The sequence below is a fragment of the Mesocricetus auratus genome, unplaced genomic scaffold (assembly GCF_017639785.1).
Source record: "Mesocricetus auratus isolate SY011 unplaced genomic scaffold, BCM_Maur_2.0 Super-Scaffold_100010, whole genome shotgun sequence".
Taxonomy (NCBI): Eukaryota; Metazoa; Chordata; class Mammalia; order Rodentia; family Cricetidae; genus Mesocricetus; species Mesocricetus auratus.
Genome location: NW_024429194.1, coordinates 23,587,508 through 23,710,183, shown reverse-complemented (window position 1 = coordinate 23,710,183; position 122,676 = coordinate 23,587,508). Strand labels below are relative to the sequence as shown.

General features: G+C 47.7%; 3 protein-coding genes, 2 long non-coding RNA genes and 3 other non-coding genes across 14 annotated transcripts; 3 read left to right on the top strand and 5 right to left on the bottom strand.

The window, feature by feature from the left end:
* Positions 1–9,937: 9,937 nt before the first annotated feature.
* On the bottom strand, positions 9,938–20,383 carry Ncl (nucleolin). Its single transcript, XM_040753135.1, has 14 exons — positions 20,195–20,383; positions 19,172–19,288; positions 17,241–17,739; positions 16,867–17,055; positions 16,683–16,769; positions 16,356–16,497; positions 15,390–15,514; positions 14,080–14,203; positions 12,953–13,107; positions 12,174–12,297; positions 11,658–11,791; positions 10,898–11,024; positions 10,333–10,559; positions 9,938–10,240 (listed from the first exon to the last, which is right to left on the bottom strand). Exons 1-14 carry the CDS (start codon positions 20,210–20,212, stop codon positions 10,161–10,163), a joined length of 2,148 nt encoding a protein of 715 aa, XP_040609069.1. The 5' UTR covers positions 20,213–20,383; the 3' UTR covers positions 9,938–10,160.
* LOC121142984 lies at positions 10,706–10,839 on the bottom strand. The gene has a single exon (XR_005880127.1). It is a non-coding gene; the product is annotated as a small nucleolar RNA SNORA75 (small nucleolar RNA).
* LOC121142987 lies at positions 11,482–11,561 on the bottom strand. The gene has a single exon (XR_005880130.1). It is a non-coding gene; the product is annotated as a small nucleolar RNA SNORD20 (small nucleolar RNA).
* Positions 16,568–16,637, bottom strand: LOC121142986. Its single transcript, XR_005880129.1, has one exon. It is a non-coding gene; the product is annotated as a small nucleolar RNA SNORD82 (small nucleolar RNA).
* Positions 20,384–42,829: 22,446 nt separating the features above from the next.
* Positions 42,830–82,572, bottom strand: Nmur1 (neuromedin U receptor 1). Of its 6 annotated transcripts, XM_040753134.1 has the most exons (5): positions 50,473–50,623; positions 49,793–50,075; positions 47,592–49,646; positions 43,312–43,406; positions 42,830–43,092 (listed from the first exon to the last, which is right to left on the bottom strand). In XM_040753134.1, the coding sequence occupies exons 3-5, from the start codon at positions 48,544–48,546 to the stop codon at positions 43,051–43,053; spliced, it is 1,092 nt and encodes a 363-aa protein (XP_040609068.1). In that variant the 5' UTR covers positions 48,547–49,646; positions 49,793–50,075; positions 50,473–50,623; the 3' UTR covers positions 42,830–43,050. The 6 variants fall into 6 exon arrangements, with proteins under 6 accessions (XP_040609068.1, XP_040609067.1, XP_040609065.1 ...); XM_040753133.1 differs by lacking the exon at positions 42,830–43,092 and having other exon boundaries at positions 43,101–43,406; XM_040753131.1 differs by lacking the exons at positions 42,830–43,092; positions 43,312–43,406; positions 50,473–50,623 and adding exons at positions 45,389–47,223; positions 82,529–82,572.
* On the top strand, positions 54,037–58,037 carry LOC121142765. 2 transcript variants are annotated; one of them, XR_005879850.1, is made up of 3 exons: positions 54,037–54,193; positions 57,072–57,145; positions 57,871–58,037. It is a non-coding gene; the product is annotated as an uncharacterized LOC121142765 (long non-coding RNA). The 2 variants fall into 2 exon arrangements; XR_005879849.1 differs by lacking the exon at positions 54,037–54,193 and having other exon boundaries at positions 56,963–57,145.
* A 96-nt stretch (positions 82,573–82,668) lies between the features above and the next one.
* On the top strand, positions 82,669–84,312 carry Tex44 (testis expressed 44). Its single transcript, XM_013122107.2, has one exon. It carries the CDS (start codon positions 82,734–82,736, stop codon positions 84,219–84,221), a length of 1,488 nt encoding a protein of 495 aa, XP_012977561.2. The 5' UTR covers positions 82,669–82,733; the 3' UTR covers positions 84,222–84,312.
* A 15,912-nt stretch (positions 84,313–100,224) lies between these two features.
* LOC121142764 lies at positions 100,225–101,630 on the top strand. Its single transcript, XR_005879848.1, has 2 exons — positions 100,225–100,836; positions 100,946–101,630. It is a non-coding gene; the product is annotated as an uncharacterized LOC121142764 (long non-coding RNA).
* The last annotated feature ends 21,046 nt before the right edge of the window (positions 101,631–122,676 follow it).

Here is a 122,676-nt window from a genome sequence, read left to right as displayed (position 1 = left end):
TGTCTCTGTTCATAATGCCACCGTGATACCCAAGGGTTTCTTTAGGGTGCTTAAGGGTGACAGGAGCTCAGTGAAGTCAGGGAATAATGCAGGATTAATAAAAAGGTCCAGGGAATGGGAAGTAGTGGGTACTCTAGGGATGGAACAGGATTCCTGTCCCAGACCCAAGAATAGGGAAAGATCAGCTGCTGAAATGCCAAGGGACTAGAAAAAGGCAGAAGGCTGGAGTCTAGGGAGCACAGGTTCGGCACTGGCAGGGGCAGAAACCAGGGCTTGAACTCCAGGTAGACACAGCACTGGGTCTGCTCTGAGAGCAACTAAGACTTCTGCCTTGCAACATTAGTAATTGTAGCTATTCCCAGAGATACAGCCTACAACAGTGGTTCTCAACCTGTGGGTTGTGACCCCACTGACAAGCTCCATAAGTATTCACATTACAATTCATAACAGTAGTAGGATTATGGTTATGACATAGCAATGAGAATAACTTTATGGTTGTGGGGGCCACCCAACATGAGGAACCACATCAAATGGTTGCAGCATTAGGAAGGTTGAGAGCCACTGGCCTAGAGTATTTAGCCCCTGGTTTCTGAACCACATCTGCTGAGATTTTCTGCCAGGCCACTAGATTCTGCTTGCTCAGGTACTTGCCCACCCGGCATCAGTTTCCAGCTGATTTTATAGTATGCCCTTGCTCAGGAGACCTAGGACCCCAATATATCATGGGGGTTTGCATCCAATCTCCCCTTACCCTTCTTAACACAGGTATTGGGGATGACCTTAGGACCTCATCCTTTAAAAAATGTTCTTGAACCAGAGTCTCACAAAGTTTCCCAGGCTGGCTTTCAACTTACTCTGTAGTCCCACAATAAGCCTGTGATTCTCCTGCCTCAGCCTGCTAAGTATCTGAGCTAATAGGCCTGTCTGTACCACCAAACCCAGTATTAGAGCCAGAATTTCGTGTGTGTGTATGCGCGCGTGCGCACCTGTCTGTCTGTCTGTCTGTCTGTGATGCCTGTATGTATCCATGTGTGTAGTTGTTTTTCACTCTTTACTCTTTTGGCTCTTTTGGGGGTCTGTCACCTAACTCCCAAATAATAAGACACATGTAGTCTTATTAATACTTATGAATGTCTGGCCTTAGTTTGGCTTATTTCTGGACAGCTTTTCTTAAATTATGCCATCTGCCTTTTGCCTCTGGGCTTTCCCTTTTCTTATTTCTGGGTATCTTAGTTTCACACTTACTCCATGGCTGCCATGGGTGGGTGGCTGGTCTCTGACGTCTTCCTCTCCTCCTGCTTTTGCTCCTTTTCTCTCTTGCTTGGTCTCCTTTTATTCTCTCTTCCTGCCAGCCCTACCTATTCTTTCTCCTGCCTTGGTATTGGCTGTTCATCTCTTTATTGGACCAAACAGATATTTTAGACAGGCAAAGTAACACAGCTTCACAGACTTAAACAAAAGCAACACACTGGACATTGGTGGCGCACACCTTTAATGCCAGCACTTGGGAGGTAGAAGCAGGCAAATCTCTGTGTGTTTAATGCCAAACAAAGTGGGGTCTAGGACAAACAAAAAACAAGACAAATCAAAAGAATGCAACACATATTTGTATCATTAAATAGATATTCCAGGGGAGATAGCTCAATAGTTAAGAGCACTGACTGCTCTTCCAGAGGTCCCGAGTTCAATTCCCAGCAACCACATGGTGTCTCACAACCATCTGTAATGAGATCTGGTGCCCTCTTCTGGCGTGAAAGCAGACATGCAGGCAGAACATTGTATAAATTATAAATAAATCATAAAAAATGTATTCCACAGCATAAAAAGTATAATACATCTTAGAGTAATATACCACAACACTTGGGTGTGTGCATGTGTGGATGATGCATATGAAGGACACAGGTTGCATCAAGTGCCTTCTTCACTCTATCTGATTTGTTTGTTTGGTTTTTCAAAACAGGGTTTCTCTGTGTAGCTTTGGGACCTGTCCTGGCCTCTACTTGCTTTGTAGACCAGGCTGACTATGAAATAGAAGAGATCTGCCTGCCTCTGCCTCCCGAGTGCTGGGATTAAAGGAGTGCACCACTACCAACCCACAGACTGATTTTTGACACAAGGTCTCTCACTGAACCTGGAACTCACAAGTCAGCAAGACTAGCATGGCCAGCACGACCTAGGGATCCTTCTGTCTTTGTCTTCCCAGGCCCGGGATTATAGGCATGGGCCATCACCACATCTGGCTTTTTTTGTGTGCTGGGAAATCTGAATTTAGGTCTATACACATTCATGGCAAGGACTTTTACTAGGCCATCTCCCCAGCCCCGGACCAGAATTTCTTATTCAGAATGTCCTCCCCAGTCTCTGAGGCCTTTCAGCCATGTAGGCTTCTGTGATCATTTAGGATAATCCACTTTACTTAAGTCAGCTAAGTAGGTTCATGGCAGAACTGGGAACTGGTGCCTGGGTAGACTAACATGTCAAAAGGCCATTAAGGTCCTTGAAAGAATTGCAGATGCTTTCATATTACACTACAGTAGCCCTATTGAAGAAGGAAACTATGATTACCTCTTATCCAGTTTCACTTTCAGTCAGGAACACATGACACAAAAGTCACTGTGTTTCCTTTGCCGGAAAAAAAAATGCTTGTGGCTGTTAGAATGAAGCCAGGAAGCCTGAAAAGCTCACCCTCAGAAATATATTCAAGATATATTTAGCCAGGCATGGTGGCAGATGTTTGAAATCCCAGGACTAGAGAGGCGGAGACAGGAGCATCTGCTGCAGGTTCAAGGCCACTCGGGTATACTTCATGGCCAGAACTGCAAACAGTAAAATAAATTCATAAAGGCAAGTTTATTCATGTATTTGTGTTTTAAATTTAGTGTGTGTGTCAGAGAGAGAGGGAGAGAGAGATGTGGGAATGAGGGTACACACATATATGTGGAGGTCAGAGGACAACTTTTGGAAGTTTGTTCTTTTCTACCATGGGTTCCTTGGGTTGTTTTTTTTTTTTTTTTTGAGACAAGTTTTCTCTGTGTATCTTCGGCTGTCCCATAACTCACTCTGGACACCAGAGATCCCCCTGCCTCTGCCTCCCGAGTACTGGGATTAGAGGCGTGTGCCACCACCGCCCCGGACAGTTTATTGTTTTTAAGAAGGGTCTCACTTTGTAGTCCAAGCTTGCCTGACACTTATGGTCCGCCTGCCTCAACTTCCTGAGTGTTATGATCACAGACTCGCATCACCATTTCCAGTTTGTAAGGAGGTGTTGTATAAGGACAGCTCAATTAAAAAAGGAATTAAGAGTCCTGCAGGCTGGGCGTTGGTGGCACACGCCTTTAATCCCAGCACTCGGGAGGCAGAGGCAGGCGGATCTCTGTAAATTCGAGACCAGCCTGGACTACCAAGCGAGTTCCAGGACAGCCTCCAAAGCCACAGAGAGACCCTGTCTCGAAAATCCAAAAAAAAAAAAAAAAAAAAAAGTCCTGCAGATAAGAGGTCAGTGGTAGAATGGTTAGAGTGTATGTGAAGCCTTGGATTTGAGGGAAATTTAATTTTTAAGTCAAGGTCAGATCCAGTGCCTGGGAGAAAGAAGCCAAGGTGGACCCCTTGGTTTGCTGTTCCAGTGTTTACTGAAGCACTGATGACCTCAGTCACTGATGACCAGTGTGACAGACTAAATGACATGAAAGGGAACAGAGCACAGGCATGAAGGAAAACTATGGAATGTTTTTTTATTAGAGCAGAAGACTAGAGGCAGCAGTTTCTTCCACTGATGTGCTATGGAAGAGACTAAGGTGAGCTGGCTTTCCTGGGAAGCATACTGCTGAATGACTACTCACACACCCTCACTGTAGGCATTACCTTGGAGCTTCCGATCACCTGCCTCCACTACTGAGTGCTAGGCTTATAGGTGGGTACCACCATACTTGGTTCCGCTGCCCTGATGTCCAAAGAGCTTCCACTCTCAAAAGTGCTTCCTTCCCAATCTACACAGGCCAAGGGTGCGTAAAAACACAAACAAACAAACAAAAAGGCCAAGGGTGTCTGGGAAATTAAAGACTTGTCAAACAAAATTTTTCTTGGAAAGAGAAGCTTCACTGTCTTTACCAAGCTGTAATTTTGCCAATTTGTTTAAAAGGAAGTTCTCATGTTATCAATACTGTGACACACTTAGGATTTAACCCATGGCCTTTTCATCAAGCTCAGCCACTCTGTACTTTTCATAAAGGATTTCCCGTCTTCTCGGGGTTTTGTCACCATTGATGGAAGTCACCAATTTTATCACTGTGTCACAGATGTATTCATAAACCTTGATGGGGGGAAACTATACATTTGAGAGTTTCTGGGTTTCAACAGGTTTTTAAAACTTTCAGCAACAGGTTATTTTTCCTGGAAGAAAAAAAAATCCCATGTCTGGAAACACTTATTAGAGGTTTTATCTTTCTCACGGCTTTCCTTGTGGATATTTATTATTTAAACATTACTGTGTGGTATGCATGTGCAGGTGCCTGCTTACTATCTCTCCTAATTTACATGTGTTCCAGAGATCAAATCCAGGCTGTCAGCTTGGCAGAAGCACCTTTACCCAGTGAGCTCACTAGTCCCTCGATTGTTTTTAACCAGACACATGAAAAAAAAAAATCCAGATAGTTAACCATTTATGATGCCCCTAGTAAATTTGCAAGCTTTCTTTGATATGGAAGAGATGGCACCGTTCCAGATGATGGAACCCTGAAAAATGTACAGGATTCTCTATCAATTTCTTTGCAAAGAAATGTGCCAACACTCAGAAACCTTACAGTCTCTCAAAGCTCAATTGAGTCATATCTATCCTCTCGGTTAAGAGCACTGGCTGCTTTTTCAAGAGGTCCTGGGTTCAATTTCCAGCACCCACATGGCAGTTCACAACTGCTTATAAAATAAAAAGATCCTAGCCCATGGGGATGCCACCCACATTTAAGGTAGGTCTTCCTAGTTCAACTAATCCTCTCTGAAAATGCTCTCACATATACTTAAGGTTGTGCCTCACCATGTTGTCAGCTGAACTGGACCTGGAATCAGCTAGGTGTATCTGATATTATCTACATAAGGTTAATAGAAGTAGATACACTCTAAAAGCAGGTACACCACTCCCTAGATTAGAGTTCTGGTCTGAATGGAAAGGAGAAAAGCTAGTTGAGCATAAGCATCCATCACTTCAAGCTCTTACCACCTTGATGTTCCTGTCATGGACTGTATACTCTTGAATGATGAATCAATACAAACTCCTCTATCAAATTACTTTGGCCAAGTATTTTGTCACAGCAACATGTAAAGTAATTCACCAATGCCCTAGACATGTATCAATCCAATCAAGTTTATAAATGAAATTACCTAACATAGATACCAGTAGCAATACAGACTTTTTAGATTTAAACCATCAAAATGAAAAACTGCAGGCAAGTTGTTAGTTGTGCACAACTTTGTTCTCAGAACTCAGGAGGCAGAAGCAGGAAGATTTCTGAAGGTGAAGGCCAGCGTGGTCCAGAGTGAGTTCTAGGGCAGCCAGAGCTACATTGTGAGAGAGAACCTGGCTCAGTAAGACAAAAACCAAAACCAATTAAAAACTAAAAAAATCAGGGCTGGAGAGATGGCTCAGAGGTTAAGAGCACTGACTTTTCTTCCAGGTCCTAAATTCAATTCCCAGCAACCACATGGTGTCTCAAAACCACCCTGAATGAGATCTGGTGCCCTCTGCTGGCATGCAGACAGAAGACCATACACACACACACACAAAAAAATCATTAAAAAAGATTATGTATGCACTGTTCTGCCTGTAGGTCAGAGAGGGCAGATCTCATTACAGATGGTTGTGGTTGCCAGGAATTGAACTCAAAACCTCTAGAACAGCAGCCAGTGCTCTTAACCTCTGAGCCATCTCTCCAGCCCCAAAAAACTATAATCATTTCATGTATAAGCTGAAGTCCTGGTCTAATCCTAAGTACCATAAAGATAAATATATAAAGATATAACTGAGGCACACACCTCCAAAGTGTTTGTTAGCCTGGCTTTCTACATTTCTGCCACAGCCTGACAGTTTGGGGAAACCATAAACATGAGAAACACAAGAGAGAAAGCAAAAAAATTTTACATAGAAATTGTTTCCAGGGGCTGGACATATGGGTCAGTGGTTAAGAGCATGGACTATCCTTCCAAAGGACATTAGATCCAATTCTCAGCACCCACATGGCAGTTCACAACTGTCTCCAGCTGCAGGGGATTTAACACTCATACATGCAGATTGAAACATCAATGCATATAAATCATTCAAAAATTGCTTCCAACTTTTAATTTTTCATCAGATGGGTATTTTACTAGCATTTATGTCTGTTTACCATGTTCATAAAGTGCCAAAGAAAGAAGCGGAAGAGGACCTTGGCTCTCCTGGGACTGTATTTAGATGGCTACAAAGCACCATCTGAATGCTGGGAACTGAACTGGGATATGCTGCCAAGAACAGCTGTGCTCAGTCACTGAGCCTCTTGCCAGCTAAAGATTTCAGTATCTGGCCACCTTTAATCTCTGCACCTGGGAGGCAGAGAGAGGCAGGTGGATCTCTGGAAGTTCAAGGCCAATTTGTTTTACAGATTGTATTTCAGAACAATCAGAGCTACACAAACCTTGCCTCAAAAATAAACAAGATGGAAAAAATTCAGTAGCTAGCTGGTGCTAGAGAACTCAAGTTCTGCCCAGCTGGAGGGGCTCGACAGTTTATGCTTTTCACTGAAAGTGGGTATCTGAAGGGTCACAGCTTAGGTCTAACAAAATAAACCTGAGCTAGCAAGACTGAATACCCAAGTCTCCGGTATAATCAAGTTGGTCTCTATATATACTGACAGTGCTCAGTTTAGACGTGCATATTTTGAACAAAGTGCTCAACCACAACTCAACGTTAAAATTACAAATAAGTGGATGGCTCAGCAGTTAAGACCATTGGCTACTCTCCAAAGGACCCGGGTTCAGTTTCTAGCACCGACAGGTAGCTCACTGTATTTAACTCAGTGGATCTGACTGTCACAGACACACACACAAGCAGATCAAACCCCAATGCACATGAAAGACAATTATGAATTCTCTTCTCCCTCCTATCCCAATAAAGCTTCCTTCCTATAAAAAAAATGTAAGTAGGTACTTCAATCACTGTGGAAGCTTAGGAATTTTTCGGGGAAAGATGAGGATATTAAATCACAATAGAGGCTTTGTGAACTGTAAACCATTAAAAGCCTAGAAAAGGAGCTGGGCGTTGGTGGCGCACGCCTTTAATCCCAGCACTCAGGAGGCAGAGACAGGCGGATCTCTGTGAGTTCGAGGCCAGCCTGGGCTACAAAGTGAGTTCCAGGACAGCCTCCAAAGCCAGAGAAAGCCTGTCACGAAAAACAAAAACAAAAACAAAAAAACAAAAAAACACAAAAACCTAGAAAAGGCAAAGACACTCCAGGGGCTAGAAAGGTGGTTCAGCTGTTAGGAACTCAAGTTGGATTCCCAGCACCCACCTCTCACAACCATTATTAACTCCAATACTGGGGGACCCACCCTCTTCTGGCCTCCACTAGCACTGCATGCATAGTTAAGACATAAATACAGGCCAAACATTCACACAAATAAAGACACCTGAAAATTTCACTAAAGGGCCTAGCAGAAGAAATCAGTGAACTACAACACAGATCAATAAAAAGTATCCAAATCAATGTTCAAAGAACTAGCCTACATGATAGTATCAGGTTATACTAACATGTAACTGTAGAAGTAGAGAATGAATTGACCAAAAGACATTATTTGGTAAGAACCCTAAGAACTAAGTGTATGCATCATGGAGTTGGGCAAGGTGGCACATCCCTTTTATCCCAGAATCTTGAAGACCAAGATGGTGATTATCAGTGAGTACTTGGAGAATATCAGTGAGTACTTGACCAGGAACCCTGGATCCCAGCTAAAAGCCAGTGAAGGGGCATGCATCTCTAATCCTCAGATCCTATTTCCGGAACCAACTGGAACTAGCCAGTATGCCACCCAAAAGAAAAGCAATAGACTGCTTCAACAAGGTGAAAAGAACCATAAGTTATTTTCTGACCACACACAAAAATGCCCATCTGATGCCACTAAATACACCTGTAAATTGGGTATTCCCTAGTTTATTATGGGCATCTGTTTACATTTATGGACAACAGCAAACAAAAACAGGTTCCATTCTTTACTATTAGAACCACAAGAGCCCCTTCTTAATTCCATGGCAAAGGGTTTGCCACTGACTGGATGGAATTAGTGCTAAATGTGCTACTCCCCCAGGTGTGGGGGTACGCATACTCCTTTAATCTCAGCACTTGGCAGATGGACAGCAAGCCAGAGCTAGAGAAGCCTGGGGATGCTAATCCTAAGGCTGCAGAACAGTTCTTCCAGAAATGGACCCAGGTGTATTCCTAGCACCCAGTTACAGGGCAATCTGTCCTGTGGGTGCCAGGTGTACAAAGTACACAGACATACACACAGGAAAAAAAGCTGCATACAGAAAATAGGGTGGGGAAGGGGACTTGCTCTTTGCTTCCCTTTCTACCTCAGCCTAGAGTCAAAGCCGTCACCCAAGTATCTGCTTGTATTTTACCAGTTGGAGTTCAGGCAGGTGAACTGGGAAGCTAGGAGACTTGGCAACCTTACTAGCATCCTTAGAATAGGAAACAATACACACTAGAGTAGTGGTCAAAAGCAGATGAAAAACATGGTCGTTTGGCGTTCACCTGCCAGGTTTCCCTCCTTCCGTTTTCATGTGTACTTACATTGCCACCTGCTGGAAGAATAAAGAAAGACAACTGTTTCCTAAAGGTTGCTTACCACTTCCAAGATGGCTGCCAAGTCCCTCCAATTTAAAATGGGGGAAGGTATTCCAACTGTGAACCAGACTTTTGATGATCCTAAAGGGTAACTTTCCTGTATCCTCACCGCACAAAATTTTTTACCTGCCCTGCTAGCACAGGATCATTCCTTTTTTTGTTCTTCTGATTTTTTTTCTTTCGAGACAGGGTTTCTGTGTAGCTTTGGAGCCTTTCCTGGCACTCTCTGTAGACCAGGTTGGTCTTGAACTGAGAGATCCACCTGCCTCTGCCTCCAGAGTGCTGGGATTAAAGGAGTGAACCACCAATGCTGGGCCTGTTCTTTTATATGGATTTGTGTGTATCCCTGGCTGTCCTTAAACTTGCTCTGTACAGAGAATAGTCTCAAACTCAGATTTGCCTACCAACCAGTTTGACTTTTTCTTTAGATACTTTCAGCTAAAAGCCATTAACTGCTTTTGAACTAGGATACGAGCAATCAAGAGCTGTTCCTCACTACAGTGCCTGTATCATCCCATTTCCTGACAGGGGAGAGGCTACCTTTGCATCACCCAAAGGCTACATCACATACCAAACCCAACAGGATCTAAGAGTAACCCCACAGAGGGCATTTGGGTTTCTTCAAGCCAAATAGCTCTGGCTAGCCTTTTTTAAAGTCATTTGGTAGGGATAGGGTACTAACATACAGCCAGAGGAAACAAAAATGATGGGTGTGGTAACACATCCTTGATGAACACCATCAGTATGCCTCATTTTAATTACATAAGCCAAACTCTTGTATGGCTTTACTTTTACTGCCATTAACCCTGACCCACGTGTCCCTTACCGCCACTATCGAGTACACCCAGCTTAGGTGCAAATGCAGCATCTGCAACAAAAACTTACAGGTCAGAATGTAACAAAGTAGTCGTGCATGGACACCCCCCAAGTTTCCACATTTGCAGCCGGATTCTTGAAAGCAGAAGGAACACATCTCAAATTCCCACTGGTTGGAATCTGAACAGCAGTATTGGTCTTGCGGAGTTCTTGAACATCATTCCAAAAGGAACCCTTAGGAAGTAAAAGTCTGGCACCAGAGTTTAGGACTTTTAATTAATTTGTCCTAAAGTCACTGAAGCAAAAAACATGATAAACATTCTTTTACAACCCCCAACGCAAAAAAAAAAAAACCCCAAAACTATTTGTAGGAAAAAAAATCTCTTGAAATGTCCTTAAAAGGCTCTGTCATTTAACAGGTAACAGTGTAAAACCCCAGAGTCCTTTCTTTAAAATGAAGTGGGAAAGACTGGGAAGGAATTATTCAAACTTCGTCTTCTTTCCTTGTGGCTTGAAGTCTCCTCCTCCTCCTCCTCGGCCACCTCGGAAGCCCCCTCGACCTACAGAAAGGCAAGATATCATTCATGAATGTGCTAGAGTAGTGGGAATTGATCTCCCCACCACGTTAGGAATCAAAAAGATTCCAGCTTACCTCCAAAGCCTCCCCGGCCTCTGCCGCCAAATCCGCCTCTTCCTCCTCCTCTGCCACCACCTCGGCCCCCAAAACCTCCTCTGCCTCCACCTCGGCCACCGAAGCCACCTTCACCCTTAGGTTTGGCCCAGTCCAAAGTAACTTTGTTCCCATCAATCTCTCCATCTTCCATGGCCTCCTTGGCAGCTTTGGCATCTTCCTCACTATTGAAGTCTACAAAACCAAACCTAAAACAGAATAAAAACCCTTTTAAAGCAAGCACATACATATACATATCAAGTCACATATAGTAATTGTACAGAAAGTACTCAACTGTATGTAGACCAATATAGACCTAAATGTGGTAAATTCTGGTTGGAATGAATTTAGATCTCAATGTCTCACAGAACAGCCAAACAAACCTCTGTAGAAACAGATGGTTAAGTGCTAGTTCTGCGAACTCTCTCTTCTTCTCGTGCGAATCCATAATCTGCCACCAGTTGACAGAAAGGAGCTCAATGAGAAGACACTACTGCATCGACAAGCTGTCTGTGCACAACACACGAAGAAAAGCAGCATGACCTACCCTTTAGAGGAACCAGTTTCCCGATCAGTGACTATTCTTGCACGAACAGAGCCCTCAAATGATTCTTTTAAGGTTTCTTCAGTGGTATCCTCAGACAGACCCTTGACAAACAGTGTTTTGGATGGCTCTGGAAGAGAAAAATGCCTATTTTATAAGGTTTCACTATGTTACCTTGGCTGGCCTAGAATTCAGATCCATTTGTTCTGCTTTGGGGGCTAGGATTTAGATAGTCATGTATTCCACATTCAACTGAAATATTTAAGTTTTTTAGAGACAGGGTTTCTCTGTATTGTTTTGGAGGCTGTCCTGGAACTCGCTCTGTAGTAGACCAGGCTGGCCTCAAACTCAAGAGATTCACCTGTCTCTGCCTCCCAAGTGCTGGGATTAAAGGTGTATGCCACCAACGCCCATCTTGAAATATTCTTAATAATACTGATTTTGTAAAATGTCTCAAATACTTGTTTTTAACCAGAAAAACTATTAATCCCAGGTAAATAAAGGTAAAGAGACTACACTGGATTAGACACATGAACCTGAGGGAATACAGTGGCAAACCCAAAAGCTGCTGCTTTGAGCTGACACAGCTGGATCAGAACTTGACTATCTAGAGGAATTTTCTTGAGATTTCATCAATTATTTCTCAGGTAATCAGTCATCATATCCAGTTGTCATTTACTCAGCAGCAACTTCAAGAAGTCAGCCCCACACAAGCTCAAAACCTGCCACTCAGCCTCAGTAACATCATGCCAAGCAGACTTACGACTTCTTGCATTAGGCGATCCCCTGGGTCCTTGTAACTCCAGCCTGATTGTTCTGCCCTCAATTTCCATTTTATTACAGGAGTTTAAAGCTTCTTTAGCATCTTCAAATGAAGCAAATTCTATAAATGCATACCTGAAGATTAAAAGTCAGTATTCAGAATTAAGCTCACAATAACGTGATACCAGCATGTAACTAACTACCCATGCTATTAATATTTCCTATCATCCACACAACTATAACTCCAGTTTTCCAGCTAACAAAATCAAGTTCCATCGGTTACCCTTACTAAACCTCTACTAAGACTATGTCCAGGGCTGGAGAGATGGCCCAGTGGTTAAGGGCACTGTCTGTTCTTCCAGAGGTCCTGAGTTCAATTCCCAGCAACCACATGGTGGCTCACAACCATCTGTAATGAGATCTGGTGCCCTCTTCTGGCATGCAGACATAACAAATATATCTTTAAAAAAAGACAATGTCCAACTCACATTTAGCAACACAAAGATAATCAATTTACCCTTTAGATTTGCCCTGTTGGTTCTGGGGCACTTTGATAAAAGTTGCTTTCTCAAACACTTCCTGAAGAGTTTCTTCTGTTGCACTGTAGGAAAGGTTACTTAAAACCAAAGTTTTTGATTCACCTGCAAGTACAAAGATGTCACATTATTAGCAAGTTGTGTTAATCTAAGTCTGTGTAAATTAAAGCCTCTTCCCAACCCATCCCACAAGATGCCATGTTAAAGGAAACAATCAGACACCAGTCATAGGCCATATACCATAATCATAAGACCCACATTTGATTCAAGACATAGTATCCATCATACATAGCAATGCCTTCCTTGCTCCTTTCATTTTCAGCCTATCTAGATGACTATTCTGTGTTGCCCTAGAATATGATTTCTAAAATATACATAGATTAGGCGGACGGTGGTGGTGCACACCTTTAATCCCAGTACTTGGGAGGCAGGTTCCAAAGCTACAGAAAAACCCTGTCTCTAAAAATCTGTGAGTTCGAGGCCAGGCTGGACCGACAGCCTCCAAACAATACAGAGAAACCCTGTCTCGTAAAACCAAAAATAAAAAATATACATGGTTTAAGCCATTTAAAGTATAAAATACCAATTTAAAAACATGTAATTGCCTACTATGTTCCAAAGGAAAGTATTTCAAATAGCCCTCATTCATGAATATTAAATTACCATTATCAACAAAAGGTGAATTCCGGCTAATCATGAAGTAGTGAAAGTACAAAGACACAACTGACTTCCAAACTCCCACTGTAGAACTTTAACTTACCACTCCAAGTGCTATTCTTTCCAGTTCTTTCTTGCCTTTGTCCTTTCTCCCCTGTGTAGTAGAGTGAAACAGATCGCCCATCAATTTCTGCTCCCTGCTTTTCTTCCAAGTTTTTCTCTGCATCAGCTTCGGACTTAAATTCAATATAAGCAATCCTGCAATAAACAAGCATAAACACATTAGGTAAGTGTCATTTAAGTACCAGAGTAACCATGTAATCTCAGTCATGTGTGCACTCAAGTTACTAAAATAGGTGGCGAGTGATTACTTACAGGGCTTTGCAGTTCTTTTTCATATAGTGGCTCATCTTTAAAAATCATCCTTTAAAAACACATAGGCTATCTTCCTACCCTTTAGGATGTCAAGAGCCACACAATCTCAGAGCTAGGTGATTGAAGGCTAAAGTACCAGTTCAGTCTCTGGCTACAAAATTAAGTTTGAGACCAGCACTGAAAAATAAGATCCAGTGACTCCAAGCTGAGGATCAGATAAGCAAAGCAGCCAGCCACTAGCTCTTACCTCTACCTCAGACTTGAGTGGGTAATTCGGGTAGCTTCAGGAATCCTCAAACTGCAATCCTAGATTGCAGCTTCTCAACATGGCTTGTTTATAAATTCTCAAGACTGAATATCCACAGCTATTTTTTTTTTAGTTGAGACAGGGTTTTTCTGTTTGAGGCTGTCCTGGAACTTGCTCTGTAGACTAGGCTGGCCTCAAACTCAGAGATCTGCCTGCCTCTGTCTCCTGAGTGCTAGAATTAAAGACGTTAGCCATCACGCCCAGCTCACCGAGTATCTTATACACCTCAAATGCTGGGATTAAAGATGTATGATCCCAAGTGCTGAGACCACCTTTGTATGCTGCTTCTTTTAGACTGGATCAATTTCTTGAACAGCCCCATCTGCTTGTCTCTTGAGTTCTGGGATTAAATGTGTCCCACCACTGCCTAGCTCTATGGTTTGTGGCTATCTCTGCTTTCTGTACCCACAGGTAAGCGTCAATAGATAAGTAATATATCACTAAACAGCATGAACTGCATGAGACCCTGTTTAGAGTAGGAGAGGGGAAGATGACTCAACCACTCAAACACCTTTTTATTAATAAAGCTAAACAGACACAAAACATACCCTTTACTCTTCCCATCCTGGCTAACCAATCTGATCTCCAAGGCATCTTCAAACACTTCTTTTAATTCATCCTCAGTGATGTTAAAAGAAAGATTTTTTGCTAAAAGTGTTCTTGCAGCTCGAACTAGATTAAACAAAACAAATTAAGATTATTAAACAAGTCATAAGAGATTAATGCAAATAGCTCCTATAAAAGAAAAAGGAGCCAGGCGTTGGTGGCGCACGCTTTTAATCCCAGCACTTGGGAGGCAGAGGTAGGCGGATCTCTGTGAGTTCCAGACCAGCCTGGGCTACCAAGCGAGTTCCAGGACAGCCTCCAAAGCCAGAGAAACCCTGTCTCGAGAAACCAAAAAAGAAAAAGGTTCTATGCTAAGAATGAAGGGATAAGCGATGGAGATACTGTGAAGAACACTTTGTACAAAGAAAACTCAAGTTCAATTCTTATAGAGAAAGGAAAACCCCACCACATCCAACCCATTTAACATGTGACAATAAAGCAATGTCAAATAGTAATAATTAGCAGCTTGATATAGTTTGAGAGGACCTTGTTTACTAATCTCACTGCTAATGAATAAATTTGAATCTAAAAAATGACATTAACCAAAGACGAAAGGCAACATGTGGCCTGTTACTAGCCTGTCAAATATAAGCCCACTAAAAATATTATAAAGTTCCCACAGCTATATATTAAAGTATATATGAAACACGTTTATTTTGATTTAGGTCTCCTCTCTAAGATGTCATCACAAATATGGACAATCAGTAACCTGGGCCTATACCCATTAAGTTCTCAACCTGCATAAACCACAAATTCATATCTACCCTGTCAAACGTTCAAAAGGGAACAGAGGATATGTAGCAGTATTAAGAGTGTTTGCCTAGCATGCAGAGTTGCTTGTTCAATTTTTAGCACCCTACTAAATATAAAACAAACATTTCAAACCCCAATTCTAAAATACAAAATTCTTTGGGCATCAAGAATCCATTTTAAGAGACATTTCAACTTTTTTTTGGTTTTTGTGTACTGTTTTTGGAGGCTGTCCTAGAACTCAGAGATCTGCCTGCCTCTGCCTCCCAAGTGCTGGGATTAATGGCGTGCGCCACCACGCTGGCCTGAGATATTTCAACTTTTTACTGTGTGCATGATGCAAACTAAGACATGTCATGATGTGCATGTGGCCAGAGGACAATTCTGGAGTTTCTCCACGTGGCTTCTAGAGACCAAACACCTCACTCACGTCAATCTCACTTGTTTACTACGGGAGAAGGGGCACACCCTACCTTCCAAGTCACCCAGTCTCTTAACGTACCTTTTTTACTATCTCTTCCTTTTGGTTTTTCTAGTTTAATTTCATTGCCAAACACTTTTAAGCCAGTGAGCTCCAAGGCCTTCTCTTGATCTTCAGCAGACTCAAAGTCCACATAACCAAATTTCCTTGAAGATGAAAAGGACAAGATTACAGACATGAGAGTGATCTAGATTATTTTATCTCCCATAGAATCAAGTCTATGTACCAACAAAGGATAGCAAATTTACATATATTTTACCTACTACACTGTTACCTGATAGTACTAACTAAATAATAAGAATCCTTCTAGCTAAGCCGGGCGTTGGTGGCGAGGCAGGCGGATCTCTGTGAGTTCGAGGCCAGACTGGACCAACAGACACCAAAAAAGAAACCCTGTCTCGTAAAACAACAACAAAAAAGAATCCTTCTAGCTAAAAGCATTCACTATGACTATTCAAATCCAAAAAAATCCTTTTTTCCCCTTTGAGACAGAGTTTCTCTGTTTGGAGCCTGTCCTGGAACTCACTTTGTAGACCAGGCTGGCCTCCAACTCAATAGATTCACCTGCTTCTGCCTAAGTGCTGGGATTGAAGGCCGTGCGCCACCATCGCCTGACCAAAAATACCAAATTCTTAAGCTTGCTGTTATTTGACATGACACAAAAAGTCAAATAGTGAGCCGGGCGTTGGTGGCGCACGCCTTTAATCCCAGCACTCGGGAGGCAGAGGCAGGTGGATCTCTTGTGAGCTCGAGACCAGCCTGGACTACCAAGCGAGTTCCAGGGCAGCCTCCAAAGCCACAGAGAAACCCTGTCTCGAAAAAAACCAAAAAAAAAAAGTCAAATAGTGAAATTTCAAATTTATAAGTTCCATTAGTTGATGACTTAGTTCTTTAATGTCTAATCTTAAGTATATACCTCGTGTTTAAGAGCATGGAGAATTTAAAAGCACCAGCTAACCCACATTTAATGTTCAATGAAAAACTTACCTATTTGTACCAGTTCTGACATCCACAACAGCAAGATCATGTTTAGCAAAAAGTTCACTGATGGCAACTTTTAATTCAGCAACAGACTTGTTTGGATTAAGGTTTCCAATGAACAGATTAAAAGGTGTAGTTGATTCTGAACCTGCACAGAAAATGAACTTTTAGTTCACTTAATTCTCACTACACATAAGCATCATTAAAACTTCTATAAAGCACATCAGCACATTGAGTCTCAACACCAGGTTTCAGTATTAAGTCCCTTTGTCATTCATCACTTGTGCTATTGCTATCTTTATCTCTTCTCAGTCCCCAATCTTGCAGGGTTACCTTCCACTTTCTGTTTCTTGGCTTCAGGAACTTCTTTCTGTTTGGTCATTTCCTTCTTCCGTTTTCCAGGTGCTGCTTTAACAGGCTCTGGATAAGATTTTTAGTGTCATTCATGAGTAGGTAGACATTTAAGCACTTCAGTAAACATTACTGAGATCAATGTACCTCAATGTACTTTACTTACCTTCCTCTTCCTCCTCTTCCTCGTCTTCTTCCTCTTCCTCATCTTCTTCCTCCTCTTCCTCCTCATCATCCTCCTCTTCCTCATCATCATCCTCCTCTTCAGCCACATTCTTGGCTTTCACAGGAACAACTTTTGCAGGAGCCTTCTTTCCTTTGGCAGGTGTAATCTCCATAGCTTCTTCTTCAGAGTCTGAAAGAAATCCAGATAACATGAATCCTACACACAAAAACCACAGAAAGCAAATAAAATCCTGACATGCTTAGTTATTTATGTGACTTTCTTCTAATCTACCATGAAATGGTTAGGGAAAGCACACGCACTACTGTTTGCAAGACTCCCTAGCTCTAACCATCCGCTAACAGAAATCTACCTACCATCTTCCTCCTCTTCATCATCTTCCTCCTCTTCATCATCTTCCTCATCCTCATCCTCTGAAGCAGGAGCAGCAGCAGCTACTTTTGCTTGTTTTCCTCCCTTCACTACTGGTGGTTCAAATTCCTCCTCTTCCTCCTCTTCTTCCTCCTCATCACTGTCATCTTCATCCTCATCATCGTCATCGTCTTCATCCTCGTCACTGTCTTCCTTCTTGGCATTCTTACCATTCTTAGCCCCCTTGGCAGGAGTGACAGCTCCCTTCTTACCAGGGGTTGCTACCAATGCTTTCGCTGGTGTGGCTCCCTTCTTTCCAGGTGTTGGAAGTGCTTTGGCTGGTGTAACTGCCTTCTTGGCTGGTGTGGCGGCTGCCTTTTTACCTGGGGTAACAGCTGCTTTCTTAGCTGGTGTGGGAACTGCAACTTTTTTTGTTTGTGAAACAACCACCTTCTTTGCTGGAGTTGTGGTAGCCTTCTTTCCTTTTTTCTGAGGGATGACAACCTTAAAAGTAAACGAGTAATTATCATTTCCCCCATACCCAATGTTATGTTAAGATACTGATACTAACTTTGAGCCCAACACTGGAATTAAGTATATGTTAAACCCTGGAGTGAAAGTGCTGAAGAGATGGCTCAGCAGTTAAGAGCCCTTGTCACTCTAGCAGGGGACCAAAGGCCAGTTCTCAGCATCCACCTGATGGTTCCAACTGTAGTTTCAGGGGATCTAAGAGTATTCTTCTAGCCTAAGTCCACCAGGCATGCTTAGTACACTCACACAAATACAGATAAACACTCTAACACTAACTCAAACACATAAGTCTTAAAACCTTGGAATCAGAATACATGGCTTACAATTGCAGGTGCTCAAATACCCAAGTTTAAGTAACCCTCATAAATGAAACTGGCCAACTGCACCCCTACACACTACCCTTAAGCAGCAATGTGTATTTTACTTTCATTAAAAAAAAACAAAGTTCCATCCAAGCCATTTGTTAGTTACTAATATAGCTCTTCTATATTATATACCCCCAGCTGTGTCCTGGATGCTGGAATTAAATAACCATGCACGCCACCCCACCCGACAGGGTTTCTCTGTGGCTTTGGAGGCTGTCCTGAAACTAGCTCTTGTAGACTTGGCTGATCTCCAACAGATTCACCTGCCTCTGTCACCTAAGTGCTGGGATTAAAGGTGTCCACCACCACTACCTGGCAGACCATGTCTTTAAAGGAACCAGAGTGCTAAAGAGTACCAGATTTAGTAAATGGGTTAGTAGCAGTCTTCAATCCATTATCTGATGTATTTTAAAAATTGATTTGCTCTACCAAAGTTTATATAGTAGGCTAATTCTTACCTAAGTTACAGGGAACAGCACTACAAAAGCAAAACATGCCTGATGATGGAATACTGGGAATAATAGGTAAAATCTTGTTTGAAGAATTAAAAGGTTACCCTTCCATCTAAATAGGGCTGTTTGGTTCTTTAAAACACACTTGAGTAAAATAAATATATTGATACCTAAACCATGAGACCCTGACTCCAACTCTCATCTAAATCAAAACCCTGAGTTCTTAATAAATATTACACCCTACAAATTTGTGGGGCATTCTATTTAATACAGCATGTGAAGCCTGACTGAAGAGTGATCATCCCCCTCGAATGGACTGTTAAACTCTTAAATACTCAAATGATTATCAATAAAAGAACTTGTCACTATTTTTACACACTAGATTACTGTATTTCTGATTAACACACATTCAATCCCACTGGTTTTATTTCTAAGTCTTAAATCTTTTTTTTTTTGTTTTTCACATAGGGTTTCTTGTGTATCCTTGGCTGTCCTGGAAACTCCCTCTGTAGATCAGGCTAGCTCTGAACTGACGGAAACCTCTTGCCTTCGGCCTCCCTCCTGCTGGGATTAAAGTTAGCTGTGTACCTCTTCTCCACTGCTGTCATCTTCTTCATCTTCTGACATTTCTTCATCTTCACTATCTTCTTCCACCTCCTTTGGAGGAGGAGCCATTTTCTTAGAATCTCCGTGGGTTTTGCCGGCCTACGCAAGTGCACACAAAATCATGTCGATACCCATTTTCAAGTCATTTTGTATTTCACCATTACCTTCTTAAGGCCCACTGTCTATGTTGTTAAAGGGCCTAAGCATAAAAGACATCAATTGGCATTATATATGGCAGTTTTTCCTGAGACAGAAACATCGCACCTATAATCCGCCTTTCTCTTTCCTAGGCGACTGAAAGCAGTTCACTACTAAACGTTTTTCTAGCACCTTCCTCCGAATTACTTGCTGGGGCGGGGGATTATTGTGATAGCCCTTTTTTAAGAGGAGCACCCCTGTTAGGGAAGTACTTCCGACCTCCTCGCGCTGGGGGCGGGCCACGTGGAGGTACCAAGCAGGCCACCACGCGCTTCCTCGGATGCCCACCACGTGTTGGTCGGCCCGTCACGGACGACGAGGGCATGGCTAGGCACCCCGCCGCCCTCTCTCCCGGTACACCGGGACGCCCCATCCCGAGACGCGCGACACACGCAGGGCGCCAAAACCCACGTGGCGGGCCGCGCACCCGAGCACGTGCGCCAGGAGGCGGGGCCCCGCCGGCGCCGCTCCCACGAGTTGGGTCCCGGTTCCCTCGGCGGGCCTGTCGCCGTCTCCACCCGGTGTCGGCCCCTGCGATCTCACCACCCTGCGCACACGCACACGCACACGCACACACGCGGCGCCCTCAACACCCACCTCCCGGAACCTGGCCCGGCTCTGCCGCACCACCAAGTCAGGGGCCAAACACCGCGAGACCTCCCGCTAGTCGCGCGAGACTTCCCCCAGCATGGCGCCCTCGAACGCGCCCGGGATTGCGCGCAGGCCCTCCTCCCCTCAGCGGCGCGCGCGCGCGCCCCTCCGAAAGCAGGCCTAGCCGTCCGTGTCGGCGCGCGCGGGGCCTCTCACCTTTGCGAGTTTCACCATGGTGGCGGGCTGTGACGACGGCGCAGGTGGCCAAGTGCGCAGCTCGGAGGAGCCTCGGAGAACCCACGCGAACTCGACGGCGGCGACGGGCACCGAAGACACTGGAGCACGTACGACCGACTGCCAGCTACAGCTAGCGTCTGAGGCAAAAGACTGAGCCTGCCCAGTAATCGCCTCTGGAAAGGCGACGACGGTGTCCTCGTGACCCCGCCTCCACCAACCAGAGCGCGCGTCCGTCCCCCTGGCCAACCGCGAGCCTTTAACCCAAGACGGCGTGGGGCGGGGCTAGGGCGCGGGGGGCGGGGCTGCTGAGGGCGGGGCCTGACGGCAGCGCCCTGAAGGCGGGACTAGCGCCGCGCCAGGCGGACGTTGACTGGTTGGTGTGAGGGCCCTTTCCGCGTACCGTAGCGGCTCGCGCTCGCCACGCCTGCGCGGTGGAGCGCGCCCGTTTGGCGCGGCTTGTGTGAGGGACGTGGGGGTGGCGGCCTGGCCCGGAGGCCCTCGGGTGGTCCAGTGCTGCACGGACCTCTAGGTTCGCGTGGCCGGGGGTGTTGCTCGGGGATTTCTCCGCGCTGCCGAAGCCTGCGCCCCGCCGTGAACTTCGCTGCAGCCTGAAGTGTTGGCCACGCGTTCCTGCTGAGGAGCCGGAGAGCGCCGGAAGTCGAGGGCCTAGAGCCCCCGGTCCTCGGCCTCCCCTTGGCTGTAGTGGTGTGCTGCGGGCCACCGTTCTTCTGAGAGCTCCTAATAAAGGCAGTTGCGTGTGTGTGGTGTGTGCAGTGCTCGAACAGCTCATTTAATGTCTAACTCGCGCGGAAGATTTAACTCCTTGTGGGGCAGTCGGAGAGGTGACTGACTTCCGGTGTGTGGTGGAGTTTTTGGCCGGCCTGTGACCACTCACGAGCTCCCTCAGTGGCCTGGAGGACGGAGTTGCGAGTGGACTAGCCCTGTGAAATCACCTGGGGAAGAGTTTGCCAGGGATGTTGAGACAGGGTCTCACTATTTGCTCTTGCTGTCCTGGAGCTCACTATGTAGACCAGGCTAGCCTCGACCTGCCTGCCTCACGTGTGTTGAGATTAAATGCGTGTGCCCAACCTCGGAAGATTTTCATACAAGCGGGATCTGTTGGGTCCCACGTTTTCTATCTGAGCACGGGCCTTTGGAGATAAGTCGAAATAGTTGCTAAGTCCTTTCCACACGGTAGAGGACACAGCTCCTTGCAAGTGCTCTGTGGTCAGGGCATGAGGTGGGAACCAGTGCTGTGGTGTGGACGTTTTGTCTTTATAGAGAGACAGTGACCAGGGTCACACCTTGAACTGTATGGGATGGAGCCAAGAGAGACTCCTGGGTAGAGGGGCAGGAAGAACCATTGGTGTGAGCCAGGACTCTGGGTATTTCCAAGCAGAGGAGGCTAAAAGCACTTGGGAGGAGACAGGTGAGCTCTGGGTGTGAAATTATACTGGCATGTCTTCTCCGATCTGATCTGCCTGTATGGGGTCTTCCTCAGCCGTCTGGTGTGAATCGCCACTAGGAGACTCCCTCTTGGACCCCAAGTTATGCTTTTAGGTATTATCACCTACCTGGTATTTCCTTGGCTGTTTATTGCTAATTTACCCCTTCCCCAGCCAGGAGAACACAAACTGTTGTCTGCTGTATCCCTGCTGCCTGCAGAATTGCCTGGCATATAATAGTGTTGAGAATTACTTGCTAGCCGGGCGTTGGTGGCGCACGCCTTTAATCCCAGCACTAGGGAGGCAGAGGCAGGCGGATCCCTGTGTGTTCAAGGCTAGCCTGGTCTACAGAGCAAGTTCCAGGACAGCCTCCAAAGCTACAGAGAAACTCTGTCTCTGAAAAACAAAAACAAAAAAGAACCCAATTGTTCTTGAAGCAGCAGCAAAAGGGACAGCTTGGTGTCAAACGGTGTTACTGTGTAGTCTATCTGGGTCAACAACACCTAATACACATGTGAAGCTTTCCAGTACCAGACTCTATTCCAGCTCTTTGGAAATTTTGTTTGTTTTTCAAGACAGGGTTTCAAACTCACAGAGATCTGCCTGCCTCTGCCTCCCGAGGGCTGGGATTAAAGGCATGCGCCACCACGCCAGCCGCCAGCCTGAGATATTTCAACTTTTTAGTTTTTACATGTGCCACCAACACCCAGCTTCAGCGTGTTGTTTTTGTTTTCTTTTTGAGATGATCTTGTTATGCAGCGCAGGTTGGCCAGGAAATTGTGTTTCTGCCTCTGCCTTCTAACCATTGGCATTACAGGTCTGTTTCTGCACGTCTGGATTTCATCAAATACTAACTGGATAATCAATTACAAATATACCACATAAGGTACAAAAGAGCTAGGTACAGTAGCTTATGTCTATCATCACAGCATTCGAAAGGGTGAAGCAGGAGAATTACCATGAGTTTGAGACCTGAATTTACAACCTGAGTAACTGAGTGTCAGGCCAGTCTGGGCTACAAAACAAGGCCCTATCTGAATGAATGAATAAGTGAGTATGGTGGTGTGTGTCTGTAATCCAGTGCTTTTGGATTACAGTTACAGTGCAATCACCAGTACAGAGCCAACCTGGCTACACGACAAAAAACTAAACAAACCCCGCCCCTTTCTTTTTCTAAGTAGTGTGCACAATGGGCACCACCATTGGTGTGCAGTGGGCATTACAGGAGACATCATATATTTTCTTGGTTTCAAGGACATAGGAACCGTGGGAGGAAGTGACTCTGAGAGCCTGTTGTAAAGGAGCCAATAGATGACCAGAGAAGACTTGGGGCAGTTGTGTGTGAGAAAAGGTCTTTGTTTTTGTTCCGTTCAGACAGTATCTTGCTCTAGTCTAGACTGGTCCGGAACTGACTGTGTAGCCTGGTGTGGCTTTGAACTTGGGTTGGTCCTCCTGCCATAACCTTCCTAGTGCAGTGATTACATGGATGAACCACCAGGCCTGATTTATAATGAAGAAGAAATCTTGGATGAAGCACCACTTCCTGGACAAGAGCAGCTAGGAAACGAAGATTCCAATGGCTTTCTTGTAGCAGTGTAAACAGATACCCACATGTAAGTTGTGGAAAGCAACACCTCTTGTTGGCTGGCTCAGTGCCTGGTTAGGGAGTGGAGCTTGCGTATGAATTAAGGCTGGCCCTGACTGCTGGTGTCTTGGGAGAGTAAACTGTCCTAGAAAGAAAGGAAGTCCGAATAGATAGTAGGCACAGAGAGGCAGGAAAAGAGGGATGCTTTCTTAACTCCAAAGGATTGGCCTGTGTGGTGATACATGCCTTCAATCCTAGCACTTGGAGATCTGGGGAGTTAGAGGCCAGTGTGGTCTACGTACTGAGTTCCAGAACAACCAGGGAAACATAGTCCCTATCTCAAAAACAAGCAGCTTGCCAAGAAAGCATCAGAGAAAGGCAGTTGCCTTTAGCAAAAACTGACTGCTTTGAAAAAGATAATGCGAGAACCATTACAGCTTTTTTTTTGGTTGTTTTTTTTTTTGTTTTTGTTTTTGTTTTTCGAGACAAGGTTTCTCTGTGGCTTTGGAGGCTGTCCTGGAACTCACTCTGTAGACCAGGCTGGCCTCGAACTCACAGAGATCCGCCTGCCTCTGCCTCCCTAGTGCTGGGATTAAAGGCGTGTGCCACCAACGCCCGGCTCCATTACAGCTTATGATGAGTTTATAGTTCATGAAATTTTATCCCATCTCTATACATGACCTTGAACCTCCTTGATTTCCATCTATTAAATGTAGGTCATAATTACTAATCCTCTGCAAGGGTAGCCTAGGTACTAGCAGTAAGGTAAATCTGATCCAATCTGATCCACAGGCTCTAGTGTTTTAACTTCCAGGTCTGAGATCATGGAAAGGAAACCAGAAGAAAGCCACCTAAATGCCTAGAAACTGGAAGAAGGCCCTATCCCGCCTCCCCAATCTGTAACCAGGACCACAAGACCTAACATGGTGGAACAGGTGAACACAGGTTGCTGTAGAATAGTCCTTCTGTACACTGTGAATATATGTCACTATGATTTATTTAATAAACACGCTGACTGACCAATAGCTGAACTGGATAAAGGCAGCGGGAAAGCCAAACAGAACGATGAATGAGGAAAGGCAGAGTCATGGAGTCACAAGTCAGACACAGAGGGAGCAGGAGATGAACGTGCCAGGCTAGTAAGGGTGCGTCCATGTGGCAGAGCGTAAATGAGGAATATGGGTTAATTTTAAGTGCAAGAGTTAGCTAGTAATAAGCCTGAGATATCGGCCAAGTGTCTGTAATTAATATAAGCCTTAGAATGGTTACTTGGTTACTTGAGACTGGGTGGTTGGGAGAAAAATATCCAATTACAATAGGTAGTTTATTTTTAAATGAAAACAAAAAGAGAACTAGGCACAGTGACACCTGTAGCCCAGCCTTCAGAAAGAAAAAAATGTTTCAAAATGCTGCACAGTAATCTAAGTCTCCCTCTCAACCCTCTTCTAGCCACTGGGTTCCAGCTCAGTGGAGGAAGAGTCCATCAATTCTCTACAAGTAGCAGTATCTTTGCATCTCATATAAATATTTTATACTATTACACTGTTCTGAACTCTCCTGTTTTTATTAACTACATCTCATAATCACACCTATATCTGCTGCTGTACTAATACTTACAGTGACCCTTACATAAAAGGGTCACTTATTTATTTATTTATTTATTTATTAGGTTTGGTTTTTCGAGACAAGATTTCTCTGTGGCTTTGGAGGCTGTCCTGGAACTTGCTCTGTAGACCAGGCTGGCCTCAAACTCACAGAGATCCATCTGCCTCTGACTCCCGAGTTCTGGGATTAAAGGTGTGCGCCACCAATGCCTGGCAAAAGGGTCACTTACTTAATCAGTTGCTGTCGCTAGACATTGTAGGGAAAGCTGTGTTTGACTATTATTACAAACTAGCTAATAATCCTTTTATGTACTTGATCCTACACATGTACAAGTACACGTCTGGGGAATACTTAGTAAAGCAGGTGGATCAAGGGTCCAGCCTTTTACATTCTGACAGGAGGTGCTCTCACACGCACACCCGGAGAAGCTTTGGCAGAGAAGGATTTGTGAGTAGGAGGGGAGAGAGCTATGAATGTCCTCTATGCACTAGGGGCTGGCACTTACTTGGGAGTTTGATCAGTCTCTGATACCAGTCAGAAGCACCAAAGGCACTTCGGTCACCTCCAAACTGGGCCCACTCCCTGCTGACATACACTGAACTGCTGTCCACTGTACCCACTTAGAGACTTAGCAGCTCACTGGACCAAGTCTGAAGGATTTGAGGACAAGAATCCACAAACCCCAGATAGAGGCCTTTAGGAATGGACTGTCTCAGGTTCCAGCCAAATCAGAAAGCCACATCAAATATTTAAAACTAGCCGGGCGTTGGTGGCGCACGCCTTTAATCCCAGCACTCGGGAGGCAGAGGCAGGCGGATCTCTGTGAGTTCAAGGCCAGCCTGGTCTACAGAGCAAGTTCCAGGACAGCCTCCAAAGCCACAGAGAAACCCTGTCTCAAAAAACCAAAAAAAAAAATATATTTAAAACTAGTTTCCCAGAGGACTGTTGCCATGAGTGACTGGATCACTGAGAAGACTAAGCAAGCTGCTGCTGCCCTCTCCGCTAGGCTCTTCCCACTGAAAGAAAAGCCACGATAAAGGAAAACTGTCGAACTGGGCCTAAGGAGATGGGGCTCTACCCTGTCTCCGGAGTGCCAGGTCTCCTGCCAGTCAGCTTAGCTAAGGAAGGCCGCAGGGAGTTCACCACCACAGCCTGACTCCAAAGCACCAACCACACCTTGAGCACGCCTTGAGTCTGCTGTGAGGATGGGCAGAGCTGACTTCCCAGCTTGTTCCTTCCTGAAGCCTTTCTACGCTGTGCAGAATTTTTTTTTTGAGACAGGGTTTCTCTGTGGCTTTGAAGGCTGTCCTGGAACTCGCTCTGTAGACCAGGCTGGCCTCGAACTCACAGAGATCCGTCTGCCTCTGCCTCCCGAGTGCTGGGATTAAAGGCGTGCGCCACCAACGCCCGGCCAGAATTTTTAGCCAGATGCCTACAAGACATCATAGAGTCCATTGTCAGGCATTTCTTGACCCTTTAACCCATCTGATTAAAAAGTTATTGCCAATGGTGGTGGCACATGCCTTTAATCCCAACACTTGGGATCAAAGAGTTCCAGCATAGCCAACACCACACGCAGAAATCCTGTCTTAAAAAAAAAAAACAAAAAAACAAAAACAAAAACACGGGGCTGGAGAGATGGCTGAGAGGTTAAGAGCACTGACTGTTCTTCCAGAGGTCCTGAGTTCAATACTCGGCAACCACATGGTGGCTCACAATCACCTTGAATGGGATCTGGTGCCCTCTGCTGATGCAGGCAGAAGACTGTATACACAATAAATAAATAAAAAATAATTAAGTTACTGGGATGTTTCTTAAAACATCTCCAGAAGCAACCATTTAAAAAAACCCACAAGATGATTAACACATTTATAGTTTTCGTTTGAGATAGGCTCTTATATAGACTATGCTGACCTCAAACTCCTGCTCCTCCTTCCTCCCTTTCTGAATGCTGGGATTGTGGTCATACATTTATGTTTTGTGTGGCCTGAAAAAATGCCCCCCCCCCCGGCTCCCAGGGAGTGACCTTGTTGGAGTAGTGTGTCACTAGTGGGTGGGCTTTGCAGTCTCAGATGCTCAAGCCTGGCAGTGTGTCATAGTCTCTTCCCGCTGCCTCAGGATCAGTATGTAAAACTCTCTCAACTTCTGCATACTGCCATGCTTCCTGCCGTGATAAAAATGGACAAAACTTCTGAATGCCGAGTCAACCTTAATTAAATGTTTTCCTTTATAAGAGTTGCTGTGGTAGCTTGGTGGTAGTGGCAATACCTTTGATCCCAGCCCTCAGGAGGCAGAGACAGGTGGATCTCTGTGAGTCCAAGGCTAGCCTGGTCTATAGAGTGAGTTCCAGGACAGCCAAGGCTACACAGACAGAAAAACCCTGTCTTGGGAAAAGAAAAAAGGGTTGCCATGGTCATGGTGTTTGTCTCTTCACAGCAATAGAAACCCTAAGACACAGTTTCCAGCATTTTTATTTTATGTGTCTGTGTTTGTGTCTGCCACATGTTTATGGATGCCTGAGATGGGGGCAATGCAGAAGGTATTAGATCCCAGGAGCTGGAGCTACAGGCAGTTGTCATGAGCTCAACTTGGGTGCTGAGAACTGAGCCCAGGCCCTCTTGAAGAGTGTGAAGCACTCTCCACCACCGACCCATCTCTCCAGCTGCAGGCCCAGTTTTTAAGAGGTGCTGGCAGTCAAAGGCACGGCTTCCCGCGTGCCAGGCACGTACTGAGCCACATCTCTAGCTCCCCTTTTTTATTAGGAAGGTCTAACTATAGTCCAGGCTGTGCTAGAACTCACTAAGTAGCACAGGCTAAACTAAAATCCACAGCAATCCTCCTGCCTCAGCCTCTAGAATGCTGAGAGTACAGGCATGTGCTATCACACCAATCTCCAACACTGTCTTTGTTGCTGGCCTGATGGGCAGTTTTTAGACCTCTCCTCACCACTATGCAACTCTTAGAGTTGAAAATTACCAAGTGGAAGCTAGGAATCGAACACCAGTCCTCTGGAAGAGAAGAGCAGTCAGTGCTCTTAACCACTGAGCCATCTCTCCAGCCCCCTCCTTCAACATTTTTTCTCTTGATAATACCATTTTGCCTGTATGGCTACCTGATATTTCCCATGTGTTACCCTCTGCTTGGGTTTCCTCTCTTATTGTTCTTTTCTTTTCTTTTTAATATTTTATTTATTTATGTATTGTGTATACAGTCTTCTTCCTGCATGCCAGCAGAGGGCACCAGATCTCATTCAAGGTTCAGGACCTCTTGAAGAGCAGCCAGTGCTCTTAACTGCTGAGCCATCTCCCCAGCCCCTGACTTGCAGAAATGTGCTATTTTCACTGCATCATCACAAGACAGAAGGCTGGGTCAAATTCTTATTAGTAGCTACAGGGTGTTCCTTACAGGGTCACTTACTCAACCAGTTGCTGTTAGACATTGAAAGGGGAGCTGTGTTTCCTTTTGCAAATGAAAACCATTATTAGGAATTTTTTTTTTTTCGAGACAGGGTTTCTCTGTGGCTTTGGAGGCTGTCCTGGAACTAGCTCTTGTAGACCAGGCTGGCCTCGAACTCACAGAGATCCGCCTGCCTCTGCCTCCCGAGTGCTGGGATTAAAGGCGTGCGCCACCAACGCCCGGCCTCATTATTAGGAATTTTACTTGTTGCCTGGTGGAGGTAGTGCATGCCTTTAATCCCAGCACATGGAGGCAGAGGCAGGCAGATCTCTGAGAGTTTGAGGCCAGCCTGGTCTCTAGAGCTGGTTCCAGGACAGCCAGGGCTACACGGAGAAACTCTGTCTTGAAAAAGAAAAGAAAAACAATTTTATATGTGCTGGGACCTGAAGAGATTGCTTAATAATTAAGAGCACCTGTTCTTGCAGAGGACCCGGACTCAGTTCCCAGCATCCACATGGTACCTCACAAGCGTCTTTAGCTCCAGGACCAGGGAGTCTGATGCCTCTTCTGGCCTCCACAGACTCTTGCATGTGTATGATGCACACACACACACACACACACACACACTTGGGAGGCAGAGGCAGGCAGATCTCTGTGAGTTCAAGGCCAGCCTGGTCTACAAAGTGAGTTCCAGGAAAGCCTCCAAAACAATACAGAGAAACCCTGCCTCAAAAAACCAAAAAACAAAACAAAACAAAACAAAAAACAATACAGAGAATCCCTGTCTCACAAAACAAAAACAAAAAAATGTGGTTTTTTTTTTAGTTTTCTATACTTTGGTGTTTTGCCTCCATGTGTTTCTGGGTGAGGATGTTGGGTCTCGGGGAACTGGAGTTACAGACAGCGGTGAGCCACATGTGGGTTCTGGGGAGTGAACTGGGATCCTCTGGTGTTCTTAACCACTGAGCTATCTCTCTAGACGCTTAAAAGATGTTTCCCGTGTGCAAGTAACCCCAACGTCAACTGTTTAAATAACACCTAAAACACTCAATAGTCTGGCAGACTTAAATATTGCTTTAGGAATAACTTTTATTTGTATTTTCAAAATTTTACCACTATATATGAGCCTAAAATATATTGACTTGTTTTTGAGATAGAGTGGCCCAGATTGTCCACAAATTGAAGCCCCCTTGCCTCCTGAGTAGATGGAATTGTAGGTGTATGCCAGTGCACCAGGCTAGACCAAATCTGTCCCACCACACTCAGCATTGTTATGTGTGTTTTGGGGTCTGGGCCCTTATACTTATAAGACAAATGCTTTACTGACTGAGCATTCCCCCTACCTGTAGATTTATAATTTTAATCACTTGTTATTATTGTGTGTATGCATGATATACATGCCTGATGTGTTGTACACATGTGCATGAATAACAGCGAGGAGGTCAGAGGTCAGCTTTGTGGAGTCACTTCTCTCCTTCTGCCTTTACAGAGGTTCTGGAGCTTGAACTCAGGTTCCCTAGGCTTGGCCACAAGCACCTTTACCCACTAAACCGTCTCACCTGTCCTTTTTTTTTCTTCTTTGAAACAGGTTTCAGTATGTAACCCTGGCAGGTCTGGAACTCACTACATAGATCAGGCTGGCGTCAAACTCACAGGATTCCCTTACCTCAGGCCGCCCAAGTTCTGTACCACCACATCTGGCCATGTGACTATGCTTTTTTTTTTTCTTTTTCCCATCTTTGTGACTATACTTTTGATATTCCCGTTACTGACATCGATCACTAAAGGTGGCCATGGCCTCGGTTTCTCCTCTGTAATGCTCGTTTGCTTTGTAACATTTACTTCTCCATGGGTCAACTGAGACCATGTCGCTAGCTGTGCGACAAAATGACAAAATTTTCAGATTTTGTCATTCAAAGGAAGGAGGGACCAGTGAGCCATTTGGCAACTCGCCGGCCAGCGCTCCAGAGGGCCAGCAGGTGTCAGCACTGAGGCACGTGCCCTGTACCTTTGTTTTATGATTCTAGGTGGCAGATCTCACCCTTTCAAGGTTTCCTGTCACTGGCACTACTGAGACCAAAGGCCACCTCTCCTTTGCGTCCCAGGTTCCGTCTTCCCCGGGGTTCCTGGACCACACTGTCTCTAGGAGCTCCGTGGGAAAAGGACTCCCACAGGGGAAGGGAACCCCATCTGTGGGGGCTACAAGATCTAACTTAGCAGGGAGGGACTGAGACCTGGGTTTGAACTGCAGTGGGCTCTGAGGGACCAACTGGGACTTGGGAGACCAACAAGAGCCACTTGTTTGGGGGTGGGCAGCTGGCTGAACTCTAGGCAGCAGGTCTCTGTGGAAAATAGGCAGATATGGAGGCCAAGAGGTCAAGCCCTGAGGGCTGCCTGCCCACTCTGGTGCCCTGAGCTTCCTCAAAGTGGTCATTTTCTAGGGATGGGTGGGGACTGTTTCCACTTTTCAGAGAACGACAGAAGTATAGAAGCTTCCGGCCACTGAGACAGATGCCTCGTTGTGTGAAGGATCTTGCACCTCCAGACAACTTGAGTTTGATTCTTGGAACCCACATGGGACAGAACTGACCCCCTCAAGTGTGCTGTGGCAGGCATGTGCTCACTAGCCCCCAAATGAATGTCACAGGAGGAGAGTTTCCTGCCCCCGGGTTTCCTGCGTTGGTTTCACACCTCAACGTCCCTGTATGATGGGCTGTAGCTGTGCCAGGAAAGCCAAATAGACCCTTTCCTTCCCATGTTGCCTTTGGCCAGAGTTTTGTCACCGGAATAGAAGCAAACCATGACAGTTTCCCAGCTGTGTGATTGTGATGGTTTCAATGAGAAATGTACCCCATATTCTCAAGCATTTGAACACTTGGCCGTACTGGAGGAAGTGTACAGAGGCAGGGTAGGCTTTAAGAGTAAAAAGTAAAAAAAAAAAAAAAAAGAGTAAACAGTCTTGGGGACTGGAGAGATGGCTCAGAGGTTAAGAGCACTGGGTGCTGAGTTCAATTCCTAAAGATCACAGGGTGACTCACAGTCGTCTATAATGAGATCTGGTGCCCTCTTGTGGTGGGCAGGCACACATGCAGGAAGAACAGAGTATACATAGTAAATAAATAAAGGCCTTGCCTACTTGTTTCCTCCCTCTACTTTGTGCTTAGGTTAAAGCTGTGAGCTTTCAATCTCCTGGTGCCATGCCTGCTGCTCGATGCCAGGCCTTCCCACCGTGGAGGACTCCTATTCCTGGAGCCGTAAACCCAAGATAAAGTCTTCTATAAGCTGCCTTGGTCATGGTGTCTTTATTACAGCAATAGAGAAGTAACACAGACCAAGAATGCAGTCATGTGAGGAGAATCCAGAGTGCTTGTGAGGAAACAAGACAAAAGTCGTGGGACCTCAGTTTCTTCAGAACACGGAATTGTTGTGGGGACAGTTTTCCATGCTCCTCCCAGGAATAGCAGAGAGTGTGCAGCTACTTCAGACCGACCATTGCAGCTGGCTCTATGGAAAGCATGTTTCTGCCCTTGTCGCTTGTCCACCGCATGCGGTCTGTCCTTGTGATTGGACACTCCACTCATGCAACAATTCTTAGCCCACAGAACATGAACTGTCTAATGCTCCCAATGAAGCTGGCATCAGACTTCAGTTTACCTCATGTATCAGCTCCATTCTCCCAGTCCCACACCTCTACAGAGGTAAGCAATAACTAGTACAGTAACCTTGAAAGGCTGCTAAACGTCTCTGAAACTCAGCCTTCCCTCGTCTGTAAAATGCAAAGAATCAGATCTACCTTGCAGAATTCCTGTGGAAATTAATGACCATGCAAAGTCACACACACGCACACAAATCTTCTAATCCCAGTATTTGGGAGGCTGAAGCTGGATGACTCTGGCGTAAATGAAGAGAGACCCTATCTCAATAAAACAGCAGGGCAGGCTGGAGAAATGACTCAGTGGTTAAGAGCAGTGGCTGCTCTTCTAGAGGTCCTGAGTTAATTTCCAGTAACCACATGGTCTCTCACAACCACCTTGAATGAGGTCTGGTGCCCTCTGCTGGCCTGCAGGGCACATGCAGGCAGAAGACTGTATACATAATAAATAAAGAAAATCTTAAATAAATAAAAAAAAAAAAAAACAGCAGGGCATGGCCAGGCAGTGGTAGTGCCCACCTTTAACCCCAGCACTCGGGAGGCAAAGACAGGTGGATCTCTGTGAGTTCCAGGTCAGCCTGGTCTACTGATTGAGTCCCAGGACAGGCTCCAAAGTTACAGAGAAACCCTCTCTTGGAAAAAAAAAGGATGAAGGAAGGAAGGAGGGAGGAAGGATGGAAGGAAGGAAGGAAGGAAGGAAGGAAAGAAAAAAGAAAGAAAGAGAAAAAGAAAGAAAGAAAGAAAGAAAGAAAGAAAGAAAGAAAGAAAGAAAGAAAGGAAGAAAGGAAGAAAGAAAGAAAGAGAAAAGAAAGCAGCAGGGCCTGGTACATGCCTTTAATCCCAGCACTCAGGAGGCAGATCCCTTGTGAAATCAGGCTAGCCTGATCTACATATTAAGTTACAGGCCAACCAGAACTACATAGAGACCTTGTTTCAAAAACAAACAGCAAATTAAATTTTTGTTTGTTTTGGTTTTTGGTATTTTCCAGACAGGTTTCCCTGTATTGTTTGGAGGCTGTCCTGGAACTCACTCTGTAGACCAGGCTGGCCTCGAACTCACAGAGATCCGCCTGCCTCTGCCTCCCGAGTGCTGGGATTAAAGGGAAGCGCCACCAATAGCTGTTGTTTTCAAACTTTAACACACACATATTCATAATATTCATGGCTTTCATGTGGAGGTCAAATGATAACTTTTTGTCACTGTATTATTTTTCTGTTGCTGTGATAAAGACACCATAACCAAGGCAGCTTATAGAAGACTTTATCTTGGGCTTATGCCTCCAGGAATAGGAGTCCTCCACGGTGGGAAGGCCTGGCAGCGAGCAGCAGGCATGGCACCAGGAGATTGAAAGCTCACAGCTTTAACCTAAGCACAAAGCAGAGAGCGTGAGCTGCAAAGAGGCAGGTCAGCTCTCACCTCCATGTGCGGGCCAGACTGAGTCATCAGGCTTGGTGGCAAGGGCATTTCCCTGCTGAGCTACCTCACTGGCTCCTTTTTCTCTGATTTCTGAAGTCTACAGGATGCTGCTTATCAGCTGTTTTGTTTCTTTTACTTCCTCAGCATCCTGATTGTTGAGATTACAGGGGAGTGGGCTTTTGCCACCATGCCGAACCTTAGGGCAGGTTTTTTATTACTTTAGTAATTAAACTAGCTTTTTTTTTTTAAAGATTTTATTTATTATGTATACAGTGTTCTACCTACATGTTTGCCTGCAGCTAGAAGAGGGCACCAGATCTCATTATAGATGGTTGTGAGTCACCATGTGGTTGCTGGGAATTGAACTCATGACCTCTAGAAGAGCAGCCCGTGCTCTTAACCTCTGAGCCATCTCTCCAGCCCTAAACTAGCTTTTTAAAAAAAAGATTTTATTTATTTATTATGTATATAATACTCTACCTCCATGTACGCCTGCAGGCCAGAAGAGGACACGAGACCTAAACTAGCTTTTTTTTTTTTTTTTTTTTTTTGGTTTTTTGAGACAGGGTTTCTCTGTGGCTTTGGAGGCTGTCCTGGAACTCGCTCTGTAGACCAGGCTGGCCTTGAACTCACAGAGATCCCTAAACTAGCTTTTTAAAGATTTGTTTTTATATGTATGTCTGTGTGAGTACACATACATGTGTACCTGGGGTATCCTCAGACCCCCCCTGGAAGTGGAGTTATGGGCAGGTGTGAGTCAGTTAATTCGGGCATTAGGAACTGAACTTGAGTCCTCTGCAAGTGCTCCTAACTGCTAAGCCATCTCTCCAGCCCCACAGGCTAGTTTTGTTTGGTGGTTTTATATTTGTTATTGTTTTGTATGAGATGACCTTACTCTGTAGGCCTAGACTGTCCCAGGACTAACAGTAATCCTCCTGCCTCAACCTCCTGAGTGCAGGAATTATAGGTGTCTTAGTCACTGTTCTATTGCTGTGAAGAGACACATGACCTTGGCAACTTTTTTTTTTTTTTTTTTTTTTTTTGGTTTTTCGAGACAGGGTTTCTCTGTGGCTTTGGAGGCTCTCCTGGAACTCGCTTGGTAGTCCAGGCTGGTCTCGAACTCACAGAGATCCGCCTGCCTCTGCCTCCCGAGTGCTGGGATTAAAGGCGTGTGCCACCAACGCCCAGCTTGGCAACTCTTATAAGAGAAACACTTACTTGGAGGTGTGCTATGGTGGTTTGAATAGGAATTGTTCCCTGTGGACTCATGAGTTTGATGGTTGGCCCACAGAGAGTGGCACCATTGGGAGGTGTGGCCATGTTGGGGTAGGTGTGGCCTTGGTGATAGAAATGGGTCACTGGGGGTGGATTTTGAGGTCTCAGAAACTCGTCTGGCCAGTGAGTATAACTCTTCCTTCTGCTGCCTGCAGATCCAGACGTAGAACTCTCAGCTCCTTCTCCAGCACCATGTCTGCCTGCTCGCCGCCATGCTTCCCACCATGATGAAGCCAGCCCCAGTTATAAGAAGTGCTGTGGTCATGGTGTCTCTTCACAGCAATAGAAACCGAAGACACTTGCTTCTGGTTTCAGGGGCGTGGCCCATTATCTCACGCTGGGGACTTGGCGGCAGGCTTGGTGCTGGAGAAGCAGTTGAGCTACACCCTGATCTGAGGACATGGGGTGGGCAGCTGAGACTGACTGGGTCTGGTTTTGGCTTTTGAAACCTCAAAGTCCATCCCCAGTGACAAACATACTCTGACAAGGCCATACCTCCCAATCCTTTCAAACAGTTCCACTCCCTGCTGACCAGGCATTGAAACATTTGAGCCTGTGGGGGCCATTCTTATTAAAACCACCACAATGGGGGTGAACCCCTTTTGGGTTACAGACAGAGCTCCCTGAGCCCAGGCGGGCAGCTGAGGGCCATTTCCCTGGAAGGAGACTGATTTGCTTTCACACACAGATACCGTTGTTCCTTCCCTAGGGCTGCCTGTGATGCCAACAATGCTCTCACTGCTGCCTGTCAGTAGCAGGCCAGCCACACCCAGCCATAAACCAGCTACATTTCAAAAGACATGAGTAAATCCAAAATGGGATTACCAAAACCGAAGCCCAGAGGGCAGTACAAACCCTGTTGAGAGAGGATCCATTACCGCCTCACTCGATGCCTGAGTATTCAATTCCTCCAGACTTCTTCGTTCATAGTCCAAGCTCAGAAGTGCCTTTGAGGGCTGGAGAGAGGCCTCAGTATTTAAGCAAACCAGCTACTCTGGCTGAGGATCTGGGTTCAAGTCCCGGCCCTGAGATTGCAGTGCACAACTGTAACTCCCGTTCCAAGGCCTCTGGGGACACCAGGCATGCCAGGCATACCAATAGTGCACAGACATACATGCAGACAAAATACCCATAGACGTTTTGAATTTTTTCCAAGTGTCTTTTAGGAAAACATGACTTTTTTTTTCTTTTTTAGGGCAGAGGTTTTTAGTGTAAACACCTCAGGATCAGAAATTACAAAGCACTTGGAAGCATAAGCAGACCTCACTACAAATGATATGAGGTATAAACATCACATGAATAGTGGCAGAGACTATATTCTGCATCCATGCTTGAAAAAAATACAACCTGAAAACAAAATTAACTGTTCAGTTCCATTTATTTTTCTTCAGATTTGAAATGAGGGATCTGAAGTCCCTTTCATGTGTCTGTGGATGTCAAGTAATGTCAGGCTGTGACAACTGCCCTGTGGCAACATGCCACCACCAAGTATTTATCCCTGAATCCTTGAATAAAGCAACCTTTAGTCTTACTGTGGCCCATGACATATGGCTTATAAAGGTATGCATGGATTGGGCCATTTTTTTTACACCCATTTTGCTCACAGCAAAAATATTAACAAAAAATACATGCCGGGCGTTGGTGGCGCACGCCTTTAATCCCAGCACTTGGGAGGCAGAGGCAGGCGGATCTCTGTGAGTTCGAGGCCAGCCTGGTCTACAAGAGCTAGTTCCAGGACAGCCTCCAAAGCCACAGAGAAACCCTGTCTCGAAAAACCAAAAAAAAAAAAAAAAAAAAAACAACTCATTTTTTGTTGTTGTTTTTTTTCTGTAATGATTTTACTGGCTTTAAAATGTACTTCGGCTTATCTATATAAGACTGTGAAACAGTACATTAGAGAAAAAGCTATTTTCACTGGGTGGCTGCTAATCTTCAACATAATTAACTTAAACAAAAGGGGGAAATGTAATAGGAAATCTACTAGAACCGATGTATCTGGGGTAAACTTCAGAATTAATAGTTTTCTGGAAGCACTTAGACCTTGAAGAAAGCATTGTAGAAAACAGTGGTTGTTTTCTGTGATTTATAGAGTTGTTTTTCTGAAGTTTTACAGCCTTTGCATGACTTTAATCACAAGACAGTCCTGGCAAACCTGGAACATCTTACATTATTAACTACTATTAAGTGCAAACGGTGAGCAATAAAGACTAAAGTTGCCGAGGTGCGGTGTTTTCCTTTACAAAATTATAGATTCTATCGCGGACTTTGGTATGTGGGACTTGTTTTACCCCCAAAACAACTTTTGTGTAGCAATCAATAAGTACGCTTCTGCATGACCGTTCGAGGTCCAGTCCAATGAGGCTGGAAGTCCCTGCTTGCCTGTAAGGGTTAATTTCACCCTGGAGTGATCTTCTTTCTTTGATCATCTCACACGACTCAAACACCCACAGAAAGTGACAGCTCACACATGAGTGCTTCCAAACACGGGCGGAAGCTGAGCAAGATGGTTTTCTCCTGGGGGTAGCCATTCCCAAATTGCCTGTAGAGCCAAGAGACTCCAAGGCGGGCGTATTTATTTGTCTCTCTGTGCAGCGCTGCACTGAAGCCCCACAGCTGGCCATCCCCGCTCCCCGCTGACAGGTTTCATACTCGTTGAGAAGGCGGAGCTGAACAATGGCAGTTCATTTTCATAAAGCTTGAAATTAGAGAACCTTTCCTGGAATCCAGCAGTCAGCTCTTTCATTCTGGGAATGTCGTTCAGACCACAGCTTTCGTTTTCAGAAACTAATTTCAGCATGGAGAAATAGGCCAGACAGGGTCCTTGTCAAAGTCAAGACCAAGAATGTTTTGCCAGGAATTGAGCTAAGTGAATCATGCATTTGTGTAGCTATAATGGACATCCTTGCCAAGAACTATCCAGCGCAGTGAAGTGGCTAGTGATATCAGTCAAAAAGGCCAAGTCTTAGGCCTTATCTCTGCTCCCAAGCTCAGGCATGGGGTTCCCTGCAGAAGACTGAACAAGTCAGTTCCTCCCAACGGTTCAAAATCTGCTTCAGCACCCTATCATGACTCCGGTTGCCATATTGCCCAACTAACTCTCTGAACAAAGCTCTGGACTCCTGTGGTACGAGGAAGAGAGGAGAGGTGTCCAGGTTATGGTGTGAAGCTGGCCAGGGTTATTGGTTATGTAGTTAGGGATGACCTTGAACTCCTGACTCTCCTACTTCCACCTCAGTGACAGGATCCAAGTAGGTTTCCAGCATGATTCCTGGCCAGTGACCCTATGCACAGACTTAAGCTCTCAACAAAGCCCCACTTCAGATTCTAGAATTAGAATAAACTGCTTAACACCACGCACAGCCGAATTACCATCAAGCTAACACATACTGATTTTAACCAGTCCACATCAACCTTTTTTAATTGGTTTTTCTGAGACAGAGTTTCTCTGTGTAGTCCTGGCTGTCCTGGGACTCACTCTGTAGACTAAGCTGGCCTGGAACTCACCGAGACCAACCTGCCTCTGCCTCCTGAGTGCAGGGATTAATGTTGTGCGCCACCACCCGAGTCACGACTTCTTTTCTTGTTCAATTACATTCGGGTCGCTGGGGACAGCTCAGCTTTTGAGAATGTGCACCACCCTCCTTAGGTGGCTCACAACCACCTGTAACTCCGGCTCCAGAAAGATCAGTACCTCTGGCTTCCATCAACACCCACACAAAGATTCACACACATACACACAATTAAAAACAATAAACACTTTTTGTTGTTGGTTTTTTTTGGTTTTTTTTTTGTTTTTACGAGACAGGGTTTCTCTGTATTGTTTTGGAGGCTGTTGGTCCAGCCCGGCCTCGAACTCACAGAGATCCGCCTGCCTCTGCCTCCCGAGTGCTGGGATTAAAGGCGTGCGCCACCACCGCCCGGCAAAAAAACAATAAACCGTTTTAAAGTCACACCTCTGTGTGTTATGTGTATATGACTGCACTTGCCGCAGCACACGTGCGGAGATCAGAGGACAACATTCGGGAGTTGGCTCTCACTTTGAGCCACGTGGGACTGGACTGTGGCAGCAAGCACTTGTACCTGCTGGCCAGCCTCATCCCTCTGGAATTATTCGTCCCTCTTATCCACCCCCCTCTTTCTGGCAGCGGCTAAGATTTACATTTGCCTGCCCTGTTGTTTTTCTTTTAAATTCCAATAAAATGGTCCTTGATTTTAAAATTATTTTATTAACTAAACTAAGAACCAACAAAAGGGAACCCCGAATTCCAGGTTAACACCACCACCCTGAAACTACTTTTAATTTTTTTTTTTTTTTTTTTGGTTTTTCGAGACAGGGTTTCTCTGTGGCTTTGGAGGCTGTCCTGGAACTAGCTCTTGTAGACCAGGCTGGCCTCGAACTCACAGAGATCCGCCTGCCTCTGCCACCCAAGTGCTGGGATTAAAGGCGTGCGCCACCAACGCCCGGCCACTACTTTTAATTTTTATTTGGGGGCTGGAGAGATAGCGCAATGGTTAGGAATTTTTATTTGGAATGCTTTGCGCACACCAGAAAATACTAAAAATTGGAATAAAAACATGACACTTACTGGTGCTCAGTGTGGTTCAGTATAGCACCTTCTGCTTTTGCAGCAACCTGGAAATGGAAATTCCTCAACCTAAAATGAGCAAACATCTAGGAATTCTCATGTTTTAAAATAACGTTCCAAAATACCTAACATTACTACCAACTATTCAAATGAAATAAGATCTCATGCCAACACAAAAACAGCACCCACCACCCAAATGCCTCAGCTCTCCAGCCTCAGTAACACTGGAGTAACCATTCATTATTACACACAGCAACTCAGAAAGAACACTGGTCACTCAAGCCATAACCCGTAAATCGTGTTGCCTAAGTTGGCCTGTACGTTTCTGTCCCTAGTGGGCTTCCCTCTTGTAAAGTCATCGGACCCCCGACAGACAGACAGACAGACAGACACACACACACACGCACACACACACACAAAATGGGCTTCCCTCTTGTAAAGTCATCGGACCCCCGACAGACACACACACACACACACACACACACACACACACACACACACACACACACACACACACACACACAGCAGCGCAACAAGGATGCACCACCCCAGTGCAGCAGGCCAGCTCCTCTATGATGCCACTCAGCACCCGGAGGAAGATGGCCTGAAAGATGGCAGGCATCTGTGACTCGCTTGAACCAACCAGAGTCCACGCAGACCCCTCAGGCTGGCAGTGTGAGCTTCTGTGCCCGGCCTGCACATGCTGCTCCTGTGCGCAGGGCCTAGGCTTCAGTCCCGGCTAGCGTCGCGCACCTGGACCCGGGTCAGGTGACTCAACCGCAGGAAGGTCCGGGTGATTTTGGCTCCTGGTGGGGAGCATATCCGGCAAGATTCGGGGACCTGGGAGCTGATGGAGCGGTAAAAAGTAAATGGCCATAAACGCTGCTGATCTTTGGGGGCTAGAGAACGGGCTCGCTCCAAGCTCCTAGATCTATCTGTAAGGAATGAGTTACTGTGATCGCCATTTTCCAGCAAAGAGGCACAATCAATGCTTTTCCGCAGGGTCTTACCAGCAGCGTGAGGTGGGAGGAGCCTAAATCCCGGTCCCGCCCCTCCCTACAGGCTGAAGCCGCTCAACACAGTTTGTAGTAGTTGAGACCTGTCTACCTACCTGTAGATGCTGCACATTGTGCCGGCGGTGTTTCAACATTTTATCATAACTTTCTCAAAACGAGCTTGAGACTTAAATGTTAACAGGGTTTTTTGTTTGTTTGTTTTGGCTTTGTTTTTCGTTTGTTTTCGAGATGTAGTCTGGCTGTCCTGAAATTCTCTCTGTAGACCAGGCTGGCATCAAACTCACAGAGATTATCATGACCCTGCCTCCCAAGTGCTGGGCTTAAAGTATGCACACTACACCAGGCTTCTTTGTTAACAGTTTTAAGAATAAGGAAATTTAGCAGCAAGGAACTCATCTAGGGTTGTACCCTCGGGTCTTACCATTACTGCCTTGTTACTTTAAAATTACACCATCCTTGATAAGCTTTGATAGAAACCTAAAGCTGGATGAAAACCCCAGAAATAAGCCAGGTGTGGTGGTGCTGAAGAGGTGGAAACCAGATCTGGAGTTCATCGTCATCCTTGGCTTCAGTGAGAGTTTGAGGCCAGCCTGAGGTACAGCAAGAGGTCTCATCTCAAAATCAAGAACATACCTAGACATAGCCTCACATTTCAACTTAGGGAGTGTGTGTTTGAGCGTGTGTGTGTGTGTGTGTGTGTGTGTGTGTGTGTGTGTGTGTGTGTGTGTGTGTGTGGTGAGGAAAACTGTACCTAGGTGAGGAGGCCTGGACTGCCCCTTTTTTTAGTGTATGTAATGTGCATGTGTGTATACATCTGTTTACAAATGTGGGGCATGTATGTGCACTAGAGGCCCAGGGCTGATATCAGGAGTTATCCTGGATCCATCTTCCATCATTTCTGCTTCCATTCCTCTTCCATCTTCTTTATTGAGGCAGGGTCAATAAAGGTGTATAGATGGAAGTTTCTGTCCTGCCTGGTCCTGCAGCCCTTTAGTCCCAAATAAACAAACACAGGCTTATATTAATTATAAACTGTTTGGCTGATGGCTTAGGCTTCTTATTGGCTAGCTCTCTCTTAATTATTAACCCATTTCTATTAATCTGTGTATCTCCACATAGTCTTGGCTTACCCGCGATGCCTGGGTCTCTTGCTTCCTTGGTAGACACATGGGGTCTCCCTGACTCAGCCTACTACCTTTCTCTATCCCTGTTTGGATTTCCCACCTGGCTAATCCTGCCTGTCCCTTGGCGGAAACAGCTTTATTCATCAACCAATAAGAGAAACATATATTCACAGCATACAGAAGGACATCTCCCATTACCAGAACTAAAAAATATGACTAATGTTTCTAGTCAGCTTACTCTGGGGTCCCTTATCTGCCCCTTCTGAAGCTGGAATTCCAGTCTAGCCACCACACACACGTGGCATTTCCGTGGTCTGAACTCCGAACAGTGAGCACTGTAACTGCAGAGCCTGTCTACATTTTAGATTTGGTACCCACTAAACATTTACCTAACTTACAAGACAATTAAGGGGGGGGGAGCACAGGCCAGAAGGTCAAGTAGAGGAGAGATCTGCAGAGCAGAAGTGCTTGGAGGCAGTGAGGTCATCTTCATGGACTTTGTTGTCATTTATGGTAATGCAGGAGTGGCGTGCAGATGGACCAAATTCTATGAGAAAGGGACATGATGACAGCACACACACCAAATAAGTCCTATACTTTCAGAAGAGTTGACTCCTAGCCTAAGAGTGGCACTGGGGTCCACAGGGCTCAAAGTCCCTATCCCAACAATACACAGGAGTAGCAGAGGAGCCTTCTAGAAGGAATACAGGGATGATGCCTCTACCTTCCCCTGTGAGTGTCCTAGGTAGGGACTGCTGCTGTCTTCTGCATCCTAGCCCTTATTCTCAAGAACTGAGCTCAGCTGTTGTTCCATTTTCCAGGGCCACCGGTGGCCTATGAAATGGCCACTGATGGCCTGTGGATACCCTCAGTAGACATAGCAAGTTATTCCTCATCTTTTTATCTGCCCTGTGCTTCTCCACATGGACCAGCACTACACACACACACACACACACACACACACACACACACACACACACACACTCACTGGGGGTCCAGAGTTGGTCCCTGGGAACAAGTTTTGTTGTTGTTGTTGTTGTTTTATTTGTTTTTTGAGACAGGGTTTCTCTGTGTAGCCCTAGCTGGCCTGGAACTCACAGAGATCCTCCTGCCTTTGCCTTCTGAGTCCTGGGATTAAAGGTGTGTGCCACCACTGCCTGGCTTTCTAGGAAGTTTTAACGTCTACCCACAGGCTCCCTAGTGCTTGTGACAGAGGTGGCCCTTTTGCACTCAGCTCTAAATATCATCTTATCACAGGCTACTTGGTTCACAGAATCCCTCCTGTCCGTCCAGTTGTTGACCTGGTCCTCCCTCCACAATCCAAGTCTGTGTGGGAGCTGAGGCTGCGTGTGCCCTGTCACCACATATCCAGGATCACCCACTGAGGAAAGTCCCTTTCAACATCCAGCTCCTCTCTCAGCTCCATGGTCCTCCTTGAGGTCTATTTCTCCTACTGCCTTCAGTGTACCCCCTCCACACCCACCCCAGCCCCTGCTACCTGTCCCTGGCCCCTATGCATCCTGTCTTTGGTTAGCCAGAATCTGTGCGGCGACAGCTCCAACAGAAAGAGTGACTTTTCTTTCCTGGGTTTGGTCAGTTCTTCCAAACTCAGAGGACAGGAGGGAGTGGGGCCTTCTTGGGCCAGCATCTGGGAACTTCTCCACACCGTAGCTTATACGAGACTCAGAGGGCTTTCTCAGGCTGGCCAAGGCCCGACACAGTGGAGCCCATGGGTCAAATGAGTTGCAACCTCGACTTTGGATAGTCCGTCATCTTCTACGGAAAAAGCAGGACAGACTTGTTTATAGTTGTTGAGAACAGCCAGATAAAACACTCTTAGAAGGGAATATGACAAAATATATACAGTAGAGCAAAGACACGGAAAAAATTGTGGTAAAATATACACAAGAAGTTTACCATCTTAACCATTTAAATGGATGGTTCAGTATTGTGACAGTTCATTTTCATTGTCAGTTTGACTGGATTTGGAATCACCTGGGAGACATTCTTCTGGGCATCTCTGGAGTATATGAGAGGGATGACCCACTCTGAATATGGGCAGCACCATCCCCATGGGAGGGAGTACTGGACTGAATAAAAAAGGAGAAAGGTCAACCGAGCCTCAGCCTTTCCACCCTTCTGCGTCCTGTCTGCCCAGGTTCAAGGAGCTGTGGCTGCACACTCCCATCACCGTGAACTCTGCCACCCCCCACCATCCACCGTAAACTCTGCCATCCTCACCATCCACCGTAAACTCTGCCACCCCCCACCATCCACCGTGAACCCTGCCATCCCCACCACCATCCACTGTGAACTCTGCCATCCCCCCCACCATCCACCGTGAACCCTGCCACCCCCACCATCCACCGTGAACTCTGCCATCCCCCACTTAAATCAAGAGCCTCTTTCCTTATATTGCCTCTAACAGCTGTTTGGTCACAGAAACAGGGAAAAGTAACGAATATAAGTATTATTAAAGATAATAATTGTTCAGTCAACCTCCAGAGCTTTTCATCTAAAAAAAAAAAAACAGAAATTCTGTACTCAAGTTCCTATTCCTCCTTCCTACAGAACCTGGTGAAAGTGCTCTCAAAAATGTATACATGTGCTGGGCATACAGCTTTAATCCCAGCACTCAGGGGCAGAGAAAGGCAGATCTCTGCAAGTTCAAGGCCAGTCTGTTCTACAAAGTGAATTACAAGGCAGCCAAGGCTACACAGAGAAACCCTGTCTCAAGTATGTGTGTGTGTGTGTGTGTGTGTGAGTGTGTGTGAGTCTCTGTGCCTGTGCATGTGTGTTTGCAAAAGCTCTCCTCAAATGCCATCCTCAGTAATGCCACCTATCACAGATGACTGTGACACCAGGCATTGTTCCACGGGTCCTGAGGACTGAGTTGGATTCCATGCTCACAAAGCAAGTATCCCCCTACTTTTTTCTTCTACATTTGCTTATTTGCATTTCCACATTTTCTATAGTGAATGTTTATTATTTGTTTGTTTGTTTGTTTTTTGGTTCTTCGAGACAGGGTTTCTCTGTGTAGCTCTGGATGTCCTGGAACTTGCTGTGTAGACCAGGCTGGCCTTGAACTCAGAGATTTGCCTGCCTCTACCTCCCAAGTGCTGGGATTAAAGGCGTGTGCCACCCACCACTGCCCAGCAAGTGTTTATTATTTGTATAATTGAGTAAACAACAGATCTGTAACCGTTAAGATTTGAATATTATAACCCCCCCCCAAGCTTGTGTTGAAGGCTTGGTTCCCAGTGCAGCTATGTTGGGAAGTGGAGTTTTGAGAAAGTGATTGGGTCATAAGTTCTCTATGATGGATTCATAATTTCATGGTATTACTGGACAGTGACGGAAACTTCTAGAGGGAAGGCTAAGTTACAGGAAGTAGGTCACAGGGGGTATGCCCTGGGAGAAAAAAAAACCCAAAATGATGTATTTTTTTTCCTGCAGTGTTTTACTGCTTCCTGGCTACCATGAGATAAGAAACTTAGCCTCACCATGCATGCCCTTCTCTCTCACCACAGGTAGAAATAATGGAGTCAGCTGACCATAGACTGAACCCCCAGCCAAAAGAAATCTTTTTTTTTTTTTGGTGGGTACTCTCATTGTATAGCCCAGGCTAGCTTCAAACTCGAGATCTTCCTATCATCACTTCCAAAGTACTGAGATTATAGCTATGAGTCACCATGCCCAACTTCCTCCCACCTCTCAGGTGTCTCTGTCAGTGTGTGTCACAGTGATGTAAGACAGACTCCTGGAACAACCCTATACAATCTCTTCGCTGGACAGGCTGGGACCCTAGGGCACCAGTCGGCAGGTTGTCTACAGGGTCACTGTGCTGTCCATCCCCTAGCTGTGGATACCAGGTCTAGAAGGACAGGACCCAGCAACTTGTAGGGGAACACATTTCATCTATTAACGGGGTCCCTCCTGAGCACCAGGCTGTCCCTGGTTTCAGAATGGCATGAGATTTCAAGTATTGTCTCTGACCACCTAGCCCGTTTAGCAGAGCTGCATGTCTTCATTTGCATTTCGTTGCTGTGATAAAACACTAACCAGAGCCAACTTGGGGAGGAAAGGGTTTATTTCGGCGTACTGTCCACCATCACGGGGAACCAACGCAGGAACTGGAGCAGAGGCCATGGGGAACTGGGCTTACTGGCTTGCTCCCCGAAAGCTTGCTCAGCTTCTTTTTAGACAACCTAGGACCACCTGCCCGGGAGTGGCACTACCCGCAGTGGTCTGGGCCCTGCCACATCAGTCACTAGTCATGAAAATGTCCCGCAGACATATCCACGGGCCAGTCTGATGGATGTACTTCCTCAACTGATAGTCCCTCTCCCCAGGTGACATTAGTTTGTGCCAAGTAGATAAAGACTAACCCACACACTGTCTCTGCATGGCTGCTTCTGGTCCTTGGTTAGCCCATGTTTCTTCCTCCAGAGATCCCCTGGCTGACAGCATCTGGTTCATCTGGGGCTGCCAGGTCAGCCTGTCAGCAGGTGAGAAAGGCAATAGGCAGGGGGACTGCACTGTTCACAGGTTGGCCCTCTCCACGCCAAGACAAGCAAAGGATCTGCCCTAGGCAGCTTGGAGCAGGGGCCTGCGGATGTCAGAGGAAAGCAGGGTTTGGGAGTGATACAGATAATGTGAAGCCATCTATTGGTTGGTTTTTGTGCACACAGATGAAAACGCAGGTAGCACCGAAGGGTGATTCTGGCATGTCAGGGCCCCATCATTTTGCAAACAAGGAACCAAAACCTAGAAAGGAGGGGTGATTTGCTAGATGCCACAAGGGAACAAGCTGGTGACAAAGGTTGAGGCTAGATCCAGGTCCCTGGGGTCCCTGGGAACCTCTGTCACCTGCCAGCTCTAGCAGGCTCAGATTTCAGTGTAGACTAAGAAGCCAGGAAGCCAGTTCTACAGGTCAGAACCTATGGAACTTCAGAAGTCACCAGAATGACACTAGGCCCCCGTGGAAACATATACGCAGTTGAGACGAAAAAGGGATAATTGCCGAGGCCTAGGTGACTGTAATGGCTCTGGGGGTGGGGGAATTTAGCTGGGGGTCTGGGGTCTGGAGGTGTGTACAGCATGTGCCTGGCTCAGTGTGGGTCTTCTTTTAAAGTTTTTTTTTTAATGAGTATGTGTTATGAACACGTGGGTGCCTTGTTTTCTAATGAGTGTGTGTTATGAACACGTGGGTGCCTTCAGAAGTCATGAGAGAGTGTCAGATGAGCTAGAACTGCAGTTACAGGCAGTTGTGAGCTGACATGCGGGTGCTGGGACCTGAACTCTGGTCCTCTGGAAGCAGCAAGCATTAACTGCTGAGTCAGCTTTCCAGGCCTTCAATGCCAGTCTTTGACAATCGGGGTTCAATCCTCTTTTTCTTGCTGTTTCCCTCAACACTCAAACACGTGGGCAGGGTGAAAGTCACCAGGGTACTGATCCCAGTAGCTCCCCAGACTGCCTGGGGCCTTCTGGTCCAGGGGGTGAGCCTCCTTTCAGATTTTACTCAGGACGGGTTTGTTTCTTGCTGAAATCCTGGATCCCTATTCTCAGCCAGGGGTCCAGCCCTGCTGTTCCGGGAGCCCAAGTCACACAGGGTGCTGCCTGTGGTCAATCTGCTGAGGTTATGGGAGCCATGATAGCTTTGGTGACGGCGACGGCATTGGGTTCCCAGGCCCAGGGCTTGCCGGAAGGTCTCGCGGAAGCGACTGGACATGAGACTGTAGAGCACCGGGTTGGCGGCCGAGCCGAGGTAGAAGAAGACACCAGATACAACGTGCACAAATTGGAAGGCCAGGACCAGGCCCTCGGTCCAGTGGGACACCAAGCTCCACATGAGGCGGTCAGCATGGAATGGAGCCCAGCAGATGCCAAACACCACAACCAGCGCAACTGCAAGGACAGAGAAGACAGGCCTGTCCTGATCGGCATCACGCTTAGTGTTTGCGCCTCTGACTCACTGTCCTCCCATCCTTGAAGTGTACAGAAAAACAAAAGTGAACAGGATCGCCCAGCAACGGTGGCACACGCCTTTAATCCCAGCACTCGGGAGCCAGAGGCAGGAGAGTCTCGGAGTTCCAGGCCAAACTGGTCGCAAAGCAAGTCCCAGGACAGCCAGGGGCTATACAGGGAAACCCTGTCTGGGGGCGGAGTCTGGGAAAAAGCACAGTGGACCCAAGACAAACTTTCAAAAAGCCAGAAGCTCAACTCCTTCCCCAGACCCAAGGAGGCTCAGCTCCTTCGTTAACAACGACACTTACATAGCATCTTGGTCACCTGTCTCCGTCCCCTGTCTTGGAGCTGAAGTCTTCTGCTGCAGGTCTTCCGGGTCGCTGCAGTGTTCCTGCCCCCGACCTCCTCTTGAAGCAGCAGCCTCTCCCTCCGCAGCCGCAGCCCAATGAGCAGGTACAGCACACTGATGGTGGCCATGGGCAGGCAGAAGAAGAGCAGGGTAGTGGTCTGTACCACCACGTTGTAGAAGACTCGGGGACGCACCAGCGTACACACAGCTGAGTCAGGCACCAGTCCCCGACAGGGCACATACAGCTGCTGGAGGCCGTGTAGGCTGGTGTTGGGCAGAGAGAAAAGCACAGCGAGGACCCAGATGGCCCCCAACATGCGGCGCACGTGGGCCCGCGTCATCAGGGACTTGGCTTGGAGTGGGTGCACCACGGCCACATAGCGCTCCACACTCAGGGCTGTAACATTGAGCACTGAAGCTAGGCAGACGGTCTCAAAGAGCAGTGTTCGGAAGTAGCAGCCACTTGCACCCAGCTGGAACGGGTAATTGTGTCGCATCTCATAAAGCTCCAGGGGCAGGCCCACCAGGAGCACCAGCAAATCGGACACAGCGAGGCTGAGAAGGTAGAAGTTGGTGGGCGTGTTCATGGCCTTGTGGTGCAGGATGACGGTGCAGGTCAGCCCGTTGCCCACAGTGCCCACCACAAAGATCAGCAGGTACGTGGCACAGATAGGGACAAACAGCTCTGTCTGCTGTGGCCCCAAGTACTTCAGCCGCAGGGCCTCATCAGTCAGATTCAAGTCCTCAGGGTCAAAGTTTCCCCTGACCTCACTGCCGTTGCAGAACATGGGGCTCCTTGAACTATTTGGGGGTAGCTCTCCAGGGAAGATGGAACAATTGAAGCAGGGAGGAGTCTGTAGAATAGAGAGGTGCCCATAGGTCATTGAAGTAATCCCAGCTCTGTCCTGAGTCATCACACCGAGAGCACAGGCTGATATTCACAAGTCTCTGAGAAAGAGAAACACCTGCTGCCTACTCTAAAGTGCATTACAACTGCACTAAAAGTGTGAGCCTCGAAAATGATAAAGTACCCCGGGCAGTGGTGGCGCACGCCTTTGATCCCAGCACTCGGGAGGCAGAAGCAAACGGATCTCTGTAAATCTGAGGCCAGCCTGGTCTACAGAGTGAGTCCCACGACAGCCAGACCTACACAGAGAAACCCTGTCTCAAAAAGGAAAACAAAATAAAAAAATTAAATAAGTAGATAATAAAATTGGGGTAGTGAAATGGCTTAGCAGGTAAATGAGCTTGCCCCCACGCCGATGACCAGAGTTCATCCCAGAGAACACAGGAGAAATAAAGAACCAACTCCAGCAAGTTTTCCACTAACCTCTCTCTCTCTCTCTCTGTCTCTCTCTCTCTGTCTCTCTCTCTCTCTCTCTCTCTCTCTCTCTCACACACACACACACACACACAAACACACACACACAGACAATCATTTTTAAATGATGGTTGACCTTTTACTTGGGAAGTCATGATCTTCTGAAACTTTTGAATAAAGTTCTCCCAAGAACAGGCTTGGTCATCTCCTTTGGGTATCTACCTTTCAAGGATTTCAGGAGAGCCACTCGGTGTGGCTCTGGAAAGAGTGGGCACAACTACGGCATTGCTTGAACAACCAGGGCTCTGAAGCAAATCCCGGGGCGGACCTGACCTCCCAACTGCTGGGGGAAGATCCAGCTGTTTAGGCCACAAGAAGCATTGGGCAGACCTGACATACAGAAAGCTGTGGTGATCTTGGTGTGGAGAGAAAGCCACCGTAGGGGTCAAGTGAAGGAGTTAAAAGGCTAAAAACTGTACTTTGGCCCCAAATTGGTTCTGTTTTCTGTCATCTGAATTGTTCCCAGTCAAAATATCTGACATTCTTGGCTCCTTCTTCACCTGAGGTTCTGGCTACTTTAAACTCTGACCAAAAGAGGAGTTAGGAATGGGCAGGTGACCTCCCAGGTTCAATAAAGATGCCTCGTGCCTAGAGGAAAGGTCACCAGCGGCAGCCAGCAACGCCGAGACGACCCTGGTCAGAAAAATGACAGAAATAACCCGGTTGGCTGAGAGGTCTCCCCCACGACCCCCAAGTGCCCCACAGTGCTCCCTCGCGTCTCACTCTGAGAGTTGCACCTGTCGGACCACAGCGTTCTGGCCTGCATCCCGCTCACCTACCATGCCTTCTGCCCCAGAGGTCCTAGCTGCGTCCTGGCTCCAACACAGACAGACAGATGCTGAGCTGCAGGCGACTTGACAGCGGCCACGCTCCGGGCCAGCCCGGTGGCTCTGCTTGTTGTTCGCAAGATCGCCACTAGGGGACAATGCTGATCCCGAAGCTCCGAAAACTTATGAACCCTCTCCCAGACTCTACTTGCATCCAAACCATAATAGCTGTTCTACTCATCGGAAGCCAAGAGCGTCTTCTTTTCCCGGAGCATTCCCGTCTTCTTTTCCCATTCTGCAGGTGAGAAAAATGAGTCTGAGAGAGGAAGACCTTGGGACCTGGGTCTGACATGCTGTCCCCACCAACCTGCAATATGCTGGCTTTGACGTAACTTTGTTTCATGTCCATCAATTCTTTCTGCCCCCCCACGACGTTCAGACACACCTCCATACACACTCCTTCAGTCCCTGAAAGTCAGTAGTCCAAAGAATCTCATTTCTGTGGCCCTCTCACACTCAAGTCCCCAATACACACGGTCTCATTAGGAGCCTCCAGGCACTGGTCTCTCCAAGGAAATCTCCCTGTCTTGTGCCAGCACCTCCTCATACACTGGTCCTGTTCATGAGCCTCACTGGAGTCCACTTCTTCATCCGAAAGAACACACAAGACTCTAGTCTGGTATCAGACTCACCATCCACACATCTGTCTCCAATGTTCCTTCAGCCTCCGAATGCCTCCTCATCCCTGCCAGTGTTCCCTCTACTCCGCCCCTTCAATGCCTGGCTTCTTAAGAACTCCATTTGTAAACAGTCCTGGCATAGAGAGAGGTTGTGGGAAACTCAGGGCACTTGTTCCTCAGAGTCCTAGGAGAAAGAATTCTGAAAGTCACCTGCCAGGCTGCAGATGGACCAACCAGGACTAAGGACTGCAAGAGAAAGGTTGCTACTGAGACAGATGAGTGACAAGGCTCAGCACAACTCAGAAACAGGTCCCCAAGGCCTCACAGGGTGTGAGGAGTCTGTCTGACTCTGCTCCCATCGCTAGAACACAAACACACATGTAGCACGCACACAAGCATAGGTACACACACACATACGCGCGCGCTCGTGCTAGCCCCCTGTGTGCCTTTTGAAAATGCTCAGAACCCAGGATGGACGGGGAGTGTCATGGTCCTGCCTTACAGAAGACAGAGAGCTCGTACCACTCCAGATTCCTTTTGCTGGCTGTGCCATTTCCTCATATCTGCAGCCACCACGCTATAGGGCAACCCTGAAAAGGAGGGCCAGTTGTTTCCATGACTGCAGCCACATTCATGCTCTGTCCAGAGTTCCCTGGCCTGGGTCTGAGCTTGAGAATGGTCCATCAGAACCAGTGGCACTTGCTCTGTCCAGAGACAGCCTCTCCGGATTTTGTGACCGTGTGTATCCATTTCCTGAGCTTGTGGATGGTTGGTATCCAGCTACACCAAACCCAGATCTATAGGACAGCACTTATGCCAAGTCCTGATGCATGGGCAGGATGTGCAGGACCCCTGGAGCTAAAGTGAGTGCATAGTTCATACCCCTCCATTCCCTCCTGAGACCTACAGGGCCAGCTGCCTCGGCTCAGGTTCAAAGTAGAACCCACCTCCTCAGGCTGATCAGTAAGCTGATACTCCTGCCCTGCCGGCCCCTAACTGCTTATGCTTATGAAGATAAAACAAAGACAGTGAGCTTGGGGAAACTGAGGCATGGGACAGGAGGGAATGACGGCCCAGCAGTTTATTGGGACAGTTCAGAAGCTTTGGTTTTCTGGTGTTGTGGAGCAAATGCAGGGCAGGGAGCTGCAGTGACAGGATAGTCCCTAAGCCATGGCACCTCCCTGCCTGGATCCACCCAGTCAGGTCTGGACCAGGCTATGGTGAAGAGAGAGCAAGAGGGCCTTAGCCAACTCAGGGTTGGGGACCCCTCAGAAAGATGCATGCCTGGCCCATAGATATCCGTAGTTCTTGAGCCTCCAGGTCTGGCTGCACTCCCAAAAATCCAGCCACTTCCCCCAAGAGGGATGGCAAAGGAGGGCTGCGTCATGGTGATTACAGGCCTTGATCTTCAGGAGACCTGGAGGGAGTCCTCATCCCACACCACTCTGGCTATGTGGCCTTAGTTAAATCCCTTCCCACCCAGGCCCAACTTCTTAGTTAATAAGACAGCAAAACCAGCATGTCTCTCAGGAACATAGTGAGAGATAAGCAGGACCACGGGCTGGAGAACTTGCAGGGGAAGCTGAGGAGATGGTTCTGTGGCTAAGAGGACTTGTTGGTCTTGCAGAGGACCGGAACCCAGTTCCCAGCACCCACACAGTGGCTTACAACAACCTGTAATTCCATTTCCTGGGTATCAGACATCCTCTTCTGCCCTCCTCATGCACCAGGCACATGTGTGGTACACACACATACATGAAGGTAAACACTCATAGACATTGAAATTAATTAAATCTTAAAGTTATTTATATGCATGGTGTTTTGCCTGCACACATGTGAGGGTGTTGGGTCCCTAGGAACTAGAGTTACAGACAGCTGTGAGCCATGGGTGCTGGGAACTGAACCCGGGTCTTCTGGTAGAACAGTCAGTGCTCTTAACCGCTGAGCCATGTTTCCAGCCCTTAAACCTTAAAAGTTTTTTAAAGCCACTTTTAAGGTTGAACACTTGAGAAACAGTGGACCGTTCAAAACTCCCAGAAGAGTCCAGAAGCTGTTGGGGACTCTGGGCTTCTTGGGAGCTGCATTGAGTAGGATCTAGAAGGGCAGAGTCCCAGATGGGGGCAGAAAGAAAAGCCCAAAAATGGAGGACTCTACAACTACATGGTAGGGGCTGCCAGTTGAGGAGACCTCCAGCTGAGGAAACCTCCAGGGAGACCTCTGCCCCTGCTGAAGATGGAGACACTGGGACTTCTTGGCCTTGGCCAATCCACCACAAAAACAAAAACTGTATCCGCCAGAGTTGGAGGGACAGCAAGTGAGCCTCTTCCCTCTCTTGGGGCTCAGTATGTACACTAGGCCCAACCCCACTTGAAGTGGGAGGGCCTTTGGGACCTCACACTAGGGCAAGAAGAAAATACCAGGATCTTTGCATTGCTGGGACTGCATGGGCGTGTGGCAAGCTCTGACTGGCTACCCACAATGCTCTCCTGGCGTCTGCTCACCCAGGGCAATAGGACTCCACCTTGTCTTCCCAGGCAGACCTCTTGCATGTACATTCTGGAAGCCCCTTTTGGGATCTTGCCGTACATAAGCGTTCACAGTTACGATACAGGTGAGACTTTGGGATAAAATTCCAGGCCCCAGTCCCCTGCCTCAGCCCCTGACCAGGCCTGAGGATCTTGTTTGTCCATGGGGGTTCGAGGTGTCTGCCTTAGGGTTTCAGTTACTCTTTTAAGTTTTTATATTATGCCAACATAAAAATCACATCTGTCTCCATACTCTTGTCAGGTGTGGTACATGGGGCTGGGGTGTGGTGATAAATTATTTATGATCTAATAAAGCTTGCCTGAACGATCAGAATGCAATACAGTCATAGAAGTTGGGCAGTGGTGGCACACATCTTTAATCCCAGGGTTCAGGAGACAGAGGCAGATGGGTCTCTGTGACTTCAAGGTTATCCAGGGGAACACAAGAGTGAATCAGTCTGAAAGAGAAACAAGGTTCGTGCCTTTAATCCCAGCACTAGAGAGGTGTATAAGACAGGAGTTCAGGGTTTCATGCGGAATTCAGTCACAGAGATCTGCCTCTGCCTCCCTAGTGCTGAAATTAAAGGCATGCGCCACCACGACTGGCAGGAAGTGAGGTTTTTGTTTTTGTTTGTTTTTGTTTTTTCGAGACAGGGTTTCTCTGCAGCTTTGGAGCCTGTCCTGGAACTCACTCTGTAGACCAGGCTGGCCTGAAACTTACAGAGATCCACCTGTCTCTGGCTCCCTCCCAAGAGCCCAGAGGTTTCCCTCTTCGTTCCCAGAGAAGAGTGACGTGGGAAGGGACTATGAAGGACACGGAGGTGGGAGGATAGGAGCCCAGTCACCATGTACACACAGGCCAAAGGCTGCTCCCGAATCTCTCAGCTGTGCCTTCACAGGAAGTGCTCAAGTGTGTTTATTTGGAGGCGCCGTAAACACAGGGACCCATGGGCCACTTTAACAGGCCCTTGTTCAGAAGAATTCTCATACTCCTCCCCCCCAGCCTGGTAATGAGAAAGAATCCCCACCTCACAGGGCCCAAGACGCCAGGAGGACTCCAGCTTCTGCCTGTTCCAGATGCCATCCATTGTCTGAGCAGGAGGACTCTCCAGCGAGGCTTCGCAGTGAGAGAGCAGATCTTCGAGGACTGGCATGTGGCCAGGCCATGTGCTGTCCCGTCCCCTCTTAGACTTAAGGCCGCTCGAAGGGTGGGTGGGTGGAGAATGCACTGTCAATGTGCATTCCGAGGGCCATGCCTGGCTTAGTTTTGCAACCGCTGCTTCTCTCAGGGGGTCATGATCTGAGTCCTTGAATAGGGCTCCTCTCTGCTAGGAGACAAGGCTGTTTTTTTTTTTTTTTTTTTGGTTTTTCGAGACAGGGTTTCTCTGTACTGTTTTGGAGGCTGGCCTCGAACTCACAGAGATCTGCCTGCCTTGCCTCCCGAGTGCTGGGATTAAAGGCGTGCGCCACCAACGCCCGGCTCAAGGCTGGTTTTTAGTGTGTGTTTATTTGTTTTCATTTTTTCAGTTAAAAATAATGTCAGGACAGGCGTTGGTGGCACACGCCTTTAATCCCAGCACTCAGGAGGCAGAGGCAGGCGGATCTCTGTGAGTTGGAGGCCAGCCTGGTTTACAGAGCGAGTTCCAGGACAGTCTCTAAAGTTGCACAGGAAACCCTGTCTTAAAAGAGAGAGAGGGACAGAGAGAGAGAGAGAGAGAGAGAGAGAGAGAGAGAGAGAGAGAGAGAGAGAGAGAGAGAGAGAGAGAGAGAGAGAATGTCAAGGGCCAGTGAGACAGTTCGGTTGGAAAAAGTGCTTGCAGTACAAACCTCACAACCTGAGTTGTGGTGCCTGAGGGGTTCAGAAGAGGGAGTTGGATCCCCTGGAACTGGAGTTAGACAATTGTGAGCTGTCGTATGGGTCCTCTGGAAGCATAGGCAGTACCATCTCTCCAACTATTGCCACTTTTTTGGGGGGGGGTTCAAGACAGAGTTTCTCTGTATTGTTGTGGAGGCTGTCCTGGAACTTGCTTTGTAGACCAGGCTAGCCTAGAACTCACAGAGATCCGCCTACCCCTGCCTCCTGAGTGCTGGGATTAAAGGCATGTGCCACCAATGCACGGCTCACTAATGCCACTTTTAATGATGTGCCTGTCCAGGTTTTTTAATTGTTGTTTTGTATTATTTTTAGTTTTTTCAGACAGGGTTTCTCTATGTAGCCCTGGCTAGCCTGGTACTCACTCTGTAGACCAGACTGGCCTGGAACTCACAAAGATTCACCTGCCTCTGCCTCCCAAATGCTGGGACTAAAGGCATGTGCCGCCATGCCCAACTCTCTCTCTCTAGGCTTTAAAGCAAAGCCTCACCTTCCCTTCAAGGCCCTACTATGTTTAGAGTCTCCAAATATTGTACTGTTTCCGTCTAATGATCTTCCTCCCCCTTCGAGGCTGAGTCATATCCGTGAAACCTTTTCATTCTAATAAACCTAACCCTGAAGGGCAGTGTGAACTGCGTGTCAGCTTTCAACCACTGCTGCTCTTGCTTCAGTATCACAACAAGCTTCATACATGTGCCGTGGCATGTGCACTCCCAAGTGTACACACACACACACACACACACACACACACACACACACGTCAAGAGTCGATATTTGTTCCTCCTGCAATACATATGCAGACATGGTTATGTATTTGGGAACAGCCTCAGGTGTAGTTCACTGGCCTAGAACCCATGGCCCTCCTCTCTCTGCCTCCCCAGCACTAAGAGGATCATGGGCTCCCACTACAGGAACCAAAGTTCCTTAGGGGAAAAATAACAACAACAAACAAAAAAAACCACTCCACCTTCTCCTGGGCCTTCTACACGGCAGAGTAACCCACGAGAACATTGGCGCTGAGAGGATGGAATGCAGCAAGTCTGGAGCCTAATTATCTCAGGCTGCCTCTTAATGGCCACTTACGGCCTTCCCCTGTGTGTGACCTATCGTTTTTTGTGACCATTAGGTGAATCCTTCGGAATAAGTAGACAGTCCAACAAAAAGGCCAAGAGTGCCATCAGACAGCCTGAGAGGCCTGGCTGAGATTCCCTGACCTTTCTGTGACTCAGTCGCTTAATGTTTCAAACACTGTATGTGGAAAATGTCTTGATTTATGATTCTTTGTTCTAGTCTATAAAAACTTTGTGAAGCTGTTACCACATTTGGGACATAGACTGGGGGTGACCTGAATTTGTGTTCATGGGCCATGCTCACTCCTATCTGGCTCCAGAATAAACTATCCCTCATTCCCTTTGAGGTTTCTTTGCTTATTTTGAAGATTTGTTTGTTTTTAATTATGTGTCTATGTCTATGTGAGTGCTTGTCAAGTATGTCCTGGTACCCACTGGGGCCTGAAAAGGGTTCTGGATTTTTTTTAAAACATGCCTTCCCAGTGAGAAATCACTCCAAGCACTTAGAGATTAATAAAGGGAAACTTCTGGGTGATGCACAAAAAGGAACCAGCCTTAGACAGAAGCCCCTGTGCACACTGCTTCACCGTCCCCTTACACTTTGTGCAAGTAAACATCTTTTACAGGGACAGAAATTCCAAAGTTTGGCTGATTGGACAAATGGGGAGATTTATAATGTAAAACATTGTCACAGTCATCCCAAGAGAGACCGGGGTGTCGCCCCCCCCCCCCCGGGCAGCTGTCACCAGGGTCATCCTGCCCACCTGGCAGAATTATGCTCTTCCCCGTTAGAGGCAGTCACACTGATCTTGTCTAAGCTGCCTGCCTGGCAGAGGCACGCTCCTTTAGCTCAGTTTTACTTTTCGTAACTTAAAATTTTCTATGCAAGCTTACTAGTAAATCCTTTGGTTTTTTTTTGTTGTTGTTCTTTTTTTGTTTGTTTGTTTGTTTTTTCGAGACAGGGTTTCTCTGTGGCTTTGGAGGCTGTCCTGGAACTAGCTCTTGTAGACCAGGCTAGCCTCGAACTCACAGAGATCCGCCTACCTCTGCCTCCCAAGTGCTGGGATTAAAGGCGTGTGCCACCAACGCCCGGCTAGTAAATCCTTTGTAACATCAGTTTATCGCTTTCATTTCCTCCTTCAGGAGCCCCTGGAGCTAGAGTTATAAACAACTGTGAACCACCAGCTCCAAGCCTGGGAACCGAACTCAGGTCCTTGGTAAGTGCTCTTACCAGCTGAGTCCCTCTCCAGCCAGGGAACTGTGTTTCTGTGGGGATATCTACCATACCAGGCCTGTTTCCTGTTCACTGCTGCTCACCTGTCCCAGGCCAAGGCCTTTCTGGATCCCATCACTAGACAAGTTCAAGCCTGATAACTAAGGCACACAGATCACATACCTTGCTACAACCTCCACGAGGTCATGCCTACTGTGACTTAAGGTCCCTAGGCCCAGGGTGAGGAGCAAGAGGCCTCACAACAGTTCCTATCCTCACTGTTTCCCTCCTGTCTGCCTTGCTCCATGATGATCACCCTAAGGCTGGCATTTGGCCACGGGACAGGCAGCATTAGCCCAGGTTGAGAACTGGCTCCTATTCCGTCCCCGCCACGGTCCTAACTGAATGACCTGAAAGGATCGAAAGCAGAACACATTGTAGCATTAAAACACTCTGAGTGCCCTCTCTGCCCCCTTGGCCTGTGTGAGCCACAGATTCCTCCCGGGCCTCATTCCTCTCACTCATGAAGCAGGGGCGGCCATCTTTGCTCAGCTGCGAGGAGGGCACTTCATCCCCAGACACCTGGGAACACATGGCCCCTTTAATGAAAAACACATCACAGGAACACTTTGCCAGTGCAAATGTAAATAGCCTTTTGTCCCCAACCATCTGAGGGTGAGCCTGAAGCCCAGGCTACTGAGTACTTGAGTGTATGTTGTCTGTAAACAGGGTACTTCCTGGAGCGGACACAGCCGTCAGTATCAGGACCGCACTGTAGAACAACCTAACCGCAGACCCTCTCCAGTTCCGCCATTGAGCCTATCTGAAGCGAGCCTTTGATCTACCCCTCATCTTCTGTCACTCTGGAATTTTCTAATAAAAATACTTCTTTTTAAGTGTGTGTGTGTGGGAATATGCAGATACCAGAGGAAGCCTGAAGATAGCATTGGATCCCTTGGAGCTGGAGTTGTAGGCAACTGGGAACTGACCCTGGGTCCTCGGCTCTTAACCACTGGGCCATCCCTCCAGCCCCTGCCCCTTCCCTTCCTTCCTTCCGTGTTGTTCTGCCCCAGCTGCTGTGGGTGCGGGGAGGAGGCTCAAAATGCAAGATACCATCAGGTCAGTGCTACAGAGCAACCTCCCCATTTATCATTTTGTTTTGGACAGGGTCTCACCATGCAGCCCAGGTTGGTCTTTCACTCATAACTCTCCTGCCTCAGCCTCCCAAGGGCTGTGATTCCAGGCATGCTATTATCTTGGAGAATTAACTATTCTTAGGATGTTGGCAGACAGTAGTTCTGATCCCCCACTCCCTCACTTGTTAAACTGATCCTGACAACTGTAAGAATGGAATCCAGCGTCTGCTTAGGCCCTCCTCCCAGATACTGACAGGTACTGGGTGAGACATTATTTGTGGGTCACAGCAAGCCTGGCTGCTGCATCTTGCTGTAAACTTCCCCACTTATAGGAACAGATTTCCACTATTACTAAGTGGGCTCTGTTTCTCTTCAGAGACCCAGTCGTGCTGTCCGACTCGGGTGGGGGCACTCCTAGGAGCCCCTGCCCAGGCTGTTGTCTCTCTCTGTGTGCGCACGCATGCATGGTGTTAAGTTTGACAGTAAACGTCTTATTCCCGCATACACCATCTCAGTGTCCTCTTGAACCGCTTGCCCCGCCCAAAGTCTAACGGCTGTAACATTCTCTTATCACTAAGTGTGTGTAGTCATGTGAACGAGGATTGCATATTCCATTTAACACACAATAACCAACTGTCACAGCTCAACGATTCACACTATCCCAGGATGTGAGAGACTGAAGACAGAGGGCTAACAAAAGCAAGAGGCCACGCTGGTCTACACAGCGAGGTTCAGGCCAATCAGGTCTACACAGCGAGGTCCAGGCCACCCTGGTCTACACACCGAGGTCCAGGCCACCCTGGTCTACACAGCGAGGTTCAGGCCAACCAGGTCTACACAGCGAGGTCCAGACCACCCTGGTCTACATAGTGAGGTCCAGGCCACCCTGGTCTACACAGTGAGGTCCAGGCCCCTGTCTATACTGTTTCAAAACAAGAAAGTCGGGTGGTGGTGTCACACGCCTTTAGTCCCAGCACTCCAGAGGCAGAGGGAGGCAGATCCCTGAGTTCAAGGCCAGGCTAGTTTACAGAGTGAGTTCCAGGACAGCCAGAGCTACCCAGAGAAATACTGCCTCAAATAAAACAAAAAACAAGGAACCAAGGCCTGGTGGACACTTCGTCCTGCTATTCGGGTCCCCTAACAACTAATCAGTTTAGGCAGGTCTTGGCTTTGTTCACCCAAAGTTGTGAGTCTATCAGCTTCCCTCTCTTGGTCTAAACTAACCATCCTAAATTAGAGGAAGGAGGAGGCATTCCAGATCATCCAAGACCTTTAAAGCCCCCAGCCCTCGAGAAGAGGTCTAACTTTAACCTCCCGTCTTCCCATGCCCTGAAGCGCAGAAGCAATCTCTCTCTCTCTCTCTCTCTCTCTCTCTCTCTCTCTCTCTCTCTCTCTCTCTCTCTCTCTCTCTCTCTCTCTCTCTCCCTCTCCCCTCTCCCCTCTCCCTCTCTGTGTGTGCACTAATAATTCACTTCTTCACCTTTAATAAAGTATTTTTCACCTGTTGATTCTGCTGCTGTGTATGGGATGGGATTTTTCCCTGCTGCTACCAGCTGGATTAGACATTTTCCTGCCTTTTCATTTTTACTTGGCAAAGATAGACAGCGAACATTGAGATTGGAGAGATGGCTCAGAGGTTAAGAGCATGTAATTTGTGCTCTTGCAAAGGACCTGAGTTCAGATTCTAGTATCCATGTCAGGTAGCTTGAACTGACCTATGTCTGTGTGTGTGTGTCTGTATGTATGTATGTGTGGGTAAGAAAAATGGTTATGATTTGGATATGAAGTGTCCCCTAAGAGTTGAAGTGGTTAGGAGCTGAAGGCCCCAAGGGACAGATCTGATCTTTAGCTATGACTGAGATTTCTGACTAAGCAAGGGTTAATCCACCATGTATTCACAACTTGCAACCAGCTTGTCTGGGAGGAATGAAGATGTTCTAAAGACACCTGTATCTCTCCCTTTGGCTACGGATATTGAAACAGTGTACAGAAGAAATCAGAATTCCCCCAGGAATTTTCCTTTGTGAGAATCAGCTTAGAGCCCTGAGGGGAGGGACTTGCAGTGGGAATTTATCACTTGCTGGATGATCTTACCCAGAGACAGGTGGCTACGACCATGGGCTTGGGATGACGGTAGGACTGCTCAGCTATGCATTCATGCAAATCTCTTGCCTTATATTTAAACCCTCCCTTCAGGTTCAGACCCAGAAGATGGGCTGGAGAGGAGGGGACTGTGCGTCTCTTTGTCCCTCTGCCTATTGTGGGCTCATCAAATAAGTCTGTCTGCTCTTTATTATTAATTCTACTCAAAGCTAGGCAGTCCTCCTGAAACATTGTGAATCCTGAGTAAGCCTACTGCTGGCGCCACAGTGACAGGACATCTCACCTGGGGGATGAGGTTACACCCCAAAAGTGCCTCATCCTGATCCCCACTCACTTCCCTGCCAGGACCCAGAGAACCTGGCTTCAAGCTCGTACTGTGAACACCCCATCCTCAGAGACAGCGTAGGCTTTTTGGGGGAGACAGAAAAAGACCCATGTGTGGTGGGGGCCATCTCTAGCTCAAGAACCAATCCCAACTCCACCCCTCTTCCCCCACCCCCATCTTCCAGTTACAGTCTGGAGTAGGAGAAAAGGAAGGAAGCTGAAAATTCCTTTATGACAACAGTTTGCCAGTTGCTGAGGGTAGTTGGGAAATAGGGGTTTCAATAGGTTAAAGACTGTCAGGTGAGCCGGGCGTTGGTGGCGCACGCCTTTAATCCCAGCACTCGGGAGGCAGAGGCAGGCGGATCTCTGTGAGTTTGAGACCAGCCTGGACTACCAATCGAGTTCCAGGACAGCCTCCAAAGCCACAGAGAAACCCTGTCTCGAAAAACCAAAAAAAAAAAAAAAAAAAAAAAAAAAAGACTGTCAGGTGACTCAAGGGTTGATAGGATAGGGACAACAAGAATCTAGGATTAGTTCTGGGAACCAGGTTTCTTTGGTTTAGGGGATTGTCATCATCCAACCAAAATGGAGACTGTTTATGAAATTGTATTGCCACAACCACCAGATGCACACATTTTTGAATATGCTAAAAGCCACTGAATGGGGCTGGAGAGATGGCTCAGCAGTTATGAGCACTTGCTGCCCTTGCAAAGGACCGGGGTTCAGTTCCCAGCACCCATAGAGCAGTGGTCTCACAAGTGGTAGTAACTCATTTCAGGGGCTCTGGTGCCCTCTTCTGGCCTCAACAGGCACTGCATGCACATGGTGCACATACACATATGCAGTCAGAACACCCACACATAAAAACAAGTAAACCGCCGGGCGGTGGTGGCGCATGCCTTTAATCCCAGCACTCGGGAGGCAGAGGCAGGCGGATCTCTGTGAGTTCGAGGCCAGCCTGGTCTACAGAGTGAGTTCCAGGACAGCATCCAAAGCCACAGAGAAACCCTGTCTCGAAAAAAAACAAAAAAAACAACAAATAAAAAACAAGTAAAGCTTTTTTTTTTAGTTTTTTTTTAGATTTATTTATTATGTATACAGTATTCTTCCTGAATATATGTCTGCAGACCGGAAGAGGACACCAGATCTAAGTTTATATGATTGTGAGCCATCATGTGGTTGCTGGGAATTGAACTCAGGACCTCTGGAAGAACAGACAATGCTCTTAACCCTGAGCCATCTCTCCAGCCCCAAAACAAGTAAATCTTTTTTTTTTTTTTAAAGGAAACACTGTGGATGTAGCACAGCGTGCTTTCAACTTCCAGAACTGCAAGAAAAACCAACAACAACAAAGGGAAAAGGGGGGTAGCTGATTTGGACCTGTAGTTGCAGTATTTAGGAGGCAGAGATAGGAGGATCATGGGTTAAAGACCATGATACATAGTTTAGACCAACTTGAGCTACAGAGAGAGCCTCCTGTCAAAACAAAAACAAAACAAAACAAAAAAACCGATAACAGCCAAACAACAACAAAACTTCTTCATTGTATACTTCAGATGGATGAACTGGACAGCATGTGAATTATATGTCAATAAAACTGGTCTTAAAAATAGCTCACCAAGCCGGGCGGTGGTGGCGCACGCCTTTAATCCCAGCACTCTGGAGGCAGAGGCAGGCGGATCTTTGTGCGTTCGGGGCCAGGCTAGACCGATAGCCTCCGAAACAATACAGAGAAACCCTGTCTCGTAAAAACCAAAAAAAAAAAAAAAAAAAAAAAATAGCTCACCAACCACAGCTTCCTCACTCTTCACTGGGTCAACTCTGAGTCATGTTCTGTACTGCACAGCGCCTGTATCTCATCTTCTTCCTGCTTGGCCTCGCTTCCTGTACCCCTCCCATGCTTTCTGGACTTACATAACAAACGACTTCCTCCCTGGTCTTTAGGTCTGCATGCTCCTAGGGTTGGAAGTCATAGCCTTTGGGGGTGGGTTTGTACGTGTGCATTCACCGTCCATGCACCTACATGCTCAAGCAGACCCCAGAGGTACACATCAGGTATCTTCTATTACTCTTCACTGAACCTCTGGCTCATCAATTGGCTAGACTACCTGGCCAGGGAGCTCCAGGAAACAGCTCACCCAAGTCCTCCCAACTCTAGAGCTTCAACTGCTGAGGAAACAGCCCCATGCAACTTTTCCATGGATGATGAGAATCTGAATTCAAACTTGCAAGGCAGGGTGCCTTTCACTCTGAGCCATCTCCCAGCCCTGAAGTATAAGGAACCCAGCCCAGGGCTGGGCTGGCGCACACCTTTAATCCCAGCACTCGGGAGGCAGAGGCAGGCGGATTCGAGGCCAGCCTGGTCTACCTAGCGAGTTCTAGGACAGCCTCCAAAACAATACAGAGAAACCCTGTCTTGAAAAAAAACCAAAAAAAAAAAAAAAAAAAAAAAAGAAACCCAGCCCAGAGCACTGCCTCCATTGGCTTCCTGCCCAAGGAGAAGGCTTCTTCCAAAGCCAAAGACAACGGATGAGCTGGTCTCAATCACTCCCATGTGGCCAGTATTGGGCCAATGTGATTTGCCTTTGTCAGTCCTGGGAACAGTGGCAGGGACTGTTAAATAACCAAACCCTGTCAGTGACCTTTAACCCCCCCCATCTCATTATCCCTTTGGCTCATTTTGACTGTCCCTATGACAGAGACTTCCTGTGAATACACAAACCGAGACAGATGAGGCTACTTACTACACACGGCATCGGACAGAGTTCCGCAGTCTGTGGGAAGACTGAGCCTCCTCCCTTTCATCTTTTCAAAAATATTGTCCCATGTAGCCCAAGCTGACCTTGAACTTGCTACGTAGCCGAGACTGGCCTTGAACTCCCAAGTGCTAGGATTACAGGTAAGTGCCACCATGCCCAGCTTCATTTTGAACATGGGTAAGCTTTAGAAAGAATGAAAAGCAAAAGCTTGAAATTAGGGAGCCAGGCACACCCTGCAGACCCCAAGAAAAGGTGCATCTGCTATAACAGAGGGCCACAGACAAGGTGGCTGACCAAACAGAAGTTTTCTCACTTTGCAAGGCTGTAAGTTCGGGATCAAGGGCAGATTCAGCGTCTCCTGAGGCCCCTCTCTTGGCTTGCAGAGGAGCACCTCTGACCAGGCCTTCTCTCTATTATCATGAGTCTCTTCTCCGTGAACATACTCCTACTTGGTGGGCACACCCGAGGGAGGAGAGGGGGCTGGAGAGATGACTCTTCAGCTCAGAGCCCAGGCTGCTCTTGCAGAGGACTGGAGTTTAACTCCCAGCACTCCCACGGTGGCTCACAAGCACCTGTAACCCCAGGGATCCAGTACCCACTTCTGCCCTCCCCGAGCACCAAGCATGCACGCGGTTGGTGCACATACATACATGCGAGCAAAACACCCACATGTAAAGTGAATAAATTTAATTTTTTTAACTTATTAAAAAAAAAGAAAGACTGTCTTGGCCTCGCAAGATGGCACAGCAAGTAGAGGCACTTTCTGGGACACTGACAACCCAAGTTCCTTACTATGCCCCACATGCTAGAAGAAAACTGACTCCCATAGAACGTGTCCTCTCCACACACACACACACACACACACACACACACACACGCACGCACGCACGCACGCACGCACGCACGCACGCACACACACACGCACACACACACAATGAATGAATGAATAAATGTATGTCATAGAAAGAAAAATGTTAATATAATTAAGAAAGAAATGCATTGATCTAACTTTTAATATAGTACTGATTTAGTTTTGTTCTAAGTACCTACAAGGCCAGGCTTTAGACCCTATTACGATGCAAATGCTAGCCCAGCATTTGGGAGTTAGAGAGAGCCAGATCTCTCTGAGTTTGAGGTCAGCCTGGTCTACAACTTGAGTTCTAGGACAGTTAAAATAAAGAAAATCACTCAGCCAGGCAATGGTGGTGCACGCCTTTAATCCCTGGAGGCAGAGGCAAGAGAATCTGTGAGTTTGAAGCCAGCCTGGTCTATAAAGCAAGTTCCTGGACAGCCAGGGCTGTTACACAGAGAAACCCTAACTTGAAATAAGCAAACAAACAAACAAACAAAATGCTAATCCAAGTAGATGTTGTCATAGTGTAAGTAAGAGATATGGTGGACATCTGCAATGAATTGACTTTAAGTTAAGAGATTGCCTTTGACCTTGTGGGGTGGACCTTACCCAATCAGCTGAAGGTCTTGTGAACAAAAGCCAAGGCCTCCTAGAGGTGAAGGGATTCTCCAGGGACCCCCTCCTGTTCCACCCTGCACATTTCACACCCCACAGGGGCAAGAGTCTACCCCATGGACTAGCTCTCACAGATGTGTAGAGATGTCTGCATGAGCGATGGAGCATCGACTATGGGCTCCACCTCCCTGCAGAACCCTGCTCTGCACTTCTAACCTTGGAAGTCAGGGTGTGCCAGAGCCTGGCTGGGAGTATCAGGAACAGTCTACTGTGGGGTGGGGTGGGGGTGGGGGTGCCAACCTCTCTCGTTTCATGTAATAGAGCATCAGAGTGGGAATTTTCTGAATTCAGTCAGAAAATGTATCCTGCCACTGGCTTCACCCAAACTTCAAGAGAACCAAAAATAGACCCATAAAGCTCTTCTAAAACATTAAAAGTGGAAAATTCAGTCATTCACAGGACCCTAAAGTACAAGTCATAAAAAGAATTCTCCATAAATCACTGCTGATAGGAGTTGTCCAGGAGCCCTTCACACAAGGCCAGCTCTACCCAGCCTGCAGCCGGGGCCTGCTCCACCACTCTCCTCCTGGCTATGCTCCTGCCTCAGATAGAATAGGTCCTTATCATTCCCTTATGTCTGCATCCCAGGGTCTCTGGAAGGAGCAGCTAATACACATGCAGACATACATGTGTGCATACATATACATACATAAAAGTAAGTGAATGAGTGAATGAATAAATGAAAATGAATGAATGACTTCTCATCCTTAAAGCTTATCAGTACCCATCAGGCCGTGGGCCCAGCTATGGTGACCCTTCCTAGCTTACACAGAGCTTGTCTGGCCTAAGTACCCAGCTGTCCCAGCATGCGGACTGGAAAGGACGGCACAGGCATCTTACATGAGTCTCAACAGAACTTGTCTGTCCACAAGGTGAATTTGAACTGGGCCACTGTAGACTGTTGTCTGACTGAACTATGAGAACAGAAAAATGTTCCAGAACACCAGGGCAATAGAGGAAAAGTCTCCAGGCAACTTCTGCCAGAGTCCACAGGAAGCCAAAAAATTGTCACTGAGCACAATGAAGAGTGTGGACAGAGAGCTGGCTGAGAGGTACATACAGGTCTCTGCTGTCACAGGCCGAAAAGAAAAAGGTGCTTTCTGTTGTGGGGGTGGGGAAGTGGAAACCGTTACAGTTTTCCTGAGGTATCAGCTACGCCACTCATTTATCTCTTAACCTTTTTCATTTATGTTTACTTATTTTAGTATTTTATGTTTATGAGTGTGTTGCCTGCCTGTGTGTAGACACACTGTGTACATGCCTGGTACCCAGGGAGGTGGGGACAGTATTGCAAGTTCTGGGACTGGAGTTACAGAAGCTGCCATGTGTGTGCTGGGAATCAAACAGGCAACCTCTTCAAGTGTCCTTAACCACTGAGCCAACTCCCCAGCCACGTTTTTTATTTTGTTTTTCAACTATATACATACTACCTTAAAACTATAAAAGAGGCAGGGCATTGGTGGCACACGCCTTTAATCCCAGCACTGGGGAGGCAGAGGCAGGCGGATCTCTGTGAGTTTGAGGCCAACCTGGTCTACAGAATGAGTTCCAGGACAGCCTCCAAAGCCACAGAGAAACCCTGTCCCGAAAAATAAAAGCAAACAGCTATAAAAGAAAGCAAGGCAATGCCAGTGTCTAAACTGGGAAGCTTGGACAGTGAGATATTTCTCTCCCACCCACCAGTTCCTGAATAACCATTCTGAGGCTTAATGTTAATTATGAATGTTTGGCCAATGGCTCAGGCTTATTACTAGCTCATTCTTACATTTAAATTAACCCATTTCTATTGATTTAATTATTGCCACATGGCCATGACATTACCAGTCTGCTGGCATGTTGTTCCTTGGGCGGCTGGATGGCATCTCCCAGACTCTGCCCTTTTCCTGTAAGGTACTATCTATAGAGCTCAAACCTATACAGCTTGTTTAAGTATGCAACATGAAGTTTTAGTCCTTAAAAGCTATTCAGCATAATAAAGAAATACAGGCAAATAGTCACCCATATTTATGGTACTTATACTCATGTTAGTTAGGTTTTCAAGGTAATACAGAGGTATATTTCAGATAAATAGGTGGTCTTCAAACACTTCAAAGACCTACAGAATATGGCTGTTATAATGTTTTGTTGACCTAAGGTTCTTCATGACAGTGAGACACATCTGCTTCTGGCAGCACCAATTTACCTCAGAGATGATGGGCACTGAAGAAACTCCTTATGGAGTTTGCTTTTGTTGTGGCAAGGTGGCCACTGGGCAAAGAAACTGCTCTTGCCTTTGATTGCTGACAATGTGGTGTGCAGACTGGGCACGCAAGACACACAAGGAAAAGACTGCTGAACTTTGCCAAAACAAGGTGGAACTGTCCTTCAAAGTTCCTGCTTCACAGAAGATTTGCCAGACATTCTGCAGGACTCAGGGGAAAGCAACTGATGAACTTTGCAAATACAAGGCCAGACAATGCCCCAACATTACACAAAAACTTTGGGTGACTGTCCAGGCAGCCAGATGTCTCTGTCATTTCTAGGGTTTTGGAAGTTGCTTGCAACGCACTTCCTGTTTACTTTAGTAATATATCCTTCTGGGGTCTTTGATGGAGTTGGAGACTATAGATAGTTATAATTATAGGTTTCCTTAGTTATGATAAAAATTAATTAGAAAAACAAAAAAATTTAATTAGATATGAAACTTTGGACTCACAAAGACAGGATAGATGATAGGGTATTTTCTTTAATTTAACCAAATACAAATAGGACATTGTAATTGATACTTGATAGCTGTTTTTGTTGCATATAATTTACTCTGTTAAAGTTTAAACCTTCCTTTTTGATCAGACAGAAAGGGGAGTGGGCTTTCTGTACACTGTAAATATGTGTTGCTCTCATTGGTTGATAAATAAAGGTGATTTGACCTATAGCCAGGCAGAATATAGCTAGGTCAGAAAGCCAAACTGAATACAGGGAGAAAGGAGGGTGGATTGAGGGAGACACTATCCAGTTGCGCAAAGAACAACATTCCAGCAGGCCAGTCAGTAATGCCATGACCACATGGCAATATTTAAATTAATATAAATGGGTCAATTTAAATGTAAGAGCTAGTTAATAATAAGCCTGAGCTATTGCCAACATTTATAATTAATTTATATTAAACCTCTGAGTGATTACCTGGAAATGGCTGCAGAAGGGGTAGGACACAGAAAAGCCTCCCTCTACAGTGAGAGGGGCCTCTCCATCTTTACTCACAGATCCTAGTTGGTCTGTTGTTTGTTCATTTCCAGGTGAATCGCTACATTTCCCGATCAGAAGCCATGAGAAAATAAGTAGAACTCCTGAGGTAACTGAGACAGCTGACAGCTGGGAATTACCTTTATCCTTAGCCTTGCTTTGGTACTCATTTTCTGGAGAGGGGCGTGATGGCTGGAGGTCCTCACAGCCTTGAGGGATGGGATGCAGCTCAGGGGTGGAACATGAGTCTGGAAGGAATGAACCCTTTGGGTCAGTCCTCAGCACTGTGTTTGTCACTATGAGAACGTATGAAAGAAAGACAAAGGGCCAATGTCGTGATTCTTAGGACCTCCTAGAGCAGTCCTGGACACAACACCAAGCTCCTTCCTCAGGGTCTCTGCACAGAAACGAGAACGCTATCGCTGTTGTTTGTTTTATTATTGTTTTTGTGTATCTGTGTATGGTGTGTATGTGTCTGTGGAGTTAGTTTCCTCCTTCCACTTTTATATTAGATCCTGGGATTGTGCGGTCGTGCCTGTGCCCGCTTGTTGCACCCTTCCCCCATGGGGGTCTGTTCACCTGCTTGTGACCAGGATCTATCAACACACTTCCCATCCCCTCCCCCCAGGAAGGCCTGCATGCAAGTTCCTGCTTCCTGTCCACCCTTAGTGTCTAAATGCTAATTCCTGGTTTTGGCCCACCCTTGGCCGGAAGACCCTGGGAATGTAGGCTTCTGACCTTGGCCGTTTTCCACCATGCCTGCCACTGGTATATAAGGCTCCACTCTTATTAAAATAAACGCCATTCTCCTTGTAAGAATGAGCCTCTGTCTTTGCCTTCATTTACATCCTTAGCCCTTCGCTTGGGTCTCTGTGAAGTATTGTAGCGCCATAACTGCTAACACAGGCTCACTACACCTGCTGAGTCATTGCACTGGCCCCAAGAAGAACCAGTATCTTTGTCATCAGTGTCACTTATGGTCTGGAGATCTTGCTGGAGTTCTGGAGGGCATGGTGTTGGCAGCTGAGTCCACAGCCTAGAAAGCGAACTAGTTGCTTCTGCTTGTAGGCCAGAATGAGTCACTGGTCCTAACTACTGAACTAGTTGCTGTCTGCTTATAGGTCAGAATGAGTCACATGGTCCTAACCGTCTTCTGAAGGCTGGGAAATACAGTACAGCAACTAGAGAGACAGAAGCAGCTACTCTTCCCTATGCAAGGAGTTGGCATTTAAAAAAATGAAACATCTTTATACTTCATTAAATAAAATAAAAATAAATAACTTAGAACCAGGGACTACAGAGATGTCTCCAAGGTCAAGAGAGCTTACTTTGTAGAGAACCTGAGTCCCCTGTGGTGGCTCACAATCATCTATAACTCCAGTCCTAGGGGGTCTTAAATCCTCTTTAGGCACCAGGCACACACATGATGCACATACATACACAGCCCACACTCATTAGTTCTGACTGTCCTGGAACTCATTCTACACACCAGGCTGGCCTCAAACTCAGAAATCCACCTGCTTCTGCCTCCAGAGTGCTGGGAGTAAAGGCATGCACTACCACCACATGGCAAAAAATCTTAAAGTCTTAATAAATAAAATTTTAGCTGGGCAGTGGTGGTGAGTGCTTTTAGTTCCAGCATTTTGGAGACAGAGGCAGGTGGATCTCTGAGTTCAAGGCCAGCCTAGTCAACATCAGGAGTTCCAGAACAGCTAGAGCTACATAGAGAAACCCTGTCTCAAAAAAGCAAAATAACAATAATAATAGAATCTTTAAATTTAGAGCTGGGTGTTGGTGGCACACGTCTTTAATTCCAGCACTTGGGGGGGAGGGGCAGCGGCAGGCGAATCTCTGTGAGTTCAAGCCAGCCTGGTCTACAGAATGAGTTCCAGGACAGGCTCCACAACAATATAGAGAAACCCTGCTGTCTCGGAAAAAACAATGAAATAATAATAATTTAGAACATGCCAACGGGGCTGGATGGCTCAGCAGTTAAAGGCTCACAGCCAAAGACAGAACATGCCAATGCCTACCACCATTGTCTTTTGTAGCAGTGTTCTCTGGAAAATACAAAGCACTTAAAACAGGACCCAGTATGTACCAAGAGCTAGCATAATGTTTGCTTTTGTCAGTGGATATATTTTATTTTTTAATTTATTTGTTTTTATCATATATACATTAAAATGTTGTTTTAATTTGAACCGTTTCTTAGACTTCTCTATGAATTCTATCCCTTAGGAGGCTCTGATCTTTCTATTTGTCTCTTAGGCTTTTCTCATTTTGACCCTTTGTGAGTTCAGTTCCAGTGAAGGTGCTCTGCCTGGGAATTCTCTCTCTGGGTGTGACCCGGGAACCTGTGGCCTGCAGGCCAACATCTGGCTACAAATCCCCTGATCTGTTCCCGCATCTTCTCACGCTCGGCTCTCATCACTTACTCTTTATATTCTTGTCCTCCAGCCATTTCCTGCCAGTCGCTTAGACTCGAAGTCTTAAAAATTATTTTACTCTTATCGGCATCCTCAACATAGATATAATCTTATTTTCTGGTCTATTACACACAATTTAGCAATGTGTTGGACACCATCTCTTCCGTTATGTGGGTGTGTGTCATTTTGTCTCCCTGGCCGCACACAGATGTCTGTTCCCTGCTGTGAGTTAAATTGCTGAGTCCCCAAAAGTATAAGCTAAAACCTGAAGTTTAGGTACTGACTGTCTGGGGCTGGGATCTTTGAACAGATAACTAAGGCAAAATGAGGTCATGGGGTGAGTTGAAATTGAGTATAGAGGGACCCTTTCACACAAGCTTAGGAAACCGGCACTTGGGGAGGATTTGGGGAGAAGACCGTAGGCTGCCAAGCCAGGGACTCAGAGGAAAGAAATCCTGCACACACCTTTGTCTTGGACTTGTTTCAGAACTGTGAAGAAATTCTGTTGCGACAAGCACCTCTCAGGCACCCTGTCTTCCCGGGTCACCACCCCTGCCCACAGAGCCCCTGATGTTGTCAGTCTCCTGGACACACCCGAGGCCCAGCAGGTAGCTTCCCTCTGCGTGACTGTGAATCCCTACCACAGCCCTGCCAGCCTGCTGGTCCCAGTGCCCTAAGGAAAGCAGTCTCTACCCAGCACCCTGAACTTCCCTCCACCCACACTCCCTAAAAGAAGCCCCACAAGCCGCCTCCCACCTCATCTCCCCACTCATACCCCCAGGTCATCCGTACCCTGGGCCCTGGGCCTCTCTGGCCAGAAGAGGGCACTGAATTGCCTGGAACTAGAGCGAACCACCATGTGGTGCTGGGAATTGAACCCAGGTCCTTTGCAAGTGCTTAACTGCCGAGTGACCGTGCTAGCTCCCTATCACCCCCACCCCCACCCCCACATTCCTTCACCTCTGAGACAGGGCTTCTCTGCATAGCGCTGGCTGTCCCGGAACTCACACTGTACACCAAGCTGACCTTAAACGCAGAGATCTGCCTGCCTCTGTCTCTCAGGTGCTAGGATTAAAGGCGTGCACCACCACTATCAGGCCTGTTTCTGTATTTTTTTTTTTAAAGACAGTGTTTCATATAGCCCAGGCTGGCCTAGAACTCACCATGTAGTCAAGGCTAACTTTGAACTCCTTGTCTTTCTGCCTTCACCCGCCAAATGCTGGGATAACAGATTTCCACCACCATGTCAGATTTGCTGACCTTCAGTATTTCTAATATGATGTTGATGGGACCCCAAAATAAAATTTTCCCAGAAGCCACAGGGGTTACTAATGACCTATGTTCTCTTGACACTGGACACCTTGAGCAGTAACTAGTTTTGGGAGTTCAGGGTAAATGAGGTACAGAGCACAAACCTCATGTTCATCCTGCATTGGGGACCTGGGGCTCAGACAGTCCTGAGGGACCAGCCAGGCATAGACATCCATGCTGAGCTCCTGAAATGCCACAAAACAACACTAGGAGGCAGCAGAGAGCTGTGCTAGATGGTTCAGGCACCTTGAATGCTCCCCTAAGCCATCCCTGACACTAGTGCTGTCTCAACTAGATTAGGAAAATGTTGCCATTTGTCCGATGTAAAATTTTTCTTTTAATTGGGGTGGGGAGTTTCTAGACCAGGTTTCTCTGTGTTAGCCCTGGCTGTCCTGGAACTTGCTCTGTAGACCAGGCTGGTTTCAAACTCACCCACCTGCCTCAGCCTACCAAGTGCTGGGATTAAAGGCATGTGCCACCACCACCCAGTTTAGAAAGCCTGATTTTGACTGTGACCCACCACGTGAGGTCAGGCCTGGAATTTCTTTTTTTTTTTTTTTTTTTTTTTTTTGGTTTTTTTCGAGACAGGGTTTCTCTGTGGCTTTGGAGGCTGTCCTGGAACTTGCTCTGTAGACCAGGCTGGCCTCGAACTCACAGAGATCCGCCTGCCTCTGCCTCCCGAGTGCTGGGACTAAAGGCGTGCGCCACCAACGCCCGGCTGGAATTTCTTAATTGTGGCATCATGTCAGGCCTCAAACAGTTTTGGATTTTGAGGTTTGGGAACTGCTCTAGTTTCATTTCCTGCTGAGATAAAACACTAACTAACCAAAAGCAATTCAGTTTACAGGTTAGAGTCCATCACTGAGGGAAACCAAGCTGGGAACAAGCCAGGAGCCTGAGACAAAAACCCCAGAGGAGCTGGACATGGTGGCGCACATCTTTAATCCCAGGACTCAGGAGGCAGAGGCAGTCTGAGCTACATAACATGTTCCAGGTTGTCTCAAAAAACCCAAAGCAGAAAAAAGATAGAAATCATGGAGGAACTCAGTTGCTGGTTCACTCAAAGACCTAAGCTTCAATAGCTTCAATAGCTTTTTATACATCACATGACCTGCTCAGAGAATGGTGTCACTCAGCGTTGGGCCCTCCTCTACCAATCAACAATCTGGGCAGTCCCCTACAGACACGTCCACAGGCCAATCTGACCTGGGCCACTCTCAACTGAGACTCTGTGCTGCGTCAGATTGACAGTAAGAGCTAACTAGGACGGGAATATTTCACTTGTGAGATGCTGTGGTTTTTGTTTAAAGTGGAGGTGGGGGAGGCTGGAGAGATGACTCAGCAGTTAAGAGCACTGGCTGCTCTTGCAGAGAACCCAGGTTCAATTCCCAGCACCCACACAGCAGTTCACAACTGTCTGTAACTTCAGTTCCAGGGCATCTGATACCAATGTACATGAAATAACAGTAAATTTTTAAAAAGTATCCTATCTATCTTTGGCCTTGGGGCTTAAAAAAAAAAGATTTAGGGAGCCCAGGGGCTTGGGCATTCTAGGCAACTGCTCTGCCACGAAGCCACACCCTAGACCCATCCTGAGCTTGTACTTGGGTTGGGCTTGGCCGGAATCTCCCGCTGGTCTCATCTGTTTCCACACAAGTTTCCACGCTGTAGGCTGGGTGGGGCTAGTTGGTCCAGGTCCCAGTATCCACACGTATCTACTTGTGACCTGGGTGATAGGACAAACTGGGACACATTTACCTCATCATCAAACAGCTCAGACTTCCTTTTGATAACTGGACACAAAAAGGAGCAAGAATTGCCAAGACCAGGAGAACAAACGCTTTGGTGGCACTGCCCTGCTCTGTCTCCTGCTGTCCCCTGGAAGTCCATGATGGTGTGCTCATCAAGGAGATGGAGAAAAACTGTCTATCACAGGCTCTCCTCTTCTGCCCGGGCCAAGGACATCCATGTATGGACAGGATCGATGACAGACAACTGCCAATCGGTAGTTCACTTGTCTCAAGAAGTTCAAGTAGCCGGGCGTTGGTGCCACACACCTTTAATCCCAGCACTTGGGAAGCAGAGACAGGTGGATCTCTGGGTGTTCAAGGGCAGCCTGGTCTACAGAGTGAGTTCCAGAAACAGGCTCCAAAACAATACTGCAAAACCCTGTCTTAAAAACCCCCAAAGAGAGAGAGAGAGAGAGAGAGAGAGAGAGAAAGAATAAGTTCAAGAAAAATTAAATGTATTTTCTTTCTTTCTTTTTTTTTTTTTTTTTTTGGTTCTACGAGACAGGATTTCTCTGTATTGTTTTGGAGGCTGTCGGTCCAGCCTAGCCTCGAACTCCCGAGTGCTGGGATTAAAGGTGTGTGCCACCACCGCCCCGCAAATGTATTTTTCTCAGATGCATCTGGGAGGGTCACCAGTTCCTTTGAAGTGAGGTTCCGGATGGAACTGGACCCCCTAAAGTAGCATACTATGACTTATACTGATGCTCCAATACCCGGCATCACTGTAGTTAGAGGCGACTAAGGTAAATTTAACAGGGCTGTCATTAGGAGAGTATGCTGGGTATGCTGGTACACTTGTGTAATCCCAGCACTCAGGAGGCTGAGGCAGAAGGATCAGGAATTTGAGGCTATCCTGGGCAACATAAGGCCTTGTCTCAGAATATCAAAACTAAGAAAGTAGAAGTGGGGGGAGTGGAAGGAAGTGGAGAGAATTTGGAGGGGCGACGAGGAGAGAGGGAAGAAGAGGGGCTGGCAGGAAGACAGGAGACGTGAAGAGAAGGTGTCAGGAGGACGCAAGGAGAAGGCCGTCACCTGCAGACCCAACCTCGGTCTTCTGACATCCTGATCGTGGGGCCCTGTGCACTGCTACAAATGTCCACGGACCCTTTGAGCTATGTTGTGAGCCACCATGTGGTTGCTGGGAATTGAACTCAGGACCTCTGGATGAGCAGCCAGTGCTCTTAACCTCTGAGTCATTTCTCCAGCCCCATGTTGTGACAAGATAATGAGTGGTTCATTTTTTACAAGCAGATACTTATTTGGGCACATGCATGAAGGTAGGGATGTGTGTGGTGTGTGTGTGTGTGGTGTGCGTGTGTGCGTGTGTGTGTGTGTGTGTGTGTGTGTATGTGTGTGTGTGTGTGACTGGAGGTTAAACCTGGGAGTACAGTATTTGATAGGAAGGTGTTCTGCTGCTGAGCTGCATCCCAGGCCCTCTGGGAATTTTTTTTAAAGATTATTTAATTTTATGAGCATGAGTGTTTTGACTGCTTGTCTCCTTGTGCACCGCATGCATGTCTGGGGCCTGCAAGTTTAGAAGAAAACACCAAATCCCTGGAACTTGAGTTATAGATGCGTGTAAGTCCCCGAGCTGGGAACCAAACCCAGGTCCTCTACAAAAAGCAGCAGTGCGCTTAAGCACTGGGTTATCTCTCCAGCCCCTTCCCCTTTTAGGAAAATCACACTCAGTTTATTTTGTGTGGAAAGGACGTGTGTGCATGGGTCAGAGAGCTGCTTTCAGGAATCAGCTCTCTCCCCTCCATATTGTGGGTTCCAGGGATTCCAGGATCGGACTTGGGTCACTAAGCCTGGCAGCAAGCGCCTTAACTGCTAGACCTCACCATTAGGATTCTATCCGGTAGCATTGGCTGGCACTTAAGGACCTCGAGGAGTGACAGAGATGATAGCAGGAGGGACACTGTAGATTCATCACAACTTCTACTATAGCTTCCCAAGGCTGGTCTGTACCTGGACCCCTTAAATTGGCACATAGCCAGGCCATGTGAAGGGCCTAGAACCCACCTTCCTAGACTCAGAGCTGTTGTCTGGCAACCCCAGGGAGTGGCCCATCCAGGGCCCTGGAGATGGGGATCAACAAAACTGGTCTCGTGCTGGAGAGAAGGCTCAGCGGTTAAAAGAACTGGCTGCTCTTCCTAGAAGTCCTGAGTTCAGTTCCCAGCAACCACATGGTGACTCACAAACAAAGCTGGCCTCAGATCTGGGTAGTCAGGGTGGGATCAGGGGATGCTAAAGCACCCCTTTGTTTCAGAGATTGGGTTGGGGGTGCGCTTGGTCAGTTCCATCCCCCTCTGCGGGCATTTGGGCAGTGTTCTGAATTCTATTTGCATGGAGGACCTGAGTTTCTGGAATATTTAAAAAGGAATTTTATTTTGACTTGCAAATGTGTCCTAGTAATTTAAATAATAGTTATGCCTTCTTGAAAAGACAAATGAATTATAGAAGTGTCAGAACAAAAGCCCCAAAGACAGGTCCAGTGCTATGATGACGTAAGCCCTGAACTCTGACTGCTCACCGGCTGTGTCTCGTAACTGTAATTCCAGCACTTGGGAGGTGTTTTGCATGAGACAGGGTTTTACTAGGTAGACCAGGTTGGACTCCAATTTCGTGCATGTGGAGTATGGGATAATGACCTCAAATAGCTGATCTTCCTGTCATTTTAGCCTGTTGACTGCTGGAATAACAGGCCTGGCCCACACGTGGCTATGAGTGGGATTATATATAGTTTAGTTGTAAGGCCCTTATGGCAGAAATATCAAATGTCATTTTTTTCTAGATTGTAATTTATCTTATGCCTGAATACTAACATCCTGCTTGTCAGATATTTACATGATGATGTGTAAGAGTAGCAAACTACAGTTAACAAAATAGCAATGAAATAATTGTATGGCTGGGGGTCATCCCAACATGAACTATATTAAAGGGCTGAAGGATTGGGATCCATTGATTTAGAGCATTTTTTTTACTTATGTCTACTTCTCCCTTTGGAATTTTTTGCCAGATTTTTTTTATGTGCATTGGTGTTTTGCCCTGGAACTGGAAATACAGACAGTTGTGAGCTGTTATGTGGGTGCTGGGAATTGAATCCAGGTCCTCTGGAATAGAAATCAGTGCTCTTACCCCTGAGCCACCATCTCTCCAGCTCCCTTTGCCAGATTTTACAGTGTTACAGCTTTTACTCGTCAGTCAGTTGCCTATAAACTCGCATCTGAACTTGGTCTGACCGTGTGTCTCCCGCTTGAGTCCATCGGGAAGAGAATGTGTGAGGCAGATACTAAGCAACCACCCAGCACTGCTATGTGCTGCCCTCCTGTCTCTCTCTCAGCTGCCCAAGGGCACTGCACTCTCCAGGAAACCTGTGCTCTCCCAGGATTCACACAAAGGCCTTGGTAAGCCTGGCATGGGCCACGCCCACTGAGGGCTTTACCTTGGAGACCGAGACACAAACAACATGAATCTCCCTTAGAAGAATTACTATTCTGCTCAAGCCTGGCAGGGCTATGTTCCCAGAGCCTGGCATTTTCCAGCTTCTCCTCTGTGGGTGGCAGCCTGGGCCACCTTCATTTCCTGGGAAGTGCAGAGTCTGGGCTCAGGTGGGGCCCTAGACAGCAAGAGGGTTCTCCCAGTCCCTGTGCTAACCCAGCAGCCACCCTTCTTAGGCTTAGTAACTCAAGAATGCCTTTGGGGTCTCAGCCCCCACCCACGGGGCTCATTAAACTGCTTCTTCCAAACAAAAGCGGTATGTCTTCTATGTGGAATTCCCACACCATCTGCTCTTGTGGCCCTGTTTTCTCCATTGCCTTGGTTTCTCAAACAGTCAAGGAGGAGGTCTTCAGGGAAGACTTGGAGCCAAGTGTTTGCTCCTCGAAGCACCAATTTTCAGAGAGGCCGCCCTCCGGGACAGCCAGCCCCATGACTCAAGCTCCCAGGGACCTTACCAGGTATCCCCAAGGTGGCCTCAATAGTAGCCAGGTGGGAGCTTGTGCACTGGGCTCCCCCAGCTGAGTAAGACCATGGGGAACACATTGACGGGGACTACAAAGCCTGAGAGAGCTACAGATCCACACACCTTCAGTGAAGGTGGAAAACCTGGAAGGGGCCCGACTCCTGGGACCACATCAATAGACAGTGGCCAGAGGAGGGGCGGGAAGAGTGGATGCAGGATGCTACGGGTGTAGGTGTGGCCTGACTGTGCTCACACAGGTTGGTGGAAGCAGTGCTCTGACCTGCTCTGACACAACTGTGGACCTTCGATAACAGTTTACAGAATGGATCTCCCAAAACGTAAGGTACAGGCTCGAGGTGTGCTATCCTACTTCCTGCTATATTCTGTCCTTTCCATCTGTTTGCTTATTGGAGACAATAAGCTGTGTAGCCCAGGCTAGCCTCCCATTTGCCAAAATTTCCCTGAGGCAGCTTCTTGGCTTGCTGAGACTAAGCAGGGTCTCAGATAGCACAGATTTTTCTCAAAATTTGTATGTAGTCAAGAATGATCTGGAACTCCTAACCCTCCTGCCCTCACCTCCCACTTTGGGATTACAAGTATGTGCCACCATGCCTGGCTTCAGGCAGATTTTTTACAATTCTTTTGTGTGTATGTGTTTATGCACACATGGATCGTATAAGTGCAGGAGTTCTTGAAGGCAGAAGATGCCAGATCCCCTCCTCTGGAGACTGAGTTACAGGCAGCTCTGATCTGCCCCATGGAGATGCTAGGACCCAAACTCCAGTGCCTCGGAAGAGTGCTAAGCCATCTCTCAGGTCCCTTTCTCCTTCCTTCCTTCCTTCCTTCCTTCCTTCCTTCCTTCCTTCCTTCCTTCCTTCCTTTCCTCCTTTCTTTCTTTTCTTCTCTCTTTATTTCAAATACTTAGACTCACTATCCAGTCCTTTCACACTATTTATTTATTTATTTATTTATTTTTTGGTTTTTACGAGACAGGGTTTCTCTGTATTGTTTTGGAGGCTGTCGGACCAGCCTGGCCTCGAACTCACAGAGATCCGCCTGCCTCTGCCTCCCGAGTGCTGGGATTAAAGGCATGCACCACCACCGCCCAGCTCCTTTCACACGTTTTTATAGCATTTGAAATTTACTGAGTCTGGGGATGTAGTTTAGTTGTTAGTAGCCCTAGGTTTGACTGTCATAAAACGCACCACGTAAAACCAGGCCTGAGGCTGAGTAGGTGGTGCCATGATAATGGTGCTTACTGAACAAGCATGAGGACCTAAGTGTAAATACTTGGCACTCACGTAAAAAGCGGGCATGGCTGCATGCTCACATCTGTAGCCCGAGCACTGTGGGGAAGAGGCAGGAGGATTACTGGAGCTTGTGGCTATAGCTCCAGGTTCAGTGAGAGACGCTGTGTCAAGCAATAAGGTGGAGTGTGACCGAGCAGGACAACTGACGTCCTCCTAGCGCCTCTGTGTGCTCATGGCTTGTTACCTCATTTTCTACACATCCTGCTTCCTCAGCGGCTGACTGGCGTCTCCCTGACTCCGCCCTTCTTCATCCCAGCATCCTCGTTTTGATTGTCCTAGCTAACTTTATCCTGCCTTGCCAATCGGCTTCTTTCTTTGTTTGTTTGTTTGTTTTCCAGACAGGGTTTCTCTGTGTAGCTCTGGAGGCCATCCTGGGACTGGCTCTGTAGACCAGGCTGGCCTCGAATTCACAGAGATCCATCTGCCCTTGCCTCCCAAGTGCTGGGACTAAAGGCGTGTGCCACCACTGCCCGACGAAATATGGGTTAATTTAAATGTAAGAGTTAGCTAGTAACAAGCCTGAGCTATTGGCTGAGCATTTATAAATAATATTAAGCCTCTGTGTTGGTTATTTGGGAGCAGGTGGTCGGAACAGGAAAACTCAGTCTATAGCACACTTTCTCTGATAGTTACTTTGGCAAAGTACTCCACAGAAACAACTTGAGAAATAGCTTATTCTGACTGAAACTCAGAGACACATCAGTGTATTGTGGCCAGGAAGGCATGGTGGCAGAAACATGAGTTCCTTTGTTCAAGTCACAGCACACAGGAAGCAGAGAGCATGATTGGAACCCAGGACAAGCATGACATCCTAAGAACCAGTGCCAGAGGGTCTTATTTCCACCAGCCGGGCTCACTTTTTCCAGGCTCACAGACTTCAAACTAATTCTACAAACTGGGGACAGAGGGTTCAAAACATAAGCCTATGAAGGAAAGACATTCCAGGTTCCAGGTTCAAAGTGTGACATCAGAGAAGGAGCCAGGGACCAGGAGAGGCAACGTGGGAGAGAGCAGGTCAAGGAGGGAGTCTGTGGACTGTGATATCACACCTTGTGGTGTGACCCAGAGCTGGCATTGGCTGGCATCTACAGGCATGGGAAAGCCAGTTACCATGCTAAGCTTCTGTTATACTGACCAGCATCTCTTGTTTTGTTTATGTTTGTTTGTTTATTATAAGAAAATACAGGCAGTGGTGGTGCGTGCTTTTAACCCCAGCATTGGAGGCCTGGTCTACAGAGTGAATTCAAAAGACTGGCTCCATCGATACTGAGCAACTCTGTCTCAAAAACAAAACAAAAAGAAAGAGAGAGAAAAGAATCCCACCACCAGTGAGTCTGGGAAACAGGGAGGACCCTAAGAGAGATATGCATGGTACTCTGGAGAAGGGGAATGGGAACATGGAAGGAGAGGAGGGGAGAGGAAGCTGGGAGAAAAAGGGAGGAGAAGAGAGAAGAGGAGGACATGGGGGAGCAGGAAGATTGAGGCAGGGGAAGAAGAGAGGAGAAAGCAGGATGAGAGATACCATAATAGAGGGAGCCACTATAGGTTTGAGAAGAGATCTGGCATTAATGAGATTTACAGAGATCTATAAGCATGACACCAACTGACAATCTAAGCAACAGTGGAGAGGCTACCTTAAATGCCCTTCCCCGATAATGAGATTGATGACTGCCTTGTATGCCATTTTAGAGACTTCATCCAGTAGCTGATGGAAGCAGAGGCAGACAGCCACAACTGAACACTGAACTGAACTCCTGGAACCCAGTTGCAGAGAGGGAGGAGTGATGAGCAAAGGAGTCAAGACCAGGATGGTGAAACCCACAGAGGCAGCTGCCCTGAACAAGGGGGAGCTCATGGACCTCAGACTGGTGACTAAGAGGCCAGCATGGGACTAATTCAGACCCCCTGAACGTGGGTGTCAGTGAGGAGGCCTTAGCAATCTATGGGGCCTTGGATAGTAGATCAGTATTTAACCCTGGAGTACATTCCACATGGAGGGATGCTCTCTCAGCCTGGACATATGAGGGAGGGACAGACTTTGAAGATTCCCCATGGAGGGCCTCACCATCCTTGGGGAGTGAAGGGGGGGATTGGATGGGGGGTTGGGGAGGTTGGTGGGGTTGGGGGAGGAGGGGAGGGTGAGGGAGCTGGGATTGACATGTCAAGCAAGCTTGTTTCTAATTTAAATAAAATTTTAAAAATTAAGGAAAAAAAGGGATGTCACTGGGCAGTGGTGTCACACACCTTTAATTCCAGCACTTGGGAAGCAGAGACAGGCAAATCTCAGTGAGTTTGAGGCTACCCTGGTCTACAAAGCAAGTTCTAGGATAGCCAGAGCTACATGGAGAAACCCTGTTGAAAAAAAAAAAGAACGAAAGAAAAGGTTTCACTGTGTAGCCTTGACTGTCCTGAAGCTCGTTATGTAGACCAGGCTGACCTCGAACTCACAGAGAGCCACCTGCCTCTGCCTACCAAGTGCTGGGATTAAAGGCGTGTGCCACCGCATCTGGCCCAATATTTTTATTATTACATTTCTTGTCTCTCTGTCTGCCTGTCTCTCTGTATGTATCTGTGTCTCTGTCTCTATCTCTCTGTGTCTCTGTCTCTCCCTCTGTGTGTGTGTGTGTGTGTGTGTGTGTGTGTGTGTGTGTGCGCGCGCGCGCGTGCGTTGCCATGGCACATATGTAGATTGCAGAGGACAACTTGTAGCAGTCAATTCTCTTCTACCATAGGTCCTGAACATCCTCTTCAGACATCACAGCCTTGGAGGCAAGAGCCCTTTTCCAGTGAGCTGTTTCACTGGCCTCAACTTTAAAGTGTTCCCACTGGGAACAAAACCTGAAGAGCTTGAAGACTGAAGAGAGGTGAGATGCAAATCCCAGAGTCAGTGACTTGAAGAAGCTGATCTCCACCCTCACCCCCACCACCCCGAGGAGAGAGGATGGAAATGTAGACCTAAGACTTTGGAGAGATGCTAGGGCCCACGCTCTTTTTAGGACTACCCTGGAGTTTGCAACCTTTTGCAGCTCCCCCCCCGCCCTTCCCCCCAGCCCAGCTAAGCAGGTAGATTGCCCTGTGTCACAAGGTCAACTGTAGCACTAAGGATAGTCAGTCTAGATGCCACCCAGGCTCTGTTCTCCATTGTCCCTCCCCATTGCTGGAGAAATGTGTCCCAAAGAAAGATTGGCTAAATTGGTATCCTGAAGCACCAGTGAGGGGTGATATCAATCTTGATTCTAAGCTGATGTAGCACATCTGTAATCCCAGCTCCTGAGAGGCTAAGGCAGAAGGATCAGAGTGGGAAACCAATCTGAATTATACAGCAAGACACCAACTCTCCACCCACCTCAAGAAATAAAAAAAAAAAAACCCTCACTGATTCTAACACAATATCATCCTCCCTTATCATTCCGCAAAGTATTGTCATCACAACTTCTCACAACCTGGTGGCTGCACCTACACCCACCTACACACCCCCATGGTAAACCGAGACAGTCATCTTTCATTCCCCATGTACCTGCAGCGCTGGCTACAAATCATCCCCTATATTCAGCCCACCGGGACAGTCACTTGGTAGGCTCAGGACCCCCAAGACCTTGCTCTGCAAGTACCTGTGACATCACTAGCTGCCCTCCACCTCCTGTGACCTCACCACCTGGACAACTGAGCCTAGCAGAGCCAAGCCACTCCTCCCCAAACACCATACGTAGCAGGGGGCATAGATGATCACCGAGCCCTTGGAAGAGGCTGAAGCCACCAGCAAGCCAGTATATGATCTTCCTGAGGCCTCCGTGGGCAACGAAGCTGATGACAACTCTGCAGTCATACATGGAGAGTCCCAAAGTCCAGACTATCTGCCTGATGATGGCCCGCCGGTAGAAAGCACTTCAACAATATCTGAAGAGAAGGATGTAGACCAGGCCTCTGAGTCAACAATCACTGCCACAGAGCGAGACGAAGATCAAATCTCCATCAAGACTGACACCTTCACGGAGCAGGATGAAGACCAGGCCTCAATGCAGAGTGCGTCCTCCAAGGAGCAATATGTAGACCAGGTGTCCACAAAGACCGCCACTCTCGTTGGGCCGGATAAAGACCAGGCCTCCGTGCAGATTGCCACCTCCATGGGGCAGGATGAAGACCAGGAGTCCAAGACAATTGCCACTTCCATGGGACAAGATGGGAATCAGGCCTCCATGCAGATGACTACCTCCCCAGGGCAAGATGTCAAGACAGCCATCTCCATGGATTTGTCAACTTCTGGGGACAAAGATGAGAGCCCAGATGCTCCAAGCCATAACCAGGAGAATCCTGAAGAAAGCCCCTCTCTGTTGTCCCAAAACCAGGGGGTCCTGCAAATGTTTGTGGGCTTCCAGAATCCAGTGTGGGACAGACTGGCTGAAAATCACCGTCGGAGCCGCACAGTTTCCCCAAGTGACTCCCAGAGCCAGGAAAAGATAGCAGGAAAGCTCAGTGTTCCTGAAGGGCAGCCAGAGACAGCTCCAAGTGCTGACATCCCCTCTGCCCCGCCTGAAGATGTCCAGCCTTCTGAGGGAGCTGCCGACTCATCTTTGGATACCAGTAGTCCTGACCAAGAGCGCATGGGTATCACCAAGTCTGCTGAGCAGGAAGCTGAAGGTTTCCAGGCCTCGAACCCCGAAAGCAAAGCTCCAGTGCCAACCGGGGAGGATTTAGCTGACAACTCAAGGACCGTGCAGACTCCCCCACCTTCCCCCAGCTCCCCAGGGGGCAGTCCACCTCCCTCTCCAGATCCCCACCACATATCCCTGGACAGGAACCTTCTAGACCCCAGCCTGTACAGGCCTGATGTGGAGAATGACTACATGCGCTCCATGACTAGCCTGCTGGGTGGTGGTGAGGGCTCCATCAGCTCCCTCGCAGACATCCTGGTGTGGTCAGACACAGCCACGGGCATGGGTTTGGCCCTGGGCCTTCTGGCCTCAGACCACAGCTCTCCAGCTGACAGGCTCCATGATGAGGGTCCCAGCCTGCGCACTGTCTCTAGCCTCTTGGGCAGTGCCAGGTCAGCTTTCTCCTCAGGGTTGGTGGCTGGGACTGGCTCGGCCCTGCGCTCAGTCACACACCTCCTGGAGTCCGTTGAGAGGCGAACTGTGGAAGGCATCCGTTCAGCTGTGCGCTACCTGGCCAACCACTTGACCCCACGCTGGGCCCGCACTGGCCCCAATTGACTAGACCACAAGTCCCCTGCTCCCACCCCACGTCTGGATAGATGATCCCACCCAGACCTTCAGTAAATATCCACAAGCGTTTATTTTCTAAGCTCCGCCCTTATCCATGCAGTGGGCCTGCGGTCAAAAGACAGAAGGGTCCAAAATATTCTGGAAATAAGAACACTTTTAGGTTGTGCATTTGAGTCAGCCGGGCTCTGACAGGGCTGGGGAACAGACCGGAAGGGCGTTTCAGATGGGCAAAAGGGAGCCGGGCATTGGTGGCACACGCCTTTAATCCCAGCACTTGGGAGGCAGAGGCAGGCGGATCTCTGTGAGTTCGAGGCCAGCCTGGTCTACAGAGCAAGTTCCAGGACAGCCTCCAAAACAATACAGAGAAACCCTGTCTTGGAAAGCAAAACAAAACAAAACAAAGATGGGGGAAAATCAGCGGTTTTTCCACAGGTAACATGCCCATTCCTGAGCCCCATGCCCAGGTTACCTGTTGAGCCTCTGGGAGGCAGTAGAGAGTATTGGGAAGAAAGTACTATATAGGCTTCATAGTAGGGATACACACACTTGGGTCCCGAGAATCCTTTTAAGGTTAAAAGCAGACTTCTGGTGTCTGTTGCCCTAGGCCCCACTCCAGGCCTCCATCTCCTTGTCTTGGGATAGAGAGAGGAGCTCTACCACACACAAACATGGACACACCAGTGCTTAAGACACAGGGACACAACGGAACTATGTAGCACTCCATGGAACAGGGCTCAGGGAGGGTGACCAAACCATCATTGGCCTAAGGGGGTGGGAGGAAACTGTCATGGACATAAGGCCACTCAATTTCAAACTGGCCAAACAATGGCTGCCCACCTTTGGCCCAGGTTATTTCCATGATGTTTACTCTGGCCTCTGCCATCTGCATCTTAGAAAGTAGATACAGGAGCAAGAATCAGAGCACCCGGGTCACGTGTGTTGGAAGCCACAGTCATCCTCTGGCAAGACCCAGTGTTACACCTTGGGCAAAGCCCCAGCCCAACCCTGCCCTCAGGCACAGCCTTACACACAGCCAGGGACCATCCATCCATCAATTCTAACTTTCCTGTGTGTCTCCAAATAGGGACCTGGGGATGAACCCAGCCCATTGACTGGTTTGGCTTTTAGAGTTTTTCCATGCTCATATTTTTAAAAAATATTTTTCTTTTTAAATGTTTATGTATGTGAGTATTTTACCTGCATGTATGTATACACAGTACATTCATATAGTGTCCACAGAGGCCAGAAGAGGTTGCTGGATTCCCCACTTCCCAAACTGGAGGGTTGAGTCATCATTTGGGTGTGGGGAATCGAATCTGGGTCCGCTGCAAGAGCAGCTAGTGCCTCTTAACTGGTGAGCCATCTCTCTGGTCCCAATTGCTCTCATTTTTAAAGTATGCATAATGTCTTAGTTAGGGTTTCTATTGCTGTGAAGAGACACCATGACCACAACACTATTATAAAGGAAAACATCTAATTGAGGTGACACACAGTTTAGAAGTTTAATTCATTATCATGGCAGGGAGCATGGTGGCTGGGAGTATGGCGTCATGTAGGCAGACATGGTGCTGGAGAATTCTGCATCTTGATCCAAAGGCAACAGGAAGTGAACTGTCTCACTGGTCGTGGCTTGAGCATATATGAAAAAATTGGGATGGCACCCTTGGGGATGGAGGTGAACATTCAACACCCCAGCCGGAATGATATGGCCAAGTGTGAAACGACAGAGCAAGAAGAATAAAATAGAAGGCAGGAGGAACACAAAAAGACCTCCCCCTTCACCACCCACTGCAAGAGAAACAGAGGGACCTATTGTAGAATATTAGTTGAAAATGTGTCTCATTTGTTTATGCTGTGTAGTTATTTGTTTAATGATACAAAGATGTGTTGCACTCATTTATGTTGCATTTGTTTAACTCTGTGAAGCTGTGTTACTGCCTGCCTAAAAAACCTGATTGGTCTAATAAAGAGCTGAATGGCCAATAGCTAGGCAGGAGAGGGATAGGGGTGGGGCTGCCAGGCAGAGAGAATAAATATGAGGAGAAATCTAGGCTTGTAAGAGAGAAGAGAAGGAGCAAGGAAAAGAGGAGAGGAGGATGCCAGGGGCCAGTTAGCCACCCACCAGTGAAAAGGAAAATGTGGCGTATAGAATGGAGGAAGGTAAAAGCCCAGAGGCAAAAGGTAGACAAAGCTACGGTCTCACATTAATAATTAAGAATACGTCCCGTGTATTTATTTGGGAGCAGGCCCCCAAAGAGCAAACAGTGAAAAGAAAAACCAGCTGCAGGGAGCAGCTCATAGGACACAGACCCCAGGGCAAGTGACCTTGTCCGTGATGGGCACATGGCCCTGAAGGCGCCCAAACTACACAAGCTAAAAGAAATTAACACCAGCAAAGTGCAGGGAGGGTGCGGGGCGGCTGCTTGCAGAGTGCTCTAAAGTGCTGAGACGTGAAGCAGGACAAAGTCACGGGCAACCTGTGACAGTAGACAGCAGTTTCTGGAACGAGCTTTTGAATGTATCCTTCAACAACTGGAGGATAGAGGCAAAAGGGTTAGAAGTTCAAGGCCTAGGCTGCCTGGAACCCTGCCTCACAAACACAGCAGGGGTCCTCCAAAGCCACAGAGAAACCCTGTCTCGAAACCCCCCCCCAAAAAAAAACACCACAGCAGGGGCTGGAGAGCTGGCTCACCAGTTAAGAGCACTTGCAGTTCTTGCAGAAAACCAGGGTTCGAAACCAGCACGGCGACTCAGCCATTTGCGACTCCAGTCAGGGGATCTAACAGTCTCTCTTCAAGCCTTTACGGGCACCAGGCATACAAATGGTACACAGACAAATGCAAATAAAACATTCATATACATAAAATTTTTCTAAAAAGCCTGGTGGTGGTGGCACATGCCTTTAACCCCAGCACTTGGGAGGCGGAGGCAGGCGGATCTCTGAGTTTGAAGCCAGCCTGGTCCACAGAGCGATTTCCAGAATAGGCTTCAAAGCCATACAGAGAAACCTTGTCTCGAAAAACCAAAAAGTAAATTAAAAATTAAAATTAAATAAAAAACATAGACTTTGGGCCAGGTGATCATGATGCATGTTTTTAATCCCAGCACTTAGGAGGCAGAGGCAAGCTGATCTCTGTGAGTTCAAGGCCAACCTAGTCTATAGAGCAAGTGCCAGGACAGCCAGCGCTACATAGAAACTGGAAAACGAGGGGGGGTTGAGGAAGGAAGACAAAAACAATAGGCCCAGTACAATGGCCCACAACTTTAGTCCAGGTACTGGGGAGGCAGAGGCAGGTGAAGGTTAGCTAGGTCTACATAGCAAGTAGTTCCAGGCCAGTTGGGGCTACACACAATAAGTCCCTGTCTCAAAAAAATAAAAAAGGAGACAAAATGTCATTTCTGCCAGACCAGTAGTCAGCAGGACAGGGCTAGTGTCTGCCGTCTGTATCAAGGAAGGCCTTGTTCCCCCATGTGAGGATAGCTGGGGTTAGTGGACCGGCACCGAACTTTGACTTTTCTGCCCGCCCACTCTCCTCCTCCGCCTTCTCTTCACGATCTTCCCTCACAGCAGGCTGTGACCATGGCTGCTGTCTTCCTAAGAGATGGGTATGTGGGGCTGGAGAGATGACTCAGAGGTTAGGAGCACCGGCTGCTCTTCCAGAGGTTCTGAGTTCAAATCCCAGCACCACATGGTGGCTCACAGCCATCTGTAATGAGATGTGGTGCCCTCTTCTGGTGTGCAGGCAGAAACAATGTATACACAATAAATTGTGGGAACAACAGACCTTGGCTGGAGGCCCACTTCCCCATCAGCCTGGGAGCAGGCAGCTGTAACCCATCTCAGAGAAGACATGTTTACTAAAAACAATACGGTGCTGGTAAGAAATGTTTACCGGAGCAATAAGTTCCTGAGAAGGGCTCACCCATGGGAACACCCTGATTTTGACCTTTCCAATGACTAACTGCCTCTTCCTGACCCCACCACCACCGCATCTGGTGTCAGGGTATATAAGCAGCCGGGGTAAGCATAAAGCCGGGGGTGGGGGAGGGGGTGGGGGGGGGGGGGTTGCTTTCTTTATACCACCGACTGGTCTCTGTGTCATCAATCCCGACACCCTCCACACATTCTTGGACACAGGCTGAGAGAGCGGGTGCAGCAATAAATAAATAAAAATTTTAAAAAAGATATGGGTATGTATATGTCATAAATTCAAACCATAGGAAAAAGTCAAGCCAGGCATGGTGACTAAAACAGAAGAATTGCAAATTATAGGCCAGCCTGGTCTACAGAGTTAGTTCTAGGACAACCAGGGCTACACAGAGAAACCTTGTCTGGAAAAATTGGTGTGTGTGTGTGTGTGTGAGTGTGTGTGTGTATCAGACCGGATACAGTGGCACATGTGTTTCATACCCCTACTTGGGAGGCAGAAGCAGACAGATTTCTGAGTTCCAGGACAGCCAGTGATACCCTATGAAAAAAAATTATGCTAGGCATGGTGGCACACACTTTTAATCCCAGTATTCAGGAGGCAGAGGCAGGTGGATCTCTGTGAGTTCAAGGCCAGCCTGGTCTACATAGTGTGTTCCAGGACAGCTAGGGCTGTTTCACAGAGAAACCCTGTTTCAAAAACAAAACAAAATAAAAACAAACAAAAATTTATAAAAATAAATCCAGTCTGGGCTGCATAGTGAAATCCTTATTTCAATAATAATAATAATAACAATAACAATAATATAATAATAAAAAGAATAGGGCTGAGAGGAAGTGGCCATAAATGTGAGGACATGAATTCAGACTCCCATGTAAAAGATCACTCAGAACGCAGAGGCTAGAGGACTTCTGTGAGTTCGAGTCCAGCCTGGTCTACAGAGGGAGTTCCAAGACAGCCCAGTCTCAAAAAGAAGAAAGAAAGAAAAGAAAGAAAGAAAATTTGGAAGTTTAGGCTAGGAGTGTAACACCCATACCTAAACACACACATAAACACAGTAATAATTAAAACAAACATGGTTTTTAAAACACATCTCTAATTATTGAACTGAAAGGCTGCACCACTCCAGGTGGAGGAATAGCCTCATTTCTCAGGCTTGCTACTCTTGTTCTTCCGAAGTTCTGAGGAGTGCAGAGTGCGCCCTCTGCTGGGCAAATGGCAGCACTGCTCCACACCTGACGAGTCCAGACCTTGACACTTGAAAGAGAAGGGTGGGGGTCAGGGTGAGTGTAGCCTGAGATAGCCCAGTTAACAGGCACAGGATGGAAATTACCTCTAGGAAGCTCCTAGGCATAAGAAGACACAGGAAGGTCTGGAGAGATGGCTCAGCAGTTAAGCGCACTGACTGCACTTTCGAGGATCAGGGTTCAATTCCCAACACTCACAGAGCATCTTAAACCCACTTATAACTCCAGACCTTTTCTGGGCTTTGGAGCCTGGCCTGGCCTGGAACTTACAGAGATCTGCCTCCTGTCTCTGCCTCCCAAGGGGTGAGATTAAAAGTGAGCACCACCACCCAGCCATTTTGTTTTGTTTTTGTTTTTGTTTGTTTGTTTGAGGCAGAGTGTCACAAACTCTCCAACAGGAATCATGACAGCTGAAAAGCTAAAGTTCTTGGTGCTCAGAGACACAAACCACCAAAGGTTAGAGTAGTTTAAGCAGGGGCCAACCAGGCCAAGGTGTAGGACCTGGTGGAAGGGTCAGGATAGGAAGCATCCTTTGAACCCAAACCTAAAAACAAGCAGAGTCCTGCGTCAGTGACCACAGTGGTCCTAGGACAGGGTTTTCATGTCTCCTGATTTCATTTTCTTCAACTCTAAGATGGATCTTGTACTGTCTAGTTTTATGTCAATGACACAATCTAGAATCATCTGAGAAATGGGAATCAATTGAGAAAATGCCTTTAAAAGATCGGGCTGCAAACAAGCTTGCAGGCCATTTTCTCAGTGATTAATGAGGAAGGGTCCAGCCATTGTGGGTGGTACCATCCCTGGGCTGCTGGTTCTGGGTTCTATAAGAAAGCAGGCTGAGCAAGCCATGGAGAGCAAACCAGTAAGCAGCCCCCCTCCATGGCCTCTGCATCAGCTCCTGTCTCCAGGCTTCTGCCTCCTCAGGTCTTGTTCTGACTTCTTATTTTGGGAGGGGGGTGTTCAGGACAGGGTTTCTCTGTGGCTTTGGAGGCTGTCCTGGAACTCGCTCTTGTAGACCAGGCTGGTCTCGAACTCACAGAGATCCGCCTGCCTCTGTTTCCCGAGTGCTGGGATTAAAGGCGTGCGCCACCAATGCTCTGACTTCTTTCAATGACAGACTATGATATGGAAGTGTAGGCCAAATAAACCCTTTCCTCCCCAAGATGCTTTCGGTCATTGAGTCTCATCATGGCAATAGGAACCCTAAGACAAACCTCTCTTTTACCTCACTGACATACTCTGATTCACAATGAATACTTTGCTAGGCAGGTTGTGGTATACACCTTTAATTCTAGCACTTGGGAGGCAGAGGCAAATGGTTCTCTGAGTTTGAAGCCAGTCTGGTCTACAGAGAGAGTTCCAGGACAGTCAAGGCTACACAGAGGAACCTTGTCCAAAAAAAAAAAAAAAAAAAAAAGATAGAGCAGATGAGACAGTTCAGTGTCTAAACACACTTGCTGCCAAACCTGAAGTTTTGAGTTCAAGCCCCGGGACCAACAGGGTGGAAGGAGAAAGCCAGCTTTCATAAATTGTCATATGATTTTTACACATACAACATGGTAGGCATGCACATACATATATGTACACACAGTAATTTTTTTTAAAAAATTCAAAACATGCCGGCTGGTGTTGGCATATGCCTTTAATCCCAGCACTCGGGAGGCAGAGGCAGGCAGATTTCTGTGAGTTCAAGACCAGCCTGCTGGTCTACAAAGTGAGTTCCAGGACAGACTTCAAAGCCACAGAGAAACCCTGTCTCGGAAAACCAAAAAAAAAAAAAAAAAATTCAAAACAGGGTTTTCCGTGCAGCCTTGGCTGCCCTTGAACTCACTCTGTAGACCGGACTGGCCTTGAACCCACAGAGATCCTCCTGCCTCTGCCTTCCAAGGCGTGTGCCACCAATGCCTGGCTTAAACGTTTTAATTTTAAAAACACAGATATATGGGGGCTGGAGAGATGGTTCAATGGTTAAGAGCACTGGCTGCTCTTCCAGAGGTCCTGAGTTCAATTCCCAGCAAACACATGCTGGCTCACAACCATCTATAACAAAATCTGAAACCCTCTTCTGTTGTGCAGAGAGACATGCAGACAGAACACTGTATACATAATAAATAAATAAATCTTAAAAAAAACACAGGCATACACAAATCCAAACCAAAAACAAAAAAATCCAACACACTAAAGTTAAAATTTCCAGAAATTCAGTCTCCAAACTTAAACCATAAGGTCATTTGGAGGCAGGGCTTTGGAGAAGTAATTGGGATTCAGTAAGGTAACAGGGGTCTTACTGTAATTTTATTTATTTAGAAATAAGATCTCATTGTGAAGCCCTGACTGACCTGGAACTTGCTATAGAGTCCAGGCTGGCAGGCTGGCCTAAAACTCAGAGATCTGCCTGCCTCTGCCCTCTGTGAGTTGGTATCAAAGGTGTATGCCACTACTTCCAGTCTTTTTTAAAAGATTTATTTATTTATTATGCACACAGTGTTCTGTCTGCATGTATGTCTGCAGGCCCGAAGAGGGCACCAGATCTCATTACCGACGGTTGTGAGCCACCATGTGGTTGCTGGGAATTGAACTCATGACCTCTAAAGAGCAGCCAGTGCTCTTAACCTCTGAGCCATCTCTCCAGCCTTTTAAAATCATTGATTTGGCTTTGTAAGGGAAAGGCGGACCTGAGCGAGCATGCTTGCTATCAACTGAAGTGCTTGCTTCACAGCTCAGTGAGGCAAGCATGCTCCTGTCGGACACTGTCCCATGCTCTCCACTACCCCAGTCTCCAGAGCTGTGAGCTAAACAGATGTCTATTTGCAGATTCCCAGTCTCGGGTGGAAGAACAGGAAAGAGTCTAAAGCAGCATTTAACAGTGGTGAATTCTGGGACTCGGGCAGCCGAGGCAGGAAACACTAGCGTTCAAGACTTGTAAGCATTGTGGAGGACTGGATGGCATGGACGGGGATTCTGGCACTCGGGAGCCAAGGAATACCACAGGTCACAGTAAGCATAACAGCTTACAACCCTGCTGCAGGGAAAGACTTCCTCAGTGTAACAACTCTGCTTGGCTAGGGAAGGTTTCCCTTGCAAAGTGTTACAACTATGCTCACTAGGCTCTGGTTCCAGGGAAAATTCCGGTAATGGAAGTTCTCACCCAAACCTCATTCAAGAGATTTATTGGGAGGGCAGAACCCAGAACAGCCACAGGGTTTATATGGGGCTTCTTAGGGGCAGAGTTTTTCCAGGGAGATTTCCAAGGTGAGTATTGGTCAGATTTCAATCCCTGAGCTCAGATTGGCTAGATCTCGTGCTCAGGAATTGGTTGGTTTTCTGCTCAGGTTTTGGGTCAGATTTGGCTCTGATTTCAGGGCCTTTTTAGCCTTTTGGCTCTAATTTTAGGGCCAGGATGTATTTCTTTCACTGACTCTGATTCTAGGGCCAAAGTGTGTTTCTTTGGCACTGATTTCAGGGTCAGGGTGCATTTCTTTGGTTCTGGTTGCAGGGCCAAAGTGTGTTTCTTTGGCTGACCCTTTTTTCTTACAAGACTAGTTTGGTCTTCATAGCAAATTCCAGACAAGCCTGGGCTGTAGGATTCTCTGTCTTAGGGAACAGACAAAACAACAACAGAACCTTCTGGGGTTTCCTGTGCTGTGTATCTGTTAGGAGTCTCTTCACTGGACAAGACAGAGCTCTAGGAGAAGTACTGAGGGCCCAGACAGGATTGAGGAATTGTGTTAGGAAGAGCTAGGGAAGAAGTGACTGTGGGGACACCTGGTGTCCACCACCCCTCTCGTGGCTTATATCTCTCCCCTCCCGCCACACTCTGCCTTTCCTGCAAACCCTGTCTCAGCCCCCACTGCATACAGGTGGAATTCTAACCTCCACACCCCCTCATTAAAAGGCCTTCAGCTGCACTGGTGGCGCACGCCTTTAATCCCAGCACTGGGGAGGCAGACGCAAGGGGATCTCTGTGAGTTCAAGGCCAGCCTGGTCTACTGAGTTCCAGGACAGCCTCCAAAACAATACAAAGAAACCCTGCCTCGGAAAAACAAAAAAACAATAGACAAAAGTCACCTTTCCCACAGATGTTTGCCCAAGGCCAGGCACAACCCACTCCTGGACTCTAGAGCCTGCCCGCCAGGTTCACACAAGCTTGTGAGCGCCCTGCAGCTATCCTTTGACAGTGCGCTTTAGAGGCAGCCAAGACATTTGGGTCTTTTTAAGTCCTCTACCTAACTCCATATATAGAAATATTCCTTTGCATGTGAATTTTATTATGTCAACCAATGAGGAAATAAGTTGACTAACAAACTTCTGCATCGTATTAATACTTTGTTGTTGTAGTTTTGTTTTGATTTTTGTTTTTCCAGACAGGGTTTCTCTGTGTAGCCTTGGCTGTCCTGGAACTCACTTTGTAGGCCAGCCAGGCTGGTCTCCAATTCACAGGGATCTGCCTGCCTCTGCCTCCCAAGCGCTGACATCAAAGGCATGTGTCTAATATTAATACTTATCAAACTGCAGCTTTGGGTGAGAGAAAACATCTTCCCACATATGTCCTCAACCACACCGAACTTGAACAAGACTCACTGGAGACAGGAGTGCCCCAGCCTGGGAAGGTAACGAGGTAAAGCTGTTAATATGAGGCTCTGGATCTTATCTCCCACCTGGACTTCTGAGCTCAGCGCTTTCTATTCAGTCATGATGTGGAAGAGACATTCAGAGAGGCATTATAAGTACACACAAAGTTCCCTGCTTCCTAACCCTGGAGCACCTGGCCTAGCTGCTGTGGACCTGAAAGTCATACGCAGGAGCGCTTAAGTCAGGCTCAGAAGTGGAGGAGGAAACAGAATTTGGACAGAATGCAGGGAGCAGGGCCCTGTGTCTCCTCCCCCAAGGCTGGTGGCCCAGCGCCTACATTTCCTGGGCGACCCGGGAGGAGTGAGAAGAAAAACACCCTGTGCTGCCTGCCTCCTGTTAATGGAACGGGAGCACAGGTTGGGGCCTGGTGAGGAAACAAAGCTGGAACAGAAAACTGGGCAGTAAGATGGGGTGAGGACAACAAAGGCTCTGTTTGCGAGAAAAATCTGAGCGCCGGGAGCATCGAGCCACAAAGGGGCTTTCTCGGGTCCGGCCAGCCGAGAGCAAGGCAGAGTGTCTGGGTTGCTGCAAGCCAGGCAGCACCGTTTCCTCCAAACCCTGCAAGGTTCGGAGGCTCTCAACCTGGATCCAGGCCATCAGGGACCCAGCGGCCCCTCCCCGGCCCCGCCCCGCCGTCTCCTTGACGACTGTGACCTCAACGCCCGGGCGGGGAAGGAGAGTCCGTGCGAGTTGCTACGCGACGGCCGGGTGACGTCAGTCCATTGAGTTTAGTTCCCCAGGCAACTGGCCGGACAGCTGCGCCTGGAACTATTTGTGTCTGTCCCTAGAGGGGCGGCGGAGCCTCCGGGGTCTGGCGCAGCTGAGGAAGTGCTCTCTCGGCCGCGGGTGGGCGGCGGCCACGACACAGAGGCCCTTTCAGGCCGCCGCGGGCCCGGCCGGGGCGGGGCGGGGTCTGCGCCCCGTGGAGCGCCCCGCCTTGGCCCCCTGCACCCTGCTTTTTTCTCCCACTGCCCGGGAGGCCCCTGAACCGCTTGGCTTTGTCCTGTTTATAAATGCTCTCCTGCGTAAAACCTAGAAGAAAGAGGCTACTGTTTGTGGCAGTCCAGTCCACACGGCCACCTTGGCTGGTACCCCAGTAACGGCGGTACACAGTAGGTGTCCAGCACTGGCGTTCCCCGAGGATGGTTTCTACCCTTCCTGAGCTGCCACAATCAGAACCCCTTGTCAGTCTCTGCTATTCAAGTTACTGCACTGCCTGCGGTGCCCTGGTGAGCAGATGGGCTACAAAGCTTTGGAACCTCGGTGCAAAAATAAAACGATGGGGTCCTTATATTAAAAAAAAAAGATTCGCCGTGTAGGAAATAAGCCCAGTTATGGGCACTGGGGTTGAACTGCAAGTGTGTCGTGTACATGGTAAACGGAGGCAGAGAAGAAGGGAATCAGGTTCAAGTCTGGAGAAGAAGTGAAGAGTATGAGACATGACAGGAGCAGAAAAACAGTTGTGCTGAAATTTGGGCCTTAGCGGTGGTCAAGACCTGCCAGTGTCGGGGGCTCAAGATCCACGATGCTGTGACTGAGTCTCTGGCTTAGGTTACACAGCAATCCAAGCCTTTCCCAGGCTCCTCCCTCCCACCGGCAGCCTGGTCCCTCACCATCTGTCTTCAGGGAGCAACCACACACACACACACACACACACACACACACGCCCACGCCCACCCTCCCCCAGCCTCATAGGGCAAGCACTGACTTCCAGACTAGTTGTCCACTCCAGGCAGCTCTGCCCAGTCCAGGAAGCATCCTACTGGTCTCTGTAAGCTCAGGCATCGTGGCTTCTTGTCAACAGCCAGTGGCTGCCACATGTCCTGACCTGGGCTCTGAGAGCAGGAAGTGGCTGTCACAGAGTGGCCTTTGGGCTGGCTCTCCAGGGCACTGACTCCACAGTCAGCTCTGCAGTTGGGAAGGTTGAACTTGGGTTCTCGCCTTCCCTCTAGGTGGAGCCAGCACCATGAGCCCTCTTCCATACACAAACAATGACACTGTAATCCCTGTGTTACACAATTTGAGGCCTACCTGGGCCCGTGCCCTATCCTGTATGTCTTCCTGACAATCGCTCAGAAATCAGCCTAGGCTCAGTATCCAGAGAGGGAGAACAGGACAAGCTATGTAACTGATGCAAAAGGAAAATCCAAAATTCCTTGTTCAACAGAAGATTAGGAATTGTAGGCAACATGTAATAGTGCCCATTCGTAAGCCCCATCTCAGGAGGCTAACGCGAGAGGATCATTTGAACCCAGTCCGGCAAACAGAGATAGGCTTTGCAAAAATAAAAGGGAATGGGGACTTAGCTCAATTGCTAGAGTGCTTGCTTAGCATACTCGGAGCCCCAGACTCAATCTGCAGTAGTTCGTAAACCTAGGCATGGTGACGACACAGGCTAATAATATTCCATCCCTTGGAGAGGGACCAGAAAGTCAAGGCCATCCTTGGCTACATGTTCATGTGGTTGTAGTTTCCTAAAGCCATCATCATAATTATGATTCATCTCACTTTGCCTTGGGACTTCTGCCCGCACCTCTGGAGTTGGGGGTGGGGCTCGTCTTCCTCTTGTCCAGGCATACTCTCTGACCAGGATGCCCATCCTGGGTGAGTCCCACATGCTACGCACTGTCCTGTGTTATCTGGAGCCTCTGCAAGACTGAAGGTCTTACTCCCCAGTCCTGCTGGCCACAGGCAGATGGCCTCCAGCTATCAGCTTCCCTCTGGAGATAACCGTAATTGTGGAAAACAAGTTGCCTAGGGTCACATGTTCCTTCATGGATGTGTGCAACCACTGCTGCTCATGGGTATAGAAGCGACCAGTCTCAGTTCAGGACTATCAAGGACCACCCCCGCTCTGAGACACCCACGGCATCGGCTGAGGCGTCCTTGAGATGTATCACAGTCTGCTTCCTCCTTCTCTGTCCGTCCCCACCACCTTCTCCTGCCTTCTAGGAAAACCAACCTCAGAAACACAGCCTGACGAGGCTGCTGTGGGTTGGTTGCCCTCCCTTTCTTCGATGTAACCTTCCTGAAGCCTGACATCTCCCTGGAACACTCCTGGGTACCTCTTGGCCTTTTCAAATGCCTACTGACTTGTAACAGCCATTCACTCAATGGGTCTAATAGTCCTGAGCACTAACTGTTCTGAGTGGGAATGGCAGAGCATGGTAGAACACAAAAACATTTGGCCTGAAGGAGCTCATCCCGGCAGAGAAGCAGGTAAAAAACAGCCCTAAGGTACTAACAGAAAACCTGGAAGTGCTATTAAAGAAATAAAACAAACGGGCTGGAGGGATGGCTCAATGGTTAAGAGCACTGGCTGATCTTCCAGAAGTTCTGAGTTCAATTCCCAGCACCCATATGGTGACTCACAACCATCTACAGCTGTGGTCCCGTGGGATCAGATGCCCTCTTCTGGTGAGCAAATGTACTTGCAGATAAAACACCTATATACATTAAGTACATAAATAAATAAATCTAAACAAAATCAAAAACATAAGAGCCGGGCGTTGGTGGCTCACGCCTTTAATCCCAGCACTCGGGAGGCAGAGGCAGGCGGATCTCTGTGAGTTCGAGGCCAGCCTGGTCTACAAAGTGAGTTCCAGGACAGCCTCCAAAGCTACAGAGAAACCCTGTCTTGAAAAACCAAAAAAAAAAAAAAAAAATCAAAAACATAAAAGAGAGAATACCTGATCACTGCTATGAACACATGCTCCCGGCCAAGCTTGCTTCAGATCGGAGAAGGTGTCTCTGCTTTCGGCAGCTCACACAAGGGGCTAGGCACTGGGCCACTTGCAAGTGGACACTGACCAACCTCTCAGATGGGAAGGAAGGAGCTGGGTTTAAGGCTACCACAAGTAAGTGTGGGATGGAATTGATAATAGATGAGAACAGAGGCAGAGACTGATGATGCGAAGCCTAGAAGAATCCAGTTTTGATTCTAAAAGAGGTGGGAACCACACAGCAGATTCTGAGGGAGGTCAAGAACTACCTGAGAGGTCTGGAGAGATGGCTCAGAGGTTAAGAGCACTGACTGCAGTTAGTCTTAGCCTTGAACGTGTTTAGTCTCTGCATACTCGTGCTGAGTCTGGTGTTCAGTGGATGTTTCTGGGTCCATCAGCTGACATTTGTGCTTCCGCGAGCCCAGAGCCTTGTTTGTCAAAGTGTGGCCTTCACATCAGCCATTAACACTACCCGGGAGATAAACGGGAACAGACTCCCAGTGTTCAGCCAGATCAATAGGTCAGAATACCTAAATTATTGAGATTCCCAAGAATCGCCCATGCTTGCTAAGGTTTAGGGAGCATTTCCAGAAGATATAGGTTTGTGGTAGAACACCCGCCTGGCTTACATGAGGAGGAGGCCCCGGATTCAATTTGATCCAGCACCAGAAAGGGGGAAGAAAAAAAAACGAAAAGCAGAGGTAAGCTGGGTGTGGTGGCACATGCCTTTAATTCCAGCACTGGGGAGGCAGAGGCAGGTGAATCTCTGTGAGTTCAAAGCCAGCCTAGTCTACAGAGTGAGTTCTAGACCAGCATCATAATGAGACCCTGTCTCAAAAATAAAATAAAGGGCTGGGGATATGGGTCAGCAGTTAAGAGCACTGGCTGCCTTTCCACAGGGCCTGGTCCAATTTATGACACCTTCATGATGGTTCTCAACCATCTGTAACTCCAGTTTGCTTCATGGGCTTCATGCTTCATGCCACAGAGGGTATCAGGTACCCATGTGGTACAAAGACACATGCATCAAGGCAAAACACCCATACACATAAAAAGGGAGGGGCCCAGAGAGATGGCTGAACTGGTAAAATTATTTGCCAACCTAAATGCAACCACCAGAACCCATGAAAAAAAGCTGGCCAGGCAGCAGTGGCGCACACCTTTAATCCCAGCACTTGGGAGGCAGATGCAGGCAGATCTCTGTGAGTTCCAGGACAGCCTAGTCTACAGAGCAAGTTCCAGGACAGACAGAGCTGTTACACAGAGAAACCCTGTTTTGGGGGGGAAAAACCCACAACTGAATAAAGTGACTTAATCTGTAATTCTAGCACTCCTACTGGGAGATGGGAGGTGGGTACAGTAACCCCAATGTCCCTTATCAAGGGAAAGCTCACATCCAAAGTACAGGGTCAAAAACAAGAGAGATATTAATATAAAGTGAGGTTGAAGCCCAGATATGGTGACACTGGCTTTTAATCCCAGCACTCGAGAGGCAGAGGCAAACGGATCTCTGTGAGTTCTGGGCCAGCCAAGGCTACATAGTGAGACCCTGTCTCAAAGCAGCAGCAGCAAGTCTAGAGGGGAGAATAGCTCGGAGAGCTCCAGAGAAAGCAACTACCAGTCAGCAGGACATAGGAACAGGGCCAAAAGGCAGGTAGCCCTTGAGCTAAGCTGGAGGAAGATACAGCCCAAGCTGAAACCGGGCTGGGGGGAGGAGGCAAGGGGGAAGGCGGGGGGGGGGGGGACACGACACGTGGAAGATCAAAGGGCTAAATCAGAGCATGGCCCAGTGAAAGCAGGAGGTAAAGACTCCGAGAAACACCCGAGGAGGCTGTACCAGGGACACCGTGAGTCTCATCAAGCTGTTTAGCTCTTGAAGCTTCCCTGTTGTGTCCTCACTAAGTGAGGATAATGACAGAGGTACCAGAAGGATCTTGAGATAAAATGAGATAGCTTCACTTAGTGGAAGGCGGCCCTGAAGATGTCCCTCCAAGGTGGAGAGCGCTGATGGCTGTGTGTTTGAGATGAACTCTGCTGGGAACCGGCAGATGGCCAGAAGCTGCAGGCCAATAGGAAACTATTGTATCCAGGCAAGCAGAGGAGGGCAGCTGCTTTTGGAAACAAGGGATACAAGAATCCAGATAGCTCTGGGCCTTCTGCGCCAGGGGATGGATCTGGGAAAGATGATGGGCTGTGGGAAGCCAGTGAGGGGGCTCGGGATCATCGAGGCAGGAGAGGGTCAGGAGCGGAACCAGGAGGAAAGGCTCAAACACAGAGGGATTTGGTTGGAGCAATATGGAGATGTAGCTCAGCCTGGAGCAGGGGTGGGGGAAACAGGGGGTGGGCCTCGAGTACACACAGTGGAATCAGCTGGCAACCGTCCCTTAAAAGTGGCAATCACCGAGTCTGACTCCTAGGTGACTCACCACTCACAGGAGGCAGAATCACTTGGGCTAAACCCTACTGGGTGCTTTAGATTCGCCACTTTGGCAAGCCATTACATGCCTTAACTAATACAAGCTTCAAAAGCCTTGGAAGGTGATACTGTTACCATCTAAATCCCCATAAAGTAGGCAGAGAAGCCAGAATCAATAAGGCTGACGCTGGTCCAGAACTTTGAGCAGGTACACAGAGATTTGGGCGTCGCTCTCCATTACGGCAAACTCTGTTCTGATTGGCTGATGCCTGTCCTACTGGTTAGTCAATGTTTTGAACGCTGCCTTGGTTACACAGCTGGATGGAGGCGGTAGAATCCAAACCACCCCTGAGCAAGGCAAATTGATCCCTTCTTAATGACGTCCCGCCCAGAAGCAACAACCTTGTAAACTGTAAAGTCCTTTATAAATAGCAAGTTAGCTCATTCCTCCACGGCAAAAGAGGCCTGTTGGAGTTGGAACAGGCTGAGGAGTTGGATGGCTGAGTAGATTCTGCTGTGGGGAGCCAGCATTCTTCTGATCCGCTTGAAAGGAAACCAAGACACTAAGGACAAGGCCAGTGGAGCCCTGCGGTGCCTGGCGCATGAGGTCCTCGGCGCTCATCAGATTAGCCTGGGCCTGTCTTCAGGGACTGAGTAAGCGCTACTGTAATGGTCCAGCAGGGGGCGCTACTCCCCCAGTCTTGCCTGCCACAGACCACACCGCAATCCCTCCCAAACACACATACTCTCATCCCTTTCACAGGAAATCAGAATTTAAGAGAGGCCCCTGGGATTTCGAGAAGTGACCGAGGAGCAGCTATGGAAGTAAGAAGTGGTCCCTACCCCACTGAGAAGTGAAGGGAGATTGGCAACTACTTTCAGTACCATAAACCTTGGACCCATTTTACTGATGAGTAATTTGAGACTCCACAATATTAGGTGACACCAAGAGGCTTAAGAGAGGCAACGTTAAAGCCATCGATTCCAAGGTCAGTTTCAAAGATCACAAACAAATACAAATTCGCTGGATCCGGAGGGATCGGGTAGGCACCTGCCTACTTATGTAGTATTGAACCACGACAATCTTGCAGGCTGTGCTCGCCCAGCCTGTCCTCAGGACAACTACCTCTTCTTTGTTATTCGATTCGTCTGAAGGGGGTTGGGCATGTGAGTTCTTTTGAGAAGGGTCTCCTGCCGCCTTAAGCTGGGCTCCCACTGGCTGGCTTCGAATCCCTTGATCTCCTGGCATCCCAAGGTCTGGGATAACAGACTTCTGACCCTACCTCAGTTTTTGCTTTGTTTGGTTTTCTGGTTTGAGACAAGAGTTTCTCTTTGTAACCGCCCTGGCTGTCCTGAAACTCACTCGGCAGAGCATGCTGGCCTCGATCTCAGAGATCCGCCTGCCTCTGACACCCCAAGTTATTTTTTAATTAAATGCTTTGAAGCCCTGGGTTCTTTATCCTCTGCCTCCCAGGAGCCACACCGCCACCCACCCACCCACTCCCCACATAGGTTGTTTGACACAGGGAGAGTCTGGGATTCTCTGCTCTCAGAAGCAGGTTCTAGGCCACCGCAGCCATGAGCAGGTCTACGACCCTTTTCAGCCCGCTCCCCGCGCGCAGCGCAGCCTCCCCAGGCCAGGCTTTGTCCCACCCCACAACAGGCAGCGGCACAAATAAACAAGGGTGCATGTATGAGCTAAGATGAGTCTGCGCCACCTCCCACCACCGAGCTCAGTTCCTCCTTCATTTAAAAAAAAAAATTCAAACTGAAAAAGGGTTGGGAGTCAATGGGTCCATCCAGCAGTAACGCTTTCCTTTTCTACAGGAATTAAAAAATAAACTTGGGGCGTCACCTCTCCAGATCTGCAGCTAAATTTACGAGTCGAGACTAGGCTGGGCAGCGGCCGGCACGAGAGGGGAAACTCTAGCCCGGAGGCGGGAACTGGGCACGTCCGGCCGCGGGAGGCCGGGAGCCAGCACCTGTAAAATGGGGGGCAGTCCTGAAAGTGGCCTCTTCAAAGCCTCCCAGCCCCCGCCTCCCGCTTCTCTGAGGCTCCAGTGTCTAGCCATGGGGGCCCGCCCTAACGAGCCTCTATTCCATTTCCTCCCCTTTCTGTCCAACTGTTTCCTTCCTTCTGCCCTGGGAGTTGTAGGCAGCTCGCGTGTCTGGGCGCACGTGCGTGTAAGTGATCGTGTGCGCACTGGAGCGCGTGCAGGCGCCTCGCGCCAGCGTGGGGTCCGTGCGCGTCTCCCCCCACGTGGTCGCTGCGACCCGCTGCTGCGCTTCCGTCCTCCAGCCCAGAGGCCATGTGCAAGATTTCGCATGTACCAGCTGGGTACACGATCTCGAGCCCGCAGTGTTTATGGGCACCCGGAGCGTGGTGACCCCGGGGACCAATGACCGGTCCCGCATTTTTCCCGCTCCCGGGACCTCCCCTTGCTCTTGGTGGTTCTGGCTGGGAGCGGCCCCACCCGAACGGCCGGCTAGATGCTGCTGCTGCCAGGCGCGCCGCCCCCGCGCCGGCGCCCCGATGGGTTTTTCCATGACTGCATCCGGCCCCGGCCGCCTTTGTTCCCGCCGTCCCTGGCCTGCTCGCGCGCCGGGGTTTTTCCAGGGCTCAACTGGAGCATGGAGGAGCCGCCTCCGAATACAGCTCCGAGCCTCCAGGTCCCCTCTCCGAGAGCCGAACTCTCTGCAGATGCATAACTCTGTGCCCCCACCTCTATCCCTGTCCCCAGGGCTTGTGGCCTCAGCCCCATGGTTGAGCAAAAAGTTGGCGGCCACCGTGACCCGCGCGCCTCAGTATTGCGCGACGGCGCTGGTCACGCTGCGAGCCGCTCGGGGAGGTTGCAAGGACTCACAGAGGTTGGGGGGTGCACCTGCCTCCGGGAAGGGAAGGGCAGCGCGTGGCAGCCCTGCGGTTATGCCCCGCGACCGGCGGAGGAATCCGCGTGCTCACGGGACACGGGAGGGAGAACGTGGTGTGTCCGCAGCTCGTGGGTGGAAAACGGAATGGGCACACTCAGACTGGATGCATATCTCTCTCGTGATCTCCGAGACCCTCGGGATGACAGGAAGAAGAGAGCTGGCTTGGAGCGAGGGGGAGGACAGTGACCAGTAAAGATGACTCCGGTCATTAACCTTAGGCAGGCATAAGGTCCTTCGGTCCCTACTGTACTCTGAGTTGCTTTGGTGCCTAGATCCTGACCACACTAAGGTGAATTCAGGTGTGTGCCCTGTGATCTTACCGTCCTTGCTATTACTTTAGTTACGGTGGCGGATTTTGAAAGCTTTTTGTTTTCTAGGGAGGTTCATAGTGCGGCCTCCAGGCTGGGAACCAGTTTGAGAAGGTGTCTTTGAAAGGGAAGAGCCCTGGATTAGGGGTGCCTGCCCAGGGGAAAGGGGCAGTTCTGCCTGCCGGAGGCTGCCTCCAGAGACATGATCCGGAGGTCAGGAAGTCCGGAACTGTGCCTGCTGTACAGGGTAGGAGGGTCAGCCCTGTGGGTCCCCGCTGGTCTCCGCACCACCATCCACGCTACACTGCGTCATCACCCTATGGATTGATTTCTTTCGGAAACAGTAAAGAGCAGCTGTGGCGGCCTTCATCCCTGCTCTCAGGCAAGGCTAGAGGATCTCTGTAAGTTCGAGGCCAGACTTGGTCTACGAAGTGAGTCCCAGGACAGCCAGAGATTTGTCACTTACAGTGACCATGTCTCAAAAACAAACTCACATGGGCTGGAGAAATGGCTCAGCAGTTAAGAGCTCTGGCTGATCTTCTAGAGAACCAGGGTTCAATTCCCAGCACCCACATGGTAGCTCAACCACAGCCTGTAAGCCCAGTTCCAGAGGATCTGATGTCCTCACACATACATACAAGCAAAATATCAATGCACATAAAATAAAAATAAATCTTAAAAACAAACACCAAACAGCCATCATGCTATTATAAAAGATTATTTCATCAAAGTTCCGTCTTTGTCAGCTCTTTGGAGTGGCTGTATCTAGGGACCCCTCCCTTCTGGATTCTTCTATTTGCTCCCAGAGGCTAAATACTCTCACCCACCCATCCTTATGTGGGAAAGTCTTGTTCCCACACCGCTGGATTCCCTCCTGCCCACAGGCTAACTCCCACATCCTTTGTGAACTGAGAGGGGCCCTGGCTAAGACCAGCCCTTGCCCTAAAGGGATGTGAGCTGCCCACAGCCGTCCTCACTCAGTTCCACCACCTCATAGGAACTGACAAGGCCTGCTTAGACTCCCCTGCTATCCGCAAGATTCAACCCAGTTCTCTCTAGACCATGGCATCCAGCTCTTTGGTTCCTTCAGTACCCTGCACTTAGGTGATTTCCATGTTAGAGATGAGAAAATGGAGTCATGAGAAGTTAGGCAACTTAGCCACACAGTAAGGAGCTAAGTTTAGGCAGGCAAGATGGCTCACTAAACAGAGGCCTGCACAGGCCTAACCACCTGAATCCATAGCCCCTGACAGGGTGCTGAGAGTTGTCTGACTGCTGCATGTAATAGCATGCACACACACTAAATAAAGTATGTAAAGAATGCTGGGTTTTAGCTTTTGGTTTTTAGACACAGGGTCTCTCTGTGTGGCCCTGGTTGTCCTGAAACTTGCTCTGTAGACCAGGCTGACCTCAAACTCACAGAGATCTGCCTGCCTCTGCCGAGTGCTGGGATTAATGGTGTGTGCCACCACTGCCTCACTATAAGCAACTTTTTTTAAATTATAGCACACACATTTATTTATTTATTTATTTTAGATGCAGTGATCTGCCTACATATATGCTTGGACACCAGAAGAGGGCACCAGATCTCATTATGGATGGTTGTAAGCCACTATGTGGTTGCTGGGAATTGAACTCAGGACCTCTGGAAGAGCAGCCAGTGCTCTTAATCTCTAAGCCCTATAAACAACTTTTTGTTGTTGTTGTTTTTTCCGAGACAGGGTGTGCACCCATGAAGTGGGCATCCTTCGACTGCAAGAAGGGATATTTCAGTTCCCCATGGTCTAGTATCTAATGAGGATCTTTGAAGACAACTCTACGTGTGCCCCAAATCCTTTTGTTCTCTTCTGACATTTATAGTCCCATCCCATACCGGGGAGGGACCTGGGACTTGATAACTAATAAGAATGTCCAAAAGGCCAGGCGTTGGTGGCGCACGCCTTTAATCCCAGCACTTGGGAGGCAGAGGCAGGTGAATCTCTGTGAGTTCGAGGCCAGCCTGGTCTACAAGAGCTAGTTCCAGGACAGCCTCCAAAGCCACAGAGAAACCCTGTCTTGAAAAACCAAAATAAATAAATAAATAAATAAATAAAAATAAAAAACATAAAGAATGTCCAAAAGGTGATTGTGTTACTCGTTAGACTTAAAGATCATTTTGCTAGGCTTTACAAAAACAAGCTGCTTCTGAGTGAGAAGACCCTGTGGCGAGATACAAGAACACCACTAGACAGCCAGTGTGGCAACACCAATAATCCCAGCTGGCACTTGGGAAGACTCAGAAGTTCTACACAGTGAACTCAAGGACGGCTAAATGAGACCCTGTCTTAAAGCAAAACATAATTAAAGCTAACCCCTGACAAGAAACAGGCCCAGAGTGCGGGGTTAGAAAAAGACAGCTAAAGCCAGGTGGCGGTGCACGCCTTTAATCCCAGCAGAGGCGGAGGCGGAGGCGGAGGCGAGGCCTTTAATCCCAGCAGAGGCGGAGGCGGAGGCGGAGGAGGCTGAGGAGGCAGAGGAGGCGGAGGAGGCGGAGGAGGCGGAGGAGGCGGAGGAGGCGGAGGAGGCGGAGGAGGCAGAGGAGGCAGAGGCAGAGGCAGGCGGATCTCTGTGAGTCTGAAGCCAGGCTGGTCTACACAGAGAGTTCCAGAAAAGCCAGAGCAACGTGGAAAGACTCTGTCTCAAAGGAACCAAGGCTCGAGGGGAGAAAGAAAACAAAAGCTTACAAGCTTGTACTGATTTCTGCCCATGCTGCCCTAAGCTTAGAAACTTCTCTTTCCCCAGTGGCTCTTTGGCTAGGACTTCAGTGATATTTTAGTTATAGCCTTGCAAAACACCCAACCCCGATTTCTGTCCTCCTCCTCTTTACTTTTAGATGTATTCATTTTATGTGTAGGGGCTTTTGCTTGTGTGTACACATGTGTACCATGTGCATGCCTGGTACCTGTGGAGGTCACATGAGGGCACTGGGCACCCCTGGAACTACAGCCACAGGTGTTTATGAGCCACCATGTGGGTTCTGGGAATTGAACCCCGGTCCTCTGCAAGAGCAAAAAGTACTTTTAACCACCAAGCCTTCTCAGTCCACCCCATCCCAGATTTCTTTGACAAACTATGATGAACTAAATGTATTGTTTAACTTGACATGCTTGTGAGAATATTGTTAAGCATCAACAGAGAGCTAGCTCAGGACTTATGAGGTAAAACACCCAGCATGAGTCCATTAGCGAACAAACCCAGCAGCTCAGGAGCTCAGCAGACAAGATGAGCATGCTTTAACTATAGACAAAAGGAAATTCACATTTCTGAAGAGGGCACCAGCCCCTCCTAGGAAATGGAATGTGCTGCATGGATTCTTCTTCCTTCCCTCCTTCCTTCCTTCCTTCCTTCCTTCCTTCCTTCCTTCCTTCCTTCCTTCCTTCCTCCCTCTCTCCCTCCTCCTCCTCCTTTCTTCTTCTTCCTTTGTTTGTTTTGTTTCTCAAGACAGGGTTTCTCTGTGTAACCCTGGCTGGCTGCCCTGGAACTCGCTCTGTAGACCAACTGGCCTCAAACTCACAGAGGTCCCTCTGAGTGTTAGGATTTTTTTTTTTTTTTTTTTTTTTTTTTTTTGGTTTTACGAGACAGGGTTTCTCTGTGGCTTTGGAGGCTGTCCTGGAACTCGCTCGGTAGTCCAGGCTGGTCTCGAACTCACAGAGATCCGCCTGCCTCTGCCTCCCGAGTGCTGGGATTAAAGGCGTGCGCCACCAATGCCCGGCGAGTGTTAGGATTAAAGAGGTGCGCCACTACCCACACCCGACAGGCTCCAGACTTCTTCTTGGCCTGCCTGCCTGACAGCCCACCTGCCCTGCTCACCTGCCTGTCCGCCTGCCCGCCTGTCTGCCTGCCCGCCTGCCTGCAAGCCCCATCTCCCCCCAAGCTCTTCTCCATTTTTTTTGTCATCGATTCCTACATTCTAAAGACCTGCTCCCTCTTCTCTGGATTCCTAAGCAAAACTAACCACTTCCTTTTTAAATCCCCAAATATTCATAAGGCTAGTCATTTTCTACTATATTCCTACTAAGAACCTACTAAGCGCCCTATCTCTTGTTAGGTAAGAGATACAATACAGAGTGACATGCTTCTTGGAGGACAACATTCTAGTGATGACCCCACAGACAGGGGCCTGTCCTCTCCATACAGGGCCAGGCCTCCTTGTCCTAATTTTTCAATAGGACACAAAACAGCTATGAATGTCTTTATGTGTTTATGAAATGAACTCACTTGAAGTGAGTTCCAGGCTGTCTGGCAGGTGTTTGGAAATACACAAACTAAAAACGTAGCCCCTCAGGCCTCAGCACTACAAAAACACAAATAAGCAAATGCCACTAAATTGCTGGGACGTCTGATTTAGCCATGTTCACAGGAACTTGACGCTCGTGTCCAATGTGCCTGTCTGACACTGATGAACATCAGCTGACTGACTTGGTTTACCCGTGCTGAGCAAAGGCTTTCGGGGGCCACTGGGATCAAGCAGTGGTTTCAGTAGCTTGCAGGTGAGGGCTGGTGTCCACTTAAGTAGTCAGGTCTCTGAAGTGAGGCAGAGATAGCAGGTTTCAGCATCTAATTTATCTGAACTTCAAAGGACTTTTGCAACAATTTACAAAGCAAGTGACCCAAGTCCACCCTCGCGACCTTTATTGCCCAGAACCGTGCTCTCTGTCCCCCACTGCCTGGGGTGCTGCCCAGGTTGTCAGGGAGCCTGAGTGTGCCAGGGCCTGGACTGGCATCCCTCTATTGCCATGGGAAGTAGGCATTGCACCCTCCACCACCGTTTTCTGGCCATCACGGCAAACGTGTGGCCCCTGTGGTCAGCATCGTGGGCAGTTCCCTTGCCCAGCACCATCATCTGTGGCGTCTGGTGCTTTCCCACGGTTGCCCCGTGCCTCCTCACTGCTGCTCCTTGGAAGGGTTTTCTCTTCACCCTCATCCCTGCACCTGTGGTCTCTGCTCAGAACTTCCAGGGCACTTGAAATCCTCCATTGGAAAACCCCCACCCAGCGTCAAGGCAGGAAGAAGGCCTCCAGGCACCTCTGACATCTGACAAGGTTCCTGGAGTACCGCCTGGAGTTTTGCACCCTTCTCTGGGACTTGTTTACTCAGTTGACAGCCTCTCCCCTGGGACTGCTGGGAGTCTGCTCCCTGGGGTAGGGGAACTTCTGCTGGTTTGCTTTCCCTGTTTTCTGAGCAGAGTTGATGTTCCCTTTTCATGTAGCCTTCAGGGAAATATCTCAGAGTGGAGGGAAAAACCCTGCCCTCCTCAATCTAGAATGTTCCAGGTTCAGTGAAAGCCCGGAACACTCACTTTTCTGTTTGATTCTTGAGATTTGGTGACTCCAACTTTGACCTGATTAAAGGCGTGCGCCACCAACACCAGGCTCCCAGACTCTTTTTTTTTTTTTTGGAAACAGTTTCTCTGTATTGTTTTGGAGGCTGTCCTGGAATTGGCTCTGTAGACCAGGTTGGCCTCAAACTCACAGAGATCCACCTGCCTCTGCCTCCCAAATGCTGGGATTAAAGGTGTGCACCACCAACGCCTGGTTCTTCCCAGACTCTTTTTATCTTTTTTTTCTAAATTATTTTTTATTTTTATTTTATTTTTTATTTTATGTGCATGGGTATTTTTGCCTTAATGTATGTCTGGGCACTGTTGAATACCCTGGGCCCAGAGTAAACCTAGAGTAAACCACATGGTTGCTAAGAATTAAATCCAGCTCCCTTGGAAGAGCATCAGGTCCTCCTAACCAATGAGCAAGCCCTCTTTTTGCTTTTACACAGTCTCATTAGCATAAAGGTTACCAGGCTCAGATTGCAATTAACCAGGTTACTTACACTTCTGCCTCAACCTACCAAGCAAGCTGGGATGATGGGCCTCTGCCATCAGGCACAGCTGAAAATGTTTTCTTTTTCTGTTTTTGTGACAGGGTCTCAGTGTATCGCTGTCTAGCCTTGAATTCTTAGAATAGACAAGGCCTGCTCCTGCTTCCCAGGTGCTAAACAATTAAATGTGTTCATGCCCAGAAAAATCTCTTGAAAAAATCATTATGATAATATATATATATAAAACTCACACAACTAACAGAATAGCCCGAAAAACTGTAAGTCATCCTCACTCTTCAGTTCCCTCTGCCCAGGTGACTATTTTTGGTGTTGTTTTGCCAGTTTTCCTGGCATTGTTAGTGTAGTAAAAGCTCCAGGTCACAAAATAGAATCTCTGACCTGGGTGGAGACCTAACATTCCAGTTAGGCTGGTTTAATCGCTTGGCTAAGGGACCACCCCTAGGAAGGCTGGCTCACCTCAAGCCAGGCTACAGTGACAGGTGGAATAATGAGCTCCCCGGTATTTTTCCTTCCAGAATCCCACCCCAGTGCAGAAGCGCACGGGCCACACCCATGCAGGGTTGTCAGTCGGCCTGGAGAACTTTTCCTCCTTTTCTTTGTGTGTCTTTTCTAAACCTGCTTTAACACCTTGGGCTCCTCTCTACCCCACCCTTCATTATTTTAGGGTTCCTTACTCATTCCCCAAAGTCTCCCTCCCTGCTAGGTGGCTTCTTGTCCACCATGGGTCCACCCTCCATGCCAGCTTCAGTGCCGGAACTTTTTTTCCTTCTCTCCTCTATTCTCCTCCTCCTCCCGGCAGCTGCTGCTGAAGTTGACTGCTGACCCACCCTGGGGGTTTTCCTAAAAGCTCTGATAAAATTGTACTTCTACTTCCATTTGAGTCCATTCTTTCTTCCTATCTATCTATCTATCTATCTATCTATCTATCTATCTATCTATCTATTTTTGGGAACAGGGTTTCTCTGTGTAGCTCTGTAGACCAGGCTGGCCTCGAACTCACAGAGATCCTCCTGTCTATGCCTCCTGAGTGCTGGGATTAAAGGACCCAGGATTTCCCCCTTTATCAACATAACTACTCCCATCAGAGCTAAATGACTATGAGGGCGGAGTACCAAGTGTCTAGGAGGTAAGACTCTATGGTCACCGTGATGTCACTCACAGGTAAGTAGACACAGCTAGACACAGAGAATGAAAATAACTGTGTCATGTTGCTCAAGCTGTGCCTGCCTGACTTCTTGAGCCAAAGAGCTAGTGTAAGGGAAGGTTGGTACCAAAGCCATGTAGTCCTCACAAAAGATGCTACATAGTACCAGGCAATCAAGTGGTGAGGTGCACAGACATCCATACGGACAAAATATGCACACACATTTTAAAAAACAATAAAAGAGCTTTGGGGATGGTTGTGGAAAAGGTCTTTAATCCTAGCACTCTGGAGGCAAAGGTAGGCAGAGGCCAGCCTGGTCTCCAAAGAGAGTTAGTTCCAGGACAGTCGGGGTTACTCAGAGAAACCCTGTCTTGAAACACGCCCCCATAGATAGATAGATAGATAGATAGATAGATAGATAGATAGATAGATAGATAGATAATAAATGAGCCTAATGAACTGGATATAAGGTGTATGCCTGTGATCCCAGCACTTGAGAGGCAGATGTAGGAGAACTGGGAGATCAAAGTAATTCCAAAGTGAGCTACATGAGCGAGTAGAGGCATGGCAGATCTCTGTGAGTTCAAGGTCAGCCTGAGCTACAGAGCGAGTGCCAGGACAGGCTCCAAAGCTACATAGAGGAAACCCTGTCTTGAAAAACTAGAAAAGGAAGGAATACAACTAATGGAAACTATGTTTCAAGTACATCTTTTTTTGTTTGGGGTGTGTATGTGTGTGAGTGAGGGGGGGGGAGAAGGCGGGGATAGTCAGTGCTTGCAGAGGTCAGAAGAGGACATTGGATACCCAGGAGCTGAAGTTAACAGAAGTCCTGGGCTATCCAAAGTGGGTGCTGGGAACTGAACTTGGGTCCTCTGGAAGAGCAGCTAGTACTCTTAACTGTTAAGTCTCCTCTTCAGACTCCCTTTTTGAGACAGGGCCTGATGTAGCCCAGGCTGGTCTCAAGCTATTGTAAATGAAGATGTCTCTGAATTCCTATGCTCCTCGGGTGATGGGGACTGCACCCATGAATTTGTGAATGCTAAGCCAGTATTCTCTCTACTAAGTGAGCCATATCCCCAGTGTGTATAAATTCTGATGAAACCATGCTCTGAGCCGGGCGTTGGTGGCGCACGCCTTTAATCCCAGCACTCGGGAGGCAGAGGCAGGCGGATCTCTATGAGTTCGAGGCCGGGCTGGACCGACAGCCTCCAAAACAGAGAAACCCTGTCTCGTAAAACCAAAAAAAAAAAAAAAAAAAAAAAAAAAGAGAGTTGGTTTGGCCCTTAATTCTGGACACGGTTGTGAGGTTGGGGTGGTGTTTGTTTGTTTGCTTGTTTGTTTGTTTGGCAAGGTTGGGAGGTCTTGCTGTATAGCCTAGGCTGGGCCTCAGATTTGTGAATCTTCTGCCTAGTTTTCCAAGTGCTGGGATTACTGGTCTTTGCGCCTTTGCTTGACCAGAATGGGATTTGAAATATTGTGCCAGGAAGGATATAAGGTAGTGTATCCCAGAATCCCAGGAAGGATATAAGGGAGTGTATCCCAGCCCTTGGGAGGTGGAGATTAGAGGATCTGACGTTCAAAACCTGTCAGGTTCAAAGCTAGCCTGGTCCTCTAATGACCCAACCTCAAAACACAAACAAACCGTGGGGTTTGCTGGTCCACGCCTGTAACCATCTCACTCCAGAGGAAGAGGCAAATCTCAGTGAGTTTAAGATCAGCTTGGTCTTCATACTGAGTCCCAGGTCAGACAGGGCAGTATGAAAAAAGCGAAAATAAAAGAACACAAAAAGTGCTGGGCGTTGGTGGCGCACGCCTTTAATCCCAGCACTCGGGAGGCAGAGGCAGGCGGATCTCTGTGAGTTCGAGACCAGCCTGGACTACCAAGTGAGTTCCAGGACAGCCTCCAAAGCCACAGAGAAACCCTGTCTCGAAAAACCCAAAAAAAAAAAAAAAAAAAAAGAGCACAAAAAGTAGGGTTGGAGCACCAGGTGATGGTGGCGCACACTTTAATCCCATCATTCGGGAGGCAGAGGCAGGTCAGCCTGGTCTACAGAGTGAGTTCCAGGACAGCCTCCAAAATCCTGTCTAAACACCAAAGGAAGAAAGAAGAGAGAGAGAGAGAGAGAGAGAGAGAGAGAGAGAGAGAGAGAGAGAGAGAGAGAGAGAGAGAGAAGTGCTGGAGAGATGGCTCAGCAGTTAAGAGCACTGTCTGCTCTATGAAAGGATCCAGGTTCAGTGTCCAGCACCCACATACCAGCTCACAACCATTTGTAACTCCTGTTCCAGGGGTTCCAATTCCCTCTTCCAGTTTACTTGGGTACTAGTCACAGTACATTATGAAAGTAAAGAATCCATATACATAAAAATAAGGATTGAAAAATATCTTTAAAGAAAATTATGGGGTTTTTTGTTTTATTTTTTGGTTTTTTTTTGTTTGTTTGTTTTGTTTTGTTTTGTCGAGACAGGGTTTCTCTGTGTAGCTTTGGAGCCTGTCCTGGAACTCACTCTGTAGGCCAGGCTGGCCTGGAACTCACAGAGATCTGCCTGCCTCTGCCTCCCGAGTGCTGGGATTAAAGGTGTGATCCACCATTGCCAAGCTCATAATATGAATTTTTTTCCGAGACAGAGTTTCTCTGTATTCCTTTGGAGACTGCCCTGGAACTCTCTTTGAAGACTAGGCTGGCTTTGAACTCACAGAGATCCACCTGTCTCTGCCTTTTGAGTGCTGAGATTAAAGGTGTGTGCCACCACCACCTGACTCCATAAAATGAATTTTTAAAAAGATTTATGTATTGTGTATACAGTGTTTTGCCTGCACATATGCTTGCATGCCAGAAGAAGGAGCCAGATTTCTTTACAGATGGTTGTGAGCCACGATGTGGTTCCTCAGAATTGAACTCAGGACCTCTGGAAGAACAGCCAATGCTCTTAACCACTGAGCCATCTCTCCAGTTCATAAAATGAATTTTTAAAAGAAAAAACTTCTTGCTTTATACTGGTCATTGCTAAAGTGACCGGAACTTGTGGGTGACTACACCGTCAGCATCTCACCTTCCCTTGAATTGTCCCCAGAAGTTATGAGTCCCCAGGCTTCATCTCTTCCAGGAATACCCCCTGGGAAAACATCCATAGTGAGTACCTGAAAATACACAGAATACTTAGCTAAGATAAACACAAAGTTCAAGGGACCGTCTAACCAGAATCGATGGCTAAGAAACCTACCTAGGGACCGTCTAACCAGAATTGATGGCTAAGAAATCTACTTGGAGCCAGATGTGGCAGCATACTCCTGTATTTCCAGTATTTTGGAGACAGAGGCAGGAGAACCAGGAGTTCAAGTCCAGCCTGGGCTCCTGGAGACCTTGTCTCAAAACACAAAACCACCTGAGCAGGTATCAGAGGCACACTGGGAATAAAGTAAGACAGGCCCTGGGAAGAAAGAGAAGTCTTTGGACTTGTCCTTCTTTTTCCCCAAGGAAGGCTAAGAACTCATCGGCAGGAAGACTTCAGAACGCTTCTGGGGCCATCAGGGTAGACTTGCTGAATCTATTTGGGCGAAAGGGCAGTTACTCAGAAAATGTTGCTGCTCCCATGGGGAAACCACAGCCTGTTCCAAGGCTTTCTGTGCTAGAGCAGAGGGCGTCAGTCCCAAGAGAGTAGGGCTCTGGGACTAGGGACAGTGAAACTGAGTGGGCACGGGGCAGTCTGGGATCAGTAAGGGACCTGTGGCACAAAAGGGTGAGGTGGACTTGGCATTCAGCATCAAGATGGAGGAAGTATCCCCATGGCATAAATATTTAGTAAAACATAAGGACAAACTCTGAAAAATAACAAATTTCAACTTTGACTTTGTAAGGTAATTCTGTAATGCCAGGACTAGAAGGCTGAGGGAGGATTGAGAGCTTAAGCCTATCATGGACTACATAGTAAGATTCTGTGTCAAAAAAACTAAAAATGGGCCGGGCGGTGGTGGCGCACGCCTTTAGTCCCAGCACTCGGGAGGCAGAGGCAGGCGGATCTCTGTGAATTCGAGGCCAGCCTGGTCTACAGAGCGAGTTCCAGGACAGCCTCCAAAGCCACAGAGAAACCCTGTCTCGAAAAACCAAAAAAAAAAAAACCAAAACAAAACTAAACTAAAAATGGAGCCGGGTGGTGGCACCCACCTTTAATCCCAGCACTCGGCAGCAGAGACACGTCTCTTGTGAGTTCAAGGCCAGACTGGTCTACACAGTGAGTTCCAGGATAACCAGGGCTACACAGAGAAACCCTGTCCCAAAAAAAAAGAAAGAAAGAAAGAAAGAAAGAAAGAAAGAAAGAAAGAAAGAAAGAAAGAAAGAAAGAAAGAAAGAAAGAAAGAAAAAGAAAAGAGAAATAAAAGTGGAAGTCTGAAAACACTGGATGCTTGTGAGGATGCGCAGAAATGGGGAAGGCGTACAATTCTTTGAAATAAGGTTGCATGTAATCCAGTGTGGCCTCAAACTTGATATAGCTGAAGCTGGCTTTGAACTCCTGATCCTCCTGCCTCTATCTGCCTGTGCTACCACACCCAGCAAAATGAGTCCTCTCAAACGTAGTTGCTGGGAGGAGGCAACTTGGCAGGATTTAGCAAAGCCTCACCAGGATGCGGGTCTGCGCATGCTCCTCCAGGTTACCAAGGCTGTGGACCAGGTGTTCAGGAGAACAAGCACCGGGGTATTTACTGAGACACTTTTCTTTTTTACTGTAGGGAAAGGGGTGGGGGGGCTGTTGGGAAACAGCATGTCCCAGCAAAATAAGTGACAAAATGAACTCTAGCTGCTCCTGCAAGTGTTCTGTTCCGCCATGAGCGTGAACAAACAAACAGGATTGTCGTGTCGCAGCATGGGTAATTGCAAAAGCCTAGGTCTGTTAAAGGACAGGTTGGAGAAGGGTGTATGGCGTGATTCTGTTAATATAGTTTCAAAACAAAAATATGAAGGGCATAAATATGGATGGAGTGGTGGCTTGGTGGTTAAGAACACCTGGTAGTCTTTCGGAGGGCGCACATGCAGATCCCAGCACTCGTGCTGGGTGTCCCACAAGGACCTGTAAGCCCAGCTCTAGCGTATCCGATATTTCTGCCCTCCAAAGCACCTATAACTCACACACACACACACACACACACACACACACACTAAAAAAATAAGGGACTGAGCTGGACAGATGGCTCGGCAGTTAAGGGCACATACTGCTCTGGCGGGGGACTCAAGTTCAGTTCTGAGCATCCACATGGGGTGACACACAACCACCTGTAAACCAGCTCCAAGGGATCTGAGGCCTCTGGATTCTGAGGGCATCCTGTACATCCTCTCTGTCTCTGTCTCTGTCTTTGTCTCCGTCTCTCTGGCTGGCTGTCCCGGAACTCACTTTGTGGACCAGTCTGGCCTCGAGCTCATTGAGATTCACCTGCCTCTGCCTCCCAAGTGCTGGGATAAAACTTGATAGTCTTAATAGAAACCTTAGGTTAGCCTGGAGTACATGAGATTCAGCTTCTAACTACACAAAAGAGAAAAGGAAGCAACGCTTTGGAAGTGAAGGCAGGAAAATCTGCAATTCAAGGACATCCTCTTCTTCAAAGAGTTCCAGGCCAGCCTGGGCAACATGAGACCCTGTGTCATAAGGAAGAAAGAAAACTTTAAAAGGCAGGGAGACGGCTCAGTGGGTAAGGACACTTAACCATGCCACCCTGGCGATCTGAGTTGGATCCTTGGAAACCATTTAAGGTGTAAGGAAGAATTGACTTCTGACCTTCACATGTGCCCATACATCATAAACACACGCAGTCTCATAACAAGAACAAGAGTTTTAGAAGGCGAAACGCAAGCATCCATTTACTCCTAGTTCAGGACCACAACTAGAGGGCCGTAGGAAGAATGAAGTACTAAGCAAACGTTGCTTGCTGCAGCTATTTAGGAAAAGAAACAAAAAAGACACAGGAAAGACAAGGAATCAAGGGCATTAGAGTCCAGAAACAGCTGCTGTGTTCAACAGAATACCTTTACAGGCAGAGGCTGTCCATAAGAAAATACTGTTTACATAAGTGTGCACGCCGGCCTCTGTGTGTGCACGCCGGCCTCTGTGTGTGCACGGGCTTATTTGTGACCACATGTGTGTTGGCTAGTTATCTGTTAACACAAGCTAGAGTCATCTGAGAGAAGGGAGTGTTGTAGTTTGAATATAATTGGCTCTCATAAACATATAGGGAGTGGTACTTTTAGGAGGTGTGGCCTTGTTGGAGGAATCGTATCACTGTGGGGGCAGGCTTTGACATTTCCTATGCCGGGTATCTCAGCTGACTTCCTGTTACCTACAGCCCAAGATGTAGCCAGCACCGAATCTGCCTGCTCACCACTCTTCTCCCCCCATGATGATGAGCTGAACCTCTGGAACTGTGAGGTGCCAATTCAATTAAATGCTTTCTTTATAAGAGTCACTACAGTCTGGGCTGGAGAGATGGCTCAGAGGTTAAGAGCACTGACTGCTCTTCCAGAGGTCCTGAGTTCAATTCTCAACAACCAAATGGTGGCTCATAACCATCTGTAATGAGATCTGGTGTCCTTTTCTGGCGTGCAGACAGTCATGGAGGCAGGATGTTGTATTCATAATAAATAAAATATTTAAAAAAATAAAGATCTGCTGCATAAAAGCCTGTAGGACATTTTTTTAACTAGTGATTGATGTGGGAGGGCCCAGTCCATTGTGAGTGATACCATCCCTGAGCTGCTGGTCTGGGTTCTATAAAAAAGCAGCCTGAGCAAGCCATGTCGAGCAAACCAGTAAACAGCCAGTGGCCTCTGCATCAGCTCCTGCCTCCAGGTTCCTCTCCTGTTATGAGTTCCTGTTCTGTCCTCCTTGGATAAGAAACAGTGATACTGAAGTGTGAGTTCAATAAGCTCTTTCCTTCCCTGTTGTTTTGGCTATACTTTTTCAGCACTGCAATAGAAACTCAAAAGGAGACAACATGTTCACACATAGAAGCCCTGAGTGACAGGAAAGAAAAAGGCAGGGGAAAGGGAGAAGTCAAAGCCACAACTGGGACTGAGAACTGCAGGACCCATGATAACACAAGAGCAAAGAATTTTATGCCGGAGGGAAGGTGATTCTTTCCTTTCCAGATCTAGAAACTGACAGAAATGCAGTCCAGGGTCTGGCAAGAAACCAAACCTGTTCAGGACTATGGTAGCTTGCATGTAATCGGCCCCCATAAGGTTGTAGGGAGTGTCACTATTAGGAGGTGTGGCTTTGTTGGGGTGAGTATGGCCTTGTTGGAGGAAGTATGTCATTGTGAGGGCGGGCTTTGAGGTTTCCTATGCTCAGGATACCATCCAGTGTTTCAGTCAACTTCCTATTGCCTTCTGATCAAGATGTAGCATAAAGTCTGCCTGCACACTGCCATACTTCCCGCCATAATGATAATGGACTGAGCCTCTGAAAGTGTAAGTGAGCCACCTCAATTAAATGTTTCCATTATAATCCCAGCACTTGGGAGGCAGAGGCAGGCGGATCTCTGTGAGTTCGAGGCCACCCTGGTCTACCGAGCGAGTTCCAGGACAGCCTCCAAAACAATACAGAGAAACCCTGTCTCGAAAAACCAAAAAAAAAAAAAAAGTTTCCATTATAAAGGTTGCCATGGTCATGGTGTCTCTTCACAGCAATAAAAACCCTAAGACAAGGACAATGCAGTATAGGACTGGGTTCTGAGAAGGGGAGGACAGCCTTAATTATTGTTCAACAAGGATGTATTCACACACCGTTTGTAAAATGTAAGGGGTAGCATCCATTTTAATGCCAGCACTCAGTAGGATGAGGCAGAAAAATTATTCTGAGTTCCAGTTCAAGACTAACCTGGGCTATATGTCAAGATCCTCTTTTTTTTTTTTTTTTCAAAAAAAAATCTTCCTAATGCTCTGACTTTTAATATACTTCCTTATGTTATGGTGACTCCATCCATAAAATTATTTTAATTGCAATTTCATAACTGCTATTTTGCTACCATTATAAATTGTACTGTTACAAATCAGATATTCAGAATATTTGATATGTGACTCCTGCAAAAGGTTTGTTTGACCACCCCCCCAAAGGGTCACAACCCACAGATTGAGAACCACTGTCCTAGTGAGAGACCCTGTCTCAAAAAATTAGGCTAGATAGCTTCTGAGGAAAGATTGACCTCTGGGGCACTCACACGTGTGTGAGCGCATGCGCACACACACACACACACACACACACACACACACTTTAAAAATAGGGCTTGGGGAGTTGGGCATTGGTGGCACACGCCTTTAATCCCAGCACTTGGGAGGCAGAGGCAGGCAGATCTCTGTGAGTTCGAAACCAACCTTGTCTCCCTCCAGAGCCAGTTCCAGGACAGGCTCCAAAGCAATACAGAGAAACCCTGTCTCAAAAAAAAAAAAAAAAAGGGCTTGGGGATGTACCTCAGTTGGTGGAACATTTGTGTGATGATTGTTCTTGGTTGTCAACTTGGCTGCATCTGGAGTTAACTAACACTCAAAAATGGAGGTCGCACAGTGTGGGATTTTTGCTTAATTTGAAGTGGGAAGAGTCACTTCTAATCCAGATCTTTGGGAGGAAAACACACTTTAATGCAGATCATTTAAAACCCACCTCTAATCTGAGCCACACCTTCTGCTGGAAGCCTGTGTAAGAACATGGGAGAAGGAAGTTTTGCTCTTTGTCTGCTTGCTCTCTTCTCACAAGCAAGTCTGTCTTCCACTGGCAGTAGAGCAAACTTCTTCAGGATTCCAGTGTAGACCAGCTGAGAGATCCAGCCTCACGCACTGAGCGGCTATTGGAATTTTGGACTTTCCATCGACAGCCAGCCATTGTTGGATTTGCTGGACCGCAGCCTATAAGTCATTCTATTAAATCTTTTTGTCTCTCCCTGACTAATACAGCTTGTCTTGCGCAGCACCTCATAAATTGTCATAGTGGTACATAATTGCATATCCCAGGATTCAGGAAGTAGAGGGGTGATGCACACCTTTAATCCCAGTACTCAGGAAGCAGAGGCAGGCAGACCTCTGTGAGTTCAAGGCCAGCCTGGTCTACAGAGCGCGTTCCAAGACAGCCAGGTTACACAGCTCAAGTGTGGTACCCATCAATTTAGAATGATAGAGAAACTTATCTACTGGACTCTTGGAGGGAAAGTGGAAATGTAAATGATTTTAGAAATATTCAATTTTCCTCCAAATTCATTTGTTTATTTGTTGCATATGGGTATGGTTGGGTGTGTGGATGTTCATGAACCACAGCAGGTATGTAGAGGTCAGAGGACTTCATTCTTTCCTTCCAACCCACAGGTCCTGCAAGTAGGGATCTGGTCACCTGGTTTGGAGCATGTATTCATGTGAAGCTATTCCTGAGGGGACATTTACAAACTCTACTCACCCCAGGTAGGGAACAGATGATAGACCAAATGAAGGATACCCACATCCCAGTGCAACTTGGGGAACCAATGAGTGTTACCAGGGTTAAATTAAAGGAGTAAGGGGAAGTATGGGAACAACAGACCTTGGCTGGAGACCCACTTCCCCATCAGCCTGGGGGCAGGCAGCTGTAAGACAATGTTTACTAAAAACATGTTTACTGAAAACATTCCAGTGTCCATAAGAAATGTTTGCGGGGCAATAAGTTCCTGAAAAGGGCTTGCCCTCAGGAATGCCCTGACCTCGACCTTTTCCAAAAACTAACAGCCTCTTCCTGACCCACCCACCACAGTCTCTGGTGTCACAGCAGAACCAGCCAGGGATAAGAAAAGGAGCAGAAGCTTTTCTTGAGGGAAGCCTTTCTTGGAAGTTTTCTTGAGCCTTCTTGGGGCCTGCTTAAAGTTTTCTTTACACCGCCGACTGGTCTCTGTGTCATCAATCCTGACACCCTCCGCACATTCTCAGATACAGGCTGCGCAGCGGGCATGGCAGGGAGGGGCAACTTAGAAAGACATGGAAGACATGGAGACAGCTGCATCATCCAAATCCCAGCATGGGAGCAGGCTGTAACAGGGCAAACCTTAGCACATCTGATTTCATGATGGCCTGGTATCATCCAGGCCAAAAAATCGACACAGAGAGTACCACCTGCCAAAGCGGAAACAAAGAACTAACTCGTCCAAGTTCATAGTTCTGGAAAAGTCTCTAAATGGACTAACCTTGTGTTTTGGCTTCTGTGGGTCTGCTTCTGGCTAACTGTTCTTATTAACTGAGGTATGTCAACCCAGAACATGGTTTTTGTGCTTCAAGCTCACTCTGAGAAAAGGCTGGGGGCTACCCTGGGATCCCCAACACCCAGTGTAGTCGCGGGCTGGCTAATAAAGACTTCCTGTTGGCTTAAACCCATGTCTCAGCAGTCTTCTCTGGAACCCTGAAGCTCACTGAAGGCTCCGCAGGCAATAGTTGACAGAACATCTCTCCAGGCGGCTCAGCTGGTCTCTCTCTTCCAAGCAGCTCGCTTGGTCCTTACTAATTATATAAGCCTGGCAGAGGAGGGCCTTGTGCACCTGGCCCTGTTCAGCAGCTCCTGAGTTGTTCACTCCTGAATCTTCCTTTAGAACTCCCCGAGTCTTAATTAGCTTGGGAGAAAATTTATACAACCTGTTAAGCCATCTCTCCAGCCCATGGTAATGTGGGGTTTTGTTGTTGTTGGTTTGTTTGTTTTTTCATAGTAATGGTTTTTAGGGGGAATCAGTGGGCTTGGAGAACACAATAGATCACAACCGTTTTCTGGGGCCCAGAACAACACTGTTTTTGCATTATTCTCTATAGGACTCAAATAGAGCACAATGGTGTGCCGACAAGCTTCAATCCCTCTTCCTGCCATATGAGTTTAATTAATGGGAACTCAGGAAAGAGACCAAGGCAATTGTTTTCTTCCCTTGGGAGCCAGACTCCAGGCAAACAGGGAACACTGCAAAAAGCCTGTTCCAGTGCTGGGAGAGCTGGACATAAGTCAGAGGGGTCTGGACTCTGAGACAGGAAGCTAAGGCCTCTCAATCTGTCCAAGTCTATCTTTGGCGTATTTGGACTTAAATTGTCCAGACAAGGGTTAAGCAGGGCATAACCACTGCAGAGAGAGCAGGAGTAGAATTTCACTGGGTGAGGGCATCTCCAGGGAGGGAAGGCATCTATCAAAATTCAGATTTTAGGGCAGGAGGACAGGCAGGGACTTTGGGGATGAGGAGTTACCATGTGGAGAGAGTGCCAGGCCTTACCCCCACCCCCACTCCACCAGGACATCTCAGCATTTACTTTTTCAATAAAACATGTGCTTGCTAGTGGTGGTGGCACAAGCTTTGAATGCCAGCACTTGGGAGGCAGAGGCAGGCAGATCTTTGTGAGTTCAAGGCCAGCCTGATCTACAGGGCTAGTTCCAGAACAACTAAGGTTGTTACACAGAGAAACTCTGTTTCAAAAAACAAAACAACAATAAAACTTATAGTGGACTGTTGTTTGGAACTAAGACCAAACAACAGAGACAATAGAGACAAGACCAAAAAAAAAAGAGGGTCCCAGTATTGTGGGATTTTCCTGTAATCCCAGTGTTTATGAGGCAGAAGTAGGAAAGTCATTTCAAGTTTAAGGCCAACCTGACCTACCCAGGGAGTTCCAGGCCAGCCAACCCTGCATAGCAAGATGCTGTCTGGGACTGGTAAAGGTGATAAATGTCAAGCCTGATGGGCTAAGTTGGATCCCCAAGTCCCACACAGTGCAAAGAAAGAATTATCTCCAAGAAGTTACCCTCTGACCTCCATATCTGCACTATGACATACACATATGCATTCATTCACACACACACAAATATTAAAACTGTGTGTGTGTGTGTTTGATTTGGGGGCGTTGTTTGCTTTTTGTTTTGAGACAGGGTTTTTCTGTGTAGCCTGGCTATTCTTGAACTTGCTCTGTAGACCAGGGTAGCCTCAAAAACTCAGAAATCCATCTATTTCTGCCTCCTAAATTCTGGGATTAAAGACATACACCACCTCAGCCCAGCTAAGACAAGTGCTTTTTAGAAAACTTTAAAAAGGGAGCTGGAGAGATGGCTCAGTGGTGAAGAGCACTGGCTGCTCTTCCAGAGGTTCTGAGTTCAATTCCCAGCAACCACATGGTGGCTCATGACCATCTGTAATGATATCTGGTGCCTGTTTCTCACATAAAGCTATATATGGAGATAGAACACTCATGTACATAAAAAAATATAAAGAAAACT

Excerpts from the sequence above, each read along its gene's own strand:
- Ncl (XM_040753135.1), bottom strand. Across the intron at positions 16,770-16,866 it reads GGAAGAGGAGGAAGAGGAAG|AGCCTGTTAAAGCAGCACCT; the intron begins GTAAGTAAAGTA and ends AATCTTATCCAG. Across the intron at positions 10,241-10,332 it reads AGGCCGGGGAGGCTTTGGAG|GTCGAGGGGGCTTCCGAGGT; the intron begins GTAAGCTGGAAT and ends GCCTTTCTGTAG.
- Nmur1 (XM_040753131.1), bottom strand. The coding sequence starts at position 48,546 with ATGACTCAGGACAGAGCTGGGATTACTTCAATGACCTATGGGCACCTC. Across the intron at positions 47,224-47,591 it reads ACAGGTGACCAAGATGCTAT|TTGCGCTGGTTGTGGTGTTT; the intron begins GTAAGTGTCGTT and ends CTGTCCTTGCAG.
- Tex44 (XM_013122107.2), top strand. The coding sequence starts at position 82,734 with ATGATCACCGAGCCCTTGGAAGAGGCTGAAGCCACCAGCAAGCCAGTA.